The sequence below is a fragment of the Bactrocera dorsalis genome, chromosome 3 (genome assembly GCF_023373825.1).
Source record: "Bactrocera dorsalis isolate Fly_Bdor chromosome 3, ASM2337382v1, whole genome shotgun sequence".
NCBI classification, from domain to species: domain Eukaryota; kingdom Metazoa; phylum Arthropoda; class Insecta; order Diptera; family Tephritidae; genus Bactrocera; species Bactrocera dorsalis.
This window is the reverse complement of record NC_064305.1, coordinates 71,364,287-71,508,465: the sequence shown is the minus strand read 5'-3', so window position 1 is coordinate 71,508,465 and position 144,179 is coordinate 71,364,287. Positions and strand designations below refer to the sequence as shown.

At 35.7% G+C, this 144,179-nt stretch overlaps 2 protein-coding genes across 6 annotated transcripts; both read left to right on the top strand.

The window, feature by feature from the left end:
• The first annotated feature begins 30,176 nt into the window (after window positions 1–30,176).
• LOC105227326 (uncharacterized) lies at window positions 30,177–32,036 on the top strand. Its single transcript, XM_011206600.2, has one exon. The coding sequence runs from the start codon at window positions 30,177–30,179 to the stop codon at window positions 32,034–32,036; it is 1,860 nt and encodes a 619-aa protein (XP_011204902.2).
• A 13,426-nt stretch (window positions 32,037–45,462) lies between these two features.
• Window positions 45,463–134,089, top strand: LOC105227311 (gamma-1-syntrophin). 5 transcript variants are annotated; one of them, XM_049451875.1, is made up of 11 exons: window positions 45,463–45,692; window positions 46,282–46,557; window positions 79,463–79,527; window positions 82,850–82,996; window positions 84,737–85,022; window positions 94,474–94,638; window positions 95,281–95,465; window positions 100,330–100,488; window positions 114,328–114,552; window positions 126,823–127,026; window positions 130,654–134,089. In XM_049451875.1, exons 3-11 carry the CDS (start codon window positions 79,468–79,470, stop codon window positions 130,762–130,764), a joined length of 1,542 nt encoding a protein of 513 aa, XP_049307832.1. In that variant the 5' UTR covers window positions 45,463–45,692; window positions 46,282–46,557; window positions 79,463–79,467; the 3' UTR covers window positions 130,765–134,089. The 5 variants fall into 5 exon arrangements, with proteins under 5 accessions (XP_049307832.1, XP_049307830.1, XP_049307831.1 ...); XM_049451873.1 differs by having other exon boundaries at window positions 45,463–45,773; XM_049451874.1 differs by having other exon boundaries at window positions 45,463–45,813.
• Window positions 134,090–144,179: the final 10,090 nt, after the last annotated feature.

Here is a 144,179-nt window from a genome sequence, read left to right as displayed (position 1 = left end):
AATAAAAAAACAATAAAAATCAAATAAAATGTGTTTAGCCAGAATCGTGGCTACTTTTCATGGTTATCAGAATAATTATTAAACACACATTTTCTCTCTATTCCGAAGTTGTTGCCTGGGATGAATCGGTTCTTCTAATCAGCTAGCAGCAGTCCGTAAAGTTATCTGAAAAATATTTTCTGTCGTAATAACTCGTACGACATACAAAAGAAAATTCTTCTCTGAATTACATTTTGGTATTAACTCCTTCCCCAATACGAAGTCCAACTCAACTGAGAAATGGTTATATAAATATCTCGAGGTAATTTGAATCTTAGCTTTTTTAGGATTCGAAATAAGTTCTCAATATATCAGATTAGATTAGATATATAGACGAGGATTGCTCCGCGACCTTAGGTCTATTGTGTCTTCTCCTAAATCGGAAAGACTCACCGAGCCCAACATATTGATAAATTCAAATATACTCCTGGGTGCTAGTGAAACGATGTCATCCCTATTTGTAAACATAGATCCAAGGGTCTTAACTTCTATATATACTGTATACTTATGTATAGGAACAGCTTGTGTCGTTCAGATTTCTCTTATCTTCTTGTGGGTTTACTAATCTGAGGGATATTACAGACAAAAAAAAAGATTTTCTTTAGTGTTTTGTAAATAAGCGGTTGGGATTTATTTTTTCAAATAAAATTTCAAGAAATAATTTCTAATAAACGAAATCTCCAAGCAAATTTTTTTAATTAATTTTTTCCCAGCTGCATGCTTTGCTCTCTGTCTGCAGATGCTTTATCCTACGATTTTTTAATAAAATTATGTAAGCATGTCTTACGCTGCTAGACGATTATGTAAATAGCAAATTTCAATAAATTTCACCGCCGAGATTTGCATATTTCAAAAATTTTTGCAATCTCATTTAAGCAATATATATATTTCATTTGCCGCAACAACAACAATAAAGCAATGACAAATGCTTCCAGCCAGCTGTGACCACACTTTTAAGTTTAAACACACACACACATGCAAATATACACAAACATCTAAAGAAAATATGAGGTTATAACTGAAGAAACTCATTGATGCGTCCAGTTTCCGCGACGATTAAGAAATTTAATTGCTTCTCGCCGGCGAAATGCCAACAGGCGTTCGTTCGAAGGACAAGCGGCCTTCCACTGCCGTCACCTGCCAGCACGCTTGGTAACGGCGCATTTGGCTATGGGCCGCAGGCAATAATTTCCTGAACGTCAACTTTTGCTCGTACCAACTCGTACGCTTCGCTTTTTACTTGCACGAAAACTTTTCAATTGGACTTTGTGGATTTAGTGTCTGCGTTTCAAATTTTATTTGCCTACACAGTTGACACAATCGGTTTTGGCCGCCGAAAAGGTGACTGTTGGCATATTGTTGTTGCCACATAAATATATTTGAGGTTTTTCAAAATATATTTCAGGTTTCTACAAGCGCCAGCAAGGCGTACGGAAGGTGTCTTAGGCAGCTCGGTGTGGTGTGCGTAAACTTGGTCCTTCGGCATTGACTCGACGGAGTTTTGAAAGTTTCTTTTACGTAGTAATTCAGTAATGCGCTAAGACATACAAATAAACGCGGTTGTGTGCATGTGTGCGTAACTTTCTTCAGTGACAGTGGTGGCTTTGGTAAATTGGTTCTATTGGTGATTGCAGCAGCGATGGTGGTGTGGTGGTGGCTGCGTGCAAAACTTGCCTGCCTGGCATCTGCGGCACGCGAAATAAAATCAGCAAACATTTGAGTGCATTTACTTACTTGTGTTAACACATCACCGCATACAATTCGGGCTGACACAGGCAATTCGGCAATTGTCTAGAGGAATTGGCCGTGTTCCTTATTGAAATTTGCAAACTTTTCCGCGACTTTGTCTCGGGAATGAGAAATGTTGTCTTCATTTTGAAGCATGTAACATATTTGCAACTTCATGTCAAATAAGATGCCACTTTGGTCTGAACATAATAAAAATTATTGAATTTGCGCTTACAAATTGAAACAATAATAATAATCGAAAAACTTAAGAAAAGTTCGGAAAGCAGATTTGGAAGACTCGTCGATTGTGATTGATGCTCTGATGTGGGAATATTATGAATGTTTAAGTTTCGATTTGTACAATATTAGATTTTCACCGATATGGAGAAACTATAAATGCAAAACGTTTATTCACATATTATTTTAGAATTCTGCAAACCAATCATAAATGACTAATTTTATTTTGATGTCCATTACTTCTGAGAAAAGAAAAATTAAATGACGATTGATATACTCTACTCTGTTGTTTTTGAGCAGTTTGTGGGATATCTCGGCAAAAAAAAATACAAATACTACTTTACTTGATTAGGAAGAACAGCAAAACGGCCGGTGCCCTGGATTTAACGACCGCGTTATTCACATACGGCGGCGAAGAATTGACAAAGTGCATGCATGAGCTTCTTTGCAATTCATGGTCGCATGAAAGCATACCCGATCGAAACCTAAGTGTACACTGCACAAAATGGTGGACTACACAATGCGCCAATTACCATGAAATAAGCCCCATTAAGATTACAAATAAGGTCTTATTAAACATTGTGTGTGAAAAAAGGCGGATTTAGACCTGGAAAATCTACAATCGACCAGATTTTGACTATGCACCAAATCTTGGAAAAGACCTGTGAAGGGAAGATGAACACACAACACGACTTCATCGATTTTAAGGCCGCCTTCGACGAAAAGGAACTACCTCTATGCTGCTATGTCTGTACTTAGCATCACCGCATGGCTGTATAAACTAATGTTGAGCAATACCAAAAGCTCCGTCAGAATCGAGAAGGACCTCTACGAGCTGTTCGATACCAAGCGAGATTTCCTATCGTCTGACCTCTTCAATCTATTGCTGGAGGAATTAATACGAGTTGCAGAGCTAAATAAAGAAGGTATCATCCTCCATAAGAATGTACAGCTGATGAACGTAGTTAGACGATATCAATATCATTGCTCCCAACTATCGCGCCGTTATCTCTGCTTTGTACAGACTTGATAAGGAAGCGAAGTAAATGGGTTTGGTAGTGAACGAGGGCAAGACGAAATATCTCCTATCTTCAAACAAACGGTCATTGCATATGCGACTTTGCTCACACATCCCTGTTAACAGTCATAACTTTGAAGTCGTAAATAGTTTCATCTATCTTGGACAGTATTAATCCCAACAACAATATCAGTTTAAAATTCAACGCACAATTACCCTCTCCCGCAGCCAAATTAAAAATAAAGTCCTCTCTTATCGACCAAAGACCAAAATCTACAAGTGCTTCATCATTCTAGTTCTGATACATGTTGTGAAGACATGGTCAATGACATCATCGGCCTTAGGAGTGTTCAAAAGAGAAGATTTCGGAATATTTCTTTGCTTATTGGCAACGACGAATACCACAGTCGGTGGATGAGCTGTACGAGAAGGTCATGTTATCCGAATGGCTGTGAATAATCCAGCCTTGAAGATCCGAAAGTGGAAACAGAGACAGAGGAAGACCTCGACTCCGTTGGAGAGGTAAAAAAAACTCAAATTCCTTCAAAACGGATTCTGCTTTTTCCGTTTTAAAAATAGTATGAGTATTTGCCCCAAGTGTAAGCTCGACTTCAAGGAGATCCTTAAAGATTTTAGTAAAATAATATTTGGGCATTTGGACAGTTCTTTGCTACGTATGGGTTTCAACTCATCAGTTCTACTAATTGTAGTGTACTCACCGAACCAAACGGGGTTAGATCGCCGAAAAAACAGCCCTTGGTCGGATAAAGTCGGAGTCAATTCCGGTGCGTAGATCCGGGTGTCGTGGGAATTAAATTTGTATGCCCTACAAACCCCACTTATCTAACACCCTCCTCCCTTTGATCCGACCCCGTCGAAATAGCACGTTTCTTGGGCCACCCTTTAGATAACCTCGACGACAACGCAAATGACCCTTACCATCCTAACCGTGTCAGCTATTTCCTTTTTAAAATACTTTGTGACGAATCTTTTCTGACAAAATTGGCCATTTGACTAAGACAAATTTGTGTTGTGGACTGGGTTATGTTAGATGGTTGTTCCCTCAAGTGTGATCCCCCAAACACTTATATCGGTATTCTGCTTGAGACGATTGTCTCATGTCTCTAATTGTCACAATCCTCATTTAGTGACTCTGTTAGTCAGGAGTCTCATTTTGGTATTCTGACAGATATAGTATATTACTATACAGTACTCGTATACTACTTTACTGTGTCTGCCAGAATACCAAAATGAGACTCCTGACTAACAGGGTCACTAAATTACTTTTGTGGCAATTAGACACATGAGACAATCGTCTCACGCAGAATACCGATATTAGACTGCTATGACCAGTCCTTTGTGAAGCCAGTAGAAAGCTACTGTCAAAGCCGGCAAGCTCAAGGTGAATATCGCTGCTCGGCTATCGAACTGGATAGTCACCACTTTAAAGGAGGCTACGCCACTTTCGTGTTGTGAACTAAGTTAATTTCAAAAGTCACCGCAACATAATTTAACCTCACTAAATTTGTCTTATATAAACTGCGTACTATATTATATTGAAACATATAGTAAATAAGATTTGGTAGCCTTTTAATCTAAATTTAATAAAAGATGTAAATAAAAACGAAAGTGAAATGGTCACCACCAAGTCCAAAAAAAGTAGAAAATTCGGTTTTTTTAAAGTTCCGCCGGAAACATTTTGACATAAACAAGAAAAAAGTGAGATTAGTATAATATAATAATAATAAATAAAGAAATAAAATTTAAGCACATTCCATACTCCACCCTAACAATCTTAGTCCTTTATCCTACATCCTATTCATTATTGTATTAACTTCTTAACGCACCTTTGACCGGCGTTACAGTCCACCTATTGCTGCTCTGCGTACCGCTCATTTCACCTTGCTCTGGCTCATTTGGCAATCAATGGAGCTGCTTGGCACTACCAAATGCTACTTCAAACGCTTATTGCTGCTCTTCACATTTGACACGGACTGGGAGACTTGCCAATGCAATCCATGTGTGTGTGTGTGTGTGGCAGCAATAAGCTTCAGTGCACACACCCAATCTGTTTCAGTTGGAGCTTTGGCTTTATGCGTTGGTATTTGTGCTCAGTGTTGTTGTTGTTTAATGTTTGTTGATTTGGAGCATCAATGCTGCACCACAGGTAAATACTCACACATGTGCATATGTATTTACGTTTATTTGTAGACAAATGTAAATATGCTGAAGTGCTGGAAGGAGTCGGTTTGCAATTTTGAAATTTCTCAGTTCACATTCATTTGCTGCTTTGATTAATTAATGCTAATTTACGTAAATTTCAATTCGGTACGCAAATAGCAGCATCAATAAATACATTTGCACCAACATACACATACAACTTTACATCTATATATATACATACATACATATGTATATATTTATTGCCGAGTGTCTTTCATTTGTTTGGCCTCCAACTCCTTTCGTTCATAGCTGATTGCTCGCTTGTGTTTGTGCATGCAGGAATTTGTTTATTTGCCTGCTGCTATGTGTGTGTGTGTGTGTGTGTGAGGTTGCTTTGAAGCCCGTGTCTACATGCGGTTGCTTAGCCATGTTATGCTAATGAGCACATCTCACATCCGCTTTCTTTGTCCTTCATCGCCACAGATGCATGCATCTCTGTGCATGTGTGTGTATTTCTAATCCTTTACGAAATTAATTTGTGCAAATGCTTTCATTAATTTGGTCGACAACATTGTGCGCCCATATACCGTTTTTCCTCTAACGATTTACCAATTCAATAAACGTTACATTTTGAAGTTGTTTACATCGTTGACAGTCGGTTCGGAATGTCAAGTTGTTGAACACAAAGGTAAAAGGCAATCGACAAACAGTTTCAGCGATTGCGAAGGACTTCTAATACGCTTGCACATACATATATAGCGATACATGCATACGAGTACAATCGTATTTGTGAGTTGTTTGCATGGAAATGTTTGAAAGTTATGTCAATAGATACGGCGATGCGGTTGGAATATAAAGTGTTTGATGATTGAGCAGACATGACACAAGGTTAGATTAATAAATATTCTTCCTAGAAGAACGCGTTAAGATATCCAACACAAGGACTCTATTGTGATATTATGTATAAAATCGAAATAAGTAATTATTGCTGAGCTTTAATAAAGAACTTGTGTATTTTATATACGTAGTACATTTAATTATGAGATATCATTTTGTGACCTTAGAAATATATACCGAAAATAATTACCTTACTTTCGGACAGTCAAGATATTTTGGATACAATTCCATCATTTTTCCATCCTCAACTAGTAAGTTTTCCATATGCAAATCTGCTATCGGCAGCATATTGAAACGGGACCCAGAAAACTCATCTGATGAAGGCAAAACATCACTACGATCTCGGGTCTACTGATGATTTCGATTAAGATCAAGAAGCGCGCTCAAATCAACATCGATCTAAATATCATGAATACAAGATTACTGCTTTTATCGGCTATGTGGGTAGAATTTTACAAAACTCAGATAAATCGGACAAATAGTGGACACAGCGTTTATAATGAATTCTATGCAGCTATGTAGAAAAGTTTAAAACTTAATTTAAAGGAAAGGTCGTGAGAGTAATGATCTCTACCCTACCCTGCAGTTTCGAAACGTTCATAAACAAACGCAGTAATTATCTTTCTTATGGATTCAAGCTAGTATGGAGCTTATAAAGAGGCCTAACTTTTATAATTTTTTCTTGAGGGTAAAGAAAAAGGAACATCTGTACGTATACTGATATATAAGTGTACTTGAGTATATAAAAGATGTACGTTCTCATTCCAAATAACCATTTTAAGAGGGCCTCGATGGTAATTTATGCAACTCGTCATTATCTGTAATTAAATAAGTATATAGAATCATACATAGTATATTATAATAGAAAAGAATATGAAAAGATCTTCATCTTGATTTCGAATGGTAGAGAAAGGCTATAAAAGGACGGTAATACTGACAGTTCCAAAAAAATGAGCAGTTTCTACCTCAATATTTCGAAAACTCTAGGACTAGTTCACGCGACAACCGTTCTTCCTTTTTTCGGTTTGGTGCCATTTAGAGATTCCAAGTGTAGCCTGGTCTTTCTCCACCTAGTCTCTCAAACGGAATGGAGGTCATTCTCTTTTCTGGGTCGAATACTTTCAGAGCTGGAGTGTTTCCTTCCATTAGGGCCACATGACCTAGCCATCGCAGCCGCTGTCTCTTAATTCGCTGAACTATGTCAAAGTCGTAGTAAATATATCATCGCCGTTGCCTATATGCAAAGGACTTATGTCGTCCGCAGAACCTTTTCTGCCGACTCATTAGACCATATAGCAGGGCGGAGATGATGAGTGAGCAGAGTTTAGTCTTTGTTTGTCCAGAGAGGGCTTTACTTCTCAATTGCCTACTCCGTCCGTATACCTTGACCAAGTTATGTGAAACTATTTTGTCAAATTAAAAAGTTTTCTTCATTAGGACATGATTTTGACCGATAAGTTTGTATGGCCTAAATATGTTATAATGATCCCTTGTGAACAATTTGTTTGGATATTATATCATTGCTTAATAAAAAGCTATGCCAATTCCTTAAAGGTATATTGTCAAATAAAGAAGCTTCCCATACAACGACTTTAGTTTGATCGGTCAGTTTGTATGACAATGCCATAGTGGTCAAATATCGACAGTTCCGACAAATTACCAGCTTCTTAGGAGGAAAAGAACGCTTAAAAACACAACAACGAATATACAGACTCATCAAGCTAATCATTTCAATATACATTTTATAGGGTTTCCGACATTTCCTAATGCGTTTGCAAACTTCCTGGTAAATTATATGCTCTGTTGAGGTTATAGAAAAGTTCAATAAGAATTATGCAGATGGTTCTACTTAGTTAATAATTCTTAACTGGGCCCAGTTTTGTTCATAAAGAAAGCATTAAGTGTAAACTGCTTTCATACCTACACAAAAGTCTCTTCCAGCAGCTTTATTTTCGTGTGGTGTAGTTAAAATTGAATTTATTTGATTATTATACTTTTTAGAACCTTTACTATTTTAATTATAATTTTAATTATATAATTCAACAGACTTAAAAACTATCACAGACTTCCAACTAGTTCTAAAAATTTTAATCTAAGTATGAAGAATTCGACAAAATAGTAGCCGTCTTCAAACTGATCTAAAAATTATTTGAATGTCTAAAACAATTTAATATAATATTCGATTTCTTTAAAACCTTAATTTTACTATATTTTTTGCATATTCGTTCTCCTACATTCTCTACTTCACCGCATTACCATCAATTCTCATTATGAATACGCCCGTTAGTCGTTAAAACGCAGTCATAGTTGATTAAATGTGAGTCCTTAAGCAGACAACTTACATTTACTTACTATTTTCTGAGCAAAACGCACAAGCCAACAAACTTATAAAGTAATACGCGTATATTTAGAATGAGTTTCATTAAATTTGACAGTTGAGTTGACTTTTATTTATTATTGCACGATTACTTCTTTGTTTATTCACATTTTTCACATCATATTTCTTCTTTGTTTCGTAAATTTATTAGCGAGCCCTTTGCATTTCTTTTCACAGAGCCACACTCATACATATACAATTAGGACTGTGGTTATACCCAGGTTCAAGCTGTGTTATAAAGATAAGATGGTTTTGTTCAGATTATTAATATCTGCAAAAACTGTTGGAATAAACATATAAATTATGGGCAAACTTTCTTTCTAAGTTACCGTTTATTTATGTTAAAATGACCAATTGCTTACATGTTTGGTTACGCCTCAAGTTTATGTAACTTAAGTAGATCGGGAATAAAATTCACTGAAAAATTCTGAAGAACCGAAACAAATCAACTTAAGAATTCGAAAATTTGTATTTTCTCCACATTATATATATTTTTCCCGAGGACTGGATCCTTAAGTACAAGTCCTCACTTCATTTGAAAGACTCTTTTACTGAAATTTCCACTTCCTTTCCTCCCCGAAAAGGTGCCAATTTGCCAGAAACACCGACATCGGACCACAATACTATACAGCTGTCATAGAAACTGAACGATCGGAATCAAGTGCTTACATAGAAAACTTTTCCATTTGACAATATTCCATATTTTCTAAAGCAGTGGTGCAAGATCTGAAAAAATTATACTTATCAGATCACTATAATACATATTTACAAGCTGAACTGAAAAAAGTGCTTATACAGAAAACTTTGTAGATGTATTCACGAAATTTGGTAGCCGGGAGAATCTTCAGAGAAATTGTTGAAATCTGATCAAGTTTTTATAAGGAATTTTTTCTATTTGCGAAGGGTATCATAGCTTCGGAGCAACCGTAGTTAACATTTTTTCTTCAGCTCTCTCTTACTCTATTTTGTTTATCTTCTCTTTGTATGAGCATAATGCTCGGTCAGTAGCAAATCAAATTAGTCGTTGTGCGAATAGAAATGTCATTTGTTGCGGACTCATAAAAGCAGAAGAAAGAATATGTTGAAAAAGTATATAAAAAGTACAAATTAACTATGATGTAATAAGTTAAGGAAGTAAGGACTAACCTTAAGTATGAAGATACCACCAGCTGTTCTTAAGCTTTGAAAAAAGAAATAGAAATGTATAATGATAGTCATCACGGTGACTCTTTACATTTAACGCACTTGAAAATTTTCATATTAAATAATACAAAGAGAAAATAGCTGCTAGAAATTTTATTGAGTCAAATTGCATAATAAATTTTTAAGTGCAATTCCAGACCAATCAGAAATATGAAACTTGAGTTAACACAATAGATTGACGGAGTTTAAAAGTAGATGTACTCACTTCATTTTTGTATAATATATTTTTTGTAGTATTTTGCTTAATGGTAGTAACGGTTCAGTTTAAATTATACGGTGTATTAAAAATAAAACAGAAATTTTTAAATTAATAATTCAAATATTGGGAAGTCCAATTGTCAAAGTATTTTATTAGGTTAAAATACATGCCTATGAAGTCCCTTAACCCTTTCAGCCCCAAAGGACTTTTTAAACGATGTCAAACATATATAGAAGTTGCTTATAAGCAACTTTGGGGCTAAAAGGGTTAATCATGATCATGAAGTTGATCTATAAGATGTGTATTTTAAAGAAGTTTTTGTGTATTTGACTTTTTAAACGATGTCAAATATATATAGAAGTTGCTTATAAGCAACTTCGGGGCTGAAAGGGTTAAGTACGATAAATATTTCAGCTGCGTTTACTGCTTATGAGTACTTTGTCCGTAGTAGCCGCTGAGGTTAGGCGTGTTTTTATGAGCTTCGCGATTTTAACTTGTTAAAATAAATGAATCAATCTTGACCAAAAATAATACTATAGCGCCGTCGCAGCCTCCATATTCGCTAGACTTGGCTCCAGGCGAATTTTCCCTCTTTCTGAATACAAAAAGAGCATTAAAAGACCGTTTTACAAGATAGATAGTTAGAAATCGCTGAAAGAGCTAAGGGCTATCCCAAAAATCAAGCAAAATTGCCACATTCGAGACGAAGAGCAATCTGAAGAGATTCAAGAGCTGTAATTTTATCCAGAAAAAACAACCGTTTGGTGTGTTTTGTGGCCCGGCAGAATCATCAGTGTATATTTCTTTAAAAATGATGCCGGTGAGAGTTTGACAAAGGCGACCGTTATCTCACCGTGAGAACCGACTGTTTTATACTTGAAATTGAAGCTCGTGATATCGGCGACACGACGCCATTTCCTACACATTTCATTATTCAATGGATTTATTGTGAAAACACTTCGGTGAGCAGATAATTTCACGTTTTGGTCCGGTCGTTTGGCCACCAAGGCCGTGTGGTATCAAATCGTTAGACTTTTCCTGTGCGAATATGTAAAGCCTAAAGCCTATGCGGACAATTCCGCTTCGATTTTGACCTTGGAGCAAAACATCACACATGTCATTCGCCAGTTACCATTCGAAATGCTCGAACGAGTCCTCGAAAATTGAATATTTGAAAGGGATGATCTTCCAAAAATAAATTTTATAGAATGTTCTTTCGAATGATAATATAAATTCCCCATTAAATTTTAATTTTCTGTGGTTTTTCTTAAAAAGCGTAGAGAACTTTGAAGTGGATTACCCTTTAAAAGAAAGATGTTCACAATTTCTTCAAAAATTGTGTAAGATTTGAGGATATATTGTATCTATCGATATATCAAAATTATTTATTTCTCCTTTATTTGCCATTTCAGAACCTCAAGGTATCTACACATCTAATCCCTAACTCTTCATCCAATTTTAATATTATTAGCAAAGTTGAGGAGCATCTTAGCAGTGACAGGTATGAGCAAAAGAATGGTATCATCTCCTTAAACTATTTTTAGATGGTATACTGCAATTACATATATCATCATATGTTTTAAATTTCTCATATTTATCTTTTCACCCGTCGCCCTTTTCCATAGCTGGCCTAACAAAATCAAGAAACATACTCAATTTCTACAAACTTTTAAACAAGGTTACATTATAACATTAAGACAACTTCAACATTTTATTAAGAATACCACGAATATATAATAATATCTTAATCCAAATTTACTTTGAGTACACCATTAGCAGTTCAAAAATTCACAAATCGCCTTTGAACCTATCATTTTTGCAACAATTTTCACCAACTCCGTAATTACCGTTATATTTCCAGCTTCATAAAACATACTTTTTATCACTTCTTCAAGCAAATAATATCAAAAATAATCACGCTATTATATTAAGCAAGTATCTTTTATAGGAAACTCATATACAAAATAAAAACTCTGTCACTAAAACGCAACAATGAGACCATTTTGGGCAGTTAAAAAGTCGCGCTGCTGCATGCAAATTCCCATTACCTTCAGCGCCCAAGAAATTATAAAACAAAACAAGAAAAGCAAAAAGCAAAAGCAATTAACTAAAAACAATATAAACGAAAATCATTTAATGGCCTTTTAGCAAATGGCAACAAAAGCAACATTTTGTGCTTAATTTTGCGCGTATCCACCAACGTCAACATAGTTTAGTTCAGCGGTGCCGCAGCTGAGCTGCCATATACTGAGAGAAAATATCCAATAAAATTAGAAATAAAGTCGTTTAATGCCTAAATTTTATCATTTCTACTCACTATGGTGAAGTGGTTTGAGCAAGTCTCATTCGAAGGACTGAAAAATGCATACACTTTTAAAATAGACGATATTTTTTGGTTTTTACTATAGAAGTTAGTTATCATCCGTTTAGCGATCCACAAATTTTCATTAACATATAACTAGTAAGGGTCGTATTCAACTTCAGAAGAAGACTGTCACTAAATTTCAGTCTAAGACAGGGAATCATCTCTGAAGGTAATATCTGTAGAAAAGGGTTTATACGCAAATTATTCGAAGATACTTAGTATTTAGGAAATATCTTACTTATATCACCTGTATCTTAAAACAATGATTTCATAACAGGACACCGGCTTTCCTATCAACCTATCGAAGGCAATGGAAAGGGCTCAGAGGCTCGCTGCGTTGTGCATAACGGGAGCTTTAAGAATAACTCCAACGACAGGTCTTGAACTGCCACTAATCATGCCACCTATAGATTTCTTCGCTGAAAACTGCGCAGCAAAATCGGCGGGGCGACACTGGCTGCAGGAGATTTAACCTTCTGGCATAGCTCAATGGATAAAGCGTCTGTTAAAATTCTCGTCAATCGCAAGCATCCTAAATGATGTGTGCTCCTCTTGATCTTAGCTTTTGAAGTCCATCTGGTACTGCAAAGGACCAAAACTGGTCTATGTATGCATGCACCTAACCTAACCTAACTTATATTTTGAATGTCGACAATTGAGGTCAGCTTCATTTCAGGCTCATCAAAATTATTTCGAGTATTTTTTGGTTATTTACGTCTTGTTTAGATCTAGAGACCTCTTTTCAACATAGCTGTCATACAAACTGATCACTCCAACTCAAGTCCTTGTATGGAAAACTTTTGTATATATAAATGTACAGGTATCGTTACGAAATTACGCATTAGTTATTATCTCAGGTATCGCTGTAATCTCCAAGCATAATGTTCAGATCGAACCAGCTATAACATGTAGCTAACATACAAACTCACCCATCAAAATTAAGATAAATACATTTTAATACTGTATTGTAGGTTCGGTGTAACCGAAGTTAACGATTTTTTCTTTATTCAAAACATTTTTGGTTCCTCAACCTATAAAAAAAGAGAGCAATCTCCAAAGAGCGCCAGCTGCCCGATCTTTTCAATCTCATTGCTTCAGTTTATTCGTTCACAGATTTCGGAGAAAGCAAATGATATCAAAATATAGTCCATTTAACAGCTCAAAGCCAGGGTTGACACAATCCAAAAAATATTTCTTAATCCTTAGAGAAACCCTCGCTGTGAAAGGAAAAGAACAGTAAATTAATCAACGTACATGAAGCCAACATTGCATGTCATCTTGCTAACATATGTGATGAAAGCATAGTCTCAGAAATAATCAAAAATTCGAAATTCTGAAATATTCTTTATAATATTAAAATATACCAACTAAAAGTTTGAGCTCAAAAATTTCTTCACAGTGTAGTTAGGCACCTAAGCTCACATCGCGCCACCGTGACTGCTTTCACTTCTTAAAATGCCATAAATTTCACTCAGTGTTGCATAAAAGTCGCATTTTACATTTACATTTTGTACATTTTGTATTGCCATTTAAATTTTTGAAATGTAACGAATAAAAGTCCACCAAAAAGCGGCAACGGCAAACACGCAGCGCCCCAGCGAACAGCAGTTTGGTTGAGTGTTGGCGTTCGGACAAACTTTGCCTTTGTTAATGTGCATGAAAATTCCCATCAAAAACTTTGCTCAGCCATTCTACCGACGAAAGTCCCCATTTGGGTTTCGTCCTGCCCGTCTGCGCCACAACAGCTGCTGAGCGTCGCCACGCGTAGCATTGCCAAAAATACATTTTATTGTATTTTTACATTATTACAGGTGAGTTTGTTGTCTTGCTGCGCATTTACGACTCAACCGTCGTGTAATCGTTGGCGACTAGCAGCTGCCACGGCATCCAAATGGACCCATACTCATTCGATCTGACATTGAACGTGCTGCTTCTGCACACGGCATTGCTAAAGCTCCGAAGCAATCGTTTAAGGTAACATTTTTCAGTGCTTTTATTGGCGTTTTGTGAAAATGATTGTTTCTGCTGGTTGTGATTTTTTTTCTCGAAATTTCCACACGGTTTTCGGTGTCCAATGCCTTTTTATAGTTTTGCTTCGAAAGTATTTTTGCGCCTGCTAAAAAGTCCATTTTGCACTTTAGGCATTTCATTCGCTCCAACGTTTGGGTATTTTTATGCTTATTGGCGGCGGCTCAGCTGTAAAATCTTGTCGAAGAAAAGCTATAAAAACAATTAATTATTGTTTTCACTTTCGATTTTTCGCATTCATGCGTAGTCTTCTTGAGTGGCCGCTCATACCCTTTAGCTTTAAACGTGCTTCAACTCCACGCCAGATTGTCCAACCTGCCTGGCTGTCCGCTTACGATGTGCCTGTATCCTTTTCTTTAACATTCTTCAGCATTAGCGTCGCTCATTTTCATTCGTCAGTTAAATACGAGGGGTGTATTGCTCGGTATTTGCTTGTAACTGTACGAGTGTTCATACATATACAAGCATACGTAAGTTTAGACACACAGCATCACAAAGCAGCAAATCGAGTTTGCAAATAAATGAAATTACTTTTCGGTCTAATGACCATCATCTGCTGATTTTATTACGTTTTTCTTACAGTAGTTTCCTTGCGTTAGATACTCGTATCCTGTAATTTTGTTGTTGTTCTTCTTGTACAAGTTTGTGTATTGTGAATTGTCAATTGCATTAGGTAAAAAATCTGTTTAAAAACATGACCAGTTTTTGATCGTCATATGTATTAAGCTCTATAAATGGCTGGAATTTTAGTCAGTGCTCTGGTATCCTCTCGTGTTCTACTACTAGATAGCTGGGCCTTGTGGGAGCTTGGCCAGCGCTGGGCCACCATCGATACATGCGCTGTCACAAAAGTCTTTTGTCCCAAGATCGTTGGCAAGAGATCTAGTGATCTCCCTAGTTTTGGGGCTTTTAACAAGCCATTGCTCTAATGGCGTCCATCCTGTAAGACTGGGAATCTTAACAGAAGCCATCTGTAGAAGCTGTATGGAAGATGACGAGATCGAAACAAATCAACACTTCCTTCTGCACTGTCCCGCGTTTGGAAGGTTAAAACTAAACACAGGAGTTCTTCAATTATGTTCTGGTAAATTTGATCTCAAAGATGCACGCTCAACCCATTTCACTAATCGAAACATGAATCGGAAACGATCGCCAGCCAGGACTTATTGCGGACCTGACCTTGGTTAGTAGGTTCTTCTGAATCCACTAATAATGCGGGCTTATTCTTATATATGCGGAATAATTTTCCTGGTGCAAATTTTGCCTAAAAAAAGGTAGTGAAAATCGACTTCACCAGTTTTTTCGAATAATTATAGACTTTTTATGAAAATTGTTTTATGAAATAATTTCTTATTAGGTTAGGTTAGGTTACGTTAATCTGGTAGGCCAATACGCCACGCAAAGATCAGTTTTGATCCTTTGCGATACCACATGGAGTTCAGCTGCTAGGTCCAAGAGGAGTAATCATCCTTTGGGATGCCTGCGCTTGACGCGAATTTTAACAGACTCTGCGGCCTCACTATCGCTACCTCCTCCAGTGTATCATACGTGAAGAACCCAGATGCTTGCAGCGTAGTATTTCCAATGCGGGAAAAGTGCACAGGAGATGCTCCATTTTTCCCCTGATGGCCATCTCTAAACATTTTCTACAGTCTTTTGGATCTGTCAACAGTTTCCATTTAGTATTCCCCTAATTTTGTTACAGTCTCTTCTTTCTAGTGCCAATACTATCGTGTGTACTTCCGATCTACCGTTTTGCATATGACTTTTGCAGTTTAGCATCCAGATACCTCTATCCATGGAGTTTTGATTATCTTTCTGTATAGATATTCGTATAGACAATGCATGGGTTTCTCAATCACGTTTTCGGATATAAGCCGTACACCGTTCTTTGCAATCTGATCCACTATTTCATTGCCCTCGATGCCTTTGCGACCTGACACACAGTAAAAGTAAAGTAAAAGTTAAACTTACTTCTGGCAACACTTTCCACTGCTGCCCTGCTTCCCAAGATACTTCTGGCCGATATGCAATACGAGGTTAATGTCTTGATTGCTGTTTGGATATCTACTTATGTAGATATTGAATCTGGAATTGCCTGCAGGTGCATTGCAGGCCAGCTCTGTGGCTTTCGCAATAGCAAAGGCGTTAGCTTGAAATATACTGTAGTGGTCCGGCAACCTGCATTATACCTAACTTTGGACAGTATATTCCCGCAACAACACTATTGTCCATTTTCGAGCCATCTATATATCTATATATGTAGATGTTTAGAGTATTGCGCGTTGTTAACATACCTTTACGCCAACCATCCTTTTCTATGAATACTTTAAACCTTCTTTCAGAGTTGAAAAGTAAGATCATGTAGTCGATGTTTGTCTAATCACCCTTACCCACTGAGCTATGCTCAAAGATTATGTATTCCTGCAGCCAGTGGTCGTCCATAGGTGGCTGGTTTAGTATCAGTTCAAAAGCTGCCATTGGAATTGTTCGCAAAGCTCCCGTTATGCTCAGCGCAGCATTTCCATTGACTTCCGGTAGGTAGATTTTCGTCCTCTTGTCCTCCTTGCTACTGCACCGTCGAGCAAAATTGGTCTAAAAATAGTTGTTTAGGACCAGTGAGTGAGAAAGATAGAGAGCCCTCCGGTTCTGCCGAACATCAGCCTATTTCTTATTACTAGATCTTATATTTTAATCTCGCAGAAGTGTTTAAATAAGCTTGATAGCATTATTTTCTATTATTCAATATACTTAAAACATATCATATTATAAACATATTTATAAATTATTTCATAATGTCCTAGGAAATCAGGCTTATGCAAGTAGAAATATCTGACTATATCATCATAAAAGTTGTTATACCCAAGGCCTTATCAGCTGATTTGTAAACAGCTGGAAGTTCTGCCGCTTCGGGAGTTATTCCTTTTCCTCTTTTCCTTTTTCTTTAAAAGCGCTTAACTTTAAAAAATATTTTATTGAATTCGTAGCACAATAAAACACTTTCTAAAGCACAATAATATTCTGAAAGATATTAAAATTCAAATAAATTTTATATTACAATTGTCTATGAAAATGGTATATTTTTTCAAAATATTCCGAAAGCTGCGACAGTTATTTATTCAATAAGCTTGTATGCCATAATTTGTGGTCGCCTAACCGCCCACAGTGCCAAATGAAATTGTAGTATTATTAATATTTTGTTAATATTCAGAAAAGCATGGTATTCGGGAGGCAATGTGCGACAGTGCCAACTATGCAAAAATGCGCTGCAATCTAAATAAATGCAAATATTTTGATTTATGCCAATAAAACGTGGCATAGAGCGGCATGACACCGAAATATATCTAGAGCTAACAATTTATGAGTAATATAACAAAATATAGCATAGTTGCATAGTTTCATATGTATGAACGCATATAAATGCATAACTGTCCGTTTATTTTATTCAATTTCGCGAATATTTGATTTAATACTGCTGGTATTTCAAAAATAGATAAATAACTAGTTTCAAATGCGACTGTCTATTTGTTTGTGTAAAATATTAGTATACTCGAATAGCAAACTATAATCTGCTATCAATAGTCATGTGATTTTAGACTCAGTAATAATACATTGTCTAACTCATGCAAATACGAGTAGTATGCTCGTATTTGGCTTAGAGATCAGAGTTGCTCGCATCGGCGAAAGTTCACATTTAATTAGAGTATTTACATTTCGATGCCATTTAGTGGGCTCATAAATGTGAAATGCAAGAGATTTGCTTATATTCCTATAGATATTACATAAATGTATGTTTATTGCTGATATTATGTGGAAATTCGAGAGTAGTCCGTGCAAATACGCCTATAAATATGCAATACAAGCAAAATGAATAGGAGGAATGATTCAAAATTGAGTGTACATTTGAACATTTTCAAAAAGATATATATGTATATATAAATAAACGTATTAACGGGTTAATTTTGAACCATAATGACGAGTCAATGGTTATCGTGTTAATTATCAACATGTATTGAAATAAGTGAAAGCAGCAGGCCAATTCGTAGAAAAAGGCTCATTAGTGAATTTCACGAAACTCATCGAATTAAAATTAATAAAAAAATATTTACTATAAATTTGTGTTAGAAATCTATTAAAAGACATACAATTTCAAGCGCGCTGTACAGCCTTCTCAGACCTTCTGAACGAGCGCTGTCTCACGTGGGCTATTAAGTCTTTTAAACTTTAATATACCTGCATAGCTTCAGCACGCAACAAAGATATCATGCAGTATCTACGCAAACTGCGTTAAATTGGGTCACATTAAGGCGGCTTGGTTGCAGGTCAAGGGAGTTCGTCCCAAAGATCGGTAAAAGCGCTCATATCACTATTAAGGACTTAAGGCTTATAAATTTTTTAGTATTAGGTTTTTCTTATTTCAATTGAAAATGATATGACCTGTTCATTAGGGATAGAATTCCCTTATACACAAATACTATGCTGTGGGTTTCCTTCTCCATATCGAGGGGCCTTCAAGAACGTACGGTCTGTGACAATTATTAGAGCTTTAATTATATTAGAGTTTGAACGGTTTGAACTACGAACTACATGCCAACTAAGCAGCTGCAGCGTGTTCAAAGGACTGTCCTCATTCGCACCTCTGGTATATTAAGGATTCGTTCCGGTTCTTTCTCAGCTCACATATCTGCGAAGAATTTTTGGGCGGGTCGTAGCCGTTGGAGAGGGGGTGAAATGAGATTTTTCACGGATGGATCGAAGTTGAGAGGAAAAGTAGGTGGTGCAGTCTTCTGTCGCCTGCTCTACTTCAACTCTAGTTTCAGACTGCGAAACCACTGAACGGAGAGTAGCGTCTTTCAAGCGGAAGCGACTGTCATCAATATAGCGGTAGATGTGCTGCTACGAAATGCAGCTTCCTTCAGAGAGGTGTGCATTCATTCCGACAGCTGAGCGGCTATACTGACTTCGAGTTTATCGACTATGTGCTCACAACTATTCAAAGAGTGCATGATTTCATTAGAAATAGCATCTAGCTTCTTCCATGTTATTATACATGTATGGGTGCCCGGTTAAAGCCGAATCACTGAAGAAATGCATAGCTGATCAGCTTGCTAGGGCATGCACACTTTCCTCAATCTCATTTGAGTGGAAGCAAATCCGTTTTCGATGTCTGCTTGTGTTCTTCTACTGGACCTTTTGACCTCCAGTAAGCTTAGCAAGCGCTGGTCATCAACTCTAACTTGTGCGACTGTGACTGCTCGATTCTGTCGGACGCTCTTTGCCAAAACTGTATGGAGGAAGGCGAGGTGGAATCATCTTGTTACTTCGTGCCCAGGGTTGGTCAGACTGAGACTGAAATATCTTGGTAAACACATCTTTGACGAATCTAGGGATGTGTCTGAGATTGACCGTAACTTCCTTATGGTGAGCTCAAAACGTTTAGTTGATTTATGGGGATCTAGTGATCCCATTTTTAAGAAGTTTATGTGTAACACAAAGGACGAATATATGTTGAAATGAGATCAACCCGACAATCTAACCTGACTATAGCAAAATCGTCTGAGAAGAAACCATTTCTTGTAAAAAAAAAGCCATTTCGACGAGATATCTTCACGAAATGTGCAAAATTTCAAACCCTACTTTTATAAAGGGTGATCCATATCGAGGTTCTCTACTTTTTTTTAATAAAAAACCACAGAAACTTTAAATTTTATTATCATTCGAAAGAACAATATTCGGCATTTAATTTTTGAAGATTATATCTTTCAAATGTTCGCCGCGTCTACGTCTGGAAAGCTCCATAGTTGAGTCCAATTTTTGATTACTCATTCGAGCAATTCGACTGATAACTGGCGAATGACCGCGTCATGTTTTGCTCCAAGTCCTGCATTGAAGCGGGATTATCCTTTACATATCCCTACAGGAAAACCTCTAACGGTATGATATCACGTAAGAAAGTTGAACGATCTGTAAGCGTTGTTCAGGTGAACATCTTTCCATGATGAAATGCCATACAATATTGAAGAAAAATATCATGACAGCTTGACACGACTAACGTGTAATCTTTCAAAAAAAGCCTATAGGAAAAAGTACCTCTACTTGGATCACCCGTTATTTTTCTTCCTTTATAATTTCTAATAGTTCTTTGAACTTGGAAAAATATTCGCTCCTATCCTCACTTGCCGACGTCTTACTTTATATTCTATTCGCAAACTTGCAAATCCAAAACTTCCGCGTAAATCTATCCTTATATGTATGAATATGTCACTCATACGCCCCGCAATCCACATTAACAGAGCAATTGCATTAAACTACTTATACATATTTTCTCCACTCACTCTACTTCATTGCCTCAAGCTTGCCAAGCAATGTTAATTCAATTGATTTCGTGATTTATCGAAGCGGAGTTAATCCTGACACTGAAGCCGCATCGCAGTCAAACGTAATTAAATTTTTGTGTTGCACTTCAAATGCCAGTCCATACAACCGCATTCGTCACATTCACCCACATGTACGTGCACTAGCTGCATGCTAAGTGCTCGTCTTCAGTGCGGAATTCCGTAACTACCAACTATCGACAACTAAATACATAAGTTACAACAGCGACAACAACAACAACAAGAAACCAATGTTACCACAATTAACTAACATTTCGTGTAGCTAACTCAACTCAATGCCACAAACAGACACAAACACACGCATACGCACTTGCAGCAAGCAGCCAGCAGTTATCAACAAGCAAACAACCAAACGGGACGCAAAGCATACGAATAACGGTTGAGGTCTGTGCTTTTAAGCGCTTAAGCTGCGAGAGTGTATTTGTAAGCAGCGACTGTTATTATTTAAGCTTGTGTTGCTTATCGGTTTTCGCTGTGTTTTTAGCTAACTTCATTAAGTGGCAAGTAAAAATCTCCACAACGCTTACATAATTATTCACTTATGATTTAGAAAATCTATACAATTATACTTGATTTTGATTTAGGTGTGGCAGCGTGCTTGCAATGATTGTATTATTTCATAAAGTTAATCCATTTTGTATATTTTAGTTCACTAATGACTCTTGAGATTGCTCATTTACTGATGTGTATTTGTTAAAACAAACAAAAAAGCGAAAAATATTGCACAATATACGCAGAAATAAATAAAATGTAATATTGTTTGTTGCAAATGTACAAAATGGTTTACAAATACTGTTATTATTATAGTTATTTATATCAAGTGATACCCTCAATACCATCATATGATGTTAATTTGAGTTCATACCTAGGACAATTTAAACAAATTTATCAAATATATTTTTTTTTTTTAACTAAGTATACGATCAAAGTAAATCTCATAAAAAATTACACTGTAACTTTTGCATCGGAGACTAATGATCCGAGGAGAGTTGAAGAGGGAAGCGAGACGGGAAAAAGAGAGGCCGAAATGCGTGAGTACGAAGCTTAACAAGCTGGCCGATAGGGGTAATGCCCGAAAATTAAAGGCTTCAATACCGGAGCATACTTTTATAGAACCAGAAGTGATCTAGAAACTAATGCGCAAATCATAATGAAATTATTTGAGGAACACTTCTCCAGCCTGCTGAATGGCGTTAAAATCATAACACCAAGAGATGGTAAACCCCAATCTATTACGATAGAGCGAAGGTTTTTTGCCCGATCATAAAGAAACTTGAAGAACAACAAAGCGGCGGGGGCCGATGGATTGCCGGCCGAACTATTCAGCTACGGCGGCGAAGAACTGATAAAGAGCATGCATACGCTTCTTGGTAGAAAATGGTCTGACGAAAGCATACTCGACGATTGGAATTAAGATGGGCTTTGCCAATCCAAAAAAAGGAGAACCCAACAATTTGCGCTAACTACCGTGGGATAAGCCTGCTCGACATAGCATATGAGGTTCTATCGAGTATACTGTGTGAAAGCTTGAAGCAACCGTAACTAGTTATGTTGTGGAAAGTATTTGGAGTTAAGTTTTATAAAGACGGCAAATTCAATTTGCAAAAAAAGCAATGTTTTCTGTTTTCGTTATCCAAACCAACCAACTAAGTCGGAACTCTTAGCAGACACTTTCCACAGATTGTAAAACCGCAGAAATTTGGTCTTACTACCGAAAATAACCATTTCTCTAATCAAAACTGAATAATATAAATTCTAACGGTTTTCATTGACCAATGACCTTCTCTTCTAGCTGCAAATGTCGAATCCTTTATTCAAAATTTCTCAAGCATTGAAATTCTCGTTTTGAAATTCCTTCCATTACTCTCTCTCCCATTACAACGAATTTAGAATGGAAATTCAATTAGTATTTCATTTAATGCCTTTTAGCAATTCGTTGCGTTGCATTTAAACTTCGAAAGCGTAGAAAGAAAGCGGTTACCTTGACTTGCCACTTGCCCAAATGCACTTGCAACATTAATGGCAGTTGCACTTAAATTGGTTAACATTTTTTACATATGCTCAATTAGTGGTAATTCGCGGCTGTAATTGACTGGCGGCAATCAAAGGTATATGCGAGCAAATTTACACTCCTACACAGTGCATACATAATGAAAGTATGTTTTAAGGGACGAAAGTGCTGATGTGAGTGTGTGTGTGGAGCGCTTTCGCATTTACGAAACTGCGAAAATAGCTTTTCACTTGATGGCGGGTTAAAAGCTTTATGTGGTCGCTGTGGTGTTACGAAATGTTGCTTTTAAAGTGAGTATACATATAAACACATTTCATATATATGTATATTTACACACACTATTACAGTAAATATATTTTTTTGTTTTTGGTGGAGAAAGGCACTTAAATACGCAATGAGCTTTCAAGTCGCGCTTGAGTTAATTGATGCATTGCAGACGAGATGTAGCAAAAGAAGAAATAGTATAATTAATTTAAAATGAGCTCTGGCAGCTTGAAATTTAATTAAAAAACTAAAAAAAAATATTTTCAAAAACTATTTATCGTCTGATTAGAGTAGCAACCAATCTGGTATGCTGATGAAAAAAACAAGTGTATAGAATCTCCCACGACCCAGATATTTAAAAACAAAAATGTAAAATAGTTTTGAGGTAATACAAGGGTTGCCTTTTATATTTCGGGCTTTGAGAACCAAAAACAAATATTAATCATCGAAAATCGCTTTATTGTTTTTCCAATATTCTTCAGTAAAATCTATACACTTCTTCATAAGTTTGAACCAATTATCGAAGCACTCTGATTGAGGTGTCTCCAAGGCATGCATACTGAACATATCTAGCGCCATTATAGTTGTCGAAAAACCTTGAACTCTTAGTTTATTTTTTAAGAATGGCAATAAAAAGAAGTGATGTTTTGTTGTTTTAGTCGATATGGGAGAGCTAGCATTGTGATAGTGAAGAGTGATCTTCGGTGTTTGGGTTTCCTGAATTCTTGAAAGACAACTGGCAAAAGGATAGTTGTGTACCACTCAGAATTTACTTATCAGCGTTGTTCTAGTGTTCATTTTTGGCCGTAGATGAATTTTTAAGTTACTGTAAAAATGCCAAACTTTACGATAAGGTTTTGCAATGCCAGATAACAATGCTAGGCTTGCCAAATCAAGAAATATAAAAGGCAACTTACGTATTAGAAGTTCAAAGTTTAAAATCATTCATTATGGTTTTCATCAAAAAAATTTGACGTTTTTTCTTGTTTTTTTTACCATTATTATACCTTTTATCTCAATAAAAATATCAGAATATCTAACTTACTTACTTACTTACTTACTTACATACTTTATTATGACCAACTATCATCAAATACAACAACAGAACTGGCATAAAACTATTAAATTAACCTCAGAAGCACTTGGTTACTTCTCTCAGTCTATGGGTGTTCTTTCTTATTTATTTAACTTCATACTAACTTTTATGCTAGACAGTCGAAATTGCAGCAAAGCAGAAAGCTGTCATAATACTTGACTGGCATTCCAAATTTGTTTTCGTTGTTATGCAGAAGAATTCGTGTTTTGACAGCTTTCATCTGCGACAATCAGTGACCTGTGAAGTTCCAGCTTGTAGGTAGAACAAAATACCGTAGGAAAGGTTCGATTCTGACTTCTTATATACTCATTTATTTCCTACTGAATATTTGGGTGCTTAATTACATTATTTTGACATGAAAAAAATCTGAGATGACATATTTTCGGAAACTTTCTTCGGCTTACAAACACTAATATTATTAACTATACATAACCTAATGTTATTAATGATTTCGTTAACGTTTATACACATATACATATATATTATATAAATATACAAACATACTTATATTACATAAATATGTATATACATAAATGTTTGAATTGAATGAAATGAGCAGGCATTATCACTGTGACCATTTTACTTAATACCTTTAACAAATACTTTTCATGAAAATTTATTTTTACAGTTTTACATACATACGCATATACATGTGTATCTCTAAATTTAAACCAATATGTATGTTACTGCATTTTTTAAATTTCGCATTTTCAAAATTTTGGCTAAAATATTTCCCCTATTTAATATGAAATTTTTAGCACCTACTAGTTTTTATTGCATACTTTTCTGCGTAAGTTATTGAAAGCTTAGACAAATGCACTATGATACCCATTTCCAATGAAGAAATGACTAGCTTTCCCTTTAAATGAGTTCCAGAAGAAGTTCAGATAGTCAGTTTATATCTGTGGGCAAACAATTTTTCAGATATCGACCTAAAATTTTGCACTACTTCTTTTTTGTTCAAGAAGCTTCTCATCAATCGGAATCAAGTGCTTGCATGCGAGACTCTTTCATTTGATGAGGTGTTCTTACGAAATTCGCCAAGGGCATAGCCTAAAGCAATAATAATAATACAATCTCAGAGTTTATTCAGAATTAGGATATGTTGGCCAAATTAATTTTTAAATACAAATTGTTAAGATTTTTATAATTGAAATGATAGAAAGGGAAATAATAATCGCAAATACCGGATTAAGAATAATAATTTTAAAAATTAAAAAAAAATATAATATTAAAAAAAAATATTTTCAATTTAATTAATTCAAAAATTAATTTATCATTTTTTTATGCTAAACATTTTTGAAATCCGAACTAAAAATTGAAAACAGGTATCAGACATGCGAATTTTTAATAAAATATTTCGGTTTACAAATTTTATTTTGAAATTGAAAATTTTTAATTAAAATTTTTAAATAAAAATAGTAATTTAAAATTAAGAAGCTAATTCATAATCTAAAAATTTTGGATTAATAATTTGCACCGCTAATATACAATATTAATTTTTATACTGGAAAAAAAAACTTTTAACATTTTTTGCTTTAGAATCGCCATCAAATAAACTTTTAAGTGCAATGGTGATAATTAGTTCTAATGTAAAGTGCTAAACAAAATTAATTACATTTCATTGAATTTGCCCTGCATCAAGTGGACGCTATAGAAGCGAAAAACCAATTCCTACCAACCACTACCAATAAATGCCTTTGGCCAACGTGCCGTGTGCCTTTATTTAACTATTTATTCATTATTTACTATATACTCCAATGATTTCGCATTGACAAAGTCTTAGTTTAAATAAAGTAAAGGACTTTTATTCGCTTTTTTTTTGTTTTTTAAGCAAATTCTTAAAAAAAAGTGACCACTCCGCAGGCTTCGCCAATGTCCACAGTGCTGTCCAATTAACTGAGCATTTTCTGCGCATAAATCAATTACTTTTCAAGCGGCGCCATTGAAAGGTCCGCAAAGCTGTAAACTACGACACCGCGTTCAAAAGGACACTACCCAACACTACCGCGCACCGCTCTCTATTTACCCACTCACTTCCCTAACAAAGCGCGCTGTTTCCTCTCAATGTTGCAGCTTGGCCAAGCAAAGTTGGTGCGAAAAGCGTAAGCGCGTAAAAATGTAAAGGAGGCAAAAGAATAAATACGCTAAACAAATGAAATAAAAGCACAAAGTAAAATACAGCAATTTATCGCTAACAGCGCAAAATTGTCGCAGCAATTCACGCAATTGTTGCGACGCGTCGCGCACAGGACGGACACGGCCAGCCAGTGGCGACAGCGCCATTAATACTCGTAAACGCAATGAAAAGCGGCAAATGAATTAAAACTACTGAAAGCCCAGAAAATAGGGAAGTGCGAAAAGTTGAACGTTCAAGAAAAAGGCAACAACAACAGCATCTTCTTTTTTACTTCGCTTTTTGTTCCTTTCTGCTACAAAGCTACGCTTCCATTTCGCTTTTGCAGTTTGATCAGTTCGTTTTTTACAAAATTGCAGCAAGTTGATTGTATAGAATTTGCCACAGCCTTCTGCCGCTGACCGTGTTGCATTTATAATAAGGCAACAAAGTGACACTTTCGGTCTGCAAGTGCACAACTAACGGTGATACGCTTATTTATTGCATTATTCATTTACTTTTAATCAGCAACTACTCAAAGACTGGCATTACAATAGCCAAAGGCTGAATCTATTTCCTGTTCTGTTCTAATTTTCCTTTCAAGATGTGCTTTTATTCATTTCTTTTGTTATATTGTAAACCTTTCTTTGAGTTAACAGATGCATACATATATAGTATACAACTGACGTAAATTTATAAATGAATGAAATTATGAATTTTTTACTAATAACTCTAAGTAAAAGCCTTTCAAAATGCTTAATTAGAGAATGACAGAAACTATGAATTAATTTTTTGCTTTTATCCAGTAATTCCGTTAGTACATGGTTTAAGAGTGTACCGCGGATACATAGACGCAGACGTTCAAAAATTGCTGCAAAAATATCTGAGGGAAATTTGATGAATCTTCGATTTTAGAATCGTTTACTCTTTATCGACATATACTCCAATGGGATATACCACTATAATTGGAAATAATAATTTCTTTGCTTTCCGAGGATGAATTTGAATAATGTTGAAACCAATTAGTTACGTCGAAACCAATCTCTGACGAATAAGGTTATGTTAGAATATATTAAGTGTTTTCAACCATTCGGACGACACAACTTCTCCAGCGTAGCCGCTGTCTCTTTATTCTCTAATCTATGTCAATGTCGTCGTATATGCACGATGACATTGTTTTTGGTGTAAATACTGGTTCTAAGATACCCTCGTTCAAAACCACACCTATTTGCATCGGTTCTTTATCCAACATTGGCGTACGCCGGCTGTTGTACACTCTTGTAGAAGATCGTGCCTTCCTTATTTAGGTATGCAGCAGATTGAAGATAACGCCATGTCCGAAACCTAGTCTGATATCCAATGGCTCGGAGAGGTTTTCCCGTTCCTGACGAGTCTTCTGATATTGTTCAACGTCAGTTTGCACAGACTTATTAGCTCAGGCATACCAGTATAAAAGTAGCTACTAAGTCGACGAAAAGTAGCTTTAAAATTGAAGAGAAGGTGGTGTGTGTCGATTCTTTTTCATAGGTCTTTTACAAGATTTGGCGCATGATGAATATCTGGTCAGTTGTTGATTTTCTACGCCTAAAGCCGATGCTAATAGGCTATTCCCACGGTAGATGGCGCAGATTATAGGGTCTCCCTTTTTGTGGAGAGCACAATTAAATTCCAATCGTCGGGCAATCTTTCGTTCGACCATTTTCTAAAACAACGCTGATACATGCACGAATAGCTCGGCCGGCATTCCAGCGCCCCGCCGCTTTGTCATTCTTCACACGGGTAATTGCTGTTCGAACTTCTTCATGGTCGGGCAGTTGAATGTCTGTTCCAGCGTCATCGATGGTTTAATCGGGTTTAACATCTCCTGGCGTTATGCTTTCGCTGCCATTCAGCAGGCTGGAGAAGTATTCCCTCCCTAATGTCAGTACGCTCTGGACATAGTCACTAGATCACCTCTAGGATTTCTACAAGAGAATGGTTCGGTCTTGAAACTTTCTGTTAGACACGGTATCTTTCCATACAATTTTCGATCCTGTTTTTTTTCGATATTATTGAAACCAGCTATAGAAATATATGTATGTATGTTATTAAATACAACAGATAGTTTAAATTTCGTCGTAAAAGGAAAAAAATATTTTGATTCGAATTCGAAGTTTTTATTTAATATAATTGTCAACGACGTTATGTATAACGACTATAGCAATCTAATTTTTTTTATTCTTTCCACAAAATTTTCAGATTTATAAAGGGAAATAATACCAAAAATGTACGCAATCAATTCATATCCTACGTATACCCATTCCACGTATACTGAACTTTATGATTTATGAATTTCCAGTTGATTTTAAAAAAGATATCGCAAAAAAATTTGTCAAATCACTTAATGAAAATAAGTAAGCGCTACGTCATGACCAAACGAACACAATCTGCTCACAGATTTTACTAATAACAAACTCTAAAAATATTACCCACTCCTTAAATTTATATAGTTACAATAACGGTAAATAGCCGACATAAGTTTTACATTTTTACACAGAGACCAGGGTATAACATATTAAGTTTGCCAAGATGCGTGTGACGTCACAAAGGTAGCGACGGAGACCCCATATGTGACGAGCCGAGTTGATTTAAACATGTATATTTGTCCATCTGTCTGTATATATGCCAATTTTTCCTTAAGATTTTGATATATCACTGTGAAATTTTGCTCAATAATTGGAATATGATGTTTTATATGGAACCAATCTAGCATATAACATACCATACAAGAGCTCTCGGTATTCGACTAATCGACTACTCGGATTAACCACATAGGGCATTATTCGGATTGCAGTATCCAGAGACTCGTAAATCGTCCACTATTTGATTAATCTTTCGTTGTCGACTATTCGAATAGTTCGTACCCGAAAATTGTAAATAAAATACAAAATATTTATTTACTCATGAATATTTATTTCGTCGCATTGAAAGTAATTCCTACCAGATACGACACACTTATGCCAACAATTTTTCCAGCCCTCGAAACACTTTTCATAAGCACCTTTTGGAATGACCGCCAGCTCCTTCAGCGAATTTTGTTTTATTTTTTCGATTGTTTTTTAAATATTTGCATGTAAAACTTATAAACCTATGTTTTATCGTCAGTTTTAATGCTCTCTATGAATGTGTGATCGGAATTCACACGATTAAGTATACACAAAGAAAAAAATTAAGTTTTTTCGGGAAGATTCGAGCAAGAATTCGTTTCAAACCTAAAATATTCACCAAAATCATTCGAACGAACCAGCGAGAGATTTCACGCTCTCTTGTCATCTATAAAATACTTGCCTGACGATTTTTATCACCATATATTTCACTTTTTTAATATTATTATCAGTTGAAGAGGTCGAACGTCTCCAGAACGAGGCATTTTTTCAACGATCTCCCTACCGTCTTTGAAAACTTTGCACTACTTGTAGGCTTGTATTTTTGATAAAACCGAATCACCGCTAGCCTTTTTGCAACGATTTCGCACGTGAAATTCAGTTATAAATACAAAATTTAAGGCAAATTCTTTGTTCGATGTTTATATCCATTGTAAAAATCGCAACACACTACTAGGAGTACCGACTTAAACAGCTGCTGTAAACAAACTGGTTGACAGATCACGTTCATATTTGGTATAGTAATTACGGATAGTCCTACCAACTTAGAAAAAACATTTTGTTTTTAATATCATTTACGCGGGGAATTTAATTATAATTTCCGTGTTTTGTTCTGTCGGAATGTATATACAGGCGCATTTGTAAAAGTCTATATATAAAATTATTTTAACAAAAGAAATTATTTCTAAATACGTGAACGTTATTTTCGCACGGAAAACATGAAAGCGGACTTGTCAAACAACGAAAACAACAACACAAAATATTTATGAAACTAATTTCAATGCAAATATTTGCACGCAATGAGTCAAAACATGTGTCAAATGTCCACTTAAATGGGTTTAACGGTGTCGAAACAGTTTAGTTAAACGGCTAAATAGTGCAGTTGCAACTTCCAGCATGCTAAGTGGACAGCTTACGAAGCATTTATTATGTGTTTTATTGTTATTGGCCATTCGAAAGACTTTAGTCATAGCGAGTGCACTACCTAAAAGTACGGGCTTTAATGAAAACCTCGCAAAAGATTTGCTAAAACTGCTCGAAAACGTGCGCCAGAAACGCGATTATAATACCGTAGCAATTTGCAAGACACGAGCGCAAGATTGCATTTTTGACAAACTACTTCCAGAGCTGTCATTACCCGTGGTGGTTATGAATAAACGGCTGGCTTTTAAATACAAATCAACATTCTCAAAAGAATTAGTTATTGTATTGTGTCTCGAGCATGAAAATATAGACGACGTATTCGAGGAAATTAATGTGTTCCACGACTTAAAGCAAACCCGCATCCTAGCCTATGCACCACATGCGACAAATTCACAGCTAATAGAAGAAATTTGCACCAACGCTATGGCTAAAGATATTTACAATGTCTTAATAATACGAAACGATTTTGCTGAAAGTCACAAATATTACACATGCAATAAATTTCCGCTTGATGCGCCACGCTATAAAGAGAAAAGCATGGACGCGGCCATAAATAGCGCGATCTTTGACCATCAGTTTCGCGATATGCATGGCACGAAGATGCTGACGTACCCCGATCAGCTCGAACCACGCACGATGCTTTACTACAAAGCTGATGGCAAGCTGGAAATGGAGGGTTACATCGGCAGATTGGTGAGAATATTTGCGGGCAAAGTAAATGCAACGCTGGCGATTGAACATCCCTTTGAAATAGGTAAAACTACGTACTTCGGTGAATTATTGAAGTTGGCGCTTAACAGCACTGTTGACGTGGCTGCGGGTTTGACATTTCCACAGTCATCGGCAGACCAGGAAGTGATGTCCTATCCAGTACAACACTTGGATTATTGTTATATGGTGCCGTTGCCCGAAACGATACCAATCAATGAGCTATTCGTTGGCATCGTGCATTTACCAACACTGTTTTACATCTTCGTTTTTACTATAATTTTCGCCGCTTTACTTACACATCTCAATCCGCACATGCAAATCAATTTTATTAATATTTTTTTGAATGATAAAAGTATACGTGGCATTTTGGGGCAATCCTTCGTGCCGCTGGTGAGACCCAATCTAAAAGTGAAACTTATCATATTCTTACTTTGCTATATGAGCATCATCACCAATACGACGTATCAGGCTTATCTGCAATCCTATCTAACACAACCGCCTCTACAACCGATGTATCGCACTTACGACGACATGGAAGCTGCTGGTCTCAAAGTATTGGTTTCTGCCAAAGAAAAGATTATATTAGATACGAACAGCAGCGTACAGGAGCACCCTAACCTCTTTGAAATCATGGAAGACCACAACGCATGGTTGAGGCATCGTTCTTCGATGAACACGAAGTATGTGTATCCCGTATCAAATGCTCGCTGGGAGGTCTTCGAGTTTCATCAAAGTCTCTTCCATCGCCCAATATTCTATTTTAATAGCGAGCTTTGTTTCTTTAAAAGTTCCATAATTTCTTTGCCAACGCGCCCAAATCTGCCTTATCGTGATTTATTAGATGACGTCATATTACGTCTAGATTCGTCGGGTATTATAAAAGAGTGGATGTCGTTGAATTTCTTTGTTTTGGCCAAATTGAAGTTGGTGGTATTCGAAGATTTAAGTAAGCCACTGGATTCTGGAAGACCCTTAGTTTTAGATGATTTCTTCTGGATATGCATTCAATACTTTGGCTGCCTGACTTTGGCACTAATCGCTTTTGCAGGAGAAATGTTGCATTACCGTTGGCAATATCGGGAACGTGTGCGGCAGGCGACTCAATTAGAGTTCTGTAATTAATCTCAAAAATATGTTCAGCAAATTTCATGTTTAAAAATAGTTCTTGTTGATTGCTCATCTGTAAAATTGTGATGTTTTAGCTTCAAAATAAATATACATAATTTGTAACTGGTAACTTGGTGAAACTTCTTTATTTTTTACTTATACTGACTTCTAAATATTGTTAAAATAATTTATAAATATTTGAGAAATGTCTACTAATTCTAAAAATTTTCTTCTTCAAGATTGTATCGGTCGATCTACATATGTACATACATAGTACTTAATAGAATATAAATTTCTATTGTTTCTATTGTTTTGAACAGTTTAAGTCCGTCCGTTCCGGAGTTGATCTTATTTAAAAACTAATTTATATTCATAATAAGCTTTGTAGCGTCAACTTGATCTTGCATGGATCCTAGAAAAAATTTTACACGAGATAGAGGAGTTTATGATGTAGAACCTTTCTTGTGACGACACTACCTAATGGTGTCGATTATACTATATTAACCATAGCTTCACGATGTTTGGGATATGAAGTTTAATACAAAATCAATTAAAACCACTAGGCGCTAGATTTTAAAACTATATTAACTAACATAAACTTATAACCTGAATGTGCCCGCTCCGATAGACATTGGCCAGGTACAACTACGTGTTAAGTCATCATTGGTTTATAGACCTTGCTTTAATATAGCACAATGTCGTCTCAGCAGAAGAGTGTGAACTCAAGGGCGCGAGCAAAAGAAGCATAAAGAAGGTTATGACTTCTCTGAAAATTGTATAATTCCAAACGGTAGCGGACAACTTCATACCCCAATCTGCCATCAGCTATTCAACTCAAGGAATCGGTTAGGTTTTGTACCAATATTCCCAATGGCGGTAAACATGAAGACCACGGTTGATAAGTGTACTGTGATTTAAGAAAATTAGACATATTCCTCTGACAACAAGCAGGCTTTACTAAATTCTTGGACCAATACAAAAATTATTGGCCTCTTAGGGAGCTAAAAGTTGGAGAACGTCGTACATGAAACTTTGGTTCAAAAATTTTTTATACCACCCCTTCCCACAAAGCTGGGATTGATGGTGTAATTTGCAATTTCACATCCTAAATAGAAAGATGCTATCGTTAAACCAGATATTCGACGTCTTATGGATGATCCAGAGTTCACTACAAGCACGACTTATACTCAAAGAGAATGGTAGATTGTCTTTAAAGAGGATATAGGGAAATTTTTAGGCATTAACAAAGACCCCAATTACAAACAAATCGTCAAAAGAATTTGAAAAGCATTTCAAGCGTTAGGTTACTTAATCAGTCTAAAATTACATTTTCTTCATTCCCACTCAAAGTAGTCGATACTTTCTAGAAAATTTAGGAGATGTAAGTGAAAAGCAATATCCGTATAGATGATTTCACCAATATATTAAGGTATATTATAATAAAACACATTTTTTAGGAAAAATTCGTTTTTTTATTCAAGAAAGTTCCCTTCAAAGACTGTTACATTGATTATGGCGACCCTCCAACTATTCGATACCATATTTATATTTTATAAAAAAAAATCTCAGTTTCGGCGATCACTCTCTCATTCGACGAAAATTTCTTCCCAAAGAGCAATATTGTGAGATCTGAAAACAATAAATAGTCGCTGGAGGTGGGAACTGAAGATTAAGACAGATGTGGACTCCATTCGAAGCCAAATTTATGTATTTTGCCATTGTTTTCTCTGACTTGTGACACGGTGCATTGCCTTCCCGAAACATACCTTCTCTTCTTTCTTTTCCTTTTCCTGCGACGATTTCGTCTTTCGGGCAGTCCATTCGCGCTATTTAATATTCATGTTGATGATCCTTCCCTTTTCAAGGGATTATTCATGCGCATCCAAAAATACTGACGTCGTAACCTCGCCAGCTCACTGTGGCGTTTTTCCACGTTTTGGACGGGTTTATCGTATGCAGTCCACTCGAATGGATTTGGATTGGACTTCGGATTGAAATAATAGAGCCATGTTTTGTCAATTGTCACATATCGATGCAAGAATTCAGTTTTATTATGACTTTGCTTCTCGAAACACTGCTCCGACTAATCAACTCGTCGTTATTTTTAGTTAAAAGTGAGCTCGCGCGGCACCCTCTTTTACTCAGATCTTATCCCAAATATTCGTGAATGATATGAGATACACTTCCAGTTAATATCTTTATAAATTTATACACTTGTTTTTTCAAGGTTAGGGCTGACTAAAAATTACAAAAATTTAATTCTAGTAACGTGACCTATGTGTCAAGCCGGGTTCTGTTTATCTGCTACAAAATGATATGCATGATGGTTTCAGGACCCTAACCTGTACTTTAGGCCAAAACAAAGTTTGATTTCTTGAAAATGCTTGTCGGGCCCCAACCTCCCAAAAGGTAAATATATATATTATTTTATGACATCAAAAAATTCCGCATAACCCGGTTACTTGTTTATTTCCTGATGATGCAATTATCGTTAGTAGAACAAAACTATGTAACTTTACGATGCAGTAAAAATTTTAGGAGAATATCGACAAAGAACAACCTTGTACTAATTTTAACGAATGTGTATAAAAATATAAGGACATGGTTCTACTTTTAACTTCATGTTGCACAAGCACATTCATCCCTCTATATGTATGTTTGAGTTTAGCATATTGCACTTGCAACATTTCGCGGTAATTTTCGCATGCGTGAAAATGGTATACATTTTAATCTGCTGTGAAAATGCGTGTAATTTTGCGCCAGTCACGAATTGCTAAACTGCAAACAAAAACAACAACAAACTGTCACAATTATTAGTGCTGCACGTTGCAATTGCCTGCTGCTGCAAATGAAATGTGGTCAGCGGCAGAAGTGCCGGCGGCAGGCAAATGTGAGTGCCACGCATTGCGGCAACAAAAACTGTAACGGTAGCAGTAGCAGTAGTAGTAATAGCAACAGTGTCTGGAATAGCGAACAAATAGGCAGTGCAAAAACAGTTATTGTCAACAATTTTAATTTTCATCGCGAAATGATTCTGTGTTTTCTGTGTCTGAATGGAGAGAATCAAAATTGGCTCACATACGCGTAAATACGAGCGCACACGCAACTTATATTTCTTTATTTATATGAGCCGTTATATACGTACACAGTGTTGCCGTTTATGACGGTTGCAACATACGGTTGGGTTACTTGGGTGTGCACCGGTGACCGCATAATAATGACGGTGATGCATGCAAATGCTCTATTATATGATTTTCGGAATATTTTTCATATTTACAGTTATTCAGAGAAATTATAATGAACTGAACTGTTGAGAGATTTACCGATTTGAGTTTTTGAGAGTACTACAAGACTGAGTTATTTGCGGTTCGGGAATAAATTAATATTTTCTTTAAGCCTAAGCTCTCATACTGCAATATTTTGGTGGCTTGATAACATAAGAACTAACATAGTGTTAGAATCCCCCATTTTCTGTAAGAAAATATGGTTGTATAAAACAAACCAGCCGATTGAAAGTTCAATCCATTTGAACTGTCATTACACAGATTGCACCATCTAGCGTAAAGCATTTTTACGAATAAAGCAAGAAGCATCCATGGAGTATTCTGAATGAATGTGGATGACCTACCGGCTTAGCACTTTTAGGATCTTGACTGTAGTTGATCAAATAGTGCTCATATTTTCCAAAACCAAGAGAAGTTGTCCCGTCAGTAACAGGAGAGGTCTTCTCCCAACCGTTCGGGACCACACGAGGTATCAGACAAGGCGATTTCCTATCTTACTTATGGAGAAAATAACTGCAGATCTGAATAGAGAAGGTACAATTTTCTATAAGATTGTACAGCTGCTGTTGTACGCCGATGAAGTAGATATCAAATGGTTCTGGTAGTGAACGAGGGCAAGATAAAATATCTCCTGCCATCAAACAAGATAGTCGTCGCATTCGCGACTTGGCCCACTCGCCACTGTTGACAGTCATATCTTTGAAGTTGTAGATAATTTCGTCTATTTAGGAACCAGCATTAACACCACCAACAATGTCAGCCTAGAAATCCAACGCAGGATTACTCTTGCCAACAGGTGCTACTTCGGACTGAGTAGGCAATTGAAAAGTAAAGTCCTCTCTCGACGACCAAAGACCAGTCACTCCTCATCCCCGTCCAGCTATATGGTGCAGAATCATGGACGATGACGAATCTGATGGGCCAACGTTACGAGTTTTCGACAGACAGTATCTACGGAAGATTTGTGGTCCTTTGTGCATTGGCAACGGTGAATACCGCAGCGGCGAATAAGCGGTACAAGATATACATTGACATAGTTCAGCGAATTAAGAGACAGCCGCTATGCTGGCTAGGTCATGTCATCCGAATGGATTAAAACACTCAAGCTCCCAGAAGAAGAAAAGAAGTAGCTTGACTTGATCTACTCGACACTTTCGACAGAACATGTTGGGTTTATTGCTTATCGAGGATGAATGTCAAGGCCATAACACGTAACACGATTTCATTATTAAAATTTTCATATTATTTTCGATTAACCATATCATCCAAAAGCGTGAATCCCATGTGATGGCTCTAGAAGTTCTCCATAGAAAGATTTGCTTGGCATTATGTGTTAAACTGGCTTTATATTGACCACAAGGCAGTTCAGGGAAATAGTTGTCTCTGCGTAAGTTTTGATTTGTCATCCGTATGGATGCTGAATCTCCAACTTTCAAACTACTAAATTGACAGCTAAGAGGGTTAATGGAAGAGGAGGATTTTCTGGATTTAGCAGTTAGTATTGCATAGTATTTCGAATTTGCAACCTGCAATATGGAGAAAGAAATGGTCATTCCAGCTACTTTTAAAGTCACCGTTCCACATAAAATAGAGAAATATTTCGGTTATAGTAAACGAAATCACTGTGTGTTTACATGTATACAAGTCGCTGCCTTTCAACAATAAAAAGGCTTTGCCACCATATTCGCCGCTTATTATGCGCCTCTACGCCAATTTATGGTTTGACTGTTGTTGTGGCAACGTCAGTCAGCCAACCACACTGGTTCGCGCTTCAAAACCGATGAGGGAATGAAATTTCAATGGCATGATCTGACGCATGCACATATATTATATATACACACGTCATTCAGTCAAATGCATACATTTATTGTTGTTGAAAAAATAAGTATGTGGTTTTATTGCTTGTCGTGACGTGGTTTTTTAATTATGAATTATTAAAATTTGCTGACAATTTCACGGAATTTGCGCAAATTAGTTAATTTTTAAAATACATGTATTTTCGAGTGGCAATTTCAACCAGAAAGCCAGTTGCAAACAAAACGAATGGCAATCACCGTGTATAACTGGCTGCCGGCAACAATTGTGTAGCGGCAAGAATCAGTGTAGCAGTAAAGCTTGTTTCTGCTTTTCACTCATTTTGTTGCGGAAAAAATTAACACGTACGTGATTATTATAACGGCAGTTGTCAATTGCACAAAACATTTGTCTCTGTTTTGGATTTTTGGTAATAAATTTAAATATGGATGCAATTGTTTGAAGCCATAGGGGTATAATTAATTCCAACAAGCGACGGAATTCCCATAAATAAATGTAAAATTAATTAAAATCCATCTATTTCTTTTGCCATATTTTAAATCATGACTTTCATTTACGCTAGATCACTTTGGCATTTATTTTTTGAAGATTATATCTTTCAAATGTTGGCCGCGGCTAATTTTTGATGACTCGTGCGAGCATTTCGACTGGCGACTGATACGAGTGATAAGTGTGAAGCAGGACTGTCTGCATAAACTTTATACTTTACCTCCAAGGTAAAAAGTCTACCGTTGTGATATCATACGCTCATGGTGGCCAATCGACCAGCCCAAAACGTGAAATTATCTGCTCACCGAAGTGTTCTTTCAATAAATCCATTCAATGATGCAATGTATAGGAAGTGGCGCCGTCTTGTTGAAACCAAATGGAGCCGAGATCACGAGCTTCAATAGCAGTCATTAAATAGTCGGTTATCATGGCGCGTTAACGGTAATAAGACTGATTCCATAAAAATCATACAATTGAAGATTATTCTACAACTCTGCCATCCCCTTCAAAGTAGTTCCCTTCGGCAGCTATACTGCGGTTCCAGCGCGTTTTCCATGCTTTGTAACATTCTGGAACGGTTTGACTGGGATGTTCCCTCGTCACGGCCGCCTGGATGTCCGTAATTGACCAATGGGTTCCTTTGTCCACCGATTTTTTTTTGGAAACAAAAAAAGTCACAGGGTGACATGTCGGGCGAATATGGTGACTGTTGCAACACGGCGATCCTTTTAGAGGCCAAATACTGGGACACGTTGAGAACGGTGTGGTTGTCGTGATGAAGGATCCAGTTACAAGCGATATCTGGACGCACCCTGTTCAGTCGTTTTCGCAATCTTTCGAGTACTTGGCCATAGTAGACTTGATTCACAGTTTTCCCCGGTGGAACGAATTCTTTGTGGACGATTCCACGGCTATCAAAAAAGGCAATAATCATCGTTTTCACCTTCGGCTTGCTCATGCGAGCTTTTTTCGGGCGGGGGGCGCGCGGAGACAACCATTGTGAACTTTGGCACGACTAAGAGCACTATCATCATACACCGTTACAATTTTAGCATATGTTTCCGAAGGTATTTCGCCCAATCTGGTGCAAAATTCGCGACGCGTTGCTTTCGATTTCGTTTTTCCATTTTCCTGACGAGCACTACAAACGGACGTCTACTCAACTTGACGACCTAAACAAGCTAGAGCGATGGTACATACATATATTGTATCAATGCAGTGGGGAGGAATGCCGGAAAAAGAGAAAGGGAATTTCAAGGTCACAGGTTTCCCACAAGCGCAGTAATAAAATCAGTCTCATTACTTAATTGTCAAACCTCGTAAGTCTTTCCAAGATGAGCTGCCAAACAATATTGAAGAAAAGTAGCGTGACTGCTTGACACGACTCATGCGTAATCTGTCAAAAACCCGCCTCTACTTGGATCACGTGGTACGCCAAACGTAGACAGCTAATCAGATTTGACCAGATCAGAACAGTAATTCATGAATTGAGGTTAGAAAATTAAGCGAGAATAGCAAATGGTTGCAACAAATTCGTGAATCGTGGTTGACTATGTTCACACGAGGACTCTTTTGTCGCTCTTATTCGGATTTTTAAAGGGAGAGAAAATACAAATGGATCGTTTGTCTCTTGCTCAAATGCCACGCCTTACGTTCTCGTTCGTAACAGTTCGGCAAATTAATATTTTCTTTATATTCGGAAATTTAAATTATATTATATATATGTATATACAAAAAAATTTTTGTGCACCACATACATGAAGCGTTCAAAAATTGGAGAATGTAATGTAAAAAATACATATATCGAAAAAATATCGAACTATAGTCGTCAGAGTCGAGCGACACAAAAAAAGAATTTGCCGATAATGAGTCGTCACTCCCCGTGTGGACGAAGTCTTTGTAGAAGGTAAAATAGTTGTGGGCAGATATCATAAAGAAGCCTTTAGGGTTTCAGGACAGAAAACCGGAATATTACTCACACCAAATAACTATCAAATTAACGAATTACTAATATTAGTTTATCGGGAATATTTTGCAGTCGAATCTATCTCAAAGACAACGTACTTCCTTATTAAATTTATTAGCAATTTTCTCTCCATTTTCACATCACTCATCTCATTAGTGAATAACTTTCTTTTGAGATTTCTTAAAGTGCTTCGCTATCGGAATAGGTACCAAGAAAACAACATCAAAAACCAACAACAGCGCAAGCCGAAAATTATGCACAGCAAAGTTAAATTAATTTTCACTAAACGTTAATTAAAGTGTAAATATATTGGGCTATGCCGACCTGAGCTTCTCATGGTGCTAATTAAAAGTTTTTGCTAAGAAAATAACGCATTACGCAACACAAATCCAATACATAAACAACAACAATGGAAAACAATAACAAGACGCAGGTAGTGAATTAATGAGAAATTGAATGAATAAGCGGAAAATGCGCTCAAGAACAACAACAACAGTAACATGGCGTTAAAACAATACAAAAACCGCAAACTGAGAATTAAGAAAAGCCGAACTACGCCAACGGAAGTAGGCGGTAATAGGGTGTACACACACACAGTTACACTTACGTGAAAAAAAAACAAACGCAACGGAAGTGAAGTTAATTAATGCGATCTCGTAAGATTTTCGGCAGCATTAGCGCGCCTACGAGTGCGTATTTTGGCTACGAGTTGTGAGGTGTGAGGATTGCAAAGATTTGCAATTATTTACTTTACACATTACGACGGAGAAATGCGAAAATAATGAACTGCGCAGCAATAGTGTGAGTTTTAATGGCAGCAGCGTGTGCTGGTAATAACTGAAATCGATCTGCGGTGCTGCGCTAATGAAATGTTGGTTTCTGCCGCGATTAATGGCCGCACGCGTGAGTGCATAGGTGAATAGTGATATGCGAGTGTTACCTAAATATATGCATTAGATAATGGAATTGTTTTTTTATTAAACTATGCAACCTATTTCTCGCAAACATATCCTACTTACAGTTAACTAATGAGCCCATTTCGGGCTTGGGAGATTTAAATATTCTCAATGGACGCAAAATATTCGCATGCCCAGCAAATACAGTTGTTTGATGAACTTTTTCAACTCAATTTCCGCCACTGCTCGCCACAAAAGCGCTAGTACTCTGTATAGCTTATGCCTAACGCCTAAAACTATGCTATTAGGTGAAATGAAAAAAGTTTTTCTACGCAGCAAAAACTATGGAATTAGGTGAAAAAATTGCAGTCATTCAAAGGAAACCACAAACATTTTTCTTTCCGGCCTTTTGGTAATCTACAAATGCACTGCAGCAAACACCTTCATTTATCTTTATTTGCGTACGAAAAGTTGGCCGTGTGTGGGGCTGAGGCGCGAGTGTTGAGGTGTTATTTATGTTGCAAAGTTTCTTGAGGCGCTTGCACATGGTAAATAAACGAAAACCTGCTAAATTATCGATAAGGTTGGGTATAATGTTATCTATAAAACCGAAAGCACTTATGCAAAGCTGTAAAGGGTATGAAAGCGATGTGGTTAATAAATTCGGTAATGTGGGCATTAGTTTTGTGGTTGTTGTAGTTGTATGTAATATGCTGCTGCCTTTTTGCTGTTTACTTATTAAATGTTTACTTTCATAATATGCCTTTTTTATTACAAAAACGTAGCATACCTTTTGGCGCAAGCATTATTATTGGTATACAAATAAGCCTTATTTGTATATTTTACAAAAAATATTTTTTCCTATTCATGCAATTATTGAAAGTCTGCAACATAACTCTTGTTTGTCTTTTTAATCAGCAATTTTGCTTCAATTTTCTTTCTTTCTTCTTCTTTTCAAACATACATATTTAGAACCTACCAACTTTCTGTTTTCAAAATAATTCAACACATAAAAAAGTTGTGTTTATCAAGCATTTTTGTAGCGGAATTACACGAACATCACGAAAATCAAAGAATCGAAAAGGCAAATGCCAATCCTCCAGGCTAAAGTGAAATTATGACTACTTTGCATATTTTCGGGTGCCAACAAATTGAGCAAAGTAAAAGTTTCTCGCTCTTATTGCCAATGCTGAAATTTACGGGCATTAAGAACAGCCACAGAGCCTACCAACGGTTGCGCGCCTAAAAGCGCGTAATGATAACGGCGCATTACTGTACATCGTTTTTGTTGACTTAAAAAGAATTATTGACTTTGAAATCAATGCGACTTGTAGACGAAAAATTTGTTGTTGAGTTGCAAATGCCATTGTTGTAGCTTACTCGGTACGAAATTATTGCAATATTTGTTTATAGCAGCTGAAAGTATGCAAAACTTTTTGTGTTCTGCTGATGCCGAAAAAGCAAACTTTTATGTGGGAGCATAAAAGAAAGTAATGCCAAGTACAACAATGCTCAAAGGCTGGAAATAGTTTTTTAAAGAAACAAAGAAGACTTTTCGTGTGTTAAGAGAGCTGTTAGAGGTCAAAGAATGGATTTCGTAGAATATATGATCAAAAGCAAATTTTGGTACTAAATTTTATAAATCTTTCATGATTTTCTTCTTCTGTTAGTCCCCGCATCTTTTCGTAAAATTTTCGAGCATTGCTGTCGTCTCCCTTGCCAAGCTCGTCGTCTTCAACTATCGGTATGTAACCCTTCCCGCACACGTCGTGGTCGATTGCAACGTTACATGGAAAATAGACTATTTTACTCCACTGAGCACAGCACTCCTCATCGTTTCAACTGTTTTTTTGCCTTTGCCGAAAACTGATGGTTTCATTTGCAGATACCGTCCTACATTTCCTTAGTATAAAGGAAAGGAAGGCCTAATTGCTGATAAGTTCTCTCAGAAAGCAGGAGTGCAAGTCGAGCATAAAATGCTCGGCTGTCTGTTGTGATTGCAGCTTTCCCACTTCGAACCTTCTTTATAATTGTTGACCTACATAGTATTTTGCTGCATATAGGCAGCTGCCTATATTGGCTTCAACAAGATAGTGGTCCTAGTCGATATTAGGACCTCGGATAGTGCGAAAATCTAAAACACTAGCGACGTGCCTTCCGTCTATCACAACATGATCGATCTTTTTGGTGGCGATTTGGAGACAGCCAGGTAGCTTGATGAATTTTCCTATGCGTGTCTCTCATCCAAAGCTGTTATAGAGTTTTATACACATTTATAAGACGTGCAGATTATTTCAAGACCGACGCTCGCAATCGCACCTCTGGTAAAAAGACACTGCAATAGGACCTTTAAACCGAATATTTCCGAGTGACTCCGCTGAATCTTCCTCTCTTTTAGCCGTCCATGTGGGCTCCAGGATGAGTAGCGAGGACGCAATAGCAGGAATTGGGTATAGCTCTTCGACTGTATCCACTTACCCAGAGGCTTAACGATGCCCCATAAATAAATAAATAAATAACTATACCCCTATACCCCATTACAATCCATGACTTTAATAATACTATATACACTCTGGCGTTTAAGCTTACCATTCAATGTTTATTAAGTACCTATATTACAAAAGTATGGTTCTAAAGTCAAGTAATGGCAGATTTCAGTGAAGTTTGCTTGATTTTATTATTACTGCATACGTACAGGCGTGTAACCCTATGCATTAATTTTATTGACTATTAAGACTTATTCACATTTTTTTACTTTTAAAAGGTTTTGCGGATATCAGAAATTTATTATATCTATCTTTATTTTTGGTATAATTAATGAAAAATTTCTACAAAATTTAAATTTTCATAATATAAATATAGATTGTATAATCCTATAAAAGCGAAGTCAAATATGACATACACGGTTTTTCATATACAGTCCGACAAACTCAAATAACAGTTAATTGGTCTGTTCGCCATCCAAAACTCTAAGGAAATCTCTTGATGCCAAACACTTCCTTTTTCCTCAATTTTTAGTATAATAATACATAATTTAATGACCTTTCTTGTTAAAAAAAGCTACAGTGAATAACCTACTGCCAAAAATTATCATTATTAGAATTATTCCTACAAGTGAGCCATCTGTGGGCATACAATCGAAATAGTCATCAGGTACCTAACATAGCTACAGAAGAACTAAAGCACAAAAGCTGAATTGCAAACATTTTGAGAATCACTTGAACTTGCAGTTTGTATATGTAAGTTTAACAGAAACTTTTCCTGTCGTAAGTTTTTGGGAAATGAACTTAACGGTAACATAACCCAAAACTTTCGGGTTTTCGATAACTTGTTATTGTGCTTTTTTGTGCTAAAGTTTCACAAAATTCTGCATCTAAAATTGTGCGGTATTTCTTTCTACCAAAAGAGAAATGATATTGTGTCTTTGATAACTGCCGTTTGTTAAAGTAAGGCGTGTTAAAGTTTAATTTTATTTACTAACATTATTGGTAAATAGAATGCTTTTGTTTCCTGGTTGTTGGCGCCGCTTAGAGCACCAACAGAATTCTTTAGCTTCCTAATAAATTATCTGATACTTAAAAACTCCCAGGCTTTTCCTGGATTTAATTTAAATGTTATTAAAGAATTAGATATTTTAAAAGAAAGCACACAATCGGTTTAAGATTTGGCACTCTCGAGGATAATGATCTACTATAACACTTCGCCATATTTTTCTCAAAAAACTCCAAACTAGCGAATTATTTTAGCACAAATAATTATTATAACTTTAAAAAAGGTGTCTTCTATTAATCTATCCTATTATATAGGACTACTCCCTACAAACCGTATAACCCGTCCTAATGCACTTACTCCTGAACCATTAAACAAAAACGTTTTGGAATGTCAACGAAATTCTTTATTCCTGTGAAATTATGTCACTATGTATGGAACTCGATTTATTTTGTATGGCCACCGTGGGCTCGCTTGCAGAAGTCCAGACGCTAAACCCAACTTTCGACGGTTTTCAAGCATAAATCGGCCGATACTGCTACAATTTCACCTTCGATACTCGTACGAAGTTCATCAATCGTCGCTGGCTTGTTGGCATAGACCAAAGACTTAATGTAGCCCCACAGAAAAGAGTCGAACGTCGTTAAATCGCACTATTGAAGCAGCCAATTGACTGGGCAATTTCGTCAGATAATACGTTCAGTAAGCTTGATTATCAATAAATCGATAGTGACAGTGGAAGAAGTACAGCCTAATGACAATGGTGACTCATGGAGTTCTATTTGACCGTATTCAGACGATTGCTTAAGAACTTCCTTCGAAAACGGCCGGAATTGTGGAAGAACAATGTAAGGATTTTACGCACCACCGCATCGAGTCACCAGATTTGGCTTCATGTGATTTTTTCTTGTTTCTCAAGCTAAAATTACCGCTTTCAGTCGGGCGAAGAGATAAAACAAAATTCACTGAAAGAGCTGAAAATGTGCTAATGAAAAGTGTTTCGAGGACTGGAAAAATTATTGACGTGAGTGTATTACATCAGGTTGGGATTACTTTGAATGCGTTAAAATAAATATTAATGAAGTATTAAATTTTTGTACTCTTTTATCACAATGGTTATTATATTTATAAAAAACTATTTGGAAAAAATCTAAATTTTTTTTAATGATTATGGGATTATATTTCATATAAATATATAAAAAAATATAAACAACTAATTTTCAAGTCATTATATATGACGCATATCTTTGAATTTTCATATACACCTTAATCTAATATTTAAGGAATACTCTGGATTTCTCTATTATACGAGTATAATGGTCGATTTCCGTTTGAGCTATTTTCGACTTATTATAATATCTGCTCTTTTACTCCATTCAATTCTAATTCAACTATTTTTTACTCTTCTCTACTCTCTCATTTTGCTACTTTCTATATTTAGCCACACTGTGGCAACACCAGGTTGTTCGCTCACAGATGGTTGCTGTGTTTGCTCAACTGGTCGTCCCCAGCAAACATGTCGTGAATTGCGCGAGAGAATGTTGTGCGAGGCCAAGACAGCGCGTGAAAATATTCTACAGTTGCAGTTGTTGGAAGGAAAAAAGTTTAAGGAAACAAGAAAATATTTGCAAAATTCATGAGTTCAAGTGAATTAAACTTCAATGAAATGAAGGCAATTTTATAATTTTACAAAGCAGTGCTTAAAAAGTGTGCGAATTAGCAAGAATCTTGTGTAAGGTGCAAGTTTATGTTATTACGCCAAGGAATCGCATAAAATGTGACCCAATTTGTAGTGTGTGCGTGTGTAATGAAGGTAAGAGGAAATGATAGTGGAAGTGGAAATTGAAGTGGAAGTAAATGCAAATTCTTTTTAAAAACAAGAATGTGCTTTTGAAAATTGATTGCGAAGAAATGGAAAAAGTAAAATGAAAAAAATTTTAAAAATTTACTCGCAAAAAAATTTAATAATAAATAATAAATAAATATTTTTGCACACTCAATTTTCCACGCTTGCAACACCGCACAACTCCTTAGAGCAAAATATCCTCTATATATTAGTACAGATCCATTAAATGTGCATGTATATGTGTGCTCATGTGTTTTCGCGTTCAGTTGTGCAAAATAAGCGGCAAATATAACATTCAAAACCGCCTAAAAGTGAGCTAAAAATGCGTTGTGTATATTATTTTCATGTGTGTGTGCGTTTGAATTTGGCAATTTTCATGTGTTACTCCCCATTCTTCACCATTTCCTTTCGGTTTTATATTTATCACATAATTTTTGCCAAATGTTTCAAAACAATATCCTTACCATTCTGACAGCTGATTGTACGAGCGCATCAACCACAACAACAACAGCAACATAGCGAATGAACATAGAAAACATAAAATACAATTGAGAGAATAAATGCTATAGCGTGAGTGTAAGTCTACCCAAGAGCGCTATCAAAGTAACACGAGCGCACTCGTCGAGTGGGTTGTGCCACTGACAGCCAGCAATAACAGCAACAAACGACAACAAAACACGGTATATTTTCAATAGCAGCCTAGCCTCTGACGGCTGTATTATTTCGCGTCCTTCATTTATTTACGCCAGTGGTAAGTACAAGTAAAAATGTTTGCTCGTTTCTCATATTCTTTGGTTTCGCTTATTTATGGGCGTCCGCAGGAAGAGCGCGTAGAAATTCGCATATTCCTTTAATCATAAAAATTATGCAAAATATTTGGGTGTTTAGGTGTGTGTGTGTGCCGGTAAGTGTTCGCTCCTTTTTTCACATTGTCTCGCCATTGACATTTAAATTATGATTATGTTAATTAAGAAATTCATTAAAACGTTCCGTAAAGTTTACTCATAAAACGTTTATAATAAATTCAAATACAATTTCTTATGAATTTCAATGTATGTAACTCCTATCGTGACCTGCGCTTATGATTTATGCTATTACTTTCTGATATTCTCAGAATATTTATGTTTCATAAATCACATCTATTAGAACTTTATATATTAATGAAATTGCAAACTAAGGGATATTTAAAATTTTTCCGTTTTTGAGTGCGAAGTGTTTTTCTTATGTTGCACTATGCACTTTTAGCATAATTTTCAGCACCCTTTCGATGCTATCATCAAAAAATTTATGACCGCATTAGCACTTGATCATTTATTAAATTTTTGCTCTTCCTAAAATCTACGAGCTCACCAGGATAGAGGAAATTAAGATCAAAACACTACACCTATGCCTGCAGTTATACATGAAACAAAATTCTTGGCATATCAACCTTTACTTTTCTATCCTTTTTAGATTTCTTGAGTTGCTTTATAGACTATTATGAGCAAAAAATAGTAAGACTTTTAATTTAGTTTAAATTTCGCTCGAAACCCCATTCGTTGAAAGTTTTTCTAGGTCTATGATTATCAGTGACATCTGCGCCAAATGTCACATCAAAATGATAATTAGTAATTAGTATATGCATCGTGACAAAGATGAGCCGAATCCGAAAAAAACACTTCAAAGCAAGTTACGTTGACAGTTTTCTTAGATTACCGAGGTGTCTTCCGATCAGGCCAAACTGTCAACAAAAATATTTAAGTGTTGTGCGTTGTTTGCGCGAAGATACTTATTCGTAAAAAGGGGCCGGAATTATGGGCCGACAACCCATGGCTTTTGCATCACGATAATGCGCCGTCGCAGACTGTATTGATTCTTCGTGAGTTTTCGCCAATTTTTCAATCAATATCGTGCAGCAAAAACCGTAGGCACCTGATTTAGGTCCGTGTAACTTCTGGTTATCCAGCAAACTTAAACGGTCGCTTCGGGGAAACTGCTTTGGGTCAATTGAAGACATTAAACGTGAATCGCTACGCGCATTGAAGGCTATTCCGGAAATTTAACAGCTGTTGCGTGGATTGGAAAAAAGTTGGCACAAGTGTATCGGGGCCAAGGGTTAACTTTGAGGGAGACGACATAGATTTTGATGAATGAAGAAAGGAAAAAAATCGTACTAAAATAAATTATTAGCAATTCAAAATTGATATTTTGTTTTGTATAATATTTATATCGTATGGTATAAAATCGAAAAGAAAAGGCTTAACCAGAGTTAATATAAGGGGTTGAAGAAATAATAGAATATATTATTCATTTACTTTTACTTAATATGAAGGGTCTACCAACATGAACGACGTGAAATTAAAATGAAATAAAATTTATGATTTGAACAAAATGTCGGATCAGCGTCCACTAGGGTTCCATTTGCAAATATTCCTATGACCTCTTACCGCATTTTGGCTGGAAATTCGGTAATAGTACACTAGATATTGTCTTCGAGCCCTTCTCGCATTGCAGGTTTATTGGCGTAAGCCTTGATTTAACATATCACTAGAGAAAATAACTAGAGGCGTTAAATCGCTTGATCTTGACAGCCATTTGATAGGGCCATTTTTCGAAATTAATGGGTTGCTAAACTTTGCACGCAAAGTATCCATACTTTGACGTGGAGCATGAGGCGACGCACCATCTTGTTGAACATAGAGGTCGCCCGCGTCGATTTCATAAAATTCCGTGAAAAAAAATCAGTCAACATCTTGTTACGACAACCGTTATTGATAGTAGCGACATTTTCTGCCTAATTTCGAAGTAAATAAGGCCACGTGATGCCGCCACATTGTTGAATGATAAAAACGGCAAATTTTAGAAGATGCAATTGTCACATGTGGATTTTAGCCACCCCAAACAGCGAAAATTTTCTTTGTTGACGATGCCATTAAGCCTGAGGCCTCATCTGAGAAAATGTTTTTTGGATCTCCGAAATTGTTCTATATTTTATAAGTTTTCGTTTAATGACGTTTTTGTAGGCATGGCAGTAGTCACATTACGCCCATCTATGAACTCGTCCTTCCTTACTTTTTTGGCAAGGAAGGCGTGCACCAAGTTTGATTAGATATACAAGTATTAATTATTACAAATTTGCAAATTATTACAAAATTACAAATTATCGCCTACAAAAACAGATAGTTACTCTGAATTAAACTCGTTTCATCATACTGATCATTCATATATATGTATGTATGTACATACATATGTAATATACTTATATAACCCTACAAAACTATTACACTCTCCAGCAACGTTTGCAATGGCTTATTAGCGTATACCTTGGATTTCAAATAACCCCACAAATAAAAGTCTGGTGGCGTCAAATCTGGTGATCTCGGTGGCCAGTCAACATCACATGATGAGTTTTCGCCAAAAGTCAAGTTCGTTTTCAGCCATTTCGATGGCCCATTTGCCAAAATTAAGGCGTCGCGGATAATCAGCTGGGTTTAGTTTTTGTGCCATTTGAATTTTATATGGAAACATCTTCAAATCTTTATGAATTATGCGTCGGAGAGTGGTGCGAGAGATGTCTAATTCCTGAGAGCGGCGATAACTCGATGTCGATGGAGTCTCCTCAATACTGGCTCGTACAGCTTCGATATTTTCATCAGAACGTCTTGTGCGTTGTCTGGATGCATGACTGGCATTACTGAGATTACCGGTGTTCACAAATTTTGCGTATAAAGACTTAATTGTGTTCTTAACTGGAGCACTTTTCACTTTATTTTTTTTGCGAAACGCACGTTGAGTTAACACAATTGAAAAGTTATTTTGAATATAAAGCTGAACAATTTCAGCGCGTTTTTTTGGAGTGTACTGTTCCATGGTATAAATTGTCTTCGAATGACGCTTCTAACGCGGTATGACATTAGCCGATTTGTCAGCGCTGTTAAAAGTTACAGCGTTGCCAGATGGGTCAACTTTAAATGGCCTACCCTGTAGAAACACTAATTGGCAACTCTCTTTCCTACATTTCGAGAATGGTAGGAAATGCAAAGAAATCTGACAAAAATTTGATAAAGAAACATTCTACATTGACAGCCCGATCGTAGGACCGAATGAATGGAACATTTTTGTGAGAAAAGTAAACGCTGTAAGATAATAAGCAGTTGTTATAATTTTGCATCTGCCTTTGTCCAAATCATCAGGTGTATTGAGTTCTGTATTGATACATACCTCCAATAATGCTTTAGATATTTATTGTGAAGTAAAGAAAGCCTCGATTTTAATAAATCGTTCCAAAGAAAGTGGACACTCGCTCATATCCAATCTGGGTCAAGCGAATATAATGTGATGTATTATAAACTTGAGTTGGTTGTATCTCGATTGTTTCCACTATATTTGGTGTCTTATAGTAAGATATTTACCGCCTATGGTACTCATGAGGTGAAATCGTACAAAGAAGTTCCAACTGGACAACATTTTATTGCATTATTTGATTATAAAATAAATGTTATTTTATTATTACTAAATAGAACTACTAAAATACCAATGTAATAATAATTTTCGTTAATGTGGTGCTCAGCTCACACATTATGTCTATAAAAATTCTCTTCTCCATAGCGTATTTCATATGTCTTGAATTATTACAAAAAATATTTTATACCCTTTTAATCGCATTTCTTATCACAACCTTCCATTCTAATCAACTCAAATTTAAATACCTTCAGAAGCAGCAAAGGAAATCCGACAAGCATTCACGCACATTCCAACATAACCAAATCTAACCCAAACGATATTTAGTCTGTTTTGCATTAAACCTCATTAGTCGATTGTGGCATGAATAATATTGTATTTACGCACGCATCAACTACGCCACGTTCACTTATCACCGCCTGCCAATAGAAAAAGGCGAAAAAAGTATTAAAACACAAATAAACGGCCTTCTATTTGCAATGCTCATTTAATTTGTAGCTTGCCACCAACTCACTGTGCCACCCACAGCGCGCCGATTACAAAAGTGAGCAATGCCAGTAATGCATATACATATTTACATATACAAAACTTACATATACATATATGTGTGTATATATAAGCCGCGCGTAGTCCTTATAAATTACTTTCTACGGCGCGTGTCCATAAAGTGTCTGCCTCTTCGAATGACGCCTCCCGTTTTACGCAGCCGTTCGTTGAACGCAATTCTATTAACGTTTTATTTATTTGTCAAACAGCACGTTTTGTTCCACACAACAACAACAGCGCCAACAAAAAGCTTTATCTAATGCCTGCTTGCTTGCGGTGTGCCCTGGTATAAACGACTTGTTTGTGTTGGAATGTAAATATATAGTATATTGGTGAATATATTCATATCTATGAATATCTGCGCTGTGTACTTAAGTGTTTCTGTGCGTATAATATATATGTATATGTACGTATACTATGTCTGGCATCAATTGTTTTTGCTTTTTTTTTGGTATTGTTGCCAAGTCAGTTTTGTTGTGCATAAGTCATTATCCCACACTAAATTTGTTGCGAGTGTCAAGGACCTTCAAAATGCAAACAAAGCCGTAGAGAAAATTCTGAGAAAGTATTAAATTAAATAACAACAAAAAAATGCGGGTATCAATGTCAAAATGCTTGAATGAGCTTTGCTTTTTTACTTTTCTACGCAATTGTACAGCTTCAGTGATTAATGCTAAAGTAGTCGTGATTCGTTACAACTATTATCAGCTGTCTGAAAATGTGCTGGCAATTTAATACGAAGCTTGTTTTGTGCTCATTAGAACAGAGCTTTTTTTAGTACATGCATATATCTTAGATCTCAAGAGTGCATATCATATAATATCTTCAAACCAGTTTCACTTATAAAAGTTTCAATTAGAGTTGAACCTTCTCTCATTACACCATCCAGGATCAATGGTGGATAAATTTATGTTCCCTCATCATACCAGAAATACTGTTTACTTACAGGAAAATGTTATTATTATTTATTTGTTAGGAGAAATATACAAAGTAGTATTACTCCATGGTGTCCCAAAATTTACGCACTATTGGAATCTGCCGCCATATTTTATATGAAATTTTAGAACCAACCCGCCAAACTTTCATTATTTTTGTTTTTAATCCCCTTTATTTTATATTTAGATTTTAATTCGAGTAATCTATATAAAACTCAAAAAACTATTATTCTTTTCCGAAAAAAATATTTGCGCAGATTTCGAATTGTGTATAATGTACATCTATAGGATCGATTAATCGTTTTAGTATGGATCGAACTCGGGCATTCTCATATTATTGAACCAACCTTTGCGTTATTTTTGTTATGGCGCCGAAAACATTTCTGAAGAAATTTCGAATGGTTAGCCAGATAAAACTGCGAGTCTGTTCCGTTTACTTTGATCCGACTGTCGTGGGAATGGGCCTTTCTTCATGATTGATTCCTTTCCATTATGCTTCTTTAAGGCCTTATTATTTATTATGATGTTATTAATCATTTACCTCTGATTTATTCCATTTTCATATCAGATTTATGAAATTTTTACCAAAGTTCAAAAACTCATTTAATTTTCTTGACAATAAAACCGATTTGTTGATGAAATCAATTTTTTTTAAGGAACTAGTAAAGAAGAAATTACGAGTATTTAATTTTTTTCTAGCAAATCTTTGTTTTTAAAACATAGTAGCTTTGATACGTTTTATAGAAGCGATGACTGATCAAAACGATCAAGTGCTATCCTTGGTCCTCTGGAAGGATTTTATAGTGAATTGTGGTGGCGACATGAAATCGATGAGCGCCTAAGAACGTCTAAGTTTAACGCGTGTAGTTCTTTTATTATGCGCCATTCGCTATAAAATCTAGAAATTATAATGTGTAAAGGTCGTCAGCATCATGCCAAATATTTATCAGAATTTTTACCAAATAATAATTTTGAGATACTCTATTAATTTTTTTAATATTACATATGTTTATCTTAGCTCCATATGAAATAAGCTTTGTCCTCTCTTTGCTCATTTCTCTGCTTGCCATTTTTGCTCACTGTGGTCAAAGTAATCACCACCAGATGTAATACACTTATACCAAGGATTTTTCTAGTCCTCGAAACGCTTTTCGTAAGTGCTTTTTGGGATGGCCCTCAGCGAATTTTGGTCATATCTCTTCGATCGACTGTTCCACGAAGCGGAAATTTCAATTTGAGGAAAGAAAAAATCACACGGAAGCAAATATGGTGAACACGGTGGATCCGGTAGTTGATAGGCGATATTCATTGCGTTTTTGGCTTTAAATTCGGTCACGATTGTATTATTTTTGAAAAAAATTCAGCTTTGTCAAGACAAGTCGAACAAGAGCGTGTTTTATACACAAAATATTCACCAAAATCATTCGACAGGACTAGCAAGAGATGTCGAGCTCTCTTCCCATAATACTTGGCTGATGATTTTCAAGCACCAAGAATATGTTGTACTTGTTTAATATTGTATTATCATCAGTTCAAGAGCTCGAAGGTCCTCCAGAACGAAGCATACCTTCAACGATTTCTCGACCATTTTTGAAGGCTTTTTACCAGTCGTAGGCTTGTGTTGAACTGAAACAGAATCACCGTAAGCCTTTTATAACATTTTCAACTATTCCGCATCGTAACGCACTACTGAGGTGTACCGACTTAAGTACTCATTGCAATTATATTTGGCATAGTAATTAAGGACAGCCCTACAAACTTAGAAAAATAAATTTTCTCGAAATATTAATTAGGTGGAGAATTTTACTACAATTTCCGGGCGCTGTTTTGTCCCAATATATTGCAGTTTGTTCGATGCATTATTCTCAAACATATGAATTCATTTGATTTTTATATCGATAGATTTTTGGATGGAAAGACGTATTTATGTTCTATGGTGTTTAAAACGTAGACGATTTATAACACAGCATTTGGTCTTTGAGAAAATAAGAACGCAAATCTCTTCTGATTATAATAACTATATACATTTGGTCAGAATTTCGGTATTATCATACAACGGTGAGACTGGAGAATTTCCAATAACCATGATAAGGCTTAAATATAATTAATGAACAATCAATACTTATATTCTTGATCAATAAATATAAGTTAATTCTACCGGAGTCTCAAACCGGTAGTTATAACAACATTAAGGTTAATTATATTCTGGCTTCTGTTATATTATTAATATATCAACTATTAAATCCTAACCGCTTATGCATCAGTCACTCAGTCATTAAACATTTATATAGGTACACATACACATACATACGTATCTGTTAATGTACCATACAACGTATTTACCAAAATTTTACGTACACACGATTTCAAGTCTGTTATGAAGAGTATATGTATCTACATACATACCTGTATATATATATATGTATATATGTAGATTATTCCAAACCATAATTTGCAGGCAACGTAACTCTCTGCCACTACAGACTCGTACATATGGAAGAATTCGCCAAACATTTGAATGCTCCGAGATATATTACACACACATTCTTACAAATTATGGCGGTAGAACGATGGCGGCAACGATTCATGTGCTAGCGTGGCGTTACAAATGCGCACATATACACACAAACACCGTTATAACCACGTAAATAGCATTTAATGCCCAGAAGCTGGACCAGTTTCAATGGCTTAATGTGTTCACACACACACACACACACTCATACACAAACATGCATATATATACGTGTACAAAGAACGTTGTGTCCACCACACCAACTACTGAGCTCTGGCAACCACAGATCGAACTACATACTAGCAAGGCAAGTGGAACAGCAGGGGCTGGCTGGCTGGCTGGTAATACTAATACGCTTATTTAGTTGACTAGTACGGCTCTCCGGAGTCCGAACCGGAGAACAGCTGCACAGTAAAGCAGCGCACGACACAGGACTCGCTGTGATACGGCAGCATGCTGTATTCCTGTATTCCTCTACGCTCAGTTTATGTTTAATTAAAGTTTATAATGTTGGCGTGGCGTTGCAACTGCGGTGGTGGTAGTCGTCCTAGTAGTAGTAACACACCCAAGGCGCCGCTGCGATAGCATCTGTGATAATATAGAGATAACAGTGTGTGGATGTGTGCAACCTGACGAGCAAACAGTCAGCGAGCTAAACACACACACATCTCTGCAGCAATACAAGTAAGCGGTGGTAAGATTGTAATTTTGGGCAGCACAGGAGGTGGCTTTATAGGGAAGTGTAAAATTTATCAAGCTGCCTGCCGTACACACGATTACCATCCAAAAGCTTTTATTAGCACCCGTTAGCGCTGTGGGCGCCGACACTCGTCGTATGTACTGCTACATAGGATAGAGACTGTGGCGCTGTGCGCTGTCCACACGGCAACGTAGACAAACAAACATAAAGATCTACATGAAGCGGGAAACCTATGTTTGACATTGGTGCGTTTCTATTTCAAGTCGCAGCAATTCAATCGTCTGGTGTACCCGGTGAGTGGAATGATTGCATGAGTAAAGCAATGAATATGCGAACAAATGAATGAGCGCATCGGCGAGCCAACAAATTGACGAAATGTTGCACAGTGTGGTGGAATCTGAGGAGTTATTTCTATTTTGTTTTTTAATTGAAGCTTTAGACAACATGAAATCTGAGAAGGTCCATCTGTTTGAGTCCAATTTTCGACGACTCGTTCGCGCATTTCTACTGTTAACTGGCACTCACAGGGATAAGTCTAATCACACCAAACCGTTGTTTTTTCTGAATAAAATGACTGCTCTTGAATCTCCTCGGGTTGCTCTTCATCCCAAAGGCAGAAATTGCATTTTACATACCCCTTGAGCCAATAATGGACCTCATCGCCGAACAAAATTTGGCTCGAAAACGTCAGAACTTCTTGGAACTTTTCAAAAGCCCAATCGAAATCAAGTTCTTATGCGGAATTTTTTATTTATCGAGGCATCTTCGCGAAACTTGGTATGGATTATTGTCCGAGACAAAGGCACAATATTGGAAGAAATAGTTCAGATCAGACACCGATAGCATAGAGCTGATATACAAACTGACCGATCAAGTTCGTGAAAAAAATCTTATTATACATTTTAAGCTATTACAAAAGATCATGTAGTAAAGGGTATCATAGCTTCAATCTTGACTAGACTCAGAGGGCACCAGTTTTGTTATGGACTCAAATGTCGATATTTAAGATCCAACTGGCTTCAAGGTTCAGTTATTCTATCGAGATATAATATTTTTATAACCAATTTTTAACCAAAACTAAAACACTGTGTTCCTGAAACAAATTCCCACACAATTCCATACAACTACAATTTCGCCAGTCAATACCAAGTGAATTCCAACACACGCAACGCACACACACACTGTCACAAGTTTTTATTCGTTTGTCGGAATGCAAAAATTGTATGCGACATGTTTGGAATTCCACTATTTTATTTTGTGTGCAATACCGCGTTGCACACTTTATTGTTTGCAGCAACATGAAATGCGAAAAGCTTTTGCGTACCAAGTTTGTTGGCTCCACCAGCGCTGTTATTGTTGTTTGACACAATTATTGCGAAAGCCATTGTTTGTTCCACCGAATCCTATTGCTCTCCTAGCTGCTTTGAAACGAACTCTTCGATACAGTTTTGCGGAGCAGACAACCGACCGTGCAAATGAAAACAAAGAATGACAAGCATACGAGTATAAACACACACACACGCATACAAGCGGGAAGCAGCTTCATTGGCACTGAGGTGCGATTGCGTTGTGGTAGTGTTATAATTTCGAACAAAGTGCTGACACGACTACTAATTCCTGCTGGAATATACTTTTAATATATATGTGTGTGTATGTATGTGTGTGCATTTCTTTCTAATTTTTGTTGCTATGCCTGTCTGCACCACAACAGTTTATGTGTGTTTGTCACAACCACAATAATAGACAAGCGTGACTTATCGCTGCGAGATGAAGCTGCAAATTTACGCGTGCAATCTCTGCTCGATTGACTTCAGTCTGCAGTGCTGCTGATGGTGATAATGAAGTCACTCTGAAGAATGACTTTTCATTTGAATGAAATTAAGTATAGTGAAATGTATAATGCTTTGTTTGGTTGGGTGCAATTATTTTATTGATATGTTTTTCAAATATTATATTAGGGTTATACAAGGATCAGACACGTCACTGAGAGAAGTCAAAAAGAGGGTTGCCTGGCAGTTACTTAGCCGTCCAACAGCCTTCAGAATATGTTTTTTTCTGATGAGTTAAACAACTCGGGTTATCGCTGGGTCTAATCTAACGAAACTTTTCGCGAAAATTTCGTTTATTTCCAGAATAGGAACTAATCAGATCAGCCTCCCCTCATATGATATAAAATAGGTTACTTTTGGTTACTTTGAAGCTCTAATACTCTTCCCAAATGCAAAAGATTCCACTAGAGAGCTTGATTTTGATTTCAATTTGTTGTTGTTGGAGCGTCAGCAAACAGTTCTGAAATATTTTTGAACAATTCTGCCGCGTTCATAGTGTTTGGGTGGATAAAAATCCGGTTCTGTGCCGTTCAACTAGACCTGCCTGTCATGCGAACGTATTTTTATCGGTCAGTTTGTATGGCTTATACATATATGCCATAGCTGTCCGATCTGAACAATTATTGCAGATACTGTATCTTTAACTCTATACATGCCAAATTTCCCGAAGGTTTCTCTCCATATAAGGACTGCATTTTGATCGCATAAAAATGATTTTGATCGCTTCTTGATGATGTATGCAAAAATTTCAGATCGATATCTCATAAACTGAGGGACTATTTAGCGTATATACAGACAGACAGACATGACTGATTCGAAGCAGCTCATCACGCTAATTCTTTCCTTTATAGGGTCTCCGATGTATTCTTCTGGGTTTTAAAAACTTCAACAAAGCTTAATAGGGCTTGTCGTTTCTAAAAGAACCAAACTGGTAGAACATAAAGTACGCAAACACGAAAATTGTATATTTTGAAACGATTTTTTTTCTATTATAAATTTCGAACAATTATTATTTTGTAATTTTTCAATTCGGTATTTGGGTTTAAAATTTTCATTTAATAATTTCTTATACGATTTTTGTGTTTAAAAATGTATTTTTTATTATTTAGGCTAGTATTTGGTATTAAAAATGTTAAAATTATTTTCAATCAAGATATTTGAGATTACAAAATCAAAAATAACTTTAATGGAAATATTAATTCTTTATATTTTCATGCATTATGTGCAACACTTTTCTAGGCACATAATCTCTGATAACTAACTGGAATCAATTTGCCATATTAGAACTAAATTTCCGCTTCCGTTACGCTTAGTCATGTTTTGTTGTATTAATTTTGTGCGTGTCATACACAAATCCGGCTAATATTGCAAAGTCCATTCATATACTTACCAAATACTCCCAAAGCACATAAGTTTAGCAGAACAAATAAGCAAGAGCAATTGTGTGACTGAAGATAACCAAATACAAGCTACTAAACATACACACCTGCATATATAAGATAGAAGCTTGATGGAACAAGATGTGCAAAGTTGTTGTCGAATTGAATTCGCCAGCAATTTACCGACAACCACACTTAACAAGTCAATGCTTCAAATTTACTTAGAGATAAGTATGTATGTGCTTTCAGCTGTATAATTCCCACTACACTATTGATATCTAATACAGTCGGGTAATTTGAGACCGGAAACAATTAGATATCCAAAGTAATGAGCTTGACTTTTGAAGGTTAAATTACATATAGATTTCAATAAGTGGCCAAGATATAGTATGTTACATAACGGGTGATTTTTTTGAGGTTAGGATTTTCATGCATTAGTATTTGACAGATCACGTGGGATTTCAGACATGGTGTCAAAGAGAAAGATGCTCAGTATGCTTTGACATTTCATCATGAACAGACTTACTAACGAGCAACGCTTGCAAATCATTGAATTTTATTACCAAAATCAGTGTTCGGTTCTTTTCTTTTTTATCGACAAATTTTGTTCAGCGATGAGGCTCATTTCTGGTTGAATGGCTACGTAAATAAGCAAAATTGCCGCATTTGGGGTGAAGAGCAACCAGAAGCCGTTCAAGAACTGCCCATGCATCCCGAAAAATGCACTGTTTGGTGTGGTTTGTACGCTGGTGGAATCATTGGACCGTATTTTTTCAAAGATGCTGTTGGACGCAACGTTACGGTGAATGGCGATCGCTATCGTTCGATGCTAACAAACTTTTTGTTGCCAAAAATGGAAGAACTGAACTTGGTTGACATGTGGTTTCAACAAGATGGTGCTACATGCCACACAGCTCGCGATTCTATGGCCATTTTGAGGGAAAACTTCGGACAACAATTCATCTCAAGAAATGGACCCGTAAGTTGGCCACCAAGATCATGCGATTTAACGCCTTTAGACTATTTTTTGTGGGGCTACGTCAAGTCTAAAGTCTACAGAAATAAGCCAGCAACTATTCCAGCTTTGGAAGACAACATTTTCGAAGAAATTCGGGCTATTCCGGCCGAAATGCTCGAAAAAGTTGCCCAAAATTGGACTTTCCGAATGGACCACCTAAGACGCAGCCGCGGTCAACATTTAAATGAAATTATCTTCAAAAAGTAAATGTCATGAACCAATCTAACGTTTCAAATAAAGAACCGATGAGATTTTGCAAATTTTATGCGTTTTTTTTTTTAAAAAGTTATCAAGCTCTTAAAAAATCACCCTTTATATATCTCTTATACATATGTGTAAACATGATTATATATATTATTACCAATTCAAATCTTCTCAATGCGGTGATTCTTGTCACGAATTGATTAAACCCTTAAGTGTTGGAGCAAGATTCGCATTATTATTAATTTATTCGTTTTAAAAGATGAAAAATATATGTATAATAAATGAGGTACTTCTTAAGTCTATAATATTAGTTAACCGTTCGAAATGAACATAGATTCCAGTTCTCGGATAAATTGCCTTATAATTCAAATTAGGGGAGAAGATAGTTCAAACAATTATCAGAAATGTAAATATCATTATTCCGATCTGCTGGAACAAACCATAAATTATAGATCAATAAATAAATGTATATAAGACGATCTAATTATTGAAATGAGCGGAAAATCTAAACAGACAAAATAGAGTGAAAAAATGAAACAAAAAGCAAAAACTAGGGACATATACGTTTTTAATTTAGCCGAACTTACAACAGATTCCGTAATTATCAACAGCAACAACAACAACCTTTTATCACATGTATGTAAGTCCATCTATCTCCTGTTATTAAACAAACACTCGACGCACTTGCAACTTGGCTCCCACGTCACTGTTGGAAGTCATAACTCCGAAGTCGTAAACATTTCGTCTAACTTGAAACCAGTATTAACACCAGCACCAATGTCCGCCTCATAATCCAAAGCAGAATAACTCTGGCCACAGGTTCTACTTCGATCTGAGTAAGCAATTGAAAAGTGAAGTCATCTCTCGACGAACAAAGATCAAACTCTGTAACTCACTCATAATTCCAATCCTGCTATTTGGTGCCGAGGCATGTATGACAAAATCTGAAGATGAGGCGTTATCAGTTCTCGAGAGACACGTTCTGTCCACGTATGGTCCATTGCGCATTGGCGACGGCGAATACCGCAGTCAATAAAACTATGAGCTGTATGGAATATACGACAACATTGACATAGTTCAGCGAATTAAGAGACAGCGGCTGACGCTGGCTGAGCCATGTCATCCGTATAGATGAAAACGCTGCAGCTCTGATAGTATTAGACGCAATACCCATCAGGGGGAAAGAAAGGAAGAGAAAGACCTCCATCCCGTTGGAACAGGTGGATAAGGACCTGGCTGCACTTGGAATCTCCAATTGGCGCCAAATAGGGAAAAAGAGGAGCAACTGGCGCACTATTGTAAACTCGGCTATAACCACGTAAGCAGTGTCTACGCCAATGAAGAAGAAGATGTAGATCCATCTACACATCAGACATCAGCTTCGGTCACTACCAAGTTACAGAATTATAAATTTTGATGGAGATGAGAACATGCTTTTTTTCTATAATTTGGAATATTTATTTTGTATTCAGTAAGTTTATTAGTATTTAGTATCTTTTTTGCTTCTCTCATGTGCTGAGAGTGATAAGACATTAGAGCCCTACCTCTGTGAATTCTCAGTCTTCCGTCGGTTAAAGAAGTACATACAGTGACTCACACGTCTAACCGGACGCGCGCATTGCCAATGATGGAACCCTCCAATCATATAGTGAACATCTTAAAAATGATACATATGATACATCAAATTAAAGGAAAAATCTTCTATTTTATTTTAAGAAACTTAAAAATAGTAATAAATTTATTCACTGCGTAAAATTTAGAGAAATAGCTCGCAACATATAAAATTCGTTCCACACAACTAACCGGATTTTTTAAAAAGCTAATGATTACTTATATTTCGTAGCATATCCTTTTGCAGATAAAACTGCTTCTAGTCGCCTTGGTATAGAGGCGACCAGTTTTTGACAAAATTCTGGTGGTATTGTGTTCCAAGCCTCCAAAATAGACCTTTTGAGCCCAGCAACATTGGAATACTGTCTTTAGTACACTTTTCGACTGACTTCTTGTCATACGTGCTCAATAACGTTCAGATCTGGGGATTGGGCAGGTGTCCCCAGTACATGAGGGCAATTGTATATTAACCAAATACGAGCAATCTCCGATTTGTGCTTCGGATCGTTGTCTTGGTAAATTGTAAAATTGTCTTTAATTCCCAATGTGACACATGACTGCTTTAAAATTTCCTTTAAAATGTCGACATATTGGAAACCATACATAATACCTTGCACAAAATGCAGGTTGCCCCTTCCTTTAGCCGATATGCATCCTAAAACCATTACTGGCCCACCACCGTGCTTAAGTGTTGCCCTAGTATGTTTTGGCAAGTAAGCTTCGTTGGGACGCCGCCATACAAAACTTCAGCCATCAGATCCCTGCAAGTTAAACTTGCTTTCGTGTGTGAAAAGAACCTTGAAAAAGAAGTAATAATACGGTTTTATGATTACTGAATCAAAATTATGCCATTTGCCCTTTGTCAAAACTCATCAAGCCTTTTTAAATACAATTTCGCAAATTCTAGCCTATTCATTCTATTTTTTTCGTGTATGTACGGCTTTTTTACAACTGCTGTACCATGTAAATCGAAGCTTCTAAGTGTGCGGCGAATTGTTTCAGCTGAAACCTTCTTCCCTTTTTCATTTTCCAATATGTTTCTTACATTTTCCGCCGAGGAAAATGGATTTTTTTCAACAATTTTCAGTGTAAACTTTTCTTCGGCTTGTGTTAGCTTCTTTCCTTGACCAGCTCTACTAATATTATTGATCCTATTTTCCTTCTCAAACTTTTTTATAATATCGAAGACAGTTGAATTAATTCTTTTCACAATCTCCGAAATATCTTTAATGGTTTTTCTTTCTTCCCATAACTGAATAATTAGCTTCAGAATTTCGATACAAGAATGAGCACGTGGGGGTGTCATATTGTTGTGTGGCTTACTCACAGACTTACCGGTAACTACTAATATGCTGAAAATAGTATTCAGTGTTTATTCCAGTGGAATCCCACAACGATCAGAAGTACCGTTACTTGTAGAAGGTTACTTCTAGTAATTTTCCGGTTAGTTGTGTGGAACAAATTTTATATGTTGCGAGCTATTTCTCTAAATTTTACGCAGTGAATAAATTTATTACTATTTTTAAGTTTCTATAAATAAAATAGAAGATTTTTCCTTTAATTTGATGTATCATATGTATCATTTTTAAAATGTTCACTATATGATTGGAGGGTGCCATCATTGGCAATGCACGCGTCCGGTTAGACGTGTGAGTCACTGTATATACCTAGGTATCTTACATAGCTCTAGTGAACTATAAGTAATCCCAAAATTATTAAGCATGGATCAATCAAAATTTATTTAATCAAATCAAGCAAGTTGTTGAATGCGCTTGACTGACACAGCATGAATTTAAGGGGCAACCTGGTATGACAGCTTAAAACGAAGACTATTTTTAAGAACAAAAAACTACTATATAAATGATTTTAGATGTCAAATAATTTCGCAGTACAAGCCATCTCCGCCAGGGCTTAAAAAGCGGTCCTCCGCCGCTGCAACGATTTCGTCATTCTCCACAAGCCACTTAATTAATTCAACTCATTACTAATTGTTGTTTAGATGTATGTAATAACAGTTTTGCGATAAATAAACATATAACCGCTTATTTTGATAGACTTATTTAGTACATAATCATTATTTTCATATTAAAATAGACGGAAGTGTGTTAGACGGCTTCCGGAAAATGAAAAACGAGCTCACCAGTAACATATTAGCTAAAATATCGAAGCATGACATGCACAAAAATGCAACAAAGCATGCCAATATTTGCATATAATATATTACAGTAAACTAACAGTAAAACAAACATTTTTTTTAGTGTACCCGCCTAGGGAATGTTAGAGCGTTGTTTGGAAATTAGTAAAATAGCTATACTTTCTTTCTATAACTTTGAAAACTACAGATTTGAATTTTCGAAAATGAGATCAGAGAGATATTTGCGAATAAATAATTAAACTATCAAAATATGAAAAACTGCGAATATTTTTAATTTTTAAACTATAAAAGCGTACGAGTAAATAACAAAAATTAACAATTTGACATAAATGCTAGTATCATAGACCCTCATCTAATGAAGTTCATGTTGTCTGGAGTACACTGTGCACACTTTGCACATGTCTATTGATCCGCAAACCACTTATCGTACGCAACGCGGAAATTATAATGCACACAAAGTGTTGCATCAAAAATAATATTTGATTATCATAAACATCAGCACACTAAGCGGAAATGCACCGTGTTCGATACACGTGTCCATATGCTGGCATGCTGTTCATTGTGCGCCGATAACAACATGATCAGAAATTAATATAGCACGGCACTCGACACCACTCAAAATGAAATTCGTAAAGCTGATGAAGCCAGGTGGCTGCACATTGCATTTTACACTAACACAAGCACACATAATACACACATATGCACTTAGTATTATAGGCATAGAGGCAAACGCATGTTTGTTGCTGCAGCCGTACACTTCCGCCTTAATTCAAAATCAATTTCGAGCAGCTCGAAAATTTCATTGGACACAATTTTATTAGAATTGGCGTTCTAAAGAAAACAAGAACAACTCGAATTGTGAGTAGTGAAGGGGTAGCTGATGCTGATTAATAGCCAGTTGATCCTAATCCATTGTTGTAAACTGTTGTGGTTTTCCAATACAAAATTTCAATTGAAAAATCGTTTACAAGTAAATTTTCGAAAAAGTGTTTTCAGAAGATTGAGTTTGACAAAAAAAGTGTATTTTTTATTGATGGCAGGTAATTCGAATAAGCGCAATATACAATATGTATGTAAGTGCATACAATAATGATGATTTTCGAGTGATAAAAGGAACAAATCGGTTGGTTGAATATTAAAATAAAATAAAACAAAAGAGAAAAAAGTGTTGGAATACTTAAAAGCTAGAAATCAATGTATGAAAGATCAAGTATACAAGCTCCTAATAATGAAACACGAAAAAAACCATACCTTAATTGAGAACTTGATTTGAAAGTGCCTAAGCGGAAAGTGCATAGTAGCACTAGAAGGAATCGGATAACTCTCTACAGATTTCTTCTAAAGCAAAAGGTCGTGAAATTAAAACCGTGAAACCATCAAATTTGAAGGATATACGAGAATATTAATAGAGCTTATTCGTAATTGAAAAAGGAACTTGTTTCTGTAAAACATCCTTTAACAATTTTGGATGAAGCAGTTAGTCTAGCAGTTTTTCTTCTAAAAATTTGTTTTTTTTTTTCTCATTGAAAAAAAGACAACATCAGTTATCTCGTCTTCTCATCTCATTAATTGATTAAACCCATTCGGATTGACAATTTGTGTGAAATGACACCAATACGACTTTTTACCAAAGGAGCTCAATGATAAAATCTTACAGAATGGATTCTTATAAAAAAGTAGAACCAAAACCCATTACTCAACCGCCTGATGCACTAGATTAGCATCCGTCCAATATTTACACCCTGGCAATACCAAGAAGAAACCATCAGATGTTCTATATTAATCATCAGAGTGATGATCTGAGTCGATTTAACCATGAAGTTTGTTTGTCCATTTATACCTCTGTAGATTTATATGCATCATAAGAAGTTACTCATTTGTTGTTGTTGTTCTAACGCTTACTTAGTTTAGTAGTATTCAGAATAAAGCTTGCTAAAGATCACATGATTCTCACGGCAACTCGAGCTTTTCGTCTGCAATGGTTAATGCTTTGACTCTGAGTACGCCATTCACTGAGAGGGAATCGGTGAAGTTGTTACTGGCTCCACTATGAATGACGGTTAGTGCATTTCTGAAGTTTATTGCGTCCGATATCTGGTCAGCGTATTGTTTTATGTCATCGACGTAGTTGAGGAAGTACCTTCTGATGCTCCTAGGAGACGGTTCCACTCGAAGCAGGTGACTGCAGAGTTGATTTCTGCGAAAGTACATCAACAGAAACTGCTTGGAGAGGAGTTCATTATGCGCCTTAACCGGGGGCATACGGGCCTCCCAGTGGAGGTGTTTGATGGGAGACATCAAGAGGCGTCAACTTATAGCCCGGAGTGTAGTGTTCTGTCATGTTTTTAGCTTCTTCGTCTGCATTTCACTGCATCCAGGCGACCATATTGGCGCGACGTAGTTAAGAAAACCCCAGTATCGGAATTATACAGCTGCATAGAGCTCCCAAGCAAACTGATCAACTATATTTGACAAGCTATCTTCAAAAGATCATAAAACAGTTCTTTCCTTATTAAGTAACCTTAACTCGACTACAAGGTTATTTATGTCGCACAACGTGGCTAGATTACTAACCGGTCTTTGTCAAAATGGGCAACATTACAGCAAAAAGTTCAATCAATCCTCTTCGCAGCTGTACAGGTATATAGGCGTATGAACATAAATATGTATGCGTTTACAATATTATATAATTACACACAATCTAGGAATAAAATTACGAAATTCTTAAAAACCTACGCATTATTTCGCGCCTCTGCAATCGCAACTTGTTGCCGTCCAGTTGGCTGGATTGCGTGTGCACACTGTCCAAATGTCTGAATGTCATTTGCGTGAAATAGTTTTCAATTCACTCTTCAGGGGTCAATAAACCGCGATAGCTATTTATATTCAGAATTACAACGCCTCATTTATTTGTTTACTTTTGAGTTTGAAACCAGTTTGCCAACACGTAATGGCGAGAAGATTGACAAAAATAGCTATTGCATCACGCAACAAAGCGTGAAAGAAAAGTTTGAAAAAAGCAAACCATAAAAATTCAGCTACAAAAGTTGTAACTTTGTGCTAATACAACGATATTGTCTAATAAATTATTAACAACTTTCCAGCTACTTTGATATTAATGCTTAAGAATATGTTTAATAGCGTTTTCATCTTCAACGTTATGAGCGAAATAACATTTATTTTATGAACCGAGGAAATTGCAGCTGCAGCGAAATTTGAAACTACTTAACATCATTTTCAAGCTATTATTTTAAGACATATAAAGAAAAGCGCCAAGTTTAACTAACAAGTCGAATGTACGAACACATACTTTTATATGTGAATGTGTAGAAAAATTCATAGAAGTCAGCTCATGATGAGCGAAATATATTATACTATGGTGCTATGCATCCATTTTTCCTGCACTAGTTTGAGTAGGACATTCTCTTTTAGAAGTATACAGTTTTTATCTCAAATAAAACACAACAAATTTAATTAAGAAAGTAGCAAAGGAAAGGAGCTACATACAAGTATATGACGGGTGATTTTTTTGAGGTTAGGATTTTCATGCATTAGTATTTGACAGATCACGTGGGATTTCAGACATGGTGTCAAAGAGAAAGATGCTCAGTATGCTTTGACATTTCATCATGAATAGACTTACTAACGAGCAACGCTTGCAAATCATTGAATTTTATTACCAAAATCAGTGTTCGGTTCGAAATGTGTTTCGCGCGCGTGTTTTGTTCAGCGATGAGGCTCATTTCTGGTTGAATGGCTACGTAAATAAGCAAAATTGCCGCATTTGGGGTGAAGAGCAACCAGAAGCCGTTCAAGAACTGCCCATGCATCCCGAAAAATGCACTGTTTGGTGTGGTTTGTACGCTGGTGGAATCATTGGACCGTATTTTTTCAAAGATGCTGTTGGACGCAACGTTACGGTGAATGGCGATCGCTATCGTTCGATGCTAACAAACTTTTTGTTGCCAAAAATGGAAGAACTGAACTTGGTTGACATGTGGTTTCAACAAGATGGCGCTACATGCCACACAGCTCGCGATTCTATGGCCATTTTGAGGGAAAACTTCGGACAACAATTCATCTCAAGAAATGGACCCGTAAGTTGGCCACCAAGATCATGCGATTTAACGCCTTTAGACTATTTTTTGTGGGGCTACGTCAAGTCTAAAGTCTACAGAAATAAGCCAGCAACTATTCCAGCTTTGGAAGACAACATTTCCGAAGAAATTCGGGCTATTCCGGCCGAAATGCTCGAAAAAGTTGCCCAAAATTGGACTTTCCGAATGGACCACCTAAGACGCAGCCGCGGTCAACATTTAAATGAAATTATCTTCAAAAAGTAAATGTCATGAACCAATCTAACGTTTCAAATAAAGAACCGATGAGATTTTGCAAATTTTATGCGTTTTTTTTTTTTAAAAAGTTATCAAGCTCTTTAAAAATCACTCTTTACATACAAGTATATGACATAAATAGACAATTTACAAATCATTTCATACTCTGAACAAGTTATTTTAAGTTTGCCACGAAGTTTGTAAGGAAAAAAGGTCTCATGAAGTATACTGCTATGAGCAAAAAATAGTAAGACTTTGTTCATAATTTTAAAATTATTAATTTATTCTATAAAATCTATGTCGTCTCCCTCAAAGTAATGCCCTCAATGCTCAAAACAGTTGTTAAAGTCAATCTCAGAAATAGCCTTCGCGTAGTAATTCACATTTAATGTCTTCAATTTACTTAAAACAGTTACCCCGGAGCGGTCGAAAAACTCCCGAAGAGTCAATGCAGCGTGCGACGATGGTACAAAAACCAAAAATTGTCGGTCCACAATTCCGCCCTCTATTTAAGAATAGCTTGGCATAAACGACGCATAACACTCAAATAGTATTCCTTGTTGAAAGATTGGCTTTATAGACCCGTCGGAAGGAATTCAGTGTGCAGCACACCTCGGTAATTGAAGAATACTGTCAAAAAGCCTTAATTTTGACCTGCTTTGACGTGCTTTTTTCGGCTTCGGCTCACCTTTGCCACTATATTCGGACTCGTGCTCGTTTGTTTCTAGGACGTAAGCGTAGATCAAAGACTCATTGCCAGTAATAATGCGATTCATGGCATGCTTATAGTCGAAAAACATTGTGCACAGACATTAACGCCACGCTATTTTTCGAAAAAATTTAGTGATTTTGAAAACAATCGAGCTTTCACTTTTCTTATCTTTCCGATATTCCAACGGTGCCAGTAAGATCTCTAACTGGTAATCGTCGATTCTCAAACACCAATTCCTTTATTTAATTGACGTGTTGATCATCTGTTGATGTTGATGGCCACCCCGTGCTTGGTTCGTCGTCAACGCGTTCTCGACCCTATTTGAATAATTTATATATTTGAATAATTTATACTAATTAAAAATCAATATGTACGCATAAATGACCAGTGTGACGAGCTAATTCGATTTAGTCATGGCCGTATTTCCACCTGTCTTTCCGCATACATATAGGTATATAGGTACTAATCCCTTAGTTTATGGGATATCGACCTGACATTTTTCTTTTCTCACCAAGAACCTGCTCATTTAATAGCCTCAGTTCAGCACAAGTTAATGTTTCTTCTTGGTTGATTTCTTTTTTTAGTAACGCAAAAAAAAAAAAACATTTTAGTACTCACACATTATTAAAAATTCATATATATTTATTATTTATAACTATAATATCCTAATTTACTATACATTCGAAGCCATTTCAGTGCAGAGAGTAGATTCTCTCAAAGTTTTGCTTTAACAACATTACTTGCTGCAGCGGATACGTGAATGCATATGTGCGCCCTTACTCACTTACGAAAACATGATAAAACTTCATTATTCCAACTTTCCTCATATTAATTTATTTGTGGTTGGCTGAGAGAAACTTCTGCAACCTCTGCCAAAGAGTTTCCGGTCAGTCGTGCTTACAGCCCTAAGGACATACTATGTTTGCACATATGCGTAAAATTCCAAGGCCATTTTTTAGCAACCGCATGTAAGTCTCTTTACATTTCATATGAATAAAATGCTTTATGGTTTTAAAAATGCATGAACTTACATAACATGTTAACATGTTAGCCGTGGTATTTAATACACAGCTTCTAAGCATAGCTCGCATATAGTCGACTCATAAATGTCAACTTTTTCGATTTATGAAGGCTAGGCAATAATGTCAACCGAATATTGCACGTAGCGCGTACCATTCTTTTGGTAATAAATAAATAAACTATGAAATGGAAAAACTTATACCTTTCTTTACTAATTTTCATCATTTCTGAATAAAATTTATTTCCAAAAAAAAAAATGTCTAGTAAATATAAATGTGACTTCTTTCGAATTTTATACGGACTATTTGTTGGCCAATTTCCATACTTTGTAATTGAAAAGGTAAATAAAATTACAAACATTTGAGCATCATTTCTGTTTTATTAAAGATAACAATTTATTGAATCGATCATAAAGCAAATGAATATATCGTTTTTTTTGTTCAATATTTCCTTCACACTGCACAAAAAGCGCAACCGTCAGCCCCCCTCCTTAAAATGGCAAAAACCAGCGCTGTGTCTTTACATTTCCGTGTTGCCGCTGATTTGATTTGCTGCAGTTTCAGCTCGAACGCATTCGAATCACCAACCAAACGAAGTAATTATTGGGCGCATTTCGCCCGTCACTGACAAACACAAAAATGAACATCAAACAGACAAAGTGAATAAGGGAGCGCTGCTAACGAGATGTGATGCAACAAGCCAGCTCTGCTCTGCAGTTCATTTCCTTCTCGACTTTCACTTTGCATGGCATTTCGGCTGAAATGCGACAAAGATGATGCGAGAAGTACATTGTATGCTGCATACACTCGTGCTCGTGTATTTGTGAATGTTCGTGCACTCACATGAACTTTCGTACCTGAAACTTTGCTAAACAGTAAGTGAATGAGTTGCCGTGTAAAAGCCAAGTCCTCACATCGATACGAGCTAAGAGTGTGCTTCGCATTTCTTTGTATGGCATTTTCTTCCAGGTATTTGCTTATTTCTCCATATTTACATTAAATATGTATGCAGCAGTAAAATGTGGGTAGCGCACGTATTACATAATGCTTACTTGCATACTTACTTACTTTCTTGGTTTCATAAATGGCCTCGCATTCTGGCGCGCAAACCAAAAGTATGTAGTTACAGGCACACAAATATTCAAAGCATATACGGTATATTTATTCGTCGAATGTGCTCCGGAGCATAACTGAGCAAATGTGCAATGGCAGCGTCTTTTGCGCGTTTTGTTTATTGGAGCATACACTCGAGTTTTTAGATTAAATTGCCATCGAGCACATCTGATTAAGGTCGTCAAAAATGAAGATACCTTCGTATTCACATATTCATCATCCCTGTATTAGCTCAAGTTTGCTTAGCTCAGTGCATGTAGGGGTACGGGTAATAAGCAATTTCATAAGTGATATTTTATCGCAAAGGTTTCAAATGTTCTTGAAAAATAAAAAATAAAACAAAAATGCACAAATATTTTACATTTTAAAAATAAGAAAAGAAAAAAAATAAAACAGAGGTTTTTGGGTCAAATCACATGTCAAAATGCGATTTGTCGATTTGTTCCTAACGATAACCGAATATTTTATTCTGGAATTTCGAGGCATGTAGATTGAGTATTAACATAACACTGCTGACTCTGCATATTCAATGACATTTTCCACCGTCATCCGTTATTTCAACGTTAGTCCTCGCTGTTCATTTTCGCCACAGTGTCCTAATCTGTATTGTATTTGTATCTACAAAGCATTCTTAAAGGTTTTCATAACAAATACTTAATAAACTATCATGATCTATGAGAGCCTATCACATTTTTTACCTGATTTCTGGAGCAGAGAATAAGTTTTTTTTAATACCATCTCAAGTTATCGAAAGCTTAGCAAACAAGTAAGGAAGAGCTAAGTTAGGGTGGGAACGAACATTTTATACTCTTTCAACTTGCAGAAATCAAAGCCAAGAAATACCTTAAGGTGCAAAACGTTAACCAGAGGAACGGAATCCAACCACTTATATATACAAATACAAGTTGTATACAGTTGAACTTCCGTAACTCGAGTCGACTCGTTCGAGTTAGAGATACTTCGAGTTAAGGAAAGAATTTTGTATGAAATTTGACTTCTTTTGACAATTCAAGAGTTATATATGCCAAATACTAATAAAACGTGCCCTGAGGCTCATTAAGATATTATTACGGATCATATTGGGTAAAGTTACCCGGATGTTATGTGTTTATTATATGGAGGCTAGGTCAAGTTTTCTCTCAGTTCTCAGTAATACCCGCTCTCTCATTTTTACAAAAACAACTCACATGTTGGCCGATATATGTAGCCTAAAGACACTACGAAGTTCGAAAATCTTTATATTAGGTACATGAGAGCTAAGAGAAGTATTGATCAACCCATTTTTGACACACAGACATCTATTATCAGGAAAATTTTTTCCGTGGATTTTGTACAATGACTGATTTTGTGGTAAAAAGTCAATTATAGGTACTGAGGTCCAAATATTCGGTACGGACTTGAACAGTTTTCGTTGGATTAAACAATTTTTGGTTAGAAGGTGGAGCACTCTAAAAGAACTTTTCTTGCAAGTTTGTACCATATCTCGTTACATTAATTTCTTCTTGATTTGTATACCGGAGGGAGAAAGAATCAAATGAAATTTAAAATTTTGTTACATACGAAGTAGGCGTGGTTGATCCAAATGCCGCTCAGCGCAATAAGAAAGTTACAGGAATGTATCCAATTTGGTTGAAATCGTTCGAGCAGGTCCTAAAATAATTGATTTTACATAAAAATGCGCCGTGCCATGCCCGTTGTTCAAGTTTTTTAAAGTCCTCTCATACCATCTCGAGAGTAAAATTCCATCTCTCGGATTTCAACCTTTTACGCTTTCTAATTTTGTTGGCCTTTCCATACAACTATAGCTTTTCTCAATCAGGCAATATTTTCTTCGGAGTTAGTCTTTTGGCAGCTATTACGTGCATTAGACTTAGTTTAGTTTGCCGTTCATAATGAACACACTTATTTTACAACAATGTTTGCAAATCGTTCAAATCGGGTACAAAACGTTAAGGCCGCAGATGCCGATTTTATCAAAAAATGTTTCTTCAGATATGAAGCTCACTTTTAGTTGAATGCTTAGGTTAACAAACAAAACTATCCCATTTGAAGTGATAATAATCCAAAAACCAAAAGCAAATCATGAGATTGGACACCGTTGGACTATATTTTGTAGATTTAAGTGAAGTCGCGTGTCCACGCATATAAGCCTGAGACGGTTACCGCCTTGGAAGAGATTATTCCATATTCATTTTAAAAAACTTCTATTAAAAAAAAATATGATTTTAGTTGATGCTAAAATGTGCTGCTTATACGCAAAGCAAAGAAGTTTACACTTCAGCTCGCCGGCAGAAAACTGCTGCCGTTTTGCACCGCTTATTCACACACACTCACACATTTGTTTGTTTTAAAATTGCAAGTTTCCCATAATTTAAATTGCAACAGCTGCACTTACACGCTTATGGCAACCAAACAAATTGTTTACAAGTAGAGTTATAGTTTAATCCTGTACAAAATTATAAGCTCATTTTAAAATGTATTACAATAACAATTTAAAAAAGTTTAACGACAAACAAACGAGCACACTGAAGCATTAAAGCCGTGAAAAAGTTGTAAGCTTTGTAATAACATTTGGTACAGTTAACTGCTGGCGATAAGTAATAACTACTATGACAAACAACGAACGTGAAATTAAATTTTCAGCGACAGTACAGAAATTATATAGTATATACACTAGTATATACATATATACTAATATATTATGTAAATGAGTTCGCTTAGCATAACAAAGCAATAAGGAATTGTTTACTTAAGAAACTTCCGTCGTTTTCTTGTCGCCACCAGAATTAGACACTAATACGAGTACTATGGAGAACTGTGTAGATATTATATCTGTATAAGAGGATTGTTCAAAAATTATTTAGCGGACGAAGCAAACAGAAACATTTTGGAAAATTTATTTTAGTATTTCTCAACATAGTTTAGCTCGATATACCGAACTGTTTTTTATTATTACAAATATCCATTATTAGCAAAGAAATTCTGAATTTTTGGAAAAAAATATTTTAAACTCTGCCATTGCGACACCGTTTCCGGTCACCCCTCAAAAAGAATGCGCTCGCGTTGGCAGGATAACTCTTTACAGGATCTTCCAAGGTGAAAAAACATTGCAAAAACCTTAACTTAGAACTTAAGCAAAGAAAAAAAATTAAAAATTAATTAAACATTTTGGCAGACATTTTTACATAAAATTAAAATTTCAGTGAAAATTTCGTGACATCTTTTTTTTTCAAATAGTTGTAAACGAAATAAAATCTTTCGTCCAAGTCTTCAAGAACTGTATCACAAAGCCCTTTGTAAAATTTCATGAAGATTAGTTCAATAGTCCTCGAGATATCTTGCCAACTGACTTCAAAAACACGATTTCGAAAAAAATTAGTTTAAAGACGCACTTAGCCTGGCTAACCTCGAGCACCCAAGTCTTCAAGACTGTATCTCCAAAACCAATTACTCGGACTAGAGGTGTTGTAGAATTTAGTAAGCAATAAAAAAATTGATTTCTTACAACCCGTAACCCCTTGTAACCCCTTAAATTTCTTTACTCCGTCTGTAAAACATGTCTTCTGAAGGTCCAATTACTACCAGTAAGTAACTTTTACGCATTACCAAACAAAACTCGGTCGCATATGGAGAGAATGAGGTGAATGTGTCAGTAGTTCGTAGCCTGATTCGACTAATTTGGCACTGCTAACAGCAGAGACCTCGCATTCTGACATTTTTGTAAATTTTCCATTGGCCCAATAATTTCGCATACAGGAAGTAGGCCTTTGTGACCGTTTTGCCCTTCATATGAACTCCTTAAGACAGTATTCATCATCATTACTGTCAACAGGACCGTTTTCCTCTTCTTCGGAGCATGTTCGCCAGATAAAGTCCAATGTTTCAGCTATTCCTTGAACTCTGGGATACAAGCGTTCTTTGATTTTATCGCGCGATTTCCATTCTAAAAAAAAACCTAAACACCGGCCAGTTTACGTTCTTCGTATTTTTTTTAATCTGCAGCCACAAACTCTTCCCCAAGCGGTCAATACCACACTACGAGTTCGATTCTTATGAAATTTAGACAGTTATCGTTTAGGAAAATGGTTAGGCGAAGTCACCATCAAACCGTCCTCATGTAAGCGGGCAAAGTTTCAAGTCTGTTTATACAAGCAAGTGGCTTGTCGAGATTAAAGTTGACGCTTGTCTGTTTGAGATGCTTTCAATCAACTTCACTCAAACTCAACACACGAACAATTTCATGGGTGGCTTAAGCAGGAAATAATTGCCCCCAAATCTGTAACACTAGGAACTCAAATTGTTCGAACAATCACATTAAATTCATACGAGTGTGTCTGCTATGTAAGTTTTCGATACAGACAGCACGCTTTGCACACACGCTCAATTAACCTCTGCTTGACATAATGGCGCCGCGCACAAATTAGCACAACTTTTTGTTGGTGTTGTTGGTAGCTGGTTGTGAGCAGCTGAAATCATTGTATATGAGCACCAAAATTCCTTTTTTGCAACCACACTATAGTGCGCTCCCCTTCACAGGGTCGCAGTTGCTTTTGTGTGTGTGTGTGTGTGTGATGTCTTTCCAAAAAAAAGGAACTATATTATGCTGACAGTGTCACCAAACCGTCGCTGACAAAGTTTACAAACACACTGCCATTTCCCCCTGTCTCTTACACTATACTATCTCTATTCTGCTCACTTAAATCCATGCTTCCACACACAAACAAACACTCACACTCGCACACGGTACATGCATGCATTGCCGTTGACCTAAATTCGAAAGTTAAAGCGAGTACGCCACTGAAAGCATGACAAATATCTGAGTATGTTCAAAGATAAGCGAACTACTCAAAAGGATATACGGTCGCGCGCGTACACACACACACACAATCAAGTAAGCAAGCATGCACGTATGCTTATTTATGCATTTACTTATTTATTTACACGAGCTTTATATACATATGTACTTACATATGTAGAAGAGTGTCTATGTGTATGCGCATACACAATCAGACGTACATCTAGTTAGTCAAGCGTCTGCGCTTCGAGACACACGCAAGCACACTTGTGCCATAATGAGGCCTCATGAAAACTTTAGTGTCCGATAACAATGGCCCCAACAATGTTCAGAACAATAAATAAATTAAGAATAACAACAAAGCCTATAAGTAATGAAACACCTACATACACATATACACAAATACAAATAAAAATACATGTAAAACGCAAGCGTATTCAAGCAATGTCTGCGCTTTGCTGTAATTGTGGCTCCGCTGTTGGCATACACGTTCTAGGGGTCGCTCTAAATTGCTTATTGTTTTCTTGCAGACACTTGAAAATTGTGTGTTCTTTTTTCGGTTTAGCTGTGCTGAAGCATGTTGAGTATATAAAAAATACGAAAATAGAAAAGTTTAAAGATAGGAAACCTAGAAATGCTAGGAAGAAGAATAATGGTAACATTAAGAGAGGAAATACCTCATAATTAACGATTTTTCTTCGAGCAGAATCGCATTCTGAAGCGGATGGTTACTGATGATGAAAAGTAGTTTCCTTGCAACAACATCAAGCGGAAATGTTCGAGGATGAATGGCGATCAGCCGAAGCTGGCGGTGATCAAGCAAAGATTAACGGTCAGGAAGGTTTTACTGTGTTGGTTGGTTTGCGAAGGAATTATCTACTAAGAACTGCTTACCGGTGTCCAATTTATTAGCTAGATTTTATACTCTAAAAAATTTTACCCACTGAAGGAAGAATCAGGCAGTAGCGGCCAGCTTTGGTCAATAAGAGAGAATTTGTGTTTCATCAAGACAATGTCAGGCCTCACACATTGACAGTGCCAGAAGCTAAGAAAGCTTGGTTATTGGTTTCTTATGCATACACCTTATAGTTAGTCGGGAGCTGCTAAAAAGTGATTGTTAACTGTTTTTGTACATGGCGAAAGATTTTTTTTGATGAAAAATCGTATCACGTGAAACTTGTGAAAATCGACTGCCACAGGTTTTTTTTCCAATAGCAATGAGGGTTCCCAAAAGTAGCATATTTCACCTAAGTCGAATAAATTTAATTATGCTAAATAAAAACTTCAAAGCAATACTAAAATAATGGATCTCTTCTTAAAATAAATTTCCAATAAGGAAATATGTACATATTTTCCAAAAATTAATCGAAAATAAAAATACTTAGTATTAAAAAAAAACTACCGATTGCAATTTTTCAGCAATCAAATTAAAATTTTTGGAATTTAAACAATAGAATATTATTTATTTTTTTCTGGAATATTTTTGGGATAGTTCTATACAAAACGGTTCAAGAAACTTATCGCTCTTCCTGGCAACATATTTTGTTTTTGGCTTTTGGAGATCCTATACAGGTCGCTGCAGGCTTCGGTGTCATCTGCGCCGGTTAGGATACTGCTCCACGAACCTGTGTCGCCTCGGTGACCAAAGTGTAGAGACATTAGAGTACATACTCCTAGATTTCCTCGCAATCGTACGAAAAACGAGTCAAGCTTGCGGGTAAATAAACAACATCGCAATTACATTTAGGAGTAAATAACGGATTATGTTATCAGGAGAGAGCAAAATAGACCACCGGTCGCAATACATTCCTCAAATCTCAATTCACTGTTATCAATATTATCAAAATATACTATACTATGGGCGAAAATTCGCACATATTGGGTTTATAAAGGGTGACCCATTTCTAGGTTTCCTACTTTTTTTAAGAAAAAACACAGAAAGTTCAAATTTATTGGGAAATGTTTATTATCATTCGAAAGAACATTCTTTGGCAACAACATGGTTACTAACTACGACTACGTCTGAGATGATTCAGCTGGCGAACGACACGCATGATGTTTTGCTTCAAGGTCTGATTCGAAGTGAGATTGTCCGCATAGACTTTATCCTTTATATGTACATATATCCCCACAGCAAAAAGTATAAGGGTGGGATATCACACAACCTTATCTGCTCGTCGAAGTGTTCTCTTAATAAATCCATTGAATCGTCAATGTCTAGGAAGTGGCCCCGTCTTGTTGAAACCAAATTGCTGAACAAAATTTGGCTCGAAAACGTAGGATATTCTTGGAACTTTTTAAGTGGCCATAGAGTGCAGCGATGTCGCTTGGAAGGTTGAGCGGCTTCAATTCTGGGATAAGCTACATTTTGAACGCAAGGGTAGACGTGGTCTGCTCTATACGGTCGAATATTATTCAATAATGAATGGCAGGTCTCAAAATGGATAATATATAGAATATAGGTTACAAAGAGTAATATATAGATTGACGATTGACACATTATTTTCAGAACGTGGATTTTCTTAATAAAGTTGAAAGGTTTGTAAACGTTTTTGAGACGTAAGTCTTTCCATGACGAAATTCCAAACAATACCGAACAGAAATAGTATGACAGCTTGACACGACGTACGCATGGTATGTCAAAAAAGGCTATTGAAAAAAGTACCTTTATTTGGATCACCCGTTATTTACTGTTATAAAGACCAACCAATGCACATTGAAGCACATGGGCATGATTAATGCACCGACAATTGTTCATACTTAATAAAATTCAAATGGGACATCCAATGGTATTATTTGCTTAGAGAATATAAATTAATAAACTCTTGTCTCAAAGTATTGTAAATCGTATATAGAGAAAAGGATTTGCATTTGTGCAATTTATTCAATAGCTGTGAGCAATAATTTTGAGAGAATGTCAAAAACAAAGCAAAATACTAAATAAATACGAATTTATTTATTACTCCATGCATTCAAAGGCAACTTAAAATGTAGATATTATATATAATACATAGATAAGTATATGTATATAGAGATTAGCAGACAGTTTAACCCACCAGAAAACCCACACTGAAAGCATAAAAATTGTGTTCAGAGGACTAGCCAAGTATATATATAAATAGATATATATATACATATATGCACATATATACTTATATAATAAGCCAACCCATCTACGCTCGTTGGCGAACCATCTATCTCTGCAAGTTTGTGTACAACAAAGGGCCACCGCTTACATAATCGCTTTACCATCAGCTTAGCTGTGATTTGAACTGATTTCGCCGCGTTTCAGCGCTGTTTATTTTTATTAAATTAATTGATTTTCTTGTTGTGAAATATTCACCTGCCAGCTGCACGAACAGCAGCAGTCAACGCTCACTACTGCTAAAACAACACACAACACAAGCACTTAAGTTGCTTTAACCCGGCGCTGCAGGGCGTATACGCAACATTGCAATTGTGTTCGCAATTACATTCTTGCTTTTGTTGATTTTGCATTTTTTAACTTCTACCTGCTGTTGTCTGCGTTTCTTCAACCATTATTCAACTATTTAGGTTGAGTTTGCGACTTTTATTCAACCACAACAAAACCAGATAGCTGAATCTTAGTTCGTTTCGTCAAGAGGGGATTGACACCAAAACCCTGCCGGGGAAGTTCATGCAACGTTGCACGCACCTACGGAATTGTCGAGTAAACGGTAATGACGGTGAATGTCAGCCGCAACAGTGGTAATACGTTAAACGGTTGACTGCTTGACGCTGCTCGACTATCTGTCATGCTTGTTGTCTATACGCTTGTTTTTGCTGACAGCCGCGTTTGCTGGCGTGCACTCGTCTGTAGCGTTGTTGGTGAGTGGGTGTTTGGTTTCGTCGAAGTCTATTTAATTAATTGTCGGTGGTTAGCGAATTTTGTTTTTGTTGTTGTTTATACATAGTGTTTTTGTTGGCTTCCGTAAATCTTACTAAGGAAACTACACACACACACATTTATATGCATGTGTGAGCACACATCTAAACATTTATACAAATTTCCAGCGAATAATGCCGGCTACGACTACATATACTGATATGTGCGTGTGTGTGTGATTTGCGTGTTTAACTTTACGTACATTAATTATTGATTTTTTAATTGGCCTTTGCAGATTGAGTTCAAATGGTTTCGAGGTCGTTTTGTGTTTAAGTTGCAATGTCATTGCTATTTATGGGCTCTAAGTCTATCCAATTCACTGAGTTCTGAGGATAGCGAACCTTTTACTCATGCTTAATACTTATTTACCTGCTATATTTTTATAATTCCTTTATATAGTTTGTATTAGTTTTAATTCATTTTTATCTCATTATTCTTCTATTGCAGGAAATATGAAGATCAATGCAAAAATGGCCACCCCTATAGAGGAAAAGGTTGATCAAAACTTAAAGGTAAGTTTTGGATCAAATTTCAAATATATAAAAATGGAAAAATATTAAATAACAAGTAAGGAAGAGTTAAGTTCCGGTGCAAATGAACATTTTATACTCTTAAATCTTGCAAGAATCAAAGTCAGAAAAATACTTTAAGGTGTAAAACGTCAAACTGAGGATCGAAATCTACTGTGATCAAATTGAAAGGTGAATTTTGCCATATTGAGTCAAAACGGTGTCCTCGGAGTATTCATGTGAATTTGCTAAATAGCCAGAAGTTACATGAAGGTAAATCAGACAAATTCGGTGGATGCGGTACGATATTACTGGAAAATATGGCGAAATGATCACGAATAACCATTTCAGTATAAGATGGTGCATTATCGCACTTCTTTGTTCAATAAATTCAGACATAGTAAAAATCGAAGAATTCACTTTTGGAGCCTCTCAAATACTAATAAATTTAGCATAGATGTCACTAACAGTACTACCAACTTACAGAAAAAAAATCACTGATTCGAATAACACGCGAAGTATAAATAAAAATAATCACCTTTCAATGTGATCACAGTAGTATATATATTTACTCTCATAGACAACAAATTCGGCTTTAGATTTGTTAAACAAAATGAAATTCATTACACGTGGTATATGGGGTTGGGGTAGTATCGATCGGATTTTATCTTTCTTCCCAATACGATTCCTTATTAACATCCACAAACTAAAAACCAGTGAAGTCAGGCAGATGCTCGGAAGTCTTGTTACTAGTTATATAAAGGCTAGATCAAGTTATCGCTAAAATGTATCCATTTTAGGATCAAAGATACACTGTTATGAGTAAAACACTCTATTTCATTGAGATAACTCACACACCGATACATGCGGTACAAAGTCACCCCGAAGTTCGAAAATCTAAAATTATACTATATGGGGGCTAAGGGAAGTATTGGTCCGATTCAGGAGGATTTTCGCTGAATTTTAATTATATATCTCACACATTGACCGATATTTTCGATAAAAAGTGAAATGTAGGTACTGGAGCAATCCATGAACTCGTCCTTACTATTTTACCAGTTAACGCGTATACCAGGTTTCATCAAGATATGCAGCAATTTGTTGCAAGAGTATAAAAACGAAGTAGGTAGGTTAAAAAATCGATCTTAACCAGTATGTCACTTAGACAGCTTAGAATTTCTGTCCGTTGGATTACTTAAAACAACTTTATAATTGATTGCAAGACTTTCATAAAACTACAAAGTGATTTGAGCTTATCTTTAGTACGGGAAAGTGCCTAATATCAGTTTCGAGTATGCCCCTTGGTTCACCGAAGTGTACTACAAAACTCTGTCTTTAACTACCGACATGTATCAACTTCAGTCTTGCAAAAACTGGACAAAGGAGGATAAAGTAACTGGATGTTCTCGCCTTCTTTTATACAACATACGACAAGATTTTCAAACCTTACCGGCATCAATGTCAATTGGACAATGCGCGTTAAGAACTCTACAATTGCGGCAAGATGAACCTTGCTAAGAGAAAGTAGTCCAGTAGGTCTCTTGCTTTCTGCTCTAGGTCAAAAAGATCTCGCGAAAAATACGAGGGCTGTCCGATAAATAACCGACCTAACCATGATGCACGCGACTTTTTCAAATTTTTTTTTTTTTATTTTTCTACATGGTCTCCTTGTAACTCCACACACTTCTCCCAGCGATGCTCCTACCTCTGCCACCCTTCCAAATAGTACTTGGCGTCTTTGTCTGCAAAATACGAGTTCACGAAAGAGATTGCCTCCTCATTTGACGAAAATCTCTGGCCGCCGAGCGCAGTTTTAAGTTGAGGAAACAAAAATAAGTCGCTTGGTGCTAGATCCGGTGAATAATGTGGATGGTCAAGCAGTTCGAACCGCAATTCGTGGATTTTCGCCATGGCGACTGTTGAGGTGTGAGATGGTGCGTTGTCTTGGTGGAACAAGACTTTCTTTTTTTGCAAATGTGGCCGATTTTTCGAAATTTCTTCCTTTAGCTTGTCCAATAATGATGCGTAGTATGCTCCTGTTATAGTTTTTCCTTTTTCAAGATAGTCGATAAAAATAATTCCATGGCTGTCCCAAAAAACACTCGCCATCACTTTCCCAGCCGAATACACAGCTTTAGGTTTTTTTGGGCTGGTTCCCCCTTTTCAATCCACTGTTTAGATTGGATTTTTGTTTCGGGCGTATAATGATGAATCCAAGTTTCGTCTACAGTTATCAATCGGCGCCAAAACTCGGTCTTATTGCCTCTAAACTGAGCCAACAGAGCGCTGGAAATGTTCATGCGCGCACGTTTGTGGTCTAGCGTAAGCAAACGCGGCACCCAACGCGCGGACAGCTTTCTCATGCCCAAATCTTGGTTTAATATGTGACAAACAGTTTCTTTTGACATCTTCATAATCTCAGCTATTTCCCTAACTTTAATCCGGCGGTCGTCTAGTACCAATTGATGAACTTTAGCGATGTTATCGTTAGTGGTTACAGTTTTTGGTCGCCCAGGACGTTCATCATCTTCCAAGCTCCTGCGACCACGTTTAAATTCAGCTGCCCAAAATTTTACGGTGGTAAACGATGGTGCAGAGTCACCATACACAGAGTCCAATTCATCTTTGATTTGTGAAGGCGTATTGCCTTTCAAAAATAAAAATTTAATTACAGCTCGATATTCATTTTTTTCCATTTTGGGGAAATCACCGAAATAGACTCACAAAAACGACTGTCAACAGATAATTGCGCAAGATAAATTTCTGAAATTTTGGCGAGTAGCTATTATAATATGCACAATTTGAAGTAGAAACTTTTTTTCAGATGTGCCGCTAGCTTCACGTTGAGGTCGGTTATTTATCGGACAGCCCTCGTACTGCTCATTGTTCTGCATCCAATAATGTCGATTACTTAAAAAACTTTATCCTAAAAAGAATTAAACTAAATATAGAATAATCCTAATCGGTTACTTTGTTCACAGGAATTTGATAGTAACGTTCGCCTCTAATATACATTCACTATTAAAACAGTCAAATGGTTAGAAAAATATAAGATTCTGCTCAGACACACATTTAGAATTAATAGCATTATCTTTATTTAAAGGATTCAAAAACAGCCTTTTCCCTTTCTGAAAATTTTATGACTGCTGTAAAAACTTATAAATTATCTTATTTCAACAGAAAGGCAAAATACATTGAATAGAGCAAAATAGTATAAAACGAACTTGAGGCGTATTCAAAGACATTACCCTCTCCACGTAAAATTAGTAGTAGTGTAATTTTACCTAGAACTACAATAAATAAATTTTAACATATTTCTTTACAGATCCGCACTGGTATGGTAAATGTCAGTGATGGCAAAAGTAAACCAGAACCACTTAGACTGAATTTAACTATGGAACTGGTTACGTTACAAAGGTTAGAGGTCGTTACACCAACAAATCCTCACAATGGACCACCAATGGAATCAAAGGTAAATAGCAATTAACTCAAATTATTCTACCGCATATTATAATCATTTACATGCAAAAATTCTTTGTTTTTATTTATCTTTTTTTTTATAAAGCAGGCTATCATATACATACATATGTATATACAAATGTTGTTTTCAAATAATTTTACTCTATAAACAACGCAAAAATATAATCACCTAGATATTGATAATTTTAAATATAGTATTAAATAATATATTTTTGTACGAGAATATGCCTTTTAAGGCCCAAGGGATCAATTACGCTAGTGCAAGTTTCTGGTTAAGTTAAATTTTGCTGTAACTCACAATTCTCCAACAAAGGTAATTTGGAAATTCATGCATCGAATCGAATGGTCCTTGCGTACACTCTCAGCTACGGCTGCTATATTTTCTTCACTGCATGCTGAACGTGGTCTATTCGGTTGAATATCATCTAATAACGAATGTTTGGTCTCAAGGTTGGTGATAGTGTTGCGAATAATACGCTCAGAAGGCTGGTTATATTGACCATAAGCTGAGCGAAGCGAGCGAAAAACATTCTTTACAGAATCTAAATTTTAATTATAAAGATGAACGATTTGTAAACCTGTTCAGGTGGTTACATATAGCTCTTTAAGTGATACAAGCAACCTTTAGGTGAATGAAACTATTATCTGTAACAACATGTCGCGAGAGTGTAATAATTTTAATAATTTTTCGTTTATATTATAGTATTGTAAATAATTTTATATTAATCTCAAAATTTTTTATACTTTCAAATATTCATGCAGTCCTATCTCGATACTTTAAATTACCCAAGCTTAAGGAGAAAAATTAATACTAAATGTTTCTAAAATTCAAATAAAATTACTAAACTTCGCATTTTCTGCTAAAGGCAAATTCCCAAAATGCTTTCATAATAGCAAAATAAAACCAGTCTCTCCCATTTATTTGCATAAGCTTCAAATGATTTAGTTGGAACTTTACTATAAATGAGTTGAATGTTGTAACTCGGAAAATAGTTTATGAACGCCCAGAGGGAACACGCATGCAGCTGTGCGCAGTGCGATATTTATCAGACGAACATGCACAAATGGTTATATTTATATATGAGATATTATATATAATGCACATTCTGTATATGTATGTTTGTATGTGGCATAATCATAAGTATACAACATGCCTCCAAGCTGCAACTAGCAGTTGTATGGCAGAAAAGCATAGCAATGACACAAAGACAGAACCGTTATTATATATAATTAAATATTCGATTGCATGTAGAACATGACAATGTCCTTGAGGGAAAACGAAAACGAGTTTCACTTATGCATACATGAACATACGTACTTGCAACGTTGATAATTGGATGAAATTGCAGCGGGCGAATATGCATATGTTGCCAGATTGTGAAAATATTTCAAATAAAATGATTTTTTTCAACCAAGCAGTTTTTAAATGAATAACTCAACGAGAATATATTATTTTTATAAGCAATATTGATTTATGAAAGTTAAAAATTTTGTGCAATTTTCCAAAGTTAATGCCAGAGAGCTTAAGTGAACTTTTATATAACAGAAGATATACGCAAATATACATACTATTTTTACTCCCCTCGTTAAAAGCTAACAAATCATTATTTCTCAGCATCTTGTCCTCCCCTACTATTTATTTAGCATTAAGTATTAATGTAAAGCACAGCTTACTTTTACAACAACAACATACCATTAATATTTTGCTTCTTGTTATTTGTGTAATTTTTAGGAGCGCATGGTACAGATTACGCGTCAAAAGCAAGGCGGCCTTGGTCTAAGCATAAAAGGTGGTGCCGAGCATAAATTGCCCATTTTAATATCGCGCATCTACAAGGATCAAGCGGCGGATATTACAGGCCAACTATTTGTTGGCGATGCGATAATTAAGGTGAATGGCGAATACATCACAGCCTGCCCGCACGATGATGCGGTGAATATATTGCGTAATGCCGGCGATATTGTTGTGCTGACGGTGAAGCATTACCGTGCGGCGACGCCATTCCTGCAAAAGCAACGTGAGTTAGCATAATGAAGATTTGCAAAAAACCAAATATATTACACTTTATATTGTATACACGTACTGCATATTAATTTCACATAATACGGTACTTTGCTTAAAGAATTTTGTGCCCAAAAGAGGCTTAGTAGGTTACACGTGAAAAATTGAATACACTTTTTTTTTTTTGAATAGAAAGCAGATTATTACATGACGGGCAATCTACTTTTTAGAACTTAAGAATGCTCTAATTATCCTCCTTATTATACCCTAATCAGGATATATTAAGTTTTCACGAAACTTGTAATACGTCGAAGTCACTAAAAAATATATATGCAAATGATCAGCAAGACGAGCAAAGTCGATTTAGCCTTATTTTCGTTCTTAGCTTCACCGTACGATAATGATGCTATCGCAAGTAAAATACATTATTATTAATTCATTTTCATATAAGACAACTGTCGAAATTCAATGAAATCGGACTAATAGTCTATTGTGCCCTGCCCTATATCACATAGGTATAGTCACAAAGGTCCAGCATCCTAAGCAAGGAGCTTGTTATGCGCGACTGAGGTGATGTGATCCTGTACATGTAGATGGAACCTAGGGCCTTGAGCTTGCTTCTGCAAATGGCTGGGCAATACAGGTGTTCTGGAATTTCCTGTCCATTGTCGCAGAACCGGTGGCTTGCGCAAGAGCCATGCTGGAACGTGCTTTCTGAGTCTTCAGTGCCCTGTATAGAGCGCGACAAGGAGGCGGAATTTATCTCGGGGCAGGTGGATCATTTCCTAAAACCTTAAAAATTTGCACCCTCCCAAGTAGTTGCGATAGTTTCGGTGGAGATTGAGCATGATAAAGCGGTAGGTACAACCAACCGCAACACTATCACGCACAAGGATTTTTAGGCCGTTTAAGCGAAATCGAAAGGATCTTTCATGGCCGCCGACGAAACATGGATACACAGGTATACTAAAAGAAAAGTCGGAGCAGTAGACTACATCTATCGAACCAGCTCTGAAGACAACGTAAACTGTGCTATCGTCCTGAGTTCTTTCCGGGATTCAATAGATGTTAGGTGTTTCATCATGGAGGCTGAAATTACCGACCGTTATGCCCACCCTGGCGTTAAAGTCGTCAAGCACGATTTTGACATCTTGGCGAGGCGGCTCTATAGGGGCACTCCAAGCGCTCATACAACGCATCTTTGATCACATAGTCTTTCTCTTCCATCGTGAAGTGGGCACAAATCAGCGATATGATGAAGAATTTTGCTTTGACGTGGAATGTGGCTTAACGTTCATCCACCGGGGACTCAACGACGCAATCTCTCTCCCACCATGAATCTCACACCGAAGTTGCCCTCCTTTGAATGGCTACTATAGTAAATGCCACAAGTATCTACTCGTCTCAGTCCTTGTCCCATCCTTCACACTTCTGGGCAGCCACTCCTTCCCAATTAAGGGACCGGACATTGCAAGTGCATGCCCTAAAATCGTGATCCGTAATGCGTTTGCCGTAGTCTTCATCAAAAGGGGGGTCTTTCATCAGAGGCGGTTGTTTCTTTTTCATTGAGGGAGGGTAGAGGGTTCGCCTTCTCACTTTATCTCCCCTTCAAACGGATGTTCTTTGTCTACCCACTACTACCTACTACTACTTGGTCTAAGACCGGAAGTCGTGACCTACTTGAGCCGTATGTAAAAGAATCGTTTCTGAACACTCCCAAGTGAATGGCGTTTAGATAACTTCTACACATAACTCCATCCTCAACAGTGCTTAATACCTTAAGAAAAATAATGAAATTTCCATTTTCACACACTCACCAATAACACTGGAATGTTCGAAAGCTTCCTTGTAATTTTAAATTTCATTAGAAATATTTTAGATACCAAGAGAAAAATGCCACAAAAATACTGTATCCAAAAGTATCTCTAATTATCTTTTAAATATAAATTTTATTCACTGCTAGCTTAAAAGTAAGCAAAGAAATAACTGTGGTATTCACTAGCCAAATTGAAATGCCCGCAGCCATTTACTAGGATAACAACCGAAAGCAATAAGTGTAAAATCCAAATATTTTCTTATTTTCATTTCGCTCTCAGCTTTTTTCCCGCAGAACAAAATACAGTTTATTACTTTAAGAACAGTTCATTATTTAGGCATTTGTTGTTTTGAGTTGAGTGAAACTTGTGCTCATTAAGTTGCCAAGTTCCTTTCACAACAAAGTTCAAAGCAATACACAATTGGCATGCGTCTGCGTGGTGGCCTTTGAAAGCAGCACAAACACACACACTCATACACTTAAACGAAATTACATATGTGTTGGTGTAAGTGTTTAAGTGCACAAACACATGCAACTCGCAGAGTGTCCTTACCCGCGGCACCTCATTTTCCACATGTATGCTTTAATTAAATATAATTACACGCGACATTTCGCAATTCGTAAAAATAATCACGAAGTTCATAATTTACATGTAGACCTGGCATTCATATACATATGTATATGATGTACGTGGGAAATTGATGATGATGTAAACATATATAATGTGAATATATGTAATTTTTATGTCATGTGACCCTTTGTGTTGTACGTGCCTTCGGGACCTCATTAATCATAATATGAGGATATAAGCTTAATTTAAAGCTTCATTACAATCTCAAAGGCGTTCTTTTGAATTCAGATTAATGACAGTTTTTTTAAAAAAGAGAAATTTATTCAGATTAATGGCACTTCTTTAAAAAATAGAAATTGAAGAGTTGACGAAAAACGTTTAATAACTTTTTTAAGATCATGAGCTTCTTATACTGACCACTAAATGAACCAAAAGCTTTAAAATGAGTTCTACGGATGGTTTTTGTTCCAAACCGCAAGCTGTTCAGCTACTCTCAGAGAGAATCTACCAAATTACTTTAACCTAAAAAATGTAACTGAAGAAGAATGGAAGATGGGAAGAACCCATTTCATTCATATTGTACTATGAGTCCAGAAAAATTAGTTTAATCCTTAGATTTCGTGGTGGGTGCTTCTCAGAAACAGTTCTTGCATGACCAAAGCGATCTGAGAACAAAAATATATATAATTAAAATTATAACACAAGAGCTAGGTCCAACTTTAAGAACTTATCCAGCAATTTTAGATAAGTATCTTTGTGCCTGCTCTGCCTCACTATTATAAATGCAAAGTGAAAAAGCTCAGAAGTAAAACATCATGAAAGCTAAACTTTAACCGACTAACTTGGAATACATTATCAATTGCTTAAGGCTTTAAGCAGTGAGGGGACCGTTTTAATAACTGAAAATGTTTCCTGAAATAATCTTTCTTGTTTTGGAAACACTACACACTCATTTTACACATAACACGCTTACACTTTGCCAGCAAGTGAATTGCTGTGAAGTGCGTTTAAAGGCGCAAGGAAGCTATATAACCATTGGGATCTGAAATTCACTCCACTTTCAACAGCATCCCTGAAAACTTGGAACTCTGCGACGCCAAGGTGGTACTACTCGATCTGCTCGAATACCAACGTGGGATATGTGAATAGGTTGGATTCTCTGAAAAAGAGGCACGGTGAGCTTTCGAATGGGTCGAAGCTATAAAGGAAGTTTAGTGAGGGACTTTTCTGTAAGGAGTCTCCGCCAATCTTACTTTAAGACTACCGGACCACTGTAAAGTTTTTCAGGTAGAAGTGGTTTGTTATTAAGGTAGCAGTAATCATACTGCCACGATGTGCAGCAATTTTCCAGTAGGTGTGCATTCATTCCGAGAGCAGAGCGACAATACTACCGCTAAACTCACAAACTGTACATTCAAAGTTAGTCAAGAAGTATCTGTCCTCACATCGCGTACATGTAGAGGGCGTTGGTCGACGGCAGCGCCTGCGCGACAGCACTACGCCACCTACCCTTACGTCATTCTATTTTTTATATTATATTAAGTCCATTGTTTCTCCACCGTTGCCCTGCCTTGTCTAGATTGAGGATGAAACATGCCGGCACTCTTAACTTGGGCGAATCAGGAGAGATAGCCGAAACTGACTTTATTCGTCTCAACAAACAGGATTTACCTCTTAACATAACCTAGCACAAGTCCAAAGAAGTTTATAATCCACTCTTGAGACTCTTAACTAACTATGCCATGAAGTTTGAACCCTAGCATTTTAAATGATCAGCACGACGAGCTGTCCGTCTGTTTCGAATCCAAACTAATACCTCAGTTTTTGAGATAGCGATCTGAAATTAGACACGCATTCTGTTCTTCACAAGAAGCTGCTCTGCGATAACATTCGATTTAGCGTCCTAAGCAGATTGAACACGTTTTACAACGAGCTTCACTGATACACAAATAAAATGTTTCTTTAATAAATCTCGGCGAAAAAATTCTTCAAAATACTATATGATGAAGTTTTGTATATTTTTTCATTAAAACATCTGGATTAAGAAAAATATCAAGAGCTGCATCAATATTGTCTTAGCTTTAACATTTTTAAGTATCTAAGCGCCAAAAGAAAGGAATAATTAAAACCTTGCCCACCTGCCTTCTGAAGCCTGAGGGCTTACGCACAAAATCAGAAAACAAACAGGAAGCAAACAAAACTCCGTCTGTGAAAACAAAAGCAGACAAAAACATTAAATGCGTGAGGAAGGCAAGATTTACTACTTGAAATATTATAGAAACGCGTGTAGGTAAACATGAGCACGCACACACTCACACATGCAACTTAATTGACTATATATGGCAGCACGTGTACATATGTTTGTGCGTTAAGATACGTTTAGGCTTCCACTTTACGAGTATTTTAAAAATTCTACAAACGTAAACCTGCAGGCAAAGGCCAAGCAACAACAACCGAGGCAGCCTCACTCACTTCACCTTTTGGCCCACTTTCGCACAAATATACACACGTGTGCGTGTATTCACAGCAAATTGTACGCATACAGGCTTTGTTCGGTTTTAACAGCTTTGAAAGAAAACACAGATATGTATGTGTGTGTACTAATTCTTATTCAAAAGTGTGTGTGTTTGCATGTGTGCTGCCTCATCGCCACTTGAAGCTGTTTACAAGACTGCTTTTAGGCGCCTTTAAGCTGTACAAGCCTTGCCTTCCTTTTGTTAGCTTTAAAGACCAAAAAAAATATATATAAAATGTGAATTTTATTTAATTTCTTTGAAATTTCTTCCAACTCATCTCACGTATCAAAAGTTTCGTGGCAGCAAATGTCGAGCGAGCAAACTTAAAGTATTAAATTTTCATTAAGTTTATGTTTGTATATAAGTAAATGTATATGTGAAAGGCACAAACAGTCTGTGTGTTTTATGATAATCACATATATATGTGTACATATTGATATATTTTTAATATATGTATTTTTTCATCAGTCTATGTTTGTGAGAATTTTAGTGGCCAAGCTTCAGGCATCGCCAATTTGTGAATATTCGAGGAAGTTGTGTTTACTTACGAAAAACCTTTTCTTCGCGCTTCTTTGCTTTCCTTTAATAGAAAAAAATTAACAAAGTATATTGTCAGCAACAACAAAGTATGGTTTAATTTTCGCACACAAATAAACTCTAATTTTTCTGCTTAACGCTTGCACACATCTTCGTTAATGCTCACTAGCGCACTATTCACCGAAGCACGAAGTTTTTATAAAAACCTTTGTGAATGAAAGTATATTTTTCTATGTAGTCGGGTATAAATATACGTGTATGTATGTAATGCATTCAATAGCGTAATATTGAGATATTTGTAAAAAGGCCCATTTAAGTTTCGACTCTGATCTAGAGAGATCACGTGTGGACTGCTATATTTTCCCTCATTGCTTATGAAGATTCAAAAATAAAAACTCCTGTGTTCGAATTTATAAATTAGCTTAGTAGCCAATACAAATTTGCAAAGGCGTGTAATTACACTGCCAGCTCGACTGATGTCTGAAGGTATCCTAATATGTTTAAGGCCTGACCACTTAAACGCGGAACAGTAGGAAGGAAATATTAAGTTGTTTCCACCTCGTATTTATCCATAATACAGCTTCTACAGATGGCGACTGGTAAGATTCCGAGCCTTATAGTATGGCCGCCAATAGGGCAATGACCTCTTAAAACCCCCACAACTAGGGAGAGGCTCGTCTTACTTAGTGCAAAGAGATTACTCAATCTCTTGCGATCGATCTTGTGCCAAAGCTCCCGCAAAGCCCAGCTATCTAGTAGTAGAACACAAGAGGTTACGGGAGCACTGATGCGCTCCTTTTCTACTGATTACGGTTCTAGGCTGCATTTCCTTGCTAGCTTATCAGCTCTACAGTTTCCTGCAATTCCGTTGTATCCTGGCACCCAAATCAGTCCTATTACAAAGAGACTCGATGCTCTTGATAGCGGGATTAGACACTTCTTGACCAACGCTGAACGCACTGCTAATGAGTTCAAGGCTTGGATCGCTATCTGAATAGATGGTCACTTCACTGAAGGAGGCTGTACTCCGGAGCAATAAATCTACTGCCACCTTAATAGCGGCAACCTCAGCTTGAAAAAAACTGCAATAGTCAGGAAGACTGAAACTGGAGTTGACGGAGAAATCCTGACAGTAAACAGTAAAAACCTCACTGCTCCTCTTCTCCAACGGCTTCTTATAACTCTCTCGCCTGCATATGGGCCGAGAAGAAGAAGCCAGAGTTAGGTTTGGCAACTCCATGATCCAAGTGATCTGGTATAAAGTCAATGTGTGTGATATTTTCCGAGTGTTCAAATACGTATCTTTTAGGATCCCAGATTCTCTGGTTCTGATAACAACTTTCTCAGCCATACACTTTCCGACTATGTCTACGGACTCTATGTGCACGATGGCGTTAAGTGCTATGGTTGGAGTGGGCCGTTGAATGCTCTCGAATCTCTTTGCAAGTGTGGTATTTTCTAGAGGCCTCCACCACATAAAGTCTCCATTGATTATAATGGGCTTGATCCTTTTAAAGAATGTTTTTCTTATTAATTAACATTACTTTGGATCTGCAGACTTCGCGCGAGCTTAGCTATCGTTGGTCAGCCACTAGCACTTGTGGGAAGGTGGAGGCCCAGATTGGAACGTATAAGTTTCATTGAACTACTAGGTGTCCTAACTATACACTATCTCACATGCACACATGCGGAAAGGTTACTATTTTCGAGAACCCAATTTTTCAAAGCTGCAAGAAGGAAGATGAGGCGGAAACATCTAAGTAGATACTTTCGCCTCCACTCCAGCTTTCGCCAGGACAAGGCTAAAGAGTTTTGTTTTTTTTTCTTTCTACAAACCCGGCGTATTGATAATAGCCGTCTCATTACAATTGTGGCAGGCTCTTGGTGCTTTGTCGATATGCGACGGACTTTTTGAACCAGACCTAGGAATGGGATTATTATGGCCTCACGAAAGTTCAGCCTATTTACCTAACCTAATCTAACCTTAACTCTACTTGTAGGTTGTTTATTTAAAATACTAATGCTAAAAAGAACTAGCAAAACATTCTCCCTGTTAGATTTAGTTATAATTATAGGAGTTCCTATAAGAATGCCCCGGTTAAAGATATTATACCTTCGGTGTAGCCAAAGTTACTGTTTTGTCGTGTTCTGTTAGAGGAAGTCAAATATAATAAAATCGTCCTTCAATTCTAAAAGCACAATTTCGAGAAAAGTTTCTTTAAAGTTTTACGCTATAACTATGATTATCCCAAAGCTTCTCAAGTATTTTTTTATTATTTTGTCGATTGAGCAATGTTTTAGCACCCTAAAGTAATTGTAATCCTGAGCGCACTTGCGTCACCTTTCCTTCGAATTCTAAACTTTTATAAACGTACGAAAAACTAGTTTTGATTTCTTTTAGAAGAAGTACTTAAAGAACTTAAACTATTATGTATGCTACTTCAGTTGGCATCTCCTCATTTCAACTGTCACTTTTTCGTTTACCTTGTTACTGCTTTAACCGACAACTTACTTAGTCCGTGGATAATGTCGCTACAAATATGAACATGACAGAAGAAGCACATGCTGCATTTGTATTCGATACTCGGGCACATATGTAGTATTTGCATGCACGCAAATACTTCAAAGTACATTTGCATTACAAAAGTCGCTGCACAATCACACCCTTGTATATATATGTATATACTCGTATTTACATATTCGATTTGCCAGCATTGCTTTCCATCTTAACTTCAACTTTGCGTGCTTTTAACAACTCGTTTCAACTGAATTTTTCCTTTAGTTGCTTCCAACACTTTGCCACTGCCATTTGCAAATTTAACTGCATCAAAAGATATATGCTCATATATACTGCAAGCATATTAGGGTGGGAAAACTTTTCAATTGGCGTCAATTAGATATTCCAAGTGTGGCCAAATAGTTCTCCTCATGGTCTCTCCAACAGAGTGGAGATCTTCCTCTTCGTCTGCTTACCCCGACGACTATTCCGTCGAATATACTCAGAACTTGAGCGTTTCGGACGAATTGACCTAGCCAACGTAGCCGCTGTCTCTAAATTCACTGAACTATGCCATTGTCATCGTATATCTCGTACAGCTCATCGTTCGATAGACTGCGGCATTCGCCGATGCCAATACGCAACATAAGCCTCCGCAGAACCTTTCTCTCAAAAGCTCGTAACGTCGACTCATCAGATGTTGTCATCGTTCATGCCTCTACACCATATAGTAGGACGGGGCTCATAATCCCCAAATTGTAGAGTTTGGTTTCTATTCGTCGAAAGACTTCTCAATAGCCTACTCAGTCGAAATTGCATCAGCTCGAAATATTTTTTCCAGCAATAAATTGAAGAAGTCATAGAGCTAATCTTCTAGTCTAAAACCTCGCTTAGTAACGAACGGCTCGAAGAGGTCCTTCCCGGCGGACCTGACGGAGCTTTTGGTATTTCTTAACGTCAGTTTACACAGCCGTATTAGTTTTGTGGGGATACCAAATTCAGACATCGCGGCATAAAGGCAGCTTCTTTTCGTGCTGTCGAAAGCAGCTTTGAAATCGACGAAAAGGTGGTGTGTGTCGATTTTCCTTTTACGGGTCTTTTCCAATATTTGCGCATGGTGAATATCTGGTCGGTTGTTGATTTACCAGGCCTAAAGCACACTGATAAGGTCTAATTAGTTTGTTGAAGGTGGGATTCAGTCTTTCGCACAATACTTATATGCGATGTTGAGGAGACTTATCCCACGGCAGTTGGCGCATTTTGTAGGGTCTTCCTTTCTGTGGATTGGGCAGAGCACTAACTGATTAAAATCAAGTCCTGGTAAGGAATATTTGGTATTTGTGAAGTGTATTTTAGCATCTGAGCTTTTTAGTATATCTTATTTGCCGACAATTCCATGGTATCAACAGAAAAACATTAAACCTTTTTTTTGTGCCCGCCCTAATACATACACATACATGCGCATAAATGCATTTAACGCTGTGATATTGTGTTTGGTACTCATTGTTGTTGCTGCTGCTCACATTTCAGTTGCCAAGGAGACACCCGATTCGGACAATGATGCAACATGTGCGGAATTAAAGGCTGACGAAGGCTACAAGTCCTCGGTAAATAATGGCACAATAAGTCGCAGCTGTAGTCGCCCGATGTCGATTTGTTCGGAACCGGAAAAGAAATGGGTGGATGTGGTGGCAGGTATGTATGCACAAACACTTATACACATACACATACACATACATATACATATACATATATATAAATATATATACGAGTACATATGTATATCTGCAAACATTTATTCATTTTTTTTTCGTTTTATTTGCATTATTTATCTACCAACAACACTGTGGTATTCATTATGTACGCATACGTGAGTGAATTAGTTAAGTGCATGTACGCGGGTGTTTGTATGTTTTCACCGTTATAATGCAGGCACATTATACAACACGTGTTGGCTACCGTAAAAACGTGAAAACACTCGCACGCGCATTAAATTATCTGCGTGATATAAGAAATTGCAATTTGTAGTCGACACGGTCGGCACTCTGAAGTCGGCTCTCGGCAATTTGCAATTACGAACTCTTAACTATTTGCTACGCTTTAATTATGTTTTGTAATTTGCTTTCATTACGTTTTTTAATTAACTTTTTTTCCTCTCTTTCATACTTCTTTCATCTCTTGCAACACTCGAATTTTTTACCTTTGTGTGCATTACTTTTGCACCATGCCTCACGTGCAACATCTCATGGCTAACGTTTGCTACACTTGACATTTCCATTTCCTCTACCTACTAAATGCGCATATCCGGTTTGCTGGGAATGCATTTCGTCGGCGCAGTGCCGCTGATGATGGCCTACGTAACGCGCTATATCTACGGCACGGATAAGTTACGCCCCAATGCGTTTGAAGTACGCGGCCTTAATGGCGCCTCGACTGGCATAATACACTGTGATGATTTGGCCATTCTCAGTCAATGGCTTAAATTGATAACCGATAATGTTGTTGGATTGACACATTTACAAGTGAGTATACGTATATATAAACAGAATCAAAGCAATATATTTATTTGTATATATATAATGTATGTATATTAAGATTTTGAACGTATGGTATATTTCTAGTGGATATTAGTGGCATAAAATGTAGCAGTTATGAAAAAGTCTCTCATAACCTAGCCTAACCTATACTTCATTATGTTTGGAAAAATTTAACAGTGTCTCCAAATAATTTCAAAAATATGTTACTTTTTAAAATCGGTATGTATATTTTCCGACACTTGTAACCCTTTAGTGCCTGCTTAACTCTGCAACTTTGATATACCTCGGTCAAACTGTCCACAATCCTATTTAAAATCCGATATATCTAAACCTAACCTAACTTAAAACAAAAACAGAATTTTTTTCGGCAAAATCAAATTATTTTATTCTAAATAGTCTCCTTCTGCTTCAGTACAGCTTTTTGCACGGTCCAAAAGCATGTCGAAAGGGTGTTTTAGCTCGTTCGCAGGTATGGTCACCAGTATGCCGATGCAAACCTTTTGAATGACCTCTACGTCTGCATAACGCTATCCTTTCATGGGCAAATGCATTTTTCCGAAAAGGAAGAAGTCGCACAATGCCATATCAGGTGAATACAGGGAGTGGTTAATGGTTAAAATATGATTTTTGGTCAAATACTCGTCCTTCGAATGTTGGATTCTGAGAAATTTTTGATTGTCAGTCAATTTGTGCCGAACAAACCGTACACACACCTTTCGTAAGCCTAAATGTTAGGTCAAAATGCGATAAATCGATGTTTTGAAGATGTTCAATTCCATTTCCATGAATTTCAATGATGATAACGGATTTTGATTGGCCCACATGTTGATCGTCATTTATGTTCTCACTGCAACTTAGAAAACGTAACGCAACGGGATAGACAATCATCGCCATAAACTTGTTTCATTAATTAAAACGTTTCGGTATAAGGTTTTACCAATTTTAAAACAAAATTTAATATTCGCTCTTTATTCGAAGCTCACTTTCGCACCGATAACACAAACATACTGACACGCAATAACTTCACTTTCTATCAGTGAAATGTCATTAAATCACTGAACAATCGATAAAAATAGCAGGTTCTAACGAACCAGTCGACATATAGATGGCGCCACCAGGGAGCGCTACATTCAAAAAGTCCTATTTATTTCGGAAAGCACCTTGCTTTTCTATAGGTAGCTTCTTAAGCACTCACGGCCACTGAGTATTTGGGTTAGGTGGAAATACAGGTCCAAATGTTGTCTATCTATTCACGACTGTATGTCCGGAATCAGTCTGTGGGTCCACTGTCCTTTAGAGAAAAATTTGCCACCATTGCTGCCAAATTGTGATGCTTTTGGTTCTCTTCTCTCTTTTCGCTCCGGTAGACGTCTATTGTAATTATATATTCGCTCAAATTGGTCTTCCAGGATGTCAATCGGCGCCATACTGGCTAATGCCTCAGTAGCGTCATTTGATATGATTCAGAAAACACTTATCAAGCATATTGCAGAAAGACTATCCACTGCGTTAATTGGTCTGGCATATAATTTTAGGTCTAGTGCCTGTATCCATATTGGAGCCGCATACAGTATATGAGAATTTTCTATATTTTCTTTTCTTTATCATCCTTAAAAACTACTAAGTTGTATATTATCATCGTCACACAGGGGTCATTGAATGCAGTTCGTCAGTGATACTCAAAAGACCCGCTCACACTTCAAGGTTTTACGACTTTGAAATCCATTTACAATCACTCTTAAATATAATAAGTTATCATTCACACTGTAGGTCAATGACCCATATGTTGTCCTAGCATTTTAATTATCATAATTTCGCACTTAGACTACTTTCCGGCAATGCCAACCTAGTTTCGCCAACACTCAAGCGCATTGTTCGCGCCATCAAATTAATTAGCGTAATTGCAAGCATAAAAGCTGAAAGCACCAAAGTCCACACTTGCACTTGAGTATGTACCCTGTATAGCTCACAAATACCATTTCAAAGTATAATCAACTTAATCCACTACAATGAGACAAAAGGATTCACGTGGCATGAAAGCAAATTTATATGAGCGCTCCAAGCAGCAACGCTTGATTTCAAAGTGCCAACGGAAACCACGGATAACGGATAAAAAGCAACCGATTCACAACGCGAGTATATAAAATATGCTAAGGAACTCATCGATGTATATATAAGAGTATGTATGTATGTATTGAAATCGGGATCTCTGGAGGGTGATAGAAACTCAAATAATGACAGGGATAAATAATAGCGATGTGCTAAAAGTTTAACGCAAAGCATTGAGTACAAAAACAAAAACAAATCAGAAAATCATGAATACATCGATGGCATGAATCGCCATGTTATGAGCGCTGAGACGCGTGAATACAAAGCGGCAAGGATCAACTTTCACCTGCGCGCATTTGTGGTCCCTTTGATGAGGGAATAAATCAACACGGTTGCCACAGAAGTGTCCATATGCATAAGTGCAACAAAGTGGATTTGCATATATGTATATACTAAAATAGGGTGGTTCATGACAGTCTCGTTTTAAGAATATAAAAAAATATGAAATTTAGATTACTAACGGCTTAATGGAAATAAAAAAAATCCGAATTCGCTGACAATTGATTTCTTGAACACATCTCCACTCCGAATAGCAGTTTAGAAAATGTGGCACTATTTTTCGACAATTCGAGATACCAATTGCAACCAGGTCCTTTTCCACCCGATATCGCCAAGGATTGGAGGTCTTCCTCTTCCTATGCTTCCGCCTTCGCTTCGAGTCGTTTCCAAAATTTGGCGCATAGTGAAAATCAGTTATAGAGTTCTTCGCCATCGTTGAATATCTCGACCGGTAATGGAACATTTCTTCCATCGTCTTCAATTACGGAGTCGGGTTCGCCGTCTTTAGTTGTTTCACTGCCATTCAGCAGCTGGAGAAGTGTGCCCTCCATAACTCCAGTATGCTCCAAACATCAGTCACTATATCACCAGTTTGGACCCTATAGAGATAGGTCTTGAAATCTTCCGTTAGTCGCCGTACAGTTTTCGTAGAGTTTTCGAGCATTACCGCTGTCGACCACATTCTCAAACTCTTCAAACTCACGACCTTTAGCCTCTTTCTTTTTTCTCTGCATATGTGTTTCGTTTCCCTCTTAAGGCTTAGGCTAGCTGCTTTCTCTTATCTTTCATCCTTTGCGAAAACCAAAGGTTTCAGAGAGAGGACTAGTTTCTAACCAGCGCACAACCTAGCTAGACGAGTAGTATAAAGATTTATACAGATTTGTTTATCGAACCGCTTGTTTCAAGACCGGTAAGTTTGATAGCAATTATAGGTTATAGTTGTCCAATATCGGAGGTCCTGACAAATGAGCAGCTTATGGTTGAGAAAAAAATGTTTCAGATCGTTATCTTAAAAACTGAGGCACTAGTGTGTGTATATACAGAGAGATGTTTATGGAGTCCAGGACCCCAAAACAATTATTTTCGAGTGAAATCTTTTGACACTAACTTTTTCATATTTCCCACCCTGTTAAAACCTTAAGCTCAATGAAGTTAAGTGAATGAAGTTAAGCTATTGAGTTCCTATCAAGTTTTTTCTCCTTTCGAAAAATACCTATCAGCCTATCCACCATATGGGTCACCTTACATAATATATTTAAAGCCTTCCTTTTTCACCAAAAAAAATTGCAACACGACTTTAATTAATCAATTTTGAATTGAAAATGCAAACACCAACATAAATATTTTCCGCGCTCAATACTTACTTTGAAGTTGAAAACAAAATTCAACCCTGCTGAGTGGCCAACCGGTCACAAACGGAAGTACCGGAAATGCAGCAATTCAATGCAAACAACACATACGAGTGTACGCAGTCAGGAAGACAATCACCAGCCCACCGTTTTTTTTACACCATTGCTCGGCAACAATTACAAAAAATACACAAACAGAGTTGTGAAACAAACAAAAAGTTGGTGAGATATGGAATCGTGGCAATGAAAACCACATATCGAGCGAGTGGAAGGAAGAACTGAAAAATTGGTCATAAATAAAGCAGCAAATATCTGGCTTACCAAAGCAATGACTATTTGTAAATCAACGCTTTAATTGCTTTTGTTGAAGTTAACGAAGAGACTTGCTCTCTTGGGGGTGAATGTGGTTGTAAAGGGATATAAAATCGAATGTTAAATGTGAAATATATTCTAAAATGGTGGTTGTGACTATGAAATATGTTACAAAGGTGTTTTTTTGCTGGAATAATTGATCAATATAGCTGAACTGGGCAATGTTTTGTAATAGCAAACTTGAAATTATATTCATACATTAATAATAAAAACTAATAAGAAAGGGAGTAAATTTGACCAAAAATTTCAACACAACAATTCATAAGGTTGAGGTACCTGAGGAACAAAGTTCGCAAATTACATTGGGAACCTATCGATATCTCAATACATACATATATTTCGAAGTTAGACCTCCTTAACCTTCATTAATATTTATGTATCTTAAAACTCGTTCGAAAGAGCTTAACGCGAGCGTCATTTTCATCACAATAGCCCACACCATAAATTGCTTTCTCATACAGTCTTCTCTGAATCTACTCCCCATGAATCTTTTTCAGTTTTTGACCTCCGTATAATACGAGAAGTTATTTACTTAGGCGAATGCTTATTTGGAAACAAATATTTCCAAAAGGGAAATATATTAATCGTTGCTCTAAGCATCAGCTGTTATAGTACTAGTAGACAGCTATGAAAATTTATTTCGAGTATCAGTTATTACTAGTATAAAGTATTTAGTAGAAGTTCCTAAATCTATATAATTTTTACATTTTTCATTTTCTCTCCATATTATTTCACCACAGATGAAGCTTTATAATCGCAATTTTGCCGTAGGCGAGCGCATCGAATACATGGGCTGGGTGAACGAGGGTGTTATTAACAACAATATCTCCTGGCAAAGCTACAAACCACGTTTTCTAGTATTAAAAGGCACTGAAGTGATGCTTTTTGAAACGCCACCGGTAAGTACAAGGTTGTTCAAAATACAAAACCTAGTAACATACAAAAAGTGGCATTCAACTATAAAAACTAATTAAGGCACTATAATGTGAAAGTGTCCAGACTGTGCGATATTTGGACATTGAAAACACTAAAGATTTAAATATATTTTTTAAAATAACATATGTACATACAGCACTGAATCGAGAATATTAAAATTGTCATGCAGATTATAAAACTTCTCCATTTTAATTTAAAAACATATGGCAACACTTTAAAAAATTATTCTTAGCAGCAATTTGAAACTGATATGAAGTTTGGATAGTTAAAACTAAATTATTCAGGAAGAATTTAAACGAACTTTATTTCTCGAAAAAAATTTAAAGAGGTGGCAACTTTCTAAACTATCTTTTTTTCTACGCAAACCATTATTAGTCTAAACCTGACACGAAATTTAACACAAATTTTGAAAATTAAATTTAACAAAGTTTATTTTTCGAAAAATTACAAACAGGGGGCAACAATTTAAACTTTTATCTAAACTAACCAAAACGAAAAACTCATACAAAATTTGGAATAATTTAACCATATTATTGAGGTAGAATATAAAAAGTCATTTTTTTTAATTTCGAACGAGTGGCAACTATTTTTTTTTACCCGAAAAATTATTAGTCTGAACTTGATACGAAATTTGAAATAATGAAACAATTATATTGAAGATGATTTAAAAAAAATTATTTTTCGAAAAAAATATTAAACAGGTGGCAACACTTTATCTCTTTTTTTAATTATTAATGATTTGATGAGGATGATGCTTTTAAAAAAAAGATAATTTTTCATACAAATTTCAAACAGATGGCAGCACTTTAAATTTTTTTTATTAATTGGATCTAAATAAGCTTTTCAGTCTTATTATATTTAATCTAGTCCATTTCATAATGGTGTAGAATTGCAATCGTATATACATATGTACATATGTGCACAATTTGGAAAAATTAATCGGATCAGAATTAGATTTTCTCAATTTAATAACTCAACTGATATGTGATTGAAACAGACCAAAATTAAATTCTCTCGAACTAAATTGCTTTTGATTGAAGCACAGAAATGATACAGGTGTTTAATAAAATTTAAGCTACGCTATTTGTGTAAAAGTATTTCGCTGAAAGTAAAATATATTGATAAAGGAAATGATTGACGGAATCTAAGAGTACCCCTCTATATATATGAATATTCAAATACACATATATAATATAGCGGTATATATATACACATCTACAAACTATCCGCATCGTCATCAATGTAAAATGACACAATTCTCACGAATATTGGGTTAGCACATACACACACATGCGCTGTCACTTGCAATAACGATAACAAAAACAAGTATGAATTTCCATATTGCTGATACATTTTGCGCTGCGCGTTGCAAGCATATGAAACAGGAAGTGAATTCCAAATAACAAATATGACAGGCAGTGGATTTTCGCGCCGAACAATTTACGTGTTCATGGCAGCAACAAATCCGATAGCGATGAAGCAAACCATTTTCTTCCACCTACAGTTTGCAGCAATCGTTGGCAAAAAAACGAGAAAAAGTACAAATGAAGCAAAAGAAATGGAAAAAGCGAACAAAAAGTGCAAAAAATATGCATTCTGGACAACAAAAATGATAAAAGCTGCATAAATGCAAATTTCGTCCTCAAAAAGCAGCATTTTATACTTACATAGCTAGATATAAAACATATGTACTACATACGGTAGAGCAGCTAGTGAGTCCGCTGGCCGCAAGCGCTATAGCTTCCGGTGTATTTGATAACTTCCAATTTCATACGCTTTAGTAAGCATGAATTTGCATCTTTTATTTCTTATATTTCCACTCACTTCCGCTTCATTTTACAGGCGAGTCATGCGTGAAGCTTTTATTTAAACGGAATTATTATTTTTTAATTTATGTATTGCTTATGTGTAGCATTTGCATTGCTTTGCTAGCAATAACCGTAATTGATGCGAAAATTGCTGTGAAATTTTTATTCTTATCAAGATGAAATGCGAAATAGCAATTTTATGCATAAAATTCACAATTTAATTAGAGTTTATTATTGACAACAAAGGCATTGAATATCTAAAATAACACTGATAAATGAGTTAATACCTGAAAAATATGCGGATGTCCATGCATAAATATGAAGCAGGCGAGCATACTCGTCTGTATGTGCACATATTTTTACACTGTCACAACATGTTGGACAGAGACAAAGGCTTCGTTGAAGATATGCCTCGTTCTGGACGACCTTTAACCCCTTCAACTGATGAAAATTTTAAAATAGTAAGGGATATGGAATATGGAATATGAATATGAAAATCGATGACAAGAGAGTTTGACATCTCCCGCGAGTCCGTTCGAATGATTTTGGTGAATAGTTTGGGTATGAAACGCGTTCTAGCTCGACTCCTTGAAGATGAAGCTATTTTGTTTTCCAAAAAAGATGCCCTAAACAGGTTTCCATGGATAAGTTTGATCGTGCGAATTCCGGTCTCACATTCATGGATAGTATATTTATCCAATTCAGAGAGCGCCTTTTGATGATAATAATATGCCCTTTTTTCGAATTGCATAAAATAGGGTCTATACTTTCGTTAGTATCCATATGCCAGATATATTTTGACAGCTGTTACTTGAGTTAGAGATTCTAGTGTGTATAACTTTGATTTGTCATTTCATACTGAATAGATTTACTCTAGAACAGCGTTTGCCAATCGAGCAAATTTATTACCAAAATATTGGATTGGTTCAAAGGACGCGTCGAGCAGCGATGAAACTCACTTTTTGTTGAATGGGTAAGTTAATAAACCAAATGTTTGCCTTTAGAGCCCTGATAATCCACAAATCATTCTAAAAAATATGCTTAGTCTGCTTAAAGGGCAGAGGGAAACAGTAGTCTATAATTCTTCAAAAATATAGCAGTCGTAATATTCCTGTGAAAGGAGGAACGCTATAGAGTAATAACTTTTACGAGGCTGAATAGGAGGACGTCAATATGGAGGCGCTCCATACCTTACCACCAACGAAACAGTCAATTTATCGATAAAAGGTTTTGGTGAGGGTATTATCTTGCGTCATGGGCTTGTAGCGTGGTAAACTAAGTTCCACTCCAACCATGACACATACCGCTATCTAGCACTTATTGTCTCTAGACATCGTAGGAAGGTGGCAATAGTTGCTATCAGACTCAGAGCGACTCACCTGGGAGCTGTTGAAACGTGTTCTCGACCATACTTTAGTTTATTGTCAAAATAAATGTCGAGCACACTACATACCCCATGCTCTAATTCCAATACGAAATATACTTAACTTTGTTATTGCTCAAAATGTACGCTATTTGAATGAAATTATACAGAAATGTATAACGCCATATCCCAAATATAATAATTTCCGCCTCTAAGTCTACCTTTTTTATATCTTCCACACCACACTAGCATGATATTTTTAGCGATAGTAAAGAGTGGTCTATGAGTTACTAAGATGCCAAATATGACGAAAATCAAATTAAAATTTTGTCAAATTAAGAATATTAAATTCACACATGACTAAAACTATTTTTCATCTGCAATCATTGAAAGTTGCCATAGTATAAAATTTTCAGTTCCCAGCGAACTTAGCCCTCCCTTACTTCTTTTATTCAATTTATTGACCCAAATGCCTTCTCGCATTCATTCATAACTTGAATTTCAAATTTGTGCACAAAATTGGGCCAAAGTAATGCACAACCGCAAACGAAATGCAACTATGCACATACACACATGTATGTTCATAGTATTTGTAAGCATTTGAACATCATATAAAACATACAAAGTGCATATATGTACGTATATAGTATGTACCATATACATTTGAAATTTTACAAGTTAAATATAAGCGAGTGCGTACATTAATTAATGAATGAGCGTGCGGCTGCTCATGCATATTGTGCACATAAACTTAAAAACATATGCATTCGACTAGTGTATTTATGCACAGCATACACATAAATACACACAATTACACACTAATGTGTTGCGGGGCTGTTGAGTCAACACACATCACTCATACGCCACGTATTACCACTTGCAAATGTTGCTCATTAAAAGTGCACACCGAACTCGTCAACAAATTTTAATATATATAACTGTTTTTTTTTTACAAATTTGTGAATGAGCTTGCTTGCTTTCAACACAGCAAGCAGTTATGCATAACACACACTTAGCAAAGTGGCATGACGCTGACTATTCAAAATATGCAACAACAACCTCTTTCTGTGTTGCGAAGGGGTCCAGCATTATATAATTTAATATACTTAACGAACCAACAATTGCTAATTTAAAGTTGAAAATAAGTATATTCACATAGTTAAAGCAAGTTAAATTTTTTCAATATTAGTTACTATTAAAATATAACAATGTATGTAAAATTTTATTATTTATGAACATAAAAGTTTGTAGGTAATTATTATTGCATTAATTTAATGCCTTGAAAAAACTATATCTGGTGTTTTTTTTTTAGACTAAATGTTATTGAAGGCAGCTTAAAAAATTGTAGCATACTCTAAGGCGTTCTTGGATCCCTTATCCTCAGTCATTCTTCAAAAATAAAGCCGGCCATAATTTCACAGCCAATGAACTATGAATATTATTTTTTTGCCACTAAGCCATTTATAACAGGGGTTTCAATAGGGGCGCCACAAAAGTATACCGATAGGAACAGCAAATGACGGCACATTTTTCTCCGCTCTTTTATCATTTCTCTTCAGAAAGGTTTGCCGTTTCATCATGGAAAGATGTACGACCCAACAACGTGTCGATATTACTAAAATTTACTACCGAATCGCTACCGCTCAATGATAACCATATATTTTTGGCTCGAATTGAATGGCATGGACTTGGACAATATGTGGCTCCAACAGGACGGCGCCACAAGCCACACAGCGAATGTCACAATCTTCTTTTTGGATACCAAGTTTGGTGAACGTATTATGTCACGAAATTATCCAGTCAATTGGCCGCCTTGGTCGTGCAATTTTACGCCGTTAGACTATTTCCTGTGACGCTACGAACCAACATCGTACGAATTTCGAACATAAAGTTGCAGCAGTATCGGGTGATTTCGCTACTTTTGTAGCGCCCTAATTGAAAAGCCCGTCAGTAGCCAAAACGCAGCATTAATTTAAAACAGTGTCGTATTACTTTACCAACCCGCTTAATTTAGATTAATCGCATGAGTTATTTTTAGTTATTAGTCACACACTTCAATCACCGTTATATACATATACATACATGCATTACACATGTGTTTAAAATAACGTGTTTGCTTAATTTATTTATAACAAAGTGTGTACACGCAAATATTTGTTCACGCCACACGTCACACGCAGCAGCAGCAAAATCAACATATTTTCGAAAAATCGATCGAATTTATTTTGCAAAAAAAAAAAAAAATGGCTTTGTTTTCAATTAAATTCTCTACATTGTTGCACAAGAGCCTACCATGTGTTCCACACCATGTATGTATGTATGTATATAATTTGGTTTATTTTTGATTTGCTTTGCGGTTTCCTTTATTTCGACGAGTATGTAACATGCAAATTTTTTTTGCACACCTTCACCTGCCACCTGAGCGCCCACACGCACACCTTTTGTCTGGCTTTTTAAATACCGATATACATGGCTGCATATATTTGCGCACATACAGTGGCACCTTTTTGGTGTTTCAATGTTTCGGCATTTCGCACAGCTGCGTGTCATGAACTGTGTATATTTACATATCGGTGAATGGCCTCCGACGCGCCAGTAATATCAACACCAATCACGCACGTTGTACTTATTTATCCTTAATACACATACATATAAATATATATATGTAGTTGTGTGTCTATCAACGTCATGGTCTTTGTCGGCGTAAAATTGGAGGTAGTTATTTATGTACATGTGTACCGACTGTCACCTGCGTGCTATTGATTCCTCATGGTTTTACCGCAGTGGGGTTAAATGCGTGTATTTAACATCTGCCTTCGCAAATATGTGCCATTTGCAGCTTTTTGCGCAAAGGGTGGTCCATAGAACGGGTTCTTTTTTTTACTAATTTACATAAATGACACAAAACTCTTGTTTCGGCTTTTTGTTGGCTTATGTTAAAGAAAAATAATTTCCATTATTTCTGTAACACGATTTCAAGGGAGCTTGTACACTAAACAGCACGTTCATAAACCATCTAGTGGACAGCCAACCGGCTAAAATTCTACGTTAGACTCACATACAATTCCTCTAAGCTGGTCCAGACCGATCAGCTAATAAGCTAAATAGTAGGACACAAGCAACACAGAGTATACCACAAAGTTACTTTGAGGATGTGCCGATGGTGGACAAAGCAAATTTCGTCTATTTCAAAGCCAAAAAGAATTTAGTAATATTATAGGGATAATCACAGGGGTACATTAGTTTTTTCGGGATAAATTTCTCGGCTCCCAATCCCACAACTTCAGTGACAAGGGGTGAGGTGGAAAAAAATCAGTTTTTTTTACCAAATCTTCGAAGTTGATTACCAGCCCGGAGTACACTGCAGATTTCGATGAGATATCAATATTTCAAAATGATCAGAATGAACGTACATAAGTCTTCAGTTTGCTTTCCATCTTTAAAAAAAACATATTTGAACCACCTTTTACAGTCATCCACTCAGTATTACATACTTATATTTTTACTTGTGTCCGCTGTCAGAATTTTACATCATGTCACATTTCAACTGACAGACAGTTTTACTTGTATTTTGGTCTTAGTTTAATAGCGTTACCTTATTTTCCAATCCATATTCTTACTTTATCATCCATCCACTTTGCGAGGATTACAAGCTTGTCGTATTCGTGTCGCGCCGCCATCAACTATGTCTGCTGTCATTTGGTCCCTTTGTAATCTACTCTCCAAGTCGACTGAAAGCATCTTTTTCATTGCTGTCAATACAAATTTTTCTCGCATTACTGATTGCTTTTCAGGTCTTGCGGCAATAAGTATTGACAACTTGGCCTATTGTTGAGCAATTTAGGAACATTTATTTTTCGAGAAATTACAACTGCCCTCAAACTTGATGGCCTGTATTCCAAGTAGTAGAAAATCGATATTTTTTTGATGAAAAAAGTTCGCACATGTGTACATACGAGTATACATATATGTGTGTCGATGACACGTATTTTACAATGCCGCGTGTGTAAAGTATAAGATGATCCATCAAATTGGATTTAAAATGGCAAATAGGCAGTAAATCGGTGATTTTGATATTTCCTTTATTTTTGTCCCCCTTCGCTTTCTCAATTTTCTTTGCCTTTTTGGTAAATCTCAATATTTCTTGTATGTATGTTTAAACAAAGTGCTAAGTGGTTGAATTTTAGGAACTCAATTTGCCTTTCTCGTAATGCGAATTTTGAAAGTTCGGTGTAAAGTTTTGCTGGAATTTATAAATTCATCCATAAGCCAACAACAACACTTTCAGCAACCTTCAACTACAGATATTGAAAAATTCTACAGAAAATTCTACAGAATGTCGGAAATGTGGTAAAAAAATAAAAATATTTAATATAAATTTCGAATTCTGTAGATGAAAACTGACATACGTTTGTACATACATATTGATTTATAATATATTTGATAAAAGTTCTAACATAAAATAAAAAATTTAAAAATCTTTTTGATTTTGGTGTAAATGAAGTTAGTTTGTTATAACCAGAGGTAACAATTTTACCCACAAAGAAATTAAAGCGCTATTTGGGTTGTAAAAAAAGTCTTGCGGTATTTTCGCTAGTTGGCGCTGAAAGCACGTAGTTCTAGTTTTATTCGTCGCATCGGGTCATGCTATACCTTTTTGGAAAGCTCATTTCACGCGCTAACACGTGTTTGATTGATTGTCTTTCTTTTAAGTCGTTCGTGAGTTATAGCGTCGCAAACATGGAGCAAAATAAAGAGAAAATACTGCATATTTTACAGTACTACTACGATAAAGGCAAAAATTTGTGCAGTTTATGGACCCGATACAGTTTCCATTTCCACCGCACAACGATGGTTTCAACGTTTTCGTTCTGGTGTAGAGGTGGTCGAAGATGCGCCACGCTCCGGAAGGCCTGTCGTCGAAAATTGCGATAAAATCGCTGAATTGGTCGAAAGAGACCGGCATAGTAGACATCAAACTGTTATAAACCATTTTAAGAAGCTTGGAGTCACTGAGGAGCTCGATGTAATAGCGCGTTAATTTTAATATGACTTTTACGACATGTGCCAACCCTATTCGAGAAATTTAATCTCGATATTATTAATTTTTCGAATGCTTTTCAGTAGACTTCCTCCAAAAAATTTAAAACATAATTTAGATTTAATATGAATTTAACGACATGTGGCAACTCTATTCGAGAAATTTAACTACGGTATGAAATATTTTTTCAAAAGCTTCACAATATCATTTAAAGTACACTTTAGTTTTAATATGACTTTTGCGACAGGTGGCAACTCTTTTCGAAAAATTTAACCTCATATTCGATAAAATTAACCTCGATATATTATAAATATAAAAATTCTAAAATTGTTTAATTAACATAATTCTAATATAATCAGGGTCGTATGGAGAAAACCGGCCTCGGGTATGATTGAAGTGAATTTTTGAGAAAAAAAATCTGCAGAGAATTGTTGCAGAATACTGTGGCCTCCTAATATATCCTATCTCCGGAGGAACTTTCCCCAATCCATTAATCTCTCTCCTTCGCTTGATATAATAGAAGTACTCAATCGGAAAATTGAAAAACTAGTTTTGGAGGTTCTAAAAACTAAAGCATAATCATAAATATTGTTATCTTACAATAAAAATTTTGAGTACACCGGATCATGGTAAATCACTACGATTGCTAGCAAAAGTTTTCAAAACTATTGTTTAAATAGCCCGAATTATTTTTGTAGGATTTTGGTTAAAACTATTTTTGGTCAACTTGTTCATAAAGTAGAGCAGGGCACCAGAGAATCAAAGGAGCATCTCTTGTGCACTTGTCCCGCATTAGCACGACTACGCTGTAAGCATCTGTGATTCCCACGGTATGATACACTTGTGGAGGTATCGATAGTGAAGCCACAGAGTCTGTTAAAATTCACGTCGGACTAACATCGCAAAGGATGACTCATAGCACTAGTAGCTGGACTTTATCAAAACTGCTCTATGCATCACTTATTAGCCCACCACATTAACCTAACCAAACCTAACCTGTTGCTATAGTTTTTCATTAGGATAATAATACAGGTTTTTTCTAAGATACCAAAGACACAAAAGCACTAGAACCTTACTATAGGTGTAAAATTATGATTACAACATTTTTTTTAATCGATTTTTGAAGAAAATCTAAAGGAAATTTATTAAAACTATTTTTATGTTATCACTGCTTCAGCTCGAACATTATCTTGTTGAAGTCAGAGCTGTTCCAAATATAATTCAATTTTAAAAACATTACAAAGACTGATCAAACATTACATATATGTAATGCCCTTTAATTAACCAATAAGCTTTGGCTCATTTTCCGAACATTCGAAAGTATTTAAAATTCATGTCCTTAATTCTACTTACTCGTACCCATACACATACACACAAACTTTACAGTTATGGCTAGTCCTCTTAAGATTTAATGCAATAATGCACCAAAGCAACATAGAATTGCAATAAAGAAAATTTTTGTACGCACGTCCAGCACAAAGCCGACAACAAGATTACTGCACTGACATATGTCACGTATACGCCACGTGGACTTGGAAGTGAATGAGTTGCACATGTGACTACTTACCATACATATATGCACACATACGCAAGCGCTGTGGCTTAAAGCAACAAAATGAACTTGTTTTTAAAAATCTCAAAGTAAAAACAGCAGACAGAGGAAAATATATTAGCAACTACCCCACAAACATATTGGCATACATACAAATACCCAAGCCAACAGCCAACAGGCGCCAAGTAACTCCTCGCAACTCGAGTTGGTACGTGCAATTGTATTGCAATGGAAAAAACGCCAGCGCAAGCAAATATGCAATGATTGCAAAGAAAATCATTGCTAAACAAAAAAATAGAGTTACTTGCATGGATGTGCTTGTGTGTGAGCCAATTTTAAGCTCACGATGCAGTGCTAGCCACGAGAAAATATAAAAAATAAATAAATACATAAAGCTGAAAAAACTAACCACAAAGAAGTGCATAAAAATAAGTTGAAATTGAAAATCGCATTTCCTTTTAGCATATCCTGAGCACAGCGTTGTGTTGGTGATAGCAAAAAATTATGCTGCATGGAAATATTTTGTGCGCAAAATTTTCTCCAAGCACTCATACTATGTAGATAAAAATCGTATTTTATGCTGTGGCTATGCAGCAATGCAATGAACGTTGTTGATTCAAGGCGAACGGAAATGTTGATGCTCCGAAATTGCTGTGTCCAAGGCTACAGTGTCCCATTTGGGTGATGCAGCGAGTTAAAAATATAAAAAATGGTGATATAATGATATGACAGCACATTTTGAAAACAACATTTATATGCATAACGAACTTATTTTACAATATAAACTAGTTTTGAAGAAGAAAAATACTAAGAATAAACTGAAAAATTGGCAAATAAATTCAAGAATTCTGTGATGCAATCTCTCTTAAGTGTCGTCGAGGGCCACGATATTTTTAACACCCGAAAAGAAACGTTGGAAATCGTATGAAATATATATACAGGGTTTTCCATTAAGAGTGATATAATTTTTTTCAAGAGACCCACTGGTTGTTAAGAAAATTGAAATGTTTGTTTTTTAATGTGAAGTCATTCAAATGGCCTTCACGACTTCTTTTGCAGAAACGATACGATGAACGCAATTTTCGTGTACTTCGCCACTAAATCAAGTCGTACGTCATGAATAGCACGTTCAATATTGACTCCTGAGGCATGAAGGGAGTCTGGTTTATAGGTAAAGACCAATTACTCAAAATAAATCCGCAAGAAGCAGTCCAATGGTGTTAAATCACAACTTCTTGTTGGCCATTCAGTGTCACTATTTCTTGAAATAATCGAATCTTCAAACTTTTCTTGCAATAATTCAGTTGTTGCACGAGTTGTGTGGCACACAACCCCGTCTTGTTGGAACTATAATATATGTTGTCAAGATCAACTTCATCGATCTATGCCCCCTTCCATTGACAGTAACAGTGTCGCCAGCTTAATTTCGAAAGAAGTACGTACCGAAGTTTAGTGGAACCACAACAAACTGTCAATTTAGGTGAATTTCGCACCAGAATCGACAGTTTTGTTTATTTACCGCACCACTCAGATAAATGTAAGCTTAATCGGAGATGACTTTCTTAAAAAAAAAAATATCGTTTCAAGTTATTTTAAGGCAAAATCAGCTATGTATTTCACGACATGCGATACGGTGGTCCAATGCCTTTAGTTCTTGAATGAAAGCAAGCCTTTTCTCAAAACCCTCCAATTCTTGAGAATCGGCAAATCGACACCTGAACGACGGCAATATTTTAAAATAAATGTGCTCGAGCGCAACAATTTGATGAATAGCGAACACAGGTTTATTACGTTGCTATTGGAGAACGATTGTTTGATAATAAAATTGAGTAATTAGATATGAAAATTTTTTTTTTCATTTCACGAGAAACCTTTTCGAAATTTGGCATGTGTTACTATCCATGCTAATTGTGTAATCTCCAAAGAAATTTTTTAAATTGGATCACTATAGCACATAGTATCGAAATCTAGTTCTTGTAAGGAATCTTTTGTATATATGAAGGGTATTATAGCTTCGGTACAACTGAAGTTAATGTTTTTTCTTGTTTCTAAAGAGTCAAAAACTGAACCTGTTTTTACAAGTATTTTCATAAAAAATTTGAATTGTTTGCACTCAAATACATATTTAGTAAAATGAATTTTATTAATTTTTCTTTACTATTAGAATAAATTGACTAGATTTGGGCTTTAGTGTTTAGAATAAATACTATTTGTCAATACTTTTAAATCTATGTTAATACTTTGGGAGGCCCAATCTTATAATAACATAAATTTTAAGAAAAAATAGGATTGATTGAAGCCCCTAGAAATAAATCAATAATATGGAGTAAGTATCCATTTCATTTTTTGTTCATAATCATCTCGAGCTTACGAGTACTCGGTTCAGACTAAGTCAGTTTATTTGCTTTATTCTACCATCATAAATCACTAGCTGGAGTCCGACGACTTTAGATTATCGCCAATGAAAACAAGGTTTCTTATTAAAACTGAAGCAGTAAATAGGTGACGAAGCTTACTATTTTTCTGGCGAAGGTTCATTATAGTTAACATAAATCACCCTCCATTTTTATAAGACTCAGCAAATTGTGTTCATTTTTTATCTTTCAATATTTATAACCTAATTGAGTTTCACTTGAAGCTTCAGCAATATGTAACTTGTGACAACTAGTATAAAAAAAATTAAACAATCTCATTTAGACCTATACTAGTACATTCTTGTTGCAAAGACTTGATGCGGTTGCAAAAAACTCTGGTAGATAAGGATATGCCATTTTTTTACACTATTGTAAGACCTTTATACTCTTGTTATCTCTATGCATCGTTTCGCTCAAACCATTACGTGGTCTCAAAGAAACTTTTTATAGTAGTTATGCCCTTTGTAAACTTGCACTTATTACTTATATCAGTTACGCTTTTCGTAGGAAGCCATTCAAGGTTTGGTGCTTAGTGGGTGATAGAGCTGCAAATTCACAGAAAAAGTGGAAACCCTTATTCCATTCTAGCTATCAAGCTGCGGCAAATATTTTTATATGACAGACTTATATTTACCGCATGCTGTCCTAAAAGCCAGTGCCCTGTTATAGTTACTTTAAGGGGTTACAAAGATTTCCTCAGGTAAAAACAGCCTTTTTTAAAAATTATTTCTCATTTTAAAAATTTAATATTTTATTATATATTTTTATTGTTACAAACATGCACTATTAGAAAAGAAACTCTAAAATTTACATAAAAATTACGAATTAAAAAACAGAACAATAATAATTTTTAAAATTGTAATAAATAATGTGTCTAATGTCTTGAAATGAAAATAATCTCCATTAAAGATTAATTCAACAGTTTGTGATATTTTAATTATTTTTCGCTGTTTTTAAGCGTTGTTGCCTCACTGTGTGAACTTTTATATCCATTTAAATCCATTTCTTCTCAAGGTTCTGCAATAATATACCAACAGTATTATGATAAAATAAATAGGGCAGCAATCGATGCAATTAAGTATATAAATGCTTGAAACTTTGCTCAATAATAAAGTAGAAAATGTAAAGCAATAATCATAACAAGGGTCTGCAGAGCTTATTGAAACAACAAAGCACTCGAAAATGATCATTTGGCGGTTGAAGGTTTGCTTCACTAAGCATATACACGTTTCTTTCTCCACTTTATTTTAGCCAATTGTTTGCGCCAAATTAAGTCAAGCCGCCATTTCAATCAATTCTAAATGCAATTTCCGCTTTTATCGCCATAGCGCTGCGGACCTTCCGGCACATTTTTAGCAAAGATAAATGAAAAAAGTCGTCGTAAGAGACCGAAGTGGCTTTCGGTGTGAAGCAAATTAGATGTGGGTAAATGAATAGCTGAGCGCTGGCAATAATTTCCATTGTTGCTCGGCCCGCCATTTAATGCGTCGTTGCTAATTTATTAGTTGAATGCGCTGATTTCTTATCTATTTTCTTTTTGACTGCCATTTCTTTCTTGCAAAATGATCCTTTATAAATTCTAACAAATTTTCGTTTTACTTTTACACGCCGCTTCCATTTACAGTTAAATGTCGCCGGTTTGTCGAAGGCACTGGTGGCCTACAAAGTCTATCAGACGATGTTTCGTGTCGTGAAGGAATCGGAAACGGTGGATAGTCGTCAGCACTGCTTTCTGTTGCAGAGTTCCGGTCATGAGCCACGTTATCTGAGCGTCGAGACGCGTCAGGAGCTGCTGCGCATCGAAAATAGCTGGAATGCGGCCATAGTGACGAGCGTAATTAAATTGGGCGTAAGTTTTTTCAACAATTTTGTATATATGTATGTATGTAATGTAATATAATATATAAGTGTATGTAAATATATGCATGCGTGTGTGTGTGAGTTATTTGCGTAAAAACGATTTAGTTTTAATACAGCCACTTAAATGCCATTTATACACAACCGCTCAAACAAATTAGACAATTTTACATTTTACGGTTATTACGGTTATTCCATTACATGCCACATTTCTCCGCAAGTTGCAAGCGACCAACAAAATTCCACACACAATTCCTGACACACAATTGCGGCTGTGTGAGCACTTGAATGTGCCGAACACACACGTCGGTCGCCAAATATGCTCGTCTATTTGTTTGTATGTATATTTGTGCCATGAATGAGTTGCACGCGTCGCTGCTGTTGCGTTGTCTTTGTATGTGCTCTCCTGGCCATTAGTGCAATTACCGGGCGTCAGTCACTTGAACAACCGCTCGGGGCAGAAACGCATCATTGTCGTTGTGGCATTTTGCATGTTGTCCCGCAATTAGTAGCAACTTAACCTTGTCTACGAAGTTTTGTTTATAATCTGGTTATTTTGCGTACTCGGCATTATTTTCTTTACAACTTTTACACAACGTTCCTTAGCTTTGCCACGCACGAGCGTTATGTAGGGTTCTTTGGTTGTTTGTTTGTGAATTATGAGACGTGATTTGTTCACGCTTTTCGTTGAAGCAAGGTCAGGATTCCGTTATATTGCATTACTACCAGTGTTGTTAGACCGCAAAGAGCAATATTCATTGAAATCGATAATCAAATTGATGGGCAATAAAGTTTTTGAAAGTCAACGACATTTTTCAAGGGAATACAGTACACTTTTAAGTATGTACTTTTATTCTTATAGTAGAAGACGTGACATATTTTATGTCGCTTCGTAGGCATTAAAAACTTTAACATTTAAAGGGTTAGGGTAATCCAGGATCGTCAGTAGTATGGGCACATGGAAATCCATCCGAAAGGCAATGGAAAGGGTTCAGAATCTCACTATACTGTGTACGACGGGAGCTTTAAGAACAACTCCAACAGCAGCTCTTGAACTGGTACTAAACCTGCCACCTATAGACCTCTTCGCTGAAATCTGTCAAGCTGAGGTCTTTGCTATTGTGAAATCCGCGGAGCTGGCCTCTAATGCATCTTCAGCTTATTCCAGAGTCCACATCTACATAGATAGCCAAGCAGCATTCAAAGCAGTAATCTGGTATCGCAAAGCGGCCAGAAGTATCTTGGGAAGCAGGGCATCAGTGGAAAGTGTTGCCAGAAGTAAGCAACTCCACTTCTACTAAGTTTAAGGCCACAAAGGAAATGAGAGCAATGTAGTAGTGGACGAGATTGCCAAGTACGATGTACAGCTAACATCCGAAAAGGTGATCAATATGGGGAAACCCATGTATTTTCTATTCGATGATCTCGACAGAAGCAGGGTAAAGAAAAGCAAAGCCTTATTGAAGGAGCTACCTGGGTGCAAAACTGCAAATATCATGCGCAAAACGGTAGAACGGAAGTGCACAAAATACGTATTGGCAGGAAAGGGCTGACTGACTGAGAAGACTGCATGAAATGTCCAGAGCAGGGCACCAGAGAAAAAATGGATCTCTTGTGCACTTGCCTCGCATTGGCAAGACTACGCACCTGTAGCCTACTACGCTGTAACGTTCTGAGGAGATATCGATAGTGAGACCGCAGTGTCTGTTAAAATTTGCGTCAGGCGTAGACATCCTAAGGGATGACTACTAATTGTCTCAGGATCTGTTGTAAAATTTTATTTCAAATAATGATCCAGTAGCCAACATTTTATATCGAAATATCAATATAAAACACTCAGTTATGTGATCGGAGCGACCTGAAAGAAAGATATTCAATTTCCTTTTCCTTACCTCCCAAATAGATTGTTAAATGGAAACATTACCTAACACCCTAGACTGAACAAACCACATATGAATCAAACTATTAGGTTTTCAAAAAAGTCTTGCGGTAATTTTATTGAATCAACTCGTGGGGCACCCATGCATCGCGCTTCTTAGTGACTCCAAGTTTCTTCAAATGGTTTATAACGGTTTGATGACTACTATGCTGGTCTCCTCCGACCAATTCAGCGATTTTATCGCAATTTTCGACGACAGGCCTTCCGGAGCGTGGCGCATCTTCGACCACCTCTACACCAGAACGAAAACCTTGAAACGAAAATCGTTGTGCGGTGGAAATGGAAACTGTATCGGGTCCACAAACTGCACAAATTTTATTGGCTGCTTGAGATGCAGTTTTGCCTTTATCGTAGTAGTACTGTAAAATATGCCGTATTTTATCTTTATTTTGCTTCATGTTTGCGACGCTATAACTCTCGAACGACTAAAAGAAACGACAATCAATTAAACACGTGTTAGCGCGTGAAATGAGCTTTCCAAAAAGGTAAAGCATGACTCGATGCGACGAACAAAACTAGAACTACTCGCTTTCAGCGCCAACTAGCGAAAATACCGCAAGACTTTTTTGACAACCTATCATTAAAAACCAGATCACCTACAAAGACTGCCCAAATCAGCATAATGGATTTCTCATATCTTATTTTTGAGGAATTTCGAAAATGAAAGTGTACACTCAGGATCAAATATGACTTGAACTGGCCCATTTAAACTGCGCGCGCAAACTGAATTCATAAATATTTTTATCTCAGCTTTGTGACATTGCAAGGAATCCCGTCTACGGATACGTTAAAAATATTTGCAGAAGTGTCTTAAGGTGTCTACTTTATCATAAAAGGAATTATTTGAATAACACAACGCATTCAGAAAAGACCGTAAAATGATCGAAGACCTATCCTCTTCAATTCGGGCACCTTGGTTAATAAAGAATACATCGAAAAAGTTAAGTAAACAATGCTTGAAAAGTGTCGTGCTGTCATCAGAAAGATAGCAGAGGATCTCAAAATTTCTTATGGATCGGTTCGCCACATTTTGGTTAATGTTTTGGGTATAAAGTCAGTATATGCCAGACTCGTACCAAAAAACCTGAATGTGCTGTCAAATTTTAGCATTATTGTCACTAATTTTTGATCAAACATAAAACGAGAGTCATCGTTCGGCCAAAGTATTCGCCAGATTTGGTTGCTTGTTATTTCGATTTCTGTTTTTGAAACATAAAAAGCGGCTTCAGGAAACACGCCATGAGCTCATGAACCCAAATTTAGATCTTTTCGTATTTTGTCAAAATTGGTCGACCAAAATGATATATATTTATTATATTTTATATTATAAATATAAAAAAGTTGAAGTTTGATTAGAAATACGAAAAGACTTTTTCGACTACCAACATATAAAAATCGACAAAAATAGAAGCAAATAGTATTTTAATTTTTCTTCAAGTCTTATTAGCAGAGCGTCAAACCAACGAGAACTGTAACAGCTTTAGCATGCAACAAGTAAAGACAGATTCCAACAAGACTAGAGACAATTTATTGATGCAATTCACTTGCATTTATGAAGGCAATTGTCCGTTGACACACACATACAGCTGCAGCTCTCGAGGCTGCACTTAAGTGCAGACCACTTGCCATTCAAAGGCAAGAGGACACTATTTGTTTTGGGTGACTTTCATATTTCATATTTTTAATGCAATTCTCTGGCGACACTGTTTTTATGTATGTATGTCAGCTAGAGAGAATAATGAAGGGGGAACAAAATTGGATTTAAGTATTAAGGTATGATCGCCAACACATTTCTGTATTCTTGTTGTATAATATTAAAAACAGTCATCACTTTATTGTGATGAAATTTGATGGCCGAGGGAATAGATTTGGTTAAAAGGTTAGGTTAAACGTTCGTTCCTAACGGGGTCCATTGTAGTACCTACAACTGTTATAAAATTGATTCTAAAACCCCCGACAGATGAATAAAGAACTCTGAGCAAATTTGTTGAGGCGTTAATGTCTGTTTCGGTTTGCCGAAGGTATGACTGCCAAGATTTTTAAACCTCAGTCTTGCAAAAGCTGGAAAATGGAGGATAAAGTACCTGGGTATTTCCACCTCAACTTCTTCCATACAACTTCCAACTGTATTTTTAACCTTATAACGTAAATTATTATTGTAAAATGTCCAACAAGAACTCTTCCGATTGCGACAAGATGAAGTTTGCGGAGTGTAAGTATTTTAGTAGATCTCCCCCGTTCTACTATAGGCCAGAAGGATCACGCACCTGCTAACCGCATGCAAGTCCCATAGGTCCAGTTTTACAAGGCATGATGGTAACAGGAATCCAACCCGTTCCTTTTCAAACGAATCTGACGAAATGCTTGATGTTATATCTAGGGAAGTTAGACACTTAATGCTAGTACCATATTGCCACCCGCTCTGCTGTAGGAGTGAATGCTCACCACTACAGCTTCTTTAATAGCAGCCACTTCTGGAAATAACTATTATTTACCGAATATGAGGTCCTCAGTGCGTATGATTAATTTTCTACCTAAAATAAAGATTTTCAAACTTCCGGTTGATTTCATACCCTATATAACGGTCAATATATTTTTAAATTTATATTTTTGCTGATGCCAGAAAATATCAGATATATAAAGTGCCGGTTCCATTCGGAATTATACCTTCCTTACTTTATTCATTATTAAGGGAGAGGTTTAAAGGTAAAAAAAAAACGGTTTTTGCGAATTTATTTCTTAAATTTGGATTGAGTGATTTTATTCGGACCTTTTGTACATTTTTTCATGCAGAAATATTGAAGCATATGCCGTTAACAGAGCTTCCCCAGAACATCTTGAGAAAAAAAAAACAATTTGCGGTGTTCACCATAACTCGGCTGGAAATTATTTGAAAAAAAACTAAGAAAATTAATCAAATTATAATCAAATCTTCAAATCTATATCAAAGAAAAATCAGCAAAATCTTAAAGATAAAAACACTCTCCACCAAATCTACAATATATAGTAGATATAACCGAAGTAAATGCTTTTGACTTTTCGCCACAAATCAGTGTAAAAATGTACTTATAGCATTATTGGCAAAGAAGGGAGCACAAAAACACTTAATCGTAACATTTTACTTACCTTTACCCACAAAGCCACAGCTACCAAGGACAAAGCAGTAAAGCCAGCACCGTGTCTAACAATTATAATATTTGACAAAAGCATATGTGTAAACATGTCCACCTTTCCGAGCAGATATAAAGCTATATTATAAGCTTTCGTAGAAACAACAATGTGAGACCAAGTCGAGACACTGAAATCACAAGGCCGACAATACCAAAAACTCATATGTGCTAATACATATTAAGTTGTGGTCACGAGCATGCACACCCAAAATTCATAAGCTCACAATTGTACGAGTATGTACATACAGACATATGCTTGTGTAGAATGTCTACTTTAGCCGCATGACGTCACCGCCCTTGAGCTTTCGGTTCTTAACTTTTGCTCAACACAACTTTGCCATAATGTCCATTGGTCACCGCAACTCTTTCCATCCTGTTGCTTGCTCACTAACTTGTTCGAGGACTTTCATGCTTAAACAAAAAATACTTACTCATTTATACGAGCAATGCCGAAAAGTTACTGTTACTGGTTGTTGGCATTCAAAGGACCTCGTCGTCGTCGTCTGCTTATTTGCTCCAAGTACAATGACCACCGGTATAGTGTTTTCTCTTTTTTTTGCGCACTTCTAGCCGCATTTTTGTTGTTGTAGTGCCAAGGTACCAATAGTTACCAAACTTTTTTGCACTAACAACTCCAACCAGCAAAACTAAGTATTAAGAACTATTTGTAAACATGCAAAAAAATTGTATATGAGCGTGCACTCGTATCCATTGATTTGTTAGCATAAACGCGGAGGGAGTGTAGGAAAATTGTGGGAAATCGATAAGCATTTCATGTTGTGACTAGTTGCGTGTCTTTAAATACGTATATGTGAAATGTAATGCACACAACTGCAGGCAGTATGCAAATTGGCTAAATTACAATCAAAGTAGCTGACAAAGGGGCTATCTGAATGCCAGACATTTCACACTGTGGTTTTCGATTGTTTAGTAGGAGAAGAAATTAGGGGTGAGTTCATTAGCTATAAATGGGAATATGCAAGGTGGACAGTTTTTAGGGAAAATTTTTAAGTAATAATCATGAACAGAATAATATGTCTAAACTCAAATAAGCCTCCATCCATTATTTTATTGTATCTCCAAAAAAATTTAATGTAAACAGTAACCACTTCCAAAAAAGTACTTCTTGAATAGGTTTTGAAAATTTTAGCTAAATTTTTGGAAAAGTCATTAAAACAAGACCAAAATGTCTTCATGACATATATACAAGCCAATGATGGGGACAGGCGGCAAATCGGGTAGGTTTCTTTACCAGTTTGTCCAATAAGTTTTGTCATTCAATAAGAGAAGGCGTTGCTACTAGCCCAAATTTTTTGTTTCGTTTTGTTGCTACACTCTTCATGTCGCCGTGTCACAATATTTTTTACAATGGAAAAAATGGAATATCGTGCAGTGATAAATTCTTATTTTTTAAAGATGTAGAAATTCTCGAACGAATGTTAAAAGCATACAGTGATTGTTCACCTTCAATTAGAACAGTAAAAAAGTGTGGGTTGCTGAATTTAAACGTGGTGGTACAAGCCTTGAAGATGATTCACGTGAAGAACATCAAAAAAGCAAATCAACACCAGAAATCATTGCCAAAATACAGGAAGATCGTCGATTGACTGTAAGAGATTTAGTAGAATCTATACCTATCTCATTAGACAGTGTGAGCGACTTTTTAAGTGAAATTTTGGGTTTTAGAAAACTCTATGCCATATGGGTGCCGCATTCGCTAACAATGGAACAAAAAGACATTCGAATCTATCACCATGATCCTGAATCAACACAAGTGACTAAAGATTGGTGTGAACCTGATTGTTTGGCTTCGAAACGAGGTCGTGTCCGGAAATCGACCAACGAGGTTATGGCTTCAGTTTTTTGGAATGCGAGACGAATTTTGTTTGTGGATTACTTGCAAAGTGGTGAAACAATTAATTCTGAATGTTGTTGCAACTTTTTGGTCAAGTCGAAGGAGAAATTCGTGAAAAAAGACCGATTTGCCGAAGAACAAAATTCTTTTTCATCAGGATAATGCACCGTGTCACAAGAGCATTTTGACAATGACTAAAATCCATGAACTAAAGATCGAATTGTTGGAGCATCCACCGTATTCACCAGATTTGGCTCCCAGCGACTATCATTTGTTTCTAGAAGTCAAAAAATGTATACGTGACAAGCGTTTTGCATCAAATGAAGTGGTCATAATGGCTGTTGATTCCGGATTCTTACTTCAGCGATGGGATGGAGGATCGTTGGAGCAAGTGTATTAATGTTCAGGGAGATTATACTGAATAATAAAGTGAATTTTGAATCATAAAATTGTGTTTTTCTTATCAAACGACAAAACTTATTGAACAATCTGATATCCTACCAGGGCCCCAGTTTTCTCCCTGCAACCCTGACAGCTCTTAATACATATATTTCATGAGTAGGGGTGGACTCCCATTAAAAGCAAGCTCAGTTGAACGTTTTAGAAAAAAAGCCAACAAAGTTGGTAAATATATTACATATATATGTATTCAACTTGTAATCTATGAATTCCGAAAAATATTTGTACAGTAGCGCATTGGGGGCGTCTATCCATCTTAAGTAGGGTGTTACGGTCAAAATCATCAGAAAATTCACGTATGGTGTTACATAGGTTTGCTTGTTTAAAAAACAACAATTTTTTTCAACAATTTTCTTCTCATACAGAATTAAATATTTTATTAGAATTTTTTATTGTTACAAACATACACTTTTAACAAACAAACGACACTTTTTTTTAAATAGTTGTATTTGAAAAGAGCTGTATCTCAAAGACCTGTGAAGAATTTCATGAAAATCGTTTGAATAGTTTTCGAGAAATCTTGCCAACCGACTTCGAAAACACAGTTTTCCGTTTGGACGGCGCAGTTACTCTAACTAGCCGCACACGCAAAAGTTCTCAAGAACGTATCTCCGAAACTATGACCCGGATCAACTTGAAAAAAAGACAGTATGCTAGAGGTGTTGTAGAATTTAATAAGATTATCAATTTTTTGAAACTCGTACACCCGTAGGACCCCTTAAAACTGCAATAGCGTCAAAAAAATATATAAAACATTTCTTAGAACACATTAATTTGATCATCGTCCTAAATAGCATGTTTAAAGTCTTCAAGCTTTTCCAAACATAAATCCTTACTACTGCCAATGAATATGCTACAAATATTTGTTTACAAGCAAAATTTCGTGGCAAAACTACAATCGTACCATAATTTAGTCAATCTCATGAAATTTAACATTGTTTACTAAAATATTCATATTTGGAATTTTTTTATCTTAATGTAATCCTTAATGTATAAAATGTAATAATATTTAAATCAAACTTGCAACCGATAAAAAATGGTAAAACAGCTTCTAAATAAAGCTATAGTATAAGTTCTACATTAAGATTAGTTGAACGTGTAAACGACAAATTACAGGAAAATCACAGTTACCCTTAAATTTTAATAGCGGAGCAGCAAATAACAGGCCGTAACTTTGTAATTCTTAGTGCGACATCGCACGCAAGCCAATTAACTTACAGCTCTTTCTTTGAGAGGTGTTTTTGACTTAATAAATTGCAAGATATTTTTCATATTTCAGTTATTAGAGGGTTGCTTTGAAGCGAAAAGGAAGCAGTTTTACATTTTACGGCTTAATAATGAGTGGAAAATAAAATTTTAAATATTTTTGTTTTAAAGCAACTGATAAATGAATCCCCAAAAAAACCACAAAATTTGCTGAAAACTCGAGAGATTACTGAAAGATTAAGTTTGTCTATCGCGCTACAATTTTTTACACAATCAAAAAATCGTGTTTAAATTGCACCAAAAAACGAAAATACTTAGTAAGTAACCATCATAGAATGACCCTTTACCATAGACGAAACAATTATAAAACACTTTATTCTTGATCCAGACTATGTATCCCCTTGCATAAAAAGCGTCCAATCTAACTCCCAGAGATTCTGGTTAGTAACTATTGATCTGTGTAGCCTGGTGTGGCAGCTTTTAGGCGAGTGCTACTTTCAGACGGTCCACTTGTTTCGGAATTAAATTGTGAAACACCCATATATTGAGCTTCTTTTTTGTCAATCTGTTTTGGTAAAATGTTTAGCTGCTGGGGGGATCAAAACAGTATGTGCCCGACAGTCGAATTTCAATTATTTCATTGTTACTTTCGACAAATAAACTTTCAGAGCTTGATACCGTACTATGTCAAGCGATCACAAAACTGTCTGAGAACTGTCTTTTTTAATACGAATTTTTTTTTCTGATGGCATATACCCTCATATAACACACGATATAGCTCATCACAACTAATTATTAGAAGAATAACACTAATTAAAGTTTGTGACGGTTGCAATTAGAGCCAGTTTCCTGCTAATTTCGGATTGTTAAAACCGCCAAAGATATTAAAAATAGGTTAACTCGTAGATTGCTTTTGTTTGATTGGATCTAACCACCACCATTTAGAAAAAAAAACTAAAATAGTTGTACGTGATGGAACATTTTTGAACTCAACTTCGTAATGAGAACTCCTCAAATACTCCACAGACCTCTTATGCATCAATCGCAAATTTTTCCTTCAGTTTTGTTGAGTAATGTGAAAGAATGATATTCCCAGACTTTATACATACAGTGGCTCACAGTGAAAATGGTCCACATGTAAACAAGTGCTTTTAACTGCAAGCAAATATGAAAAATCATTATAAATACAAAAAATTTTGCTGAATTTAATAAATTCAATTTATTTCAATTATAAATATAACAAAACATTTTTTAATTCAATTACATTTTTCATAAAAATAAGAATTTAACAAAATAGGAGAAAAATTCATGTCACAGTGAAAATGGTCCATTACAGCAACTATTAAATAAAGTGCTATTAAACTTATTACTAATATTTTGTTGGATATCCTTTTTGACGAATAATAGACTTCAAACGATTTGGGATAGATTCCACTAGCTTTTTCGTATATTCCGGACTTATTTTATCCCATTCTTCTAAAAGGGCTTTTTTAAATCATTTTTGCTGGATATACTGTGTTTCCTTATTTCAATTTCCAATTTATGCCACAAATTTTCGATTGTGTTTATATCTGGTGATTGTGGAGGCGTTTTGAACACTCTGGGGCAATGATATAATAGCCATTCTTTAACGATTCCAGCCGTATGTTTGGGATCATTGTCTTGGTAGAAATGATATGTGTCCTTTATACCAAGTTTTTCGGCACTTTGTACAAGATTATTTTTCAAAATATTTAAATATTGATATTTGTCCATATTCCCTTCGACAAAATGCAGTTTACCAACACCAGAAGCTGAACAAGCACCCCATACCATCACATGGCCGCCACCGTGCTTGACCGTCGGCCGCAAATATCTAGGATCCATCTCTTGATTTGGTTTTCTCCACACGTTCACTCTGCCATCTGATCCAAAAATGTTGTATTTGCTTTCATCCGTGAAAATGACGTTCTTCCAGAATGAAAAATCTTTCCCAATGTAATTGTGAGCAAACTGCAATCGCAAGTTTTTATTTTTCTTACTAACAAAGGGTTTATTTCGTGCAATTCTGCCATTTCTACCATCCCTTCGAAGGACTCTTCTAATAGTCTCGGCGTTACAATTTATTTTAAATTGTTTCTCTACCATGTCACGCAGTTTTGGTGCACTCAGCCGAGGTTCAATCTGGCTTTGTTTGACAATCCACCTCTCTTGACGGTCGCTGAATAACTTTCTTGGGTTAACTTTCGGCTTATTTATCACACGATTTTCCTTTTTAAACCGAAAAATGATGTTTTCAACTGTTGTTCGGGGTTTTTTAACAATTTTGGCAATTTCTCTTTGAGACTTTCCATTCTTATAATGTTCAATAATTAATTTTCGCAACTCAATTGTAGTTTGGCGGCCCATCTTGAATTTAAGAGCTAAATAATTTTATTAAAATATTAAGCACGTGTTCATTTCACCGCAAGAATGTAAATGAAGTAAACAGACCAAAATAACATAAGATAAAGAAAAAGTTCCGTTATTTATCGCAGCTCTGCTAGGGTGGACCATTTTCACTGTGACATGAATTTTTATCCTATTTTGTTAAAAGCTTATTTTAATAAAAATAGTTAATGAAATAACAAAATGTTTTTTTGAATTTGTAATTTGAATAAACTGAACTGATCCAATTCGCAAGAACTTTTGGTATATGTATTAATTTGTTAGATTTGTTTACAGTTAAAGGGGCTTTGTTACAGGTGGACCATTTTCACTGTGAGCCACTGTATATGTATTCTCCTTCTTTATTGGCGTAGACAACGCTCGCGCGGTTATAGCCGAATTGATTATACTTATTTTACGTCCAAAAATTTCCTTGCTTGCAACTTACTTAAACAAGTAAATACTATGTATGCGATAGCCAACAAGCATTCCATTTTCGCAAGCAGTTTATATTCATATATTTATAAATTCCCAAGAAAGCTATTAATTTCAGCTGCTGAAATAATTGAATTTTATCGCACTGGTTAGGTCACCACAAAGGCGCTGTTAAAAAGGCTTGATTAATGGTGTTAAAGCACTTTAAACCGCGCCAGCAGCAATAGTAAGAAAATACTCTATTGCTACTTGCCGTTATACGCCCACAAATACATACACACAGGCAGCTATTACAAGTTACAGTTATTTTTTAGCAACTGCGTACATATTTATACGGGTGTATTTATATATATATGTATATACCAGCTACTATCCGCAGGTCCAACTTGGAGGAGGATAAACTTTTTGATTCGCTTATTGCCACAATGCTGTCACATTATTTCTAACTTAAGCCGAGTAAGTGTCCAACAACTCATAATCATTTCGTTGAAATGCCTTAAAATTGCGGCTTCATTGAGATGAATGACAACGGATTAATATCACTATATACAACTGTGTGTGCGAGAATGTTTTATTCAGTCTAATTTCAAACTTCTATAATAAGCTTTTTTATATTAATATAATATAAAACTAAAATTAATGCATATAACAAAAGCACTATATATAAGAATATGTTAACAATACTTTACAATTTTCTTTATTGCAATTTTTTTTCTACTTTTCACACCTCATTCATAACTTTGCATTATTTAATTATGCCTTTCTTCTGCTTTATACACACTTTTGTCGCAGCGCAAAACTTTCGCCGTCTCACATCATGGCAAGAGTGGCGGTCTAACTTTGGACTGGCAGTCGGGTTTCTCGCTGGCGGAAGGTGCCGACTCGGCCATCGTATGGCAATATAAATTTTCACAACTGCGCGGTTCCAGCGATGACGGCAAATCAAAATTAAAACTACATTTTCAGGATCATGAAACGCGCGCAATTGAAACAAAAGTAAGTACTACATGCGTGTATGTATGTATGTTTGTGTGTGTGTGCCAGCAACACGAACTGCTAATCCAGGCGTAGCCAACAGCTTAGTTTGGTATATGCGGCATATTTCCTCAACTTGCCACCACCCGCTTCCACTTTGTCTCACTATATCGCTGGTGATTGATGGTAATGAGTTCAGCAATGGCGAAAGCGCAGGAATGTCGCGGACCGGTGGCGGGAAGCAGGCGACTGTCGCGAAAGCCGCGTGACAGCCGCATCGAAGTACCATTTCACAATTTTCCTGCTTCTGCTATGCCTTCAAATGCTCATTCCGGCTACTTCTCCCTTTGTTTTGTGCATTTGAAAGCGTAGCGTAGGTATGACATGGCGTATAAGTAACAAGTACCAATATCGCCGAAGTGGTAGTGCAGCTATGGTTTTGTTGCCATAACTCCATCTTTTTATTTCACTACTATTTCCTCAGTTTTTATTCGCTGTTTTTCTTGAAGTGCCTACTATTTCTTCTTGAATAGAAATAACGGCATTAGTTTGTAGTTGTTTTTTTTTCTTCTTGCTCCTTTTGCATTGCGTTCTCTACAGTTACACTACGTGATTGGCAGAGAGTGGTTCGCTTGTAGCTGCTCATTTAAAATTTTTCACTGTATTAATTCTCTTGCGACCCCACCATCAGTCTGTAGCCGTTCTGTATACAATTTTCATAGAGTTGCTTTTAGCGTAGTTTTATATCGAAGTTTTTTTTTTTTAGAAAACTTTCTTGAGAACTGACTCCTAGGCAGAAAAGAAGTATGCTATGCTGTAGTTTGTTTTTATGATCATTATGATTTAGTATGTACTATATTTGGTTTATGTGATGAAGTAGGCTAAAAGTATAAACATTCATACACATACATATTTGAGATTGAGGGGTGATGTTGGAGCGATGTTGAATTGTTTCTGCTGAAACTCATTGTTGTACAATGATGCGGTACATTTGTAGTAGTTGAAACTTGGTGACCCATATATTGATTGCTTTCGTTATATGTGTGTATATATTGTGTATTGAAAATATGGTGGTTAATGGAGTATGTATTTTATAAAAACAAAAGTTTAAATATGTTGGGGAAGAGTTGTAGTTCGATTTTTAAGCTTTTTTGTTTGTTTCTAGTTTTTATTTAACTCAGTCGTAATAAGTTTCTGCAGCAGAGTTTCAGTAATTTATAGTTAAGTATATTATACAACATAAGTCGCATTATACTGTACACTACGTAATAAAAGGTTATGGAATTTCTCTTCTGAAAAAAAGTTTAAAATGAATAGGAAGGTGGTTTTACAACCTAAATTTTCCTTACCTCCTAATTTAATGAAGCCAAAACCCAAAAAAAAAAACTAATTCCGCCACCCTCAGCAGGTAAATCAAAATCTTCAAGAGAGTCTCGTTCATAATGAGCTTCAACTAAAGTCTTTGAGCTTTTCATAAGGTTTTAAAACTTTTTGGAACCCAACATATAATATGGAACTCATCATGTTTCTTATTACCGCTGATTTCTCTGATTTCGCTACATAGATTTACGGTAGGTATACAAGTTCTAAGTTATGGTTTTAACTAAAACAAGTATTTCTTTTTTTTACTTTAGATGATCTTGTAAGGATTTAACCCTCCGTCACCGGAAATGGCCGACTTTAAAATATTTTTTTCCAAAATTTTCAGTTTTTTATTAATAGTATATGTTTGTAGCGATAAAAAAAATCTATGTAATAAAATAATTCATTTTTTATATGAGAAAAAATTGTTGAAAAGAGGCTTTTTCCCGAGGAAAAACATGTAACCCCTTAAACAATTTTTGACTTATGATACTTTCTAATAAAGATTACGAATAGTTTCTGATGGTGTGGAGACTTTGTTTCGAAAATTCCTTTAATCGTTGTGTCACATATAAAATATGATCCGTTCAATTGAGGTTAAAAAACACTCCTCTTCGATGCCAATCAATAAAATTTTAACATTTTAGAATACTACACTACCGAAGAAAACTTCCCTAATACGACAAACTGCTAAAATTTTAAAACTTTTCTGGTCTCATGCGGTTAATTTGGGAGTTACTATGGACCCTTAGCTTAATTTTGATATTCCTATAAATAAATGGGTTTAAAAGCAAAAAGTACTCTTAGTTTTCTTAAACGCTGGTAAAAACAATTTAGAGATCCATAAAAATTGTCAGTAGCCTCTTTTTACAAATTTGTGGTTTACGCTGTATTTTAATATGGTTATGGCTCTAATTACCAAACCCATTCTGAAGAGTTAAATTCCGCTCAAAACCATTTTTTCACCTTAGGGCACTTCCGATGAGATTTTAGGTTAACTCTACCTCCATACACTAGTCGTTTAAAATTTCAAAATCTACCTACACTCACTTTGTTATAAAATGCTGAACTTAATATTCTTAGTGAAAATCCTGAATTTAACAGTTTGCAGTTCGCTTCTCTTCTTTGAAGTTATATTTGATACCCCGACTTTCTAATCGACGCAGTTTAGACACTCACTGTTAAGATATTGTAAATCAAAATTTCAACTAAACGAACCCATATGCCATGTATGTATGTCATGCCTCTAATTTTCATTCCTGGACTTTTAACTTTTCATAAAAAAAATACTATTTTCTCTTAATAAATAAAATCGTAACGATTTATTATAACGCAGTTTTGAACCTTAGCTGTAAAAATTTTTGTTTCTATAGCTAAGAATCTCGACCCTGAAAAAACTATCTTACCTTTCATAGCTCGGTTTGTTCAACGTATGATGATTGTGCCGCTCGCCTTAGTTACGTATGAAGAGGGTAATCGTTGGATTATTATTAAAAAATGGAGATCCAGATACATTTTCGTCATAAGAATTTTCGACTTTTCTAACTTTAATTTCTTGCTTTTGCTACGTTATAAAAAAACCAACTATCCTTTCTAATTCAAGACTTTAAAAATCAAATAGTAATTTTAGCCGTTAATCGTTCTATTCTCTCATACAAAATACAAAAATAATAATGCTTTTGAGCAAACGGCCGATAACTTATTGGTTAAGTATACGCACTGTCGAACACAAGTAAAATAATTCGAATTATACTTCTTAAAGCTTGGTTCAACACAGATGTAATATTCATTTAGTTATCTACCAATAAAATGGTAGACAGAAGCGGTGAAAAAATTAGGTTTTAGAAGAATGTGATTTTTTCTGCCAGTCAAACTTTCCTTGGACAACTTATTACCTTCCTAAGCGTGCTATCGCAGCCTATTAAATGCTTGTTTTATCTGCCAATAATTTCTGTGTTCAATAGTTATTTTTTATAAAGGCTGATCCAAATGGAGGCACTTTTTTCAATAGTTTTATTGAAACCCATTTAAAGAAATCAATCAATAAACATTTAACAAAAATTTACCATTTACTTTTTTGTATAAAGAAAATTCATTAGTATGTGCGATTTTAGCTTTTCTTATCTTTTATTGATATTCATCCTTATGATTATTGGTTTCCGAATATTATTCTTCCATTTATCTTCTGTCTCTTCTTTAAATCTTATTATAAATCTTCAAATATTATCAAATAAATAATTTACTTCACAAATTTCCTTTATTTCTTATGTATTTCCATTAAAACAGGAACTGGAATGTCAAGTGCTGCAAAGTTTACTCTTTTGCATGCATGCCTTTTTGACCGCCAAAGTCGCCTCAGTTGATCCGGCGTTTCTAAGTTCTATACAGCAAACCTAAAATCGGCGCACTGAAAACATATAAACAAACAACGCGGATGAAATTCGTGGCGCCACGCATACTTAAAAAGCGAAAATGTGCTACAAATGTGGCAGAAGGAAATTTATTATTGTATTGAACAATTCAAACGACAAGTAGGTACTTAAAAAATTACAAACTAACTAAAACAAAAAAATAAAAAATATGAAAACAAAAAAACATGAAGAAAGAGAAATATTTATAACTGATATTAAAGAAAATTAGCTTAAAATTTATACTTATACTTTGGCATATAACACTTATAGATATTTAAAACAATTACGATACTTAGTATGAATATATTGGCAAGCATGGCAAATACGTGTGTGCAAAAATTATATAATATAATATAAATCATATTGAATATAAACGTCTGAAGACATTGAAGTCTTATATGCGATATATAGATCTAAATGCTACAAAGGACACACATACATAGTTCTATTCATAGAGATCTGCTGATCGGCAAGCAAATGTTGGTGCAAGCGCGTAAGTTAAGCGGTTACCGCTAACTTTTTCCCATTATTAGTCATTGTTAATCATTACTATTAGCTTCTTATAATTAAGGTATGTAATTAATATAGTTAAATAATGTCAGCTCTACGGATGCAAGAAAGTTTATTTTCTACTTTTGTTTAGCACAAGAAAAACTTATGCACCAAACAAATGTTTAATCCTATGAAAATACATAATTATATATATACATATGTACATATTAATGGTTCAATGCTTCTAAAGCTCTGTTATTTTAAAGAAAATTTAACATAAAACTGAAATTTTATATAGAAAGATATAATTATCCTACCATTTGCCTACTTTCAGCTCTTTGAGACCCATTAAATATATAGTATAAGGTGCAGAGTGAAAAGTATTGAATTTTATGTAAATTAATCAATGAATTTGCAAAAAGTGGATTCACAGTAGTAAATTGAAGTCAAATATTATTTTAAAAAATATACTGCATGTTAAATTTAAGCATCAAAATGTTCTCTATTCCCCGAACAGTTACTTCCTTATATTATGACTGGCATACATCCAAAATTGTTATTCATTTTTATAGTACCAAAATGTTTATCTGAGAAAAAGAAAAGCAAATCTGCGAATAGCTATAAAATTTATTTCACAGAGTTTAAAAAAAATTGGACTCATTTTTATTGATAATAAATTATTTTAAACCAGCGTATATTTAGATTGACACGAAGTTTATAATGCCCAAAAGGAAACGTCGTAGATATAAGCCATGTCCGTCTGTCTGTATATACACAAACTAGTCCCTCAGTTTTTAGATATCGATCTAATATTTGCACACCTATTATTCTCCCCAAGAGGCTGCTAATTCTTCGATACAATACAAACAAACTAATCGATCAAAATGAATTATAGAAATTATGTATTTGATTTGACAAGATATTTTCTCAAAATGTAATATAAATCAAGGCACAATCACTGACCAAATTTAATCAAATCTCTATAGCATGTAGCGGTCACCGAAAAAACTATAGCTCTTATGTTGAGGATAGGTTAGGTTAAAATGACCAGCTATCATAGATCTACTGGTCTTAAGTAATTACAGATGGAAATTTAATTTAAATTTTTTATGAAGTTAACTCTTTTATAGCGAACTTTAGCTCTGAAAGAGCGACTAGATATCTACAATAAATACAATACAATACCTGGTTGTTCAATAAGTTTTATCTTTTGATAAGAAAAACACAATTTTATGATATAAAATTCACTTCAGTATTCAGTATAATCCCCCTGCATATTAATAGACTTGCTCCTACGATCTTCCAATGTGTGGATCCCATCGCTAAAGTAATCCACAAACAAAATTCCTCTCGCATCCCAAAAAACTGATGTCATAACCTTCTTGGCCGATTTCCGGACACGAACTCATTTCGAAGCCGCACAATCAGGTTCATACCACTTTTTAGCCTCTTGTTTTAACTCAGGATCATGGTGATAGACCCTAGTCTCATCTATACTGATGAATCGACGCACAAAATCCACTTTATTCTCTTTGAAACGCTCTAAATGTTGCTGAGAAAGTCGCATACGAAGATTTTTTTGTTCAATTGTTAGCGAAAGCGGCACCTATTGTGCACACAGCTCTCTAAAATTCAAAATTTCACTTAAAATATGGCTCACACTGTCTAATGAGATATGTATAGCTTCTACCAAATCTCTCTTAGTCAATCGGCGATCTTTCAAAACCATATCCTATAATTTGGCTATGATTTCTGGTGTTGATGCGCTTTTTGGATGTCATTCACGTGGATCATCTTCAAGGCTTGTACGACCACGTTTAAATTCAGCAACCCATCTTTCTGCTGTTCTAATTGTAGGTGAACAATCATTATACACTTTCAACACTCGTTTATGAATTTCTTGTGATGCTACACTTTCTAAAATAAGAATTTTATCACTACACGATATTCAATTTTTTCCATTGTAAAAAAATACTGTGACACGGCGACACTTAATGGCTTGTAGACAAATCATCAATAGACAGGTTAAAATGAAACTTCACTTACGTGCATATAGTGCACCAAAAAACAAAAAAACTTTGGGCTAGTAGCAACCCACTTTTTTATTGAACAACAAAACTTATTGAACAACCTGCTATAAAGCATGCTCTTGCACATTAAATATGTTTATGCTCAAGACATGCCATTTAGCGCTGATCCAATTGTCCATCCTTTCGAAAATTTCATTGTATATCGTTTTTAAAGACTACTGTAATTCCTGTATTAGCTCTGTAGCCAGACAGATGGCACTTTTGGCAATCTTGTATAGATGTGCTTTTTATTTGTTAAGGGTATTATAGTTTCTGTGCAATCGACGTATATATATGTTTTTTTATAGTTTTACTAATAATAAAAAGCATAAATATATCATTTCTTGAATAGTAAAATCAAGGGTAAATAGGCGTTTATCTGTCGCTATATTGTAGTGGTCGAAGTTCATTTTTCTAAGGCGCAGGATGCGAATACTAGTTTCCAAACAACATCAAATAAATGTTCTTCGAAGGACAATTACTATGCGCAATATATTGATGAACCTTCTAGCATATTTTTGTAATGAAAAGTCGAATGCATCATGTAAGGACTCAGTAGCCATTCGGAGATGGCTTTTTTTGTAGGTGTATAATATTCTTACAGTCAAGCGGTTATCACACTTATTTCAATACCATAAAAAAATTTATAAGTATATTTTATGATATAAAGTCGCTAAGCATATACGCATAAATATATCACAGCGTTAAACTTTTCTTCACTCACAGGAAAGTAACTGATTTGGGGGAAAACATATTTTTAAATACTAATAAAAAATTTATTTAAAAAAAATGCACCATCTTACAACAAGTTCCCTGCAGATTGAATTTCAGTTCACAGAAGCCTATAATTGAACGTCAAAAGCTTCTATATTTTTGCACACTCAGTCACAATATGTCAATTTAAAATTGTGTCTTCTCCAAGCAAAGCAAAATAAAATATAAATTAAAAAACTTTTAACCAAAAAACTTACACCTATATAAATACATAACTGTATACAATATTGCATACGAAAATGCGGCAAGTGCAGACAAGCAATTGGTTACATAATACAAAATGTAGCAAAATATTCGAGTATGTGTGCAGCAAATATATATACTACACTATGCAACAGAAATCTCAACCTAGCCACCTTCTCTACCAAAAACACAAACAAAAACAAAAAATAAAGGCATTCAAATTTAAATGTATTTATGTACTATATTATATAGAATTTGACAGGCTTTCCAAATAAAAAGTAAAACTTAAAATTAACAAACCATATATATACATATATACCATGACACACACACACATACATGTATAAATACAAACGATATAACAAAGTGAAATCAAATATTAAAACCGATTACTTTAAAATGTCACTCATACATACAAGTATATGAATAGTTTTTAAAAGCAAAATGCAAACAAATCGAATACCGATTTACACGCGCAAGTGCAAATGTCACCGAAACGTCAACAACTCAGAATTGACAGCTCAAGTAAATGTCAGAACACAACTCATCAACTTAACCATATCAATCGCATAGAAACGAAAAACAAAATTTAAATACGAATACAAAAAACAAAAACAAAAAAGCAAAAACTTATTAATTACAAACTTACATAATAGCAGACTTAATGCAATGGCGAAAAAGAGTAAATTAAAAGAAAATATTTTCATGCGTACATACAACTACATACATAGTTACACAGCTAATCATAAATGCTATCTATACACACCAGTAAATAATACCGTCATATGCAATATACAAAATTATGCATACACATAGATATACATATATACATACATATATTATATTAAAAACAAAAATTATATATATAACTTATATAATATACTCCTGCATATGTATGTATGTATAATTGATACGAAAAAAGCCATAAAAGCAGCAAGCCGAAATTGTATACGCAAATTGATAAAATATACATACATACAAGTATATACAAAACATAAATAAATAATATTTTGAAATATTTTTGTAATATAATTTAATTACCTAACGGATAAAAAAAAATATTTTAAAGTATTTAATTAACCCATGAATAAAAAAATATTTTTTTTTAGTAAGTAATTAAAATTTTTGAAATAATCAAAAACTAAAATTTTGATAATTAAAAACCGCAAGTAATTAAATATCAAAAAATCGCATTTAATAATTTTTTTTACTTCTGGTCTTGAAAATTTAATAAAAATATAAGTAGCATGACATAAACCGAAAAAAATTAAAAATAAATAACGACATTTATTACGTTTGCAATAAATAATTTGAATAATAATAAGCGGGAAATTTGTTTATTATCTTTTATTATTTTAAAAAAGACAAAATAATAAAATTCAAGGTTTTTGAGATTTTACGAATTCCAATATTTTTCAAGTCATGTTTAACTTTTAATATTCGGCAAAAACAATAAAAGGCAATATTTTTCTGTTTTTTTTTTTAATTCCAAACATATTTTAGGTTATAAAGGGTGATTCTTTAAGAGCTTGATAACTTTAAAAAAAAAAAAAAACGCATAAAATTTGCAAAATCTCATCGGTTCTTTATTTGAAACGTTAGATTGGTTCATGACATTTACTTTTTGAAGATAATTTCATTTAAATGTTGACCGCGGCTGCGTCTTAGGTGGTCCATTCGGAAAGTCCAATTTTGGGCAACTTTTTCGAGCATTTCGGCCGGAATAGCCCGAATTTCTTCGGAAATGTTGTCTTCCAAAGCTGGAATAGTTGCTGGATTATTTCTGTAGACTTTAGACTTGACGTAGCCCCACAAAAAATAGTCTAAAGGCGTTAAATCGCATGATCTTGGTGGCCAACTTACGGGTCCATTTCTTGAGATGAATTGTTGTCCGAAGTTTTCCCTCAAAATGGCCATAGAATCGCGAGCTGTGTGGCATGTAGCGCCATCTTGTTGAAACCACATGTCAACCAAGTTCAGTTCTTCCATTTTTGGCAACAAAAAGTTTGTTAGCATCGAACGATAGCGATCGCCATTCACCGTAACGTTGCGTCCAACAGCATCTTTGAAAAAATACGGTCCAATGATTCCACCAGCGTACAAACCACACCAAACAGTGCATTTTTCGGGATGCATGGGCAGTTCTTGAACGGCTTCTGGTTGCTCTTCACCCCAAATGCGGCAATTTTGCTTATTTACGTAGCCATTCAACCAGAAATGAGCCTCATCGCTGAACAAAATTTGTCGATAAATACATTTCGAACCGAACACTGATTTTGGTAATAAAATTCAATGATTTGCAAGCGTTGCTCGTTAGTAAGTCTATTCATGATGAAATGTCAAAGCATACTGAGCATCTTTCTCTTTGACACCATGTCTGAAATCCCACGTGATCTGTCAAATACTAATGCATGAAAATCCTAACCTCAAAAAAATCACCCGTTATTAACTTTTTTCTTCGACAAAAATGTAAAAAAGCGAAGATTTCCTTTTCATATTTAAAAAAATATTTTTTGGTTAAGCGTCACCGTTATTATTTGAAAAACAAATTGAAAAATTTCCAATTTTTAAAAAATCGAAATAATTATTTAGACTATTTTTAACTATTTGCATTCGAAAAAAATAGTAAAAGTCAAGATTAATAATTTTTTTCATTTATTTTAGGATTTTTTTAAGTTAATCTATTAAACGTATTTAACAAAATTAAAAAAAAAAAAGTTTTTGAAAAATCGAAACATTATATATTGAGACAAAAATACACCCGAAAATTGTAATAAAATTCCCCGTATAAATGATATTTCAAAAAATTTGTTGCTAGTTGGCAGGACTGTGCTTAATTACTATGTCAAATGTGAGCGCGATTTGTCAACAAGTTTGTTTCCGGCAGTCGGTACACTTGAGTAGTGCATTGCGATTTTTACAATGGATTGTTCGATACAAAGAATTTGTCTCGAAGTTTGTATTTCTGAGCAAAAATCATTGCGAATATTGGCAAAGGCTTACGATGAATCAGTTTTATCAAAAACACAAGCCTACGAGTATTATAAAGCCTTCAAAGATGGTCGAAACGAAAGATAGTTGACATGCCTCGTTCCAGACGACCTTCGACCCCTTGAACTGATGAAAATATTAAGAAAATTAAAGTGCTTGAAAATCGTCAGACCAGTGTTAGAGATAGGGCAAGAGAGCTTGACAGCCGCTCAAAAATCATGCTTATTGTTTTTTTTCGATATTTTTTTGACCGTATTGCGTTTGCGTGAGAACATCCGTCGAAAACGCCCGGAATTGTGCAAGAGCAAGTCATGGATCTTACAGGATATAATGCACCATCGCATCAAGCCTCCATTAGGACCAAATTTAAAGCCAAAAACAAAATTTCGGTCATCCCAAAAGGTGCTTTGGAAAAGTATTGATTGGGATTAGTTTATTTTGTCGTTGTTTTGTCACAATGAAAAATCGAAGTTTATCAATTTTAAATTTTTCAGTTATCTTCAACAATTAATACTCTACAAAAATAATAGAAGTCAAAATTTTCCAGCTTTTTTTAATTCCAAATATGAATTAATTAGCTTTTACAATTAAAAAATATATATTAAAATATTTTAGTTTAATTCAAAATCAGAATTAAAATATTTTAAGTTTAAAAAGTCAAAATTTTTTCATATTAAAAAAATTTTATATTTTAAGATTCACTCTTATTATTCGACAACAATAAAAAGTATAACCACATTGAGTTTTTAAAAAATTCGTTTTTTGTTTATTTATATTTATAAGGTATTCTTTTTTAGATGAAAAAATTATTAAAATCAAATATTTTAAATTTTTAAAAGATCCTTCAATAATAAAAAAGTATCAAAAGATTTTTTGAAAAACATACTGAAATTAACATGAAAATACTTCTCGTGCAACAAGAACGCAGATCTGACTATTTTAAATTCCAGTAATAACATAAGAGTCAAATTGCGCCCCTGATTTCAACTTATTATACTTAAGCACCTCAATAACCTTCACACAACGCTTATCTATAGCAGTATATTAATGGTAATTTATGCAGCTCACTCCTACATACACACACACACCTAAAGCAGATCCATCAAATTATTTGCATACATGAGTGAGAACGGTAATCCATTAATATTCTTAATTATTTAGCCAATATATTCAATCATCCGCTTAATATAATGCAAAAGCAACAACAACAAAATCACAAACACCACGTCATTCATATATACCGTTAGTTTTCCATGCGCTAAGTACAACAATAAAAATGATTGTCAAAAAGCAGACAACAACAAACAAACAAATGAAGCATTTGTAGATTTAATCAAACGGAAAATAAACTTTAAAATAAATAAATTGCATTTGTAGTGAAGCAATAAAAAAACAGTATTTGCTTTGGGCAAAAGCAACTTACAACAACATAATAATGTGCATATGTATGTACTTAAATAAAAAAAAAATTTGCTAATTTTTATGTGCGATTAAAGAACTTTATTGTAAGTTTGTCTGAATTTGGTTTGCATTATAATTTACAGTTCATTTATCGCTGTATACATAAGTATTTGCGTATACACACACACAGATATTTATAGACACATACGTGTATACAGTTATTGCGTAATGTTGTGGAAAAAGGCTCTTGAGGCAAAAACATGCAAAAATGTATAACGGCATTATCTGTAAGAAATTGCAAAATTAAATTTAAAAAAACAGAAAAACAGCAAAACACAATGAAAACTAATGGGAAAGGCAGAAATGAAGAATTGAAAATAAAACGCATAAAACTCATTGCTATTAGCAAAATTTCGCAATCTGTTTTCTTTAATGGTTGGGGGTTTCAACCTAGTATTTTGATTATTTCCTTTCTTTTATTTGCAATAAAAGTCCTCTTTTTACGAATAGCTTCTAGAATAGAATTCCTTGTTGTCAGTTTTGGCGGTCGGAAAGAATTCAGAATGCACCAAACCACGATAATTGAAGAAAACTGTCAGCATAACTTTGATTTTTAATCTGCTTTGACGTGGTTTTTTCGATTTCGGTTTCGGTTCACCTTGGCCGTGATATTTGACTTATCGATCGTCTTTTTCCGGGTTGTAAGCTTTCACTTTTTCCCAAGCACCCTTTTTCTGTTATCCCCAGTTTTTTTCTTAAATTATTTAGTGAAAATTCAAAATATAGAATTACATCCTTAGAAGAGAAGTACGAAAACTAATAAAGACTTTTATACACACAAATGATTCAAAATAATTGGGAATATTTTTCTGGAAGCTCAATTCTCACTCCATTTTTCAGTTTAGCCCCTAGACCCAACCAGACATTAATACGTCTATCTTTCTCAGTGCTGATTCACGAATCTATCAAGTTTTCAAAACATAATTTTTTCTCTCAGTATGGCTCTTGTATATCTATAATGAGGACACTCAGAATCTCACGAAAATTCACTTCCCGTAAAGAATGTGTTTCGCAAGCTCCGCTCATCTAATGGTCAACATAATCGCCTAACTGGTCGTACTATTCGCAACACCATAACCCATCTTGCGACCTAGAATTAATTACCGGAAAATATTCAACCGAATAGACCCGTCCAGCACACAATGAAGAAAATGCAGCAGTCGTAGAGTGTTGATTCGGTACCGTGCGAATGGAACGACTTGGCGCATTTCACGTCGAAATCTTAAATCGAAAATCTACAAAATATACCTTGTCCAAGAACTACAGCCGCTCGACCATGCCAAGCATCATAGCTCGCTCTATGGGTTATTAAAAAGATTGAAAAAGATCCAACACTTTCGAGCCAAATTTTGTTCAGCGATAAGATCCTTTTCAACTCAATGGGTATATAAATTGCCGCATTTGGGACGAAGAGCAACGTGAAGAGATTCAACAGCTGTAATTTCATCCAGGAAAATTAACGAAAAACGAAGAAAAATTGATGCCGGTAAAAACGTTACCGTCAATAGCGACCAATATCGAGCCATGATAACCGACTATTTGATACGTGAATTTGAAGCCCATGATCTCGGCGAGAATTGGTTTGAACGAGACGGCGCCACTTCCTTCACAACGCATTAATCAATGGATTTATAAAGGGAACATTTCAGTGAGCATATTCCCGTTTTGGGCCTATGGATTGGCTTCCAAGATCGTGTGCTATGTGGACAATTCTGCTTCGATTTAGACTTGGAGTAAAACATCACGCGTGTCATTCACCAGTTACGATTCAAAATGCTCAAAAGAGTCATCGTAAATTGGACTCAACGGATGGACTATCTGAGACGTAACCGCGGCCAATATTTGAAAGAGATAAAACATTATCCATTAAATTTGAAGTTTCTGTAAAAAAGTGTAAGAAACATCGAAATGGTATGTGTGTAAGTAAGTATATGAAATAAGTAAGCTACATATGTAGATAAAACATGATAAAATATACCCTTTATAAGGTAAGTATGAGTGTAATTTCCATTTACTGCTTCCCATTTACCTTTTGAAGTTGATTTCAATTCAAATGCATATAGTGTAAGCAAATTATCTTTATTTCATATGGGTAGCCATTATTTACTCGTAATTATGTAATACAATAACGCACTCATATTAAAAAGCTTTTAACCTACTTACTATATTCTTACTCCCTCGCTGATTATTTGTATACAGATTTGTATGCAAATAACACGCCACAGCTAAACTAATGTAAATGTGTGCGTAAAATGGCTGACTTCTCTTACAATTATATATTTAACCCAAAATAAATTATTCGAAATAATGCAAATGTGTATTAAATTAATAGAAAATATCAATAATTTCAATGAAGAATCACCATCAGCGAAATTTTAGAATAAAATCCTTAGTGTATTCCATACACAAACTGAATTTTTTGTTTATTTATTTAAATGATTGATTATTAGGAATATGAATGCAATTATAGTTATACATATTCAATTATACCTACTATTTTCTCTTCCATTACAGTAGTAATTACTATAAATAGATTACAAACCAATACACAAATAATTTATTTAATGGGCATATTTTATTAAGTAAAGCTGTTAATGCCACACGCAGGTTGCACAACATTTTGAGTCGATATATAAGGATAATGTTTTGGAAAGCTGAATTTAGAACTGTCGGTCTGTCTGAAAGATTTTAAAGGACATTACCGAAGAAATTCGCAGCAAGGCGACGCTGTCACTTCGAACCATGCGGTTAACAAAGGATAACATTGACGGGCAATTCACTTCTGAAGATTTTATTTTCCGGAGTATTTTTCGGCAAGTCATAGCAATCCTCGCTCTATTGATGAGCTCAGGGTAGACATTGGAGACAAAATCATCGATATACCGTTTTTACCAAGACACGAGCACATCAACTTTCATCAATCTATCTCAATTTTTTCTCAAGTTACAGCTTGCATAGACCGACGGATGAAACGGAAACAGATGATCATTTACATTGGGAGAAAAAAAGTATCCGGAAATTGTAAGTAAAACGCAAAATTTTTAATTATTCATCAATATTTAATTTGTTGCCTTCAAAGTAATACGCACCATATATAATACACTTATGCCAACGATTTTTCCAGACCTCGAAACATATATTTTTTTATATAACCTCACCATCTAGATAAAAATAAATCCGCTTTTCATCAAAAACTCATTTGGGATGGACTTCAGCTTTCAGTTTGGGGAACAAGAAAAAATCGCACAGAGCCAAGTCTGTTGAATACAGGTTGATCGATGGTATTCGTTGCGTTTGTCGCTTTAAATTCGGTCAAAATCGTGGTTCGATGCGGTGCATTATCATTGTGTAAAATCCATGAATTGTTTTTCCACAATTCCGGCCGTTTTCGAAGGATGTTCTCATGCAAACGCCTCCATACAGCCAAATAGAACTCCTTAATGATTGTCTGTCTCTTCGAAACAAATTCAAGATGCAGCAAACCACGAATATCGAAAACAAAGGAATGTGCATCACTTTGATTTTTGAGCGGCTTTTGTGTGTTTTTTGGGGTTTCGGCTCATTTTTTTCCTTCATTCAACCATTAAACTAGCAAACCTATGTCTCATCGGTAGGTATCAAGCATGTTAAAAGGATCTGTGACCGGTACTCTTTTTGAAAAAAATTCAGCTTTATCGGGGCAAGTCGAGCAAAATCGCGTTTCATCATTCGAACGGACTTGAGAGACATGTCGAGCTCTCTTGCCGTCTCTCTAACACTTGCCTGACGATTTGCCGATGACTCAGGTGAAAAATTGCCCTAGACACCATATAACTTAAAAGCCTGTTAGTATTTACCCGGCTTTAATTCTTGCAAGTTACAAGAATATAAAATATTCGGTTATACTCGAACTTAGCCTTCCTTACTTGTTTACGTTTATATATACATATGTATATATATTTACGTTAACAGAATTTAACAGACTTTAACAATCCGTGATTTCATTTCGAAAAAATTATGCTTGCCGACTATGGAAACATCCTTTCCAGAAAAAGTCGTTTGAAGTGCTCAGAGCCGATTACGCTAAGTTAAAAAACTCAATATGTCCTTTATATCTGCGAAACTTTTTCCGCTTAGATAAAAATCTATAGATATTTAAAAATTAAAAAATTGTTAATAATATTTATAATTTGAGATTATTTAATAAGTTTCTAAATTTTCATCGCATCATTCGACATACTCCATTCATATTTCTTTGTAAGAGTCCCCCTATTTAATAAACCGAATTAACTATCAGTTCTTTTTGCATAATTTTTGGCGTATCATCCGTTTCATTTTAGCTAGCGACATAATTTGATCTCTTTTGTAATAAGCGCTGCGCAAGTGATAATTCATTAAACATCAATTATATTTTATGAGTTATTTATTTTTATGAGTGAAAATTATATAATAATAAGTGTTTATGAACGCACTAATCTAAAAAATAATTTTCATTTGAAGCATTCTGTATTTAGCGAAGACATTATTTAGTGTTTCACGCTCGCATTTTGGTGGTGCGTGTATTCACTACAATAATATTCTGCCCTCTTTTTAATTTTTATATATAATATAATATTCTTTCACGCAAAAATTGTCACTGAAATTACACAGAATGCCGTTTGGAATGAAATATACAGCAACTTATCTGTATGTATATATATTTTTTCATTTCTATATATTCAAATCTACAACAACTAGATAAAGAAAACCCGACCGAATTTTTCGGCTGCTTAATAAAATTTTCTCTGCAACACCCTGTGCGAAAGGTTTTCCTTAGATAAATTATCTGTTAGTCAAACAGTTCATCGGTGCCAAACTGTGCTACATCCATTAACCTTTATGTGCTTATGAGTATGTTTGGTAGTTTTATATAATTTTTTTATGTTTGTAAACAATTAGTTTTAAGCGACTTCAAACAGTTGTTAGATTTTGTGAAAATCGTGGTTTTCGTAGTAAAATTATAACACACTCGAAAGCTTGCCGTTGACTGCCACGAGTCGGCCGCTGTTGGGTTGTTGTTTAAAAAATGAATTGAACAAGCTCAAATATATTTATTCGCCATTATAAATATGCGCGCAATACATATTTTTATATCTATCATAAATAAAACGAGATTTTATTTTTTTATTCTGAAACAAAATTTATTCTGAACTTAGCATAAAGTATTACTATTGCTATTTATATATTGAAATAGGGCTTTAGAGTACTAAATTTTGTTTAAAAAGCATAGTTAAATTTATGCTAGCTTGTTTTGAGTTTTCAAATGGCTGTTTTGAAAGCCCAAATGTCGCTGAACATACTTGTAATATTCATTAAAATTATTTAAATCCTAAATTAGTATAAAAGCATATTTTAAATGTGTTATGTTACACCCCTACATAAGTCTTAAATTAATATATGGGAATTGCATTAT

Coding starts and splice junctions, on each gene's coding strand:
- LOC105227326 (XM_011206600.2), top strand. CDS start 30,177: ATGCTAAGTGGACAGCTTACGAAGCATTTATTATGTGTTTTATTGTTA.
- LOC105227311 (XM_049451875.1), top strand. CDS start 79,468: ATGAAGATCAATGCAAAAATGGCCACCCCTATAGAGGAAAAGGTTGAT. Junction 79,528..82,849: donor AGGTTGATCAAAACTTAAAG/GTAAGTTTTGGA, acceptor ATTTCTTTACAG/ATCCGCACTGGTATGGTAAA. Junction 94,639..95,280: donor ATGGGTGGATGTGGTGGCAG/GTATGTATGCAC, acceptor TCGTCGGCGCAG/TGCCGCTGATGATGGCCTAC.